Source organism: Homarus americanus, unplaced genomic scaffold, assembly GCF_018991925.1.
Source record: "Homarus americanus isolate GMGI-L3 unplaced genomic scaffold, GMGI_Hamer_2.0 scaffold48416, whole genome shotgun sequence".
Lineage (NCBI taxonomy): Eukaryota > Metazoa > Arthropoda > Malacostraca > Decapoda > Nephropidae > Homarus > Homarus americanus.
The window spans coordinates 409160-539044 of record NW_024736097.1 but is presented as its reverse complement, the minus strand read 5'-3'; the positions used below and the strand labels follow the sequence as shown (position 1 = coordinate 539044).

At 39.8% G+C, this 129885-nt stretch overlaps 7 protein-coding genes across 18 annotated transcripts; 1 reads left to right on the top strand and 6 right to left on the bottom strand.

The window, feature by feature from the left end:
- Positions 1–13532: 13532 nt before the first annotated feature.
- Positions 13533–23987, bottom strand: LOC121871949. 2 transcript variants are annotated; one of them, XM_042374564.1, is made up of 5 exons: positions 23869–23987; positions 20762–20953; positions 17983–18249; positions 17385–17503; positions 13533–14539 (listed from the first exon to the last, which is right to left on the bottom strand). In XM_042374564.1, exons 2-5 carry the CDS (start codon positions 20843–20845, stop codon positions 13891–13893), a joined length of 1119 nt encoding a protein of 372 aa, XP_042230498.1. In that variant the 5' UTR covers positions 20846–20953; positions 23869–23987; the 3' UTR covers positions 13533–13890. The 2 variants fall into 2 exon arrangements, with proteins under 2 accessions (XP_042230498.1, XP_042230499.1); XM_042374565.1 differs by lacking the exon at positions 23869–23987 and adding an exon at positions 23002–23096.
- Positions 23988–53497: 29510 nt separating this feature from the next.
- Positions 53498–66308, bottom strand: LOC121871948 (regulator of nonsense transcripts 3B-like). Its single transcript, XM_042374563.1, has 7 exons — positions 66103–66308; positions 65351–65564; positions 63607–63819; positions 62577–62797; positions 61215–61387; positions 59724–60195; positions 53498–55643 (listed from the first exon to the last, which is right to left on the bottom strand). Exons 1-7 carry the CDS (start codon positions 66235–66237, stop codon positions 55101–55103), a joined length of 1971 nt encoding a protein of 656 aa, XP_042230497.1. The 5' UTR covers positions 66238–66308; the 3' UTR covers positions 53498–55100.
- Positions 66309–71769: 5461 nt separating this feature from the next.
- LOC121871946 (extensin-3-like) lies at positions 71770–94187 on the bottom strand. Of its 8 annotated transcripts, XM_042374555.1 has the most exons (7): positions 93980–94115; positions 93720–93852; positions 90493–90540; positions 86445–86645; positions 81019–81642; positions 73734–74676; positions 71770–73308 (listed from the first exon to the last, which is right to left on the bottom strand). In XM_042374555.1, exons 4-7 carry the CDS (start codon positions 86542–86544, stop codon positions 73305–73307), a joined length of 1671 nt encoding a protein of 556 aa, XP_042230489.1. In that variant the 5' UTR covers positions 86545–86645; positions 90493–90540; positions 93720–93852; positions 93980–94115; the 3' UTR covers positions 71770–73304. The 8 variants fall into 8 exon arrangements, with proteins under 8 accessions (XP_042230489.1, XP_042230490.1, XP_042230488.1 ...); XM_042374556.1 differs by lacking the exon at positions 93720–93852; XM_042374554.1 differs by having other exon boundaries at positions 93720–94114.
- Positions 94188–97151: 2964 nt separating this feature from the next.
- LOC121871933 lies at positions 97152–99893 on the bottom strand. Its single transcript, XM_042374533.1, has 4 exons — positions 99792–99893; positions 99219–99354; positions 97682–97801; positions 97152–97457 (listed from the first exon to the last, which is right to left on the bottom strand). The coding sequence occupies exons 1-4, from the start codon at positions 99833–99835 to the stop codon at positions 97356–97358; spliced, it is 402 nt and encodes a 133-aa protein (XP_042230467.1). The 5' UTR covers positions 99836–99893; the 3' UTR covers positions 97152–97355.
- A 3680-nt stretch (positions 99894–103573) lies between these two features.
- LOC121871932 lies at positions 103574–105632 on the bottom strand. Of its 2 annotated transcripts, XM_042374532.1 has the most exons (5): positions 105491–105632; positions 105095–105230; positions 104608–104727; positions 103885–103986; positions 103574–103818 (listed from the first exon to the last, which is right to left on the bottom strand). In XM_042374532.1, the coding sequence occupies exons 1-4, from the start codon at positions 105544–105546 to the stop codon at positions 103885–103887; spliced, it is 414 nt and encodes a 137-aa protein (XP_042230466.1). In that variant the 5' UTR covers positions 105547–105632; the 3' UTR covers positions 103574–103818. The 2 variants fall into 2 exon arrangements, with proteins under 2 accessions (XP_042230466.1, XP_042230465.1); XM_042374531.1 differs by having other exon boundaries at positions 103574–103986; positions 105491–105631.
- A 707-nt stretch (positions 105633–106339) lies between these two features.
- Positions 106340–115302, top strand: LOC121871945. Its single transcript, XM_042374553.1, has 4 exons — positions 106340–106514; positions 111984–112119; positions 112503–112622; positions 114997–115302. Exons 1-4 carry the CDS (start codon positions 106360–106362, stop codon positions 115096–115098), a joined length of 513 nt encoding a protein of 170 aa, XP_042230487.1. The 5' UTR covers positions 106340–106359; the 3' UTR covers positions 115099–115302.
- A 544-nt stretch (positions 115303–115846) lies between these two features.
- On the bottom strand, positions 115847–126521 carry LOC121871944 (zinc finger protein 845-like). 3 transcript variants are annotated; one of them, XM_042374550.1, is made up of 3 exons: positions 126207–126521; positions 124807–124922; positions 115847–122802 (listed from the first exon to the last, which is right to left on the bottom strand). In XM_042374550.1, the coding sequence occupies exon 3, from the start codon at positions 122330–122332 to the stop codon at positions 120230–120232; it is 2103 nt and encodes a 700-aa protein (XP_042230484.1). In that variant the 5' UTR covers positions 122333–122802; positions 124807–124922; positions 126207–126521; the 3' UTR covers positions 115847–120229. The 3 variants fall into 3 exon arrangements, with proteins under 3 accessions (XP_042230484.1, XP_042230486.1, XP_042230485.1); XM_042374552.1 differs by having other exon boundaries at positions 126281–126521; XM_042374551.1 differs by lacking the exon at positions 124807–124922.
- Between the last annotated feature and the right edge of the window lie 3364 nt (positions 126522–129885).

Sequence of the window (129885 nt, the reverse complement as noted above, 5' to 3'; positions counted from 1 at the left end):
ATAATTAAGCGAGGAATTTCCGTGCTGGCCACTGCCAACAAGGATGATGGTACACTGAGACACAGACCGGACAACAGTGTACACTCTCCCCAAAAAGTATCGGCACCCCTGGGCCTGATGTATTTGGAAATGAACACAATAACACGTGCACAACAGTCTCGGTTCGGTTGGTATTTCTGACTGTGAGTTGCACCTTTCGTTCTTTCTTCTTGCACCTGATAATCATCGTGATATCTACAGTATACCGCCTATTGTCTACATAATGTAATGAAATGAAATAGGATGAATTATGATACCATATGCAAAACCAATAACGTCATGAGTTAACTCCGCTGATTTGTGCACCTTAGATACTATTTCAGCCCCAGGAGATGGTTGCCAAATATGAATATACTGTTACTATGTTTTTATAAACCGAGGTTACAATGGAACCGCTTCGAACGAAATATGAAACACTATGATCCGGTATTACATTCATTTGCAAATATAGTAATTACAGGTGTATTATGATGCCATGTCCAATTTCAATAACATTATGATTTGCTGCATTTCGATATTATTTCTACCTCAATTGATGAGGTAACAATTATGAATATAACGTATCATCTTCTGATTCGTGCTGGCAACGGAACATTATCTGATACACACTATGAGACCATGTCGTCAAGTCCTCCCATGGGATTGATAGTCACTATGGAGACAACGCAGGCAACACGAGGCAGTATCATCGCCCTTCATGTCATAGGCCTAAGCAATGAGGTAAACATGATGCTAACAATCATTGATTTATAGCTTTACCGTTACTCGGAAAGTGACATTTCTCCATGTCTGTCGGTGCAGGCTGTGTTTTCCAATGAGTCTCGGGTACTAGTGTTGGTCATGGATTTCCAGCATAAAACACCCACTATTTGACTGCAGTTGATATATTTTCGCTACATTAATATCGTTATATTATTCTACTAGAGATGGAACACGGTGATTCACCAAAATTACAACAAATGCCAGAAATGATAACTGGCAACCTCACAGCTACAAGGCAGGCTGGCCTACCAACATAATGCAGGCATCACAATTAGTGATCGGAAATATTCGTCCAGTGTGAACACATTGTATCGATGAGGAAAGGGCCGATACATTTTTGGGGAGAGTGTACACAGTGACTACGGTATAATAATGGATGCCCCATTTGATCACCCAGCATTTGAGTGAGCGATTCACTCTTTACGGCTCCTATGTTAACAGACAAAGAAAAAATTTAGACTATATAGTAGGGACTGCCTAAATTTTGGTGTGTTATCGTTTCGCCTCGTGCAGCGAGCGGCAGCAATCTGGCAATCACATCTCGACCAATTTTGACGTTGAATGGGGAACAGAACACACAAGACAAAATGTAACTGTAACATTTGAGACTGAATACAAGGCAAAGGAACTCACAGACCTTTTACACGTTCACACATATACTGTATATATGTGTGTGTGTATATATGAAAATGTGCTATTTACTATCTCTTTATACCCTTTTATCATTTTGCGACACACACACACACACACACACACACACACATATATATATATATATATATATATATATATATATATATATATATATATATATATATATATATATATATATATATATATATATATATATATATATATATACAAAAAATAAGGAAGAGATAAAGAGAATCCACTCGTGTATACAGTACATACAACTGGTATAAAAGACTTTTACATTTTCTTCCAACATCAGAAGCAATCATCCTAACGCAATGCATGTAAGGACTTCCAGATATATTGAACTGTAACGATAGCCGTGAAATGTAGCGAAATAGAGTAAAATTGCATCATATATTATCACACTCCCTCATGTTTACACCCTGATGGTCTATATTTTTAAGAAAATGTATAATATGGTGATTTAAAACTTACGGACATAGAATAATTGACTTTTTAAATACCTTTAATTACTTCAAAGATAATTAATTAACACTAACTACTTTAATTTTTAAATTATGAACTAAAATTCTTAATGAGTATGTAAAGTAGTACCTTTTTATGAAATGTAAACAGAATCATTTTTTTACCCTAAGTGCAGAAAACAGGCGTATTTTTTACGTAAATCGATATTTTTGGGGAAAGTGAAAACAACCGTGTTTTTATAGTAAAGATAGTCTATATTTTTTAAGAAAATGTACATAAAGGTGATTTCAAACTTGTGGCACAGCGTAATTAACTTTTTAAATATCATTAATTAATTCAAAGGTCATTAATTAACACTAAATACTCGAATTTTTACATTGTGAATCTAGATCCTTAATCAGCATGTAAAGCAGTACCTTTGTATTAAATTTGAACATAATCCATGATATGATTCCAAATGCAGAAAAGCGAGGTATTAATTTGGTCAGGATTATTTTTGACGTAAAATGACATCTTATGGAAACTGAAATCTAACGTGTATGTATATATATATATATATATATATATATATATATATATATATATAAAATCAACACCTCAACCCGCCAGGATTCGAACTCACAAGCCCACGATTGTGACCAGGGTATGCTACCTCTGGACCACCAGGATACTAAAAGCAGTCCTAGACTCTGTTATATTTCACACAAAGCCTGTTCAACGAGCTTATGGCGCCGTGAACCTCTAATGGGGACTACCATTAGAGGTTCACGGCGCCATAAGCTCGTTGAACAGGCTTTGTGTGAAATATAACAGAGTCTAGGACTGCTTTTAGTATCCTGGTGGTCCAGAGGTAGCATACCCTGGTCACAGTCGTGGGCTTGTGGGTGGGTTCTATCCAAGTGATTGAGGTGCTGATTGTATGTAAAGTCTGCATGCTTTATTGTTAATGAAATATATATATAGTATATATATATATATATATATATATATATATATATATATATATATATATATATATATATATATATATATATATATGTATATATGTATATATATATATATATATATATATATATATATATATTTATATATATATAGGTATGATAACCATGCGACTGTGAATTACACGAAAGCGCTTGGGAACTTCTGTGTTTTCTTTTCTTTTATTGTATATACCTAGATCACGTACACCTACAGCATTTACTTGCATATGTATATATATATATATATATATATATATATATATATATATATGTAAAGTAAAGGTAGTCTATATTTTTAATAAAATGTTTATTAAAGTTATTTAAAACTTAAGGGCACAGCTTAATTGACTTTTTAAATATTCCAAATAAATTTCGGTATTTCAAAGGTCATTAGTTTACCATAATTATTCGATTTTTTTATTTGTGAACGCAGACCCTTAATTAGCATGTAAAATAGTATCTGTATAAAATTTGAACTAAATCCATGAGTCATAAGGATTACACAACTATTTTTCACATTATCACATCATAACAGACCAAGTGGGTTCTTGGGTCGACTTCCTCTGTGCACAATACTCCACCTTGAGTGTATTGGAACCCAATGCGATGGGGCGCGCGAATACCACTCACTGTATGACCTTTCTTAAGCTGGAGAAAAGATTCAATTTCCCCGGAGCAGAGAAACGGAAGTAAAGCATCAGTGACTCATATGGCCCCCCCTGGTGTCGCTGCAGGTCCAGACTGACTTTGTTGTGGTGTGTTATGTATGTTGCAACAGGTATGAGTAAGATCGAAACATACAGAGAGGAAATGATGAAAAAAAGAGAAGATGCAAATAAAGGAAATAAGAAAATAAATCAGCTCATAATATAGTGCGTCTCTTGATTTCTCATTTGCTCTATGACCATTACGTGTACAGTATTTTTATGATATAAGACCCCAGAGATCTCCGTTAGCCCCAACCACAGAACCCTAGAAAAAAACACCACATTTATTACTATCTCTCCTTCCTATTTTCCCCCATACATAGCTTTATTCTTTAATATCCCACTTTGTGTTTTATCTTAGTTTTTATATATATTCTTTAGCAGTGTTTGTGATAGAGATAAATGTGTGTGTGTGTGTGTGTGTGTGTGTGTGTGTGTGTTGGGGCCGCCGTGTGCATGACACTAGGGAGGATGGATAGTGTCAGGAGGGGATGGATTATGACCGATTAATGACACCCTAACCTTTTGTGTCAACTTACTGATCCTCTCAACTCCAATATGGTTCCCGTCTATTTTTAAGCTCGTGAATTTTAATAAATTTTAAAACATACTTAGAATCGCATTTGAATAGTGTTTGTATAAAAGATTCAAATTATTTTTTTTACCTGATTAAATAATTTTACAGTCATATTTCCATGAGGATCATCTGTGTACTGTGTGAGGATTATATTAAGGACGTATAATTTTATTGGTTGTATGTTATAAAGCTGGTTAATAGAGATGAGTGTTGAGGGAAATATTATGGTAAACTTTCATACGTCTGTTAATTAACACTGTTGGTATGGTATATCATCTAGGCATTAAGTCATATTGTTATTGTATGAGGTTATATTAGGCTGAAATACTACACCAACTCTTAATATTGGTTTGGTCTATTTTTTTCAGAAGTAATATTCCCGCTCCTCCCCCACCCCCCCCACCCCCACTCCCCTCCCAGAGCTCGGTGTACAAGTTTGAATTGCCATCCAGTTCTGGTACACCTGGACAGTCTTTAATATTTGTCATATGGGCAATAGCAGCGTTGAAGCCGCTCCTCGGTAAAGGGGATATAAATTAAACATTTTTCAAATATTTTCACGTTTTCATTCACATGACACACGAATTCCAAAAGAATTTTACTCTCCAAGGAAAATGTAGTGTTGGGAGTAGTAATGTGAAATTGGAGACTTTTTTAGATGTTATTTCATCAGGTGTTCAAAGCTTGCAAATGGAATTGAATATTTTTTTTCTTATTCGTTGTCAAAAATCCTGGATTTTTTCGTTTGATATCACACCTGGTGTGATATATATATAAAAAAAATCATACTTTGTCATAACCTCCCCCCCCCACCCTCTCCCCCTCACCCAACAACGAAACATTTTGGGGGGACTGTACACACACACTACTACTACTACTACTACAACAACTTTGCTGTCACTCGGAATCGAGTATGACGATCATCCAGCTATGAATCAATGATGTGAGTTATTTGTTGTCACCTTCATTGGTGAGCTCTGAGGTGACTCGAGAGGCAGAAATGGGACCGGCAGAGTCGTCCACAGATGTGGCACGTGTGGAAGGCTACACCTAGTGCAGGAGAGGCAGCGTCAACGTCTTTCCTGGGCTGGCGCTTGTCTGCCTCGGTATGCAGTCGGACTAACTCGAAAGTATTGACACCTCGTGTGGTGCTCCTCCAGGTGTTACGATGTGGATTGATTGTCACACACACACACACACACACACACACACACACACACACACACACACACACACACACACAAACGTGGTATTGCACTAAAAAGAAGATGAAGAATATTCCACTTTCTTGACATATTTAGAATAAAACATTTGAAACATTCTTGGCAGAGGGTGGCTAACGTTCGCCTGGCATAGCATATGTGGGAAAGCTACACACACTTTTGATTGCTGGTGCTAGCGCTGTTTTATGGTGGGGAGACCAGGACACGGTGATACCTAGTGGGGGAAAATATTCACAATAAATTTCTTGGGGATTCATTACCTGGTCTGGCCAGAACTTCGGTGATCCCTCAGGAAATCATCGTAGATTATTCTGGGGGGTAAATTGTTCTTATTTCGAGAGAGGGGGAAGAGGGAGGGGGAAATACAGACAGACAGATAGACAGACTTGATTTTGATCATGGAATTTACCAGTGAATAATACTGTATAACCGAATGTCTAAAATAATCACATACACACACATAAATGCACACAGTCACACACACACACATGAGAAAGCGAGACCCATAGTCCTTAATGGCCGTTGTGGGACTGGGAATACATCACACTATGTACTATTTCGGTACACAAGGAGGCAGCGTGGTTGGCCCTCAGATTTTGACATTTTTTTTACGACACTCCCAACAACCTCCATCTGTGTAAGGACAGGACATTTTGGGGGGATCATTTAAGCTACCACCGACCTGGCGTAACTAAGGGCATATGATCGAATCGGACATTCCTGATCATTCTTGGAGTAACGTTCTCCTGGTCGTCTTCAGTGGTTGACGCCCACTGACTCCGGCAATCGTCATCTTGTCATGTCAAACTTTTTCTCTCGTTTCTACAAACTGGCACCTATTCGAGGCATGGCTGAAGTTTCAGTTCCCTATGTATACCAACTTATTTGTTGTCACACCACTCCAAACGATCGTCATTTTGACAATGGGGTTGAATTTAACAATGACGCTCAGTAAACTTTATAAGCTTTTATACATGCAGAGGTACAACACTGTTTCTTATCAGTAAGTTTTCAACCTGATACCAATGTACAAGTTGAGAAAACGAGTTATTGTAAATGTCATGTCATTCTGTTGGTTCTGACACTACTTCTTAAGGCTTAATCGGCGATTATCTCTATTTAGCTCGATAAGGAGAAAGATTTAGTTGTTGCGATAGATCACTCACTGAAGGCGGTGCGACAAATGGGGGCACCAGTGAAAAAAGCAAACCAAGACTTGGGAACTATAAAGCGACCTGTTTACCTTCGCTTACAAATATAGGAAAATGGTCCTTCAACTATACGTCATGTCCTCTTCAGGTTATTGCAGTACTACATACTCGCTCATAGTTAATCTAACATAGAATAACTAGTAATCAAAATAATATAGTGATATATTATCTTTGTTGGTGATTTTTTCGTCCATACTGTGTGTTTATCTTTCTGTTTGATTGTCTCTCATTGTTACCACCACATCCCCTTTATCAGTGTTTATCTCTTCCTCTCTCTCTATGTGTGTTACTTCCTCTCAATCATAATCTTTGCCCTTCTGTCTCTTGTATCTTACTGGTTCTCTGCCACACTATCTTTCTATCTCTTTCCTCTCCTCACCCTTAAATCACACGCCGCAAATGAACGGCCAAAATGGGCTTGAAGTTTTTGTGGAATGGTTCCGAACCTATAAATTATTTGAGAATTTTTGTTTTTAACTTCACTATTTACAAACACATATGAATCCTCCTCCTCTCCCCCCAAGTCCATACTTAAAAATGCAAATACAAAACGCTGGATGAGGATAAATGACGATTATGATATAAAAAGCAAATAACGTTTTTGCCAAATAGGGTAACTTTTCGTTTTTGCTACTACAACTTAATGTAAATTAATTTATTTATGGTAAAAAAAAAAATTTGTTTAATTTAATACGCTCTTTACCATCATAAGTTATCTAGGTTATATACACCTAAAGTTGGTTAGGTTACGTTAGGTTACGTTAGGCTACGTTAGGTTTCGTAATATTAAAGAGCAGCTACCAGTCTCGAGACAATTTGAACAGCTTATATAAATTACCACCAAAACCTCACATACTCAACACACAAGCACAATACACTACCAACGAACATCTTTCTCTCATTTGTAATTTAATTCTTCATAAGACGTTAATCTAAAATATTCTAAAAAAAAAAGTCTTTAAAAATCGTCAGCAAAGATAAGAGAACTTCTAGTGAGGGCGAGTCAAGCCAAGGTGGAATATAGCCAGAAAGCTGATAGTGTCAACAAAAACAGCAGCTGTGTAAGAATGTATTTTTAATTCACAACAGACCACATCGCTTAAGTGCAGGAGCGTAAATTTCTCAATGAGTCATTCAGTCAGTCAAGAATGGCATTCACTGAGCTATTAAAAGAAGCTAAGGGTAAGTGTGACACCACAAGTAATTTAAGGCAAAGTCCTAAGGCAAGACAGAGTACACCCGTGCCACCCTTGTTCATGTCTCTCTTCCAACACGGAGGTGAACGACTGTGCCCTCAATCCCGGAGATGAAAATATCATCTTATCGGCCAAATTAGGTAAAAATCGTCCGTAATTTGGGAGCTGGGAAGCTTTGATACGCCGCCATTAACCAGGGTGCTGCTTGAAGGCGTCGTAAAGACACAAGCGTCGTAAAATTAACTCAGGAGTTTGAGGAGTAGTATAGGAGTCTCTTGACCCCAAGAAACCCTCGGAGTAACGACCCTGATATAAATGCATAAGAGAATCTGGCGTTTTGTGAATTTAACCCCACATAAAATGTGTCTTCTCAGGGCGGTGCACAGAGGTTCGGATTCTCAAAACTTCGTACGTTAAAGCTTGATATACAGGAAACCGCATCTACTCAAACTAAGACTTTAAGGCAACGTCGACATTATTTTGAAGGCGTTTTGGTGTAGTAGCTCAGCTGAGCCAATTAACTGCGACGTACTCACATCAGCAGTTAATGGGAATAGTGGAAAGTACGATCTTTTGCGAATAATGTCCTAAGAATGTGAGTAAGACCGGGAGGTAGTGTGTGTATGTGTGTGTGCGTGATGTGGAATGTTGAAGGTGGCAAAGAACAAAATTATTTTTTCCATAATGAGAAATTCTGTAGTGAAGAAATATTGCATAGCAGCCAAAGCAAATTTAACCTTACCTAACTTAACGTAACCTAACTTAATCCAACCAAACTTAACCTACCGTAATCATTAGTAATACCAAGGTGCTCAACCTTGGAACCCATGTACTATGTGTGTAAAGTTTTCAGGTTTCTAAATACTTCCGTTTTGGAGCTGTGGCTGAAATAGACACTCACTGACAGACAGACAGACAGATACGACCTTTTATTATTATAGGTATTGATATCAGGCTTCATATTAGTGTTTGTAGTGTTGTTAATGTTTCCAATTGTGTTGTTCATGTTGTTAGTGTTACTGTAAGAGAGAGAGAGAGAGAGAGAGAGAGAGAGAGAGAGAGAGAGAGAGAGAGAGAGAGAGAGAGAGAGAGAGAGAGCATAAGTTCACTTGCCAGTAAGGCGTAACATAATCTGGGCTGGTGGTGGAGTGCATTCATCCCGCGTGGGCTCCACATAAAACAAATGAGAAAAATGAAGAGAGCTTACAGCAAGTAGGCTTGGGGGTTTTCAATTAAAAAAAAACATTAATCTTCAACACAAGCAAGGATGCAGAGTTTGCTTGTAGATGATAAACCGATTTTGAAAGATTGTGAACTTGAAGGAGGGGGGGGGTCTGGGTAAATGAAATGTTCGTGTTAACTGCATCTCAGTGTTGTTTATGGCAACGAATTAGATCTATAACAAAACTTGCAATACGACTGCAACAAAATATGTAATCCATGGAGTAATTTTCCCACATTAAACTCCCCCCACATTAAGTGTGTGAACGAGTCAACCATCTTTGCTATTTTTTAAGCTGCTGAAGTGACATTAATGGCAGCCAAAAGGAAAATGTCTTTATATCTCTGTGTCATGACCGATGAGTGGCGAAGAGGATAAAATAATCACCCACCATTGACATCGAACTGAACTGCTATGATAATAATGAAAGGACTCGACCAGTTCCAAGACCCTGTAATACTCGAAGAAGATGAGATCATTACAGGGTTAAGGCGGCTCAGAGACAAGAACGTAGTCATTGCTGGTTGGATAAGACCTGAGGACCCACCCAGGACTATCACTGTCCCTGGTGCTCACTGTTATCTAAAAGTAGACAGTGATATGCATTCACCCACCTACCCACTCGTCTGCTCACCCTCCCACCCCACTCCCTGGCACAGTTCCCCCACTCCTCATCCCAATCCCCACACTCACATAGCTCTCAGTAATATACCTAAGTGTGTAATGTTATCTCGCACTGACAGTTGACATGACACATCTTCATTCTCATCTCTTCTAGGACATTGTAAATCATCTCATTATATTAGCACTCGTTATATGAATGGGTACTGCTAGTGGTTCATGTCGCCAGTATAGAACACAGTATGACCGACACCCATCATCAGTCACTTCTCCTAGAGTGCTTATCAGTCGCATTAGCACCCGTTATACTTACACAAAATAATGGACATAAAAACACACACAGAGACATAGATAAACACAAACAGATATATATACACACAGAGACGTTAATATGCATAGAAACACTGATGCAAATACACATACAGACATAAATACACATGCAGACACAGACACATACACAAAGGCATACAAACACAGACACAGACAGACATAGAGAGGTAACACCTCACTGTCCACTCTGTACAAATTAAAAATAGCATACCGTGTTTGGCCTAAAAGTTATGTTGTATTATGGCATTAGCATGTGTTGCACCCCCTTCAGCTGTGATGTTAATTAAAATACAGTCACTGTCATCACCACCATTACTACTGCCACCTACTACTGCCACCACCTATTACTGCTGCCACCACCATTACTACTGCCACTACCGTTACTACTGCCACGAGTGTGAGCTCTTTCAAGACCAGACTTGACCAACGCGAGCAGGTTCAGATACATTCAGGAGCCAGTGCATGCCCAGGACTTACCAACAGTGCGTAACAGAGACATGACCTATCGCCCAAGCGGCTAACCAGCCGATCAGTGGTAAAGAGGATAAAAGTAAAAGTGATTACTACTGCCACCACCTACTGCCACCACCATTACTACTGCCACCAGCAACTACTGCCACCACCTACTACTGCCATTACCATTACTACTACTACCATCTATTACTAACACCACCATTTCTACTGTCACCACCTACTACCATGACCACCAGCGCTACCATCATTATCAATACCACCACTGCCACAAACATATCAACCACTTTGACCAATCAGTGCCGGATTAACCATGAGGCACTTGAGGCACTGGCCTCAGGGCCCCCGACTCTAAGGGGCCCCCGACTCTAAGGGGCCCCCTAATCCAAACATTCTCGAAGTTGAAGCGTATAATACATGAACTTCGTTCAACGATGTCCTAGCAACGTCTCAATTGTCTGTCTCTTATGAACATTAAATGTGTTATTTTGCAGAAGCTTAATATTGATGAAATCATTGATAAATTTGGGTATATTTTGTTCTTGTTATTTATATATACCTTGAGGGTAGGGGGCCCCAAGTTGATCTGTGCCTCAGGCCCCTATTAAGCTTAATCCGGCCCTGTGACCATTACCACCACTACCACCATTACTAACATAACCTTTACAACTAGTATCACCCATCCTTCCATAAAAAGCACAAGTCAAAGCTAAACCACTCACATAATCCCGACGGCTAATTTGACACAACCTTTCCTCTCGCCTGATCCTATCCACGCTTCACCAACTTATATATGTTCTTTATATGAGCAGTGCGTGACGTTACTTGCACGATAAGTAATATGGATATTTGCCATTGGATGGCGCTAGTGACGAGCTTGATAGGGGAAACTGCGAAGGCTGTTGTTGTTTTTTCTTTCACTTTATCCTCTTCCCCACTACTAGCCGCTAGGGCGGTCGATCACGTCTCTGTTGTGAGGGCGCGTGTTTCCCACACCTCTACACCACCCTCATCTTACTTACTTCTCTTAGTTCTTACTCTTACTCAGTTCTGTCACCTCTTCTTTTGGTAGCATGGACATTCTTTTGGTAGCATGGTCGAGGGTCTAGGCACATGGGTATGGTAATTCTGGTATCAAGTCACTTGGACGGAAATAAAGGTAAAATACTGTGGGAAAAGTGAATACACCTAAAGTACTCTAAAAACAAATTTATTAATATGAAATCAAGGGGAAAAGATATATTATTCATCATATAACTAACAGGTTCAACTCCTGGGCTTATTGCAGACTCACTACTTTCTTCTTTACTTATTTTCTTATTTACTTATTTTCTTATTTCTTTCCTCAACAGTAATTACCTAATACACGTTAATACTGACACTAGCATATACAGGGGTCCACTACCCAACATGGGATAATTATTTCCAACTAATTATCCCTAACCTATATGTTACAACACTCTCTGTTGACATATACTTCCAGGAGTAACCCAGGGTAGAACACTGGGGCTCACGACCGTTGTTGTGGTCGGTAGTAGCCAGACACATGGCGAGTCTGGGGTCTGGCCCAACGAAGCAGTGGAGCACCTTAATCAGGCGGCATTTGTGCCATCGTTTCATATATGATCCCTGCTGGGTATCTACTACATCCGGGGCAGTTGTTGAGTGGTTGAGCGATGCAAGAATCACAATGGGATCTGGAGAAACATTGGAGCAGCGTCAGGGAAGGACTGGGAAGCATGACAACACAAACAACTCTCTTGTCTAGACGACAGACATGTTTACGTTATATTACTTCTTACACTGGTTGAATGACCATTCAACTGTTAAAATATGAACACTGATGAACACTGACATTCACTACAATTGACTGAATTAACTGAATGGCTACACATAAACATACCTGGAGAAACATTGGAGCAGCGTCAGGGGAAGCTCTCCCTGGCGATGCACGGGTATAAATACCCCTGAGTTGCCAGTGATCGCTACTCACGCAATGACAATAATCACAAACAAACTAACTGTTACTCATTCAAAGATGACTCTCAGTTGACAAAGGTCTGGCGAATTACTTGAGTTGATTTACACAGACTAATTCTAGATTGAGCTTCCCAGGAGAAAGTGGAATAACAACGCATTGATAACTGTCTTCACAAAGGCGGGACTCTGGGAAGGAACACAAGTGTAGCGTCTATGGGGAAAAAACACGTCTTCTCAGGGGTCGCTAACTCAATCATGTTTTGCGGTCGTGGAGTTTAATAAGAATCATTAGTTAAATAGATCAGCAGTCAACGTGACCATGACACTGTTACTTATTGTTGATAAGTACTGAGTATGTACTGGGTGTATACTCTAAATCCTACGAATCAACCCTCCTGCCCTAATACTGTACTGCGGAGAGAGTACTGGCTATCTACCCAGGTCTTATGATTTCATATTACAGCTGCATGCCAAGAAAATACTGTCTTATATAGGTTCCCCGTTGAATGGGAAACTTATCAAAGAAAATTATTAAGGAAGGGGTAACTCGTATACTTTTGGTGAATCAAGTAAATATGGTTCGTGCCATTATATGTACGCCTTTGTCCGAGCATGTAGCCTTAAGAATGTATGTAGTTATTCTTAATTAAGAATTAAAAATGCATATGGTATTATATTTGATTCTATGTCTTAGGTCTGATGATGACAAGTGATTTGTCAAAACGTTACCATATTAATGATAGCCTACTGTTTATCAATACGGCGGTAATGTTATATATATATATATATATATATATATATATATATATATATATATATATATATATATATATACTGATAACCACAAGGAAAGAAGAAAAAACGAAGTTCCCAAGCGCTTTCGTGTAATTCACATCTTTAGGGGTGAGTACAGACTAAGGAGAAGTACAAAACAAGGTATATACCTGGATCACGCGCACCTACAGTGATTTACTTGCACATCTATATATATATATATATATATATATATATATATATATATATATATATATATATATATATATATATATATATATATATATATATATATATATATATATATACTTGACTCACAGTTTGCCTATACGGACATGGGTGACCACCTCAACCTAACATAACCGACAGTATCATAATATAACATAACATAAAATTGACTGCTACACTTTACCCTCCTTGATTATGTAAGATTCTCTTAATATGCGGGAGGTCAAATTAAATCTTTATCCCTCAAATGGTCAATATCTCAATTAGGCAATTGTCAAACTATGACATAATATCTCATAATAATTGGACAAAATATTTCAGCAAATATTGTTGAACATTTTCTCTTATTAAATTCATGTCGAATAAAGAATAAATTTTGAAGCTAAATATTTATCTTATGAGATAAAATACGATAATTTTTATTAATCCCAGAACTACATATCTTTAAATACAGTCCTTATCATACCCAAAAAGTTCTAAATCCATTTTATACATATCAATAATTTTGATCATCAAGCCCTTGGGAACATTTTCGTAGTACCGAAGATCAGATAGTTCTTGTGAGGTGCCTAAGGATATGTGCCGCCTTGGGACAGTGGTCTTGTGAAGGTGCAGGGGGTTTAACACGTACTTGGTCTCCTCAGGATTTTCAAGATGCAATATAAACTTGTAGTCAGTGACACAGGTTTTACACAGCTCATTGACGGGGGCCCAGTGCCTGTCCTCCATACCCAAGTCCCGAGTCCACAGTACATGCTCTAGAAAATCTATCATTGAGAAAGAGGCATTGTAGAAACGTCTCATTAGCTTAATATGTTCCGCGTTAGAATACCAGGACCTGACAGCTGTATCGAGGATCCTAAGCTTGGACACCTTCAACAACTTTTGTGTACCATTACGAAGGTTATTATCGTCGACGACCTTCTTCGTCAAATACTCAAAGAAATCAGGTGAAGGGTTGACAAGACCTTTGTGTATCAAAGCTGGAAGCCAATAAGACGTCCACCTTGTATTCCACCTCTGCCTACTTCCCGTTATCTTCTTGAACGTTTTGTTAAATGCGAACAGTGGATAACCTTCAAGGAATTTGTCTCTGCAATGAGCGTAATAAAAAAAGAAACATTAAGCTCAAGCGTGATTCAGTTAATAAGGAATACCAAATAGACCTTTCTGGTAAACTCGCACTATAACTTTCATCAAAATATGAGAATATCTGCTACCGAGTACTTTGTGAAGGAGCATCGTTAACGTAATGTAAAATAAAAGTCATTAAACCTTACAGATGATCTTTTACTTAACAAATTTGAAAGTCCCGTATCCATCATCCATACAGCTTCCTTTACAACATCACAACATCCTCATCATAGTTCTCTCCAACAATTCCTCCTCCTTTTTTAATGCGTACGCCTCTCCTCCCTACACCAACATCAGTCTTTCCATTGTCTTCTATACGTTATACATCAATTTTGTTATTATCCTTCTGTCAGACACCACTTCTTCAACCTTCCTTCCTTTGGTCCACTCCGCCCTCACCGTACAAGAAATAATGGGAAACGTTTTTTTATTCAGCTCATCAACAAAAATCACAGATGGTTCAGAGAAATGTGGCTCGACTCCTGGTTCAGCTCTTCGTTTGTGGTGCCCAGCCACTCAGAACTCTCGATACAGATTCAGTGCTTCCTTTGTGGTGACCAGTCACTCAGAACTCATGATACAAACGACAGGTTGACATATTCCCATAGGTAGAGGTTCTGCATGATGAATACATTCTGAATAAATTACACATAATGTCATGTAGATAATCAGAATCGATTGCATATGCCAAACAAAGATTTTTATTTAGTATATTACGATATTATTATTTTTATGAGAAAATCTACAAAATGGCGTAAACGAACCGAAATAACCACTAATTTGTACCAACTGACACTGCTGGTAGTCAAGGCTGGCGGGGGAGAGGGCTCAGGGCAGGGCCGGATTCAGGAGTGGGCAAAGTGGGCAGCTGCCCAGGGGCCTCCACAATCTGGGGGCCTCCACCTATTACAATATTTTATTTATTTCTTTATTCATTTGGATTATTTTTATTTTTATTCTTTAAAATTCATGTTTATCTATTCCATCACGTAAAACTATGTTCAGCAAGAAGCGTGATAGAAATTAGGCTAGCTACTCCTTGAAATTCATGAATACCTGGTTTTCCTATGAACCGTATATTTTTAATGAATGCTATTGTTTGTGTTGCTAATAATATATTTAGAATTCCACAAACATATATTGATTAAAAATGAACTACATGGAATAACGAAATTGAGATTTAAAAAAAAAAAAAAAATTTCATTATCACTTCCATTAAGAATGCCATCAGGGCGCTGTGTTCTAATTTCCTCAATATAAATGCAAATGGCTTCAACATTCTCCAAAGACGTGTTCAAATTTCAAAATCATCCCGGGGGGCTTACAGCTCCCCCCGAAACTCCCAGATATTTAGGCTCGCTTCACTCGCCACCCCACCCCCTTGGGTAGTTATAATGAGGGGGGCCTCCACAAAGAGGCTGCCCATGGGCCTCCACAGGTCTAAATCCGACACTGGCTACCATTACAAATGGCGGAGTCGAGGCGGGAGATACCGATAGCGAAATATAGGAAAGGTTTAGTAGTGAAAGAATGTGGGTTAAACAGAACAGACTCTTGGAGGAGAGAAAGTGTGTGGCCTTCTGCCCACTGCATGGTTTTGGGTGGTAGGTTGGGGTGACTGGGGCGATGGGAGAGGGGAAAGGATGTGGAGAAAAGAAGGCGAAAGGAAATGGAGGGCCCATCCCTATTTGGGTGGGGTGCACCTCAGCTTTAATTTGTTTGGAGGGCCCATTCATTATTTTTTTCTGAGTAGGGTTACACTTTTTATTATAGATAGAGGGAAACAGATGGTAATCACGGAGAATTAATTACTGGTGTGCCCATCAGTCTCACCATCGTAGCCATGAACGGCTGAGATATGGTCGTTGTAGTGCTTTTATTTACCCGTTACACATCTCTCACCATACTTAATAATATTAAATATCCTCATGACATTCTTATTGTTATTAGTGATTGCGGAATTCACGATGTTATGCTCCACCTACACACAGCCTGTTACTAGACTACCCCCACCTCCTCTATCCCCCCCCCCCCATACTGCAGCGGGCGACATCTGTTGGCCGACCATAGCATTTCCCCCAGCTGTTTCGAAACTTCAGACTCAAGGCAATTCGATCCCTCACTGTGGCTGTGTAGCGGACACGACTTTGGTGCACGATAGTACCTGGAGCGTGATACAGTACAGCACCTGTTCTTGTGCTCCTTAACTACAGAATTCTGTCTTCACTGCAATATTGTAAATTTTTGTTTGTAACCGAGTCTAGTTGTTACTTTTGATTTTCAGTGTGAACTACTTGGGATTTCTATCTGTTGGTTTATATCTTTCATATTCTTTATACATGTTCATTATTCAGAAACTCCGGCTGCCCTTCTATCCGCCTTTATTTTTGTTTAATTATCGTACTATTCAGAGTATGTAGTCTGCATGTAAAACAGTTATATTCCTCGTGGCTTTGTTGGGGTAAATCTAACGTAGATTGTGTAAACGGTCAGAGAGAAGTTCCTTTTCTAGGGAACAGAAACTTTGGTCAGTTTTCCTTTTATTTCCATAAAGCTGCAGCCCAGAGATGTGAATCAGGATGGGAGACTACGGTTGCTTTCTCTCTATCTAAGGCCTTGGTGCCATACATCATAACAGGCCGATGAGACACACCTCTGAGGATGCGATGCATTTTTTCTAATATACGCAGAGCTTCAAACTTAAATAATAAGGACAAATGCATTATAGCTAGAGTTGTCTCTAAAACCTTGTTTAAACTAAGCTAAAAGAAGGCTACCACGCACCAGAGGTCAACATACTGTACCTGTAGACTGAAGCAAGACGAGCAAGTGGATGCCTCGCCACTAAGATCTTCGGGTAGTCTTGGCTCTTTGGGATATGCTTCAGTGTGTTCATATAGGCTCTCCACGCAGTTGAACCGCCCTGCAGGTGTACGAGTGGATGTTAACTTTCTATATATAAACAATCTGGCTTGTTTTATTTCTTATATGATAATGAGAGTCTGAAATTCTGCTTTAGTTTGCTCATTTGTGGAATAAAAATAATGAAATATATCTACATTAGCAGTTTTATGTTCAAATATAATTAAAACACAGTGCAACATGCTATTGCAGTTGCGTCTGAAATAACAGACATATATTGTAATCAATTATGCTAAAACCTCGCAGAAGTTTATGGCTTTTTTTTTTAAGATGAATATAACCCACAGGCTCTATATCAGTCAACGTTGGTTATTCGCTAATTTTTTGTTGAATAAAAGCTTATAGAAACAGGCAGACAAGGAGACGCTCTGGTGCGTGTGTGTGTGCGTGTGTGTGTGTGCGTGTGTGTGTGTGTGTGTGTGTGTGTGTGTGTGCGTGTGTGTGAATTCATCCATTGTATAGATAAAATGAGCCACAAACCTTAGGAACGACGCATACTCGAAATGGAGTGGTCAGTCCTACTGTCCCAATATCCAAGAAACCACTATGCTTCACCCCGGGCCGTCGACACACCTGCGCCAAATGTTCAACTCTCTTTTTTAACACCTGACCAATTGACTCTTCAGTGGCGGCCTGGGGTTGAGTTGATGTCCCCTGAGGCCTCTCTATATTAACCCGGGGCGAGACTGACCTTCCTTGTAGTTCCTCGTGTTTGTCAAGCCTTATGAACTCCGACAAGACGAACACCTACAGAAACATACAATTATTCGTCACTGTTGACCAGTGTAATGTCTGAAAATTAACCCTCTACCACATTACACCAGGATAGATTCTCGGGTATCCACAATCAACCCTGGTATAGTTAATTTTAATTTTACACTACTTGACTCTTCAAAAACATCCTCTCCCTGTACCCTCGCTGGCTGTCTCTAAGGTCTTGCCTAGCATAGATAACCACACCTCTATTGCAAGTTTCTTGAGAAAGGTTCGTAAATGAGTCATATCCAGCAATACTGAACTCACATTCCTCTGGGTCGATTCTCCTGTTCTTGTACAACAGTTCTGCAACTCCTACAATATCGGGTTGATGCACCCTCAGTAGTGTTTCAAATTCCTCTCTCTTATGAAGGAACGTGTCAATATTAGTGTACGAGTACATGACATTCAAGCCAGAATTTGTTCTGGGTAAGGTCTCTGCTCTTAGTAGTAACTCCGGCCCCCCTCCATTCTCAGAAGCTGCAGCATTTGCTAAGTACACTGTATTTTGCAGTGTGGTTAGAAATTTCATTGTTTACACGGCTTTCGCCTCCTCCCGGCTGATAGGCGGAGCTGGTGCCACCTCCCGGGTAGGGGGTAGAGCGGGTGGAGGGTGCGTTGCTGACCCCTGGCTCTGTGTCGGCACACTTGCTTCCACTAGGGGTGCTGGTGGTAGAGTGGTACCGTTCTTGCCTCGCAAGCGAGATGTCACGGGTTCGATTCCCGGCCCGGTGGAAGTTGTTTGGACATACTTCCTAGTCCCCATTAGTCCCTGTTCACCTAGCAGTAAAGTAGGTACCTGGTGTAAATCGAAAGTTGCGAATTCGTATTCAGAGACAAGTTGTTGGAGCTTCCAATAACTTGATGACATAAACCATTGACTCTTCAGGCTTCTATGCCCTTAACTCTTCAGGCTTCTACGCCCTTAACTCATGAGACATAAAGGCAAGCATGAACTTAGCATGCTTCCCTGTTGAGCACTGTAAACGCTTCTGCGCTTCACCTTACACAAGGATGTAGGGGGGTGCCCAATGAATAAAAACGAAACTTGCTTCCACTACCCTCCCCCTTAATATAACCCATGTACAGTACACCCATCCTCGTTTCTCTTTGACTCCTCCCTCTTCTGCTTCAAGCCCTGCAGGAGCTTCCTGTGCTGTTCCCTCTGCATTACCGTGCGATCTGGGTGAATGAGCACACTCCGAAATGCCTCGCTCTTTGCTGAGTTTTTCGCCTGCCGAATAACCTCCCATTTCTCCTCCTCACTCACTAGTGTGATCCTGAGGGGGCGAGGCTTATCCCCCTGCTTTTGTCCCAGCCTCCTCACATCCTGAGGGTTTGATGGAATCCTCAGAACTTCTGTACAAATAATATTAAACTGCATCTTATCGTGTTATCCTACTCTCAGTTCCCTGGCTCTCAGGGACTTCAAAAACTATTACATTGTTCCTGGGCTGGAAACGTTCCCTTTGTTCCCCCTCTCCCATAACAGTAGTTCCGCTAATTTTTATTTCTTCGACACACCTCTTCAGAGTCCCTAGCTGCTGTAGAACCTGTTCTGATCCTGCATTACTCTCCGCCCCCCCCCATGGCCCTGCTAATGCTTCAGCATAACTCCTCTTAGCAGCCACCTCCATTCTATCGGCTACTTCCTCAGTCTCAGCAAGGATCTCTTTCCCAACATGTTCTAGTTTGGCAACCAGCAAGGCTCCAGCTTCATCTATTTTCGTCCCTCGGGAACTCGTTCCCCTATGGCTTGCAATGAAAGAAAACGAATACGACGCCATCGTATTAGTGACGTGTCATTATCCGTCAATCGGAAATTTCGGAAATTTCAAGAATTCTTTTTTTAGGGGGGACCTAAATACCATACAATAATAAGGAACAAATTGCCCAACTATATAAAAATAGACCGGATTTTGCACAAAATCAAACCTTAATGTTAGATGTCAATATGAGATGCACAGAAATTAAAAAGAGGTTTAACATCAATGATCCCTTTCTTAAAACTAGTCTCTTTTCTTAATCCCCAGAAAGCTCTATATACAATCATTCCAAGAACATCATTGTCAGACTTGGTTAAATTGGTACCAAGGATATTTAATGGAACCCTTCAGGAGTCAACGGATCAGTGGCAAAGGCTGTGCTGGGAGACAATAGGTTGGATATTTTATTTTTGTATAAAAAAAGTAATGAAAATGAAATATGATGATAGTAACCTTAAATATGATGTAATTGGAAGATTTGCGTTGGACCACTTGGCATTGCCACGTGAGGCTAGAACTCCGGCCGAGATCACGCAAGACTGAGAACTCACGTTAACACTAGGGAACAGTTGTGAATTACTGATAGAAACCTTGAGGTAGTGACTGTCTTAGGTGTGTTGTCTCAATTGATTCTTAATTTTAATACTAATAATTTTGGTATGGGTTAATGTGCTTTTCCTATACTAATGATACTGTGTGCGTACCTTGTCACCTCCTTGCTGTACTGTATACATTACCTGATCCCTAAAGATGTGTAGGGTCACGGACATCATCACAGTCACTACGGCCACTAACACGGCTAAAAACCTCTTCAGCATCATCCTTTTGTTGACTGTCACAGTACAGGAGAGTTCGTGTCACTGCCTTACTCACCACCTTCCATCAATGACTTGCACCTTCGTCAATATATCGTCGCAGAAACACGGTCACTGAAAATCGACATCATGTGCATTAATTTCACTTCTTGTCTAAAGTTTCGACAATGCAGCATCTTTAACTCTGGAAGTATTTTATCAAGTATGATGAAGATCTGGGCCTGATATTATAATCTAAAATCAATCCAACTAGTCTGTGAGAATCCCGTTCTTAAAATCCCTGCTAAAACAAAGGTAGATAAGTTGGCAAAGATAAAGGCAATACCAGTGTCCCTTTTCCCTTTATCTTACATATCACAAGACTTGTGTTAATAACCTAGCCTAACCCAACCTAATTTAACCCAACCCAACCCAACCCAACCTAACCTGACCTGACCTAACCTAACAATAAAATGTTAATAAAATAATAAAGTTTGTCTTCACATTTGTTATTTTCTTTGTTAAAACTGTAAGGGGTGTGACCAGTGGTAGCGTAAAAAAAAAAGTAGACAAAATTCAACCCCGTGGTGGTATCTGACCCGAGGTTTGAACTGGCGAGATGCAGTGTGGTTTGCTGCACCGGGACATGACATAATACTCGGCCACTCCATTATGTTAAAAAACACACACACACACACACACACACATATATATATATATATATATATATATATATATATATATATATATATATATATATATATATATATATATATATATATATATATATATATATATATATGAAAGTTGGCACAAATATTTTGTTTTTAACCGACAAGCAAACCTTTCGACCCGAAAGAGCTTTAGCAACTTCAAGGTCATCATCAAGGTTAGGGGCCCATTAAATGTCAAAGGTCAATAGGTTGAAACTCTCTGTTTCGGCGGTAACTCCCATGGTTATATACTCTTGTTTTTTGCTCATATTTCGCCTATGTTCTAGGCTTATAATATGTCTTCCAAGAGACCAGAAGGTGTGGGAGGTGGCACCACAAGCACTGCCATTAATATTTCTCTTTGGGGCCACTAGTGAAAACTTTACCACATTGTTGTTGTTATGTTATTACTGCACTACAACAAAGAACGTCTTTAAGCAAAGTTAGTAATACACTAGTCCAACAACATTAAAGATTACGAGAGAGATAGAGATAGAACTCTGTGCTTTACCAGCCAGAACGCCGGAACCAGTGCTAGAGAGAAGGTCGCCAGAGTTATGTTATGGTTATTTTTTAACTCGTAATTTCGGGTACATATACTTTTTTTTTTTTTACTTTGTTACATACACACACACACACACACACACACACACACACACACACACTGTCCATGCAGATTATGCAAAAAAAATCATCATAACTTCAAAACATAAACAAAGGGAATAAACCATTCTGACGTGCGCATTAGCACATACAGTATCTGCTTAAACAGTTCACACGATGTATGATTATTAAACAATTCTGCTGCACAAGTTTCACGTATTATATTAATGTACGTTAATTTGCAGATGCTAACCAACCCCACTAAAAATATACCTAAATAAATTTATGTGTTCTTGATCTGCCCTTTAAAATACCTCACTGTAAGCTTATTATACTGTAATTGTAACTGCATACAAACTCAGTATACAGGTAAAAATAATCATCGATAACTGCATCTAACAGATCTGGAACCTTGGTCCACCTATTTACTGCAGCTATACAAAAGTAATGCGATTTAAAAAAAACGAGATTTGTAGAAAAAAATTACATACCTTCGTCTGCAAAAATAGTAAGAAAGAGAACATCAAAAATAGCCACATTCATTACCAGCCACCAGACTAAGGACATTAATTAACCCTTTCAGTACGGGACGCCCCTTTTAGTATTTTGTTTAGCTGAGATCAGACGATTTTATTCACTGCAGAGTGGCTCCCGCACAAGAGTGGTTAATTCACCACCAAGCTTCTCGAGATTGCTTGTGATGACACGACTTAGGTTGCCACACATGACCACCCCAAGTGCCCCTCAAAGGCCAAACAAGGAAGCGCGAAAGGGATTTGTTTACTTTGCTGCAGACATTGTTGGATTGTAATGTGATATTGTTTCACTGCATAGTTCACTAGGCAGTACTAGCTGCACAAACTTTACCACTTCAGTTTGCACAACGTATGATGACTACGGTTATTCCGATCGCCAGCAAAGCATTGAAATGGCAAACACCTCCGACACTGTTAGTTCTTTACTGTGGCTGTCAATGGGAGGAACACTTGCTTGTTTTGCTGTGTGTGGCTTACATACTCCCAATGGCTGCACATGTGTACGAAATATGCTAATACAGATATGAATCCATACATGTTTTTGTTGTTGTTGTCGTTTTCTATGGGATTAGCCCACCCGGGCACAGGTCACCTACCTACATCGCGGGGCCTGGGGGAGGCGGGGACAAAAGAAAAAAATAAAATATATCTAGAGTGAGAAACAATATATATGTTGTGTTGCAAAAGTAAGAGAAACAATTGAGATCCTGCAATTGTTTGTAAATGAGGCAGATACAATCAGTCAGATCAGCAACCTGAGACTTGGTCACAATTTTTTTAATGTCATAATGGCAGCAGGGTCTACCATTAGACAACACATTATGCTTCCAATATCTCTCCAGGCGGTAGTACCTCCTTGTCGCAAGTGATATTGCCTAAGATGTAATCTCTATCTTTCATGGTTTTCGAATATAATAATAAACGCCTTGTATATTCAATCAACAATATTCCCTGTGGCTATGAAAAGATAAAAATAATATTAACGAAGGAGAAAAACGATTTATCCCTCGCCTTCATTAAAAACTGAACCTATGAACAGGTGCACACTCCAGGTCCAAGCTTGTGAAATTGGTATATGTTATCACTTGAGGTGTCCACTGTCCGTCCTCCACCTGAATATAACATTTTAGTTGCATGTACGGAGGTTATAATTATTTAAATGGTGAACCAAATATAATAATTGTCTTATTCTACTTACACCATAAAGCGTTCAAGGCAGTGGTACTACAGTGGAGAAGGTGGACAGAGCAACAAACTGAAAAGTAACTTTCTTGATATTATCGTGAGCAGCTTAGTACTGCCTCTACCCCTGCAGATCACGGCTCGACTGACCACATGTGGCTTCATGTACGTAGAATCTACTTCCAGCATGAATGTTTCGCTATTTTAAGCAAAAACCGAGAACTAACTCTTGTAAATGCCACGAGCTGCTAGAGTTTCGTTAAATTAACTCAAACACGAAATTAGTATGTTAAACCTACTATATTCAGAATATATATTTACTGATGAGCTAATAGTTATTTAGCTCGCTTTGATGACGTGGAAAGTCAACAGTCGCCATCACGCTCAAGCTGGACGTTATCTATCGCATACAGAGTACCACTGGGCTCCCGATCCACTTCACCAATATTTCTTCGGTTTCATTAGTTGATATATTATTCTCTACTTCATCTCATATAGCATCATGTGAAGCTGTATCTGAACACAAGTCTTCAAGCTGAGTTATGATATTTTCAGTTAATTCAACAGGCTTTCCCAGGTCTAGATGACTGACAGCATTTAATAGATAGTTGGTTTGCCTTGACAAGATCTGTCATAATTACTAACTCTTTATAAACTGAACATTTATGTGGGCCAAGAGACCTCTAGTACCATATGAGAAGTCTTCAAGAACGCTTAGTACGGCTGGCAACCTATCAGTAATTATTTTGCATGCATCAAATCTACAAGCCCATCTGGTGTCCTAAAAACGCTTCATATCTCAATTTTGTTGAGTGAAATTCAGTTCCTTCTGTGTATATAGCTATTTGGTGTGAACATATAAACCACTGATAAAATACAAAAGGCTAAAGAAACGCATTGTGGTTCCGAAATTATGTAACACTTTATTCCGTGCTCGGCTGGGAGAGCGGGTTTGGACAGAGATGAGGGCTGAAAAGAAAAGAGGGGTGAGGCGCTTTGCTATTGTCATCTTTTGTTTATAATTTATCAGACCCACGACATAACCTGGGATTAACGAGTATAGTTGCAGGGTTAACATATAATACTCATAATACACAATTTTCCTACCGGTAACATACTGCCTCTCTCCCATTCCTTCACCCCCTTACCCTCTATCCCCAAGTCACCTCTTCACCACCTACACCGCCGTACACCATCTGTCGGCAGGGCTGTATTTATCTACTAGTAGCTCAGGATTCACTTGACTGAGATTGACGGTTTTCTCGGACAGTGTAAGATGCCGACAGAACTTTTGTGGGTGATTATATTTGACTAATCACTATTCATTAAGATGCTTATACACCTGAATTCGACTAGTTTATCGACAGAGTTCACCTTCTCATAATGATCTAAGAACTTCGGTTCATTATGAAGGTAAATACTCAAATCTTTCTCGCATCTCAATTGAAGTAGGACAAAATCCCAATTAGCTTGACTCTTCGTCTTATCACTCTGGTCAATATGTATCCTCTTGCATTTATCAACGTCAGGACTCAGCATCCATCTTCATAACAATGTTTGAAGCTGATGGAGATGTTTCTTTAATTCTCAATGATCAATTAGTTTTCAATAACCTTGAATAAATTGAGTCTCCAATAAACGTTTGTATGGATGAGGAAATAGAAGCTGTTGGGTCATTTATGAAACATGCATGTGAAGTTACTGTGCCAATGAACATCACATAAAAATCACCAATCACCATTACAGATGCCTTAGTCCTGAGCTAAAATGCCCATCTCCGAAACCAGGTGGTGAAGTGCATATTATCTTTATGCATGGAGGGAAAGAATTCGATTAAAGACTCCACTTTCTTGCGGTTTGATTACGCATAACTGACATATTTAATTTTAAGTTCCGATACACCTACATGTGTCTCTATAACTTTGATTTGCCGAGGAGGGTAAAGTTTTAGGTGTTTCATGTCCCTTTCTAAACTATTTCTCTCTAACTCTCTGTCTTCCCTTGTTGTTTCTTCTCAAGTTTGACAGATGTCTTTTGTTCACCTATAGAGATTTCCTGATTATTGTTAAGCCCAGAGGTTCCAAGACCAATTTAATGTAAGGTATACATTGTATCTCAAGCGTTACATTATGTCCAGCTATACCTTTCCCAGCTAAAACTTGCAGAATGAGACCAGACAATATTGAATACAACATACAACATACACTGACCCAACGTGAAGTCACAGATTTCTACTTGCAAGACAATAGATGCCAAGTGTGATTTTTGTTACTGCTATTCGTTTTACTTCATGGTACAAAATGACATCATGCAGCAACATTGTTTTCAACATTTACAACTTCCGGTATAACATTTAGCATTGTGAAATACAGCGTTAGTTTTGGAAATTGACAAAGTTAAGTTCATTATTTTGTGAATCTGAAGGTCACTTTAATTTTAACATGTAAGAATGATATAAGGATAATTTTCTTATCAATAACGAGAAACCATTTTTATTATTGTCTAACACTGATGCGTGTGGTATATTTAGATCGTTTAAGGTTATAGTTATGTACTGACTCTAGTGCCCCAATACAAAAGGTCATAGATTCAAGCTCGCTTAGTTGTTATGCAGAACAGATATAAGGAAGCCAAAGCCATGGAAGCCAAACTTTGAAAGAGCCCCGGACAAGGCTTTGAAAGAGCCCCGGACAAGGCTATCAAGAACAATGAGACACCCTAAACAAACCAGTACTTGGTGTGGTGGCCGCTCGGTAGTCAAGGTAAGGTAAACGTCTACCTCCAGCACAGGAGCGTCTTGAGAGTGAGAGCGCTTTACCTTGTGATAGCATTGTGGGCGGGGCAGAGGAGGCCAACATTGTTGAGGTGAGCTTTACCAGTAGCTGAGCAGCGGCTGCCGGTGTGTCACGCTCATCAACTTGCTCTCATCATTTTCTTTTCACTGTGTGCTATCACAATAACATTCTCGTATTCTATATTTTGATAGAGATAAATAACAAGTAAAGTCGCACCGTTAGTAGCATCTTTGGAACAATAAATATAATTAGCGATATTTCTGAAGAAAAAAAAACAACTGTGAAGTGAACCCCAGAAAAATAAGTAATTAGTTTTATGAGGAATTTTTGAAGATGGGCTGCAGACGTACTAAATACTCACGGTAGACTCCCATATTGGCCACTAGAGACAAATCGCCGAGTGCGCGAGTGTCGACACCAAGACAACTGAGGGTCGCCATGCGTGTGAGTATATACAATTACAGTGGTTTTGTTTTAACTTTTCATTAAATCTAGAACGACTTAGTATCCCCAGTGTAGATATATTATAGTTTCTAATGATATCTGTAATTTAGTTTAGGATATATTATTAAGATGATATTATTAGAGGTCTCTGTCAAGCATTATACCACAGATCATATCCAAATGAAAATCAGGTATGTTTGTGGTGGTCAACAGCTTGCGAGAAAGTAGTGACTCTCGCCTTTCTGTATTCGTGAGCTTGTAGTGAAAGTAAAACATTTAAAGTGTATTCTAAAATTAATTCCCTTCGTTTGATAAGTTACAGAAAAATCTTATTACATTCAAAGTACAAAATTATTAGCCGATGTGTTGTGGAATATTGTTACTTAATGATAAACTTCCTCATAATACAATAGTTTATACACCACACGAAAAATGTCGTATATACTGTTAGGTTAAGTTGGGTTAGGATAGATTGAGTTAGGATAGGTTAAGCTGGGTTAGGTTACGTTGAATTAGGATAGGTTGAATTGGGTTTGGTTAGGTTGAATTAGGATAGGTTTGAGTTGGGTTAAGTTAGGTTGAGTTAGGATAGCTTAGGTTGGGTGTCGTTAGGTTGGGTTAGGTGACCAATCAGCAAGCACTCCACCTCAACACCACATTAACGGTTTATTGACAAAGTTCTGCAGCCCGAAGGCTGAAAATATACATTGGACAAAAATGACTTATTACATACAAAGACATGGGGTTGGTTGGTTCGTTTAACAAAAGCTTTCATTACTGAGAGAAGAAGGAACATGAATTGAACATACAGATTATTATAGTTTACAGTTGATGGCCCGGGCCTGGACTGGTCATTGAGACACAAGGTGGTGTGGTGTTCACGGGGTCCAGTAACTCGTCCTAGGGTGTTGATATGAAGGACCTCACGTGGTCATGGGGTCACCAGGTGGTGTGGGGTGGTGTTGTGTTATTTCGAAGTCAGGTGTGAAGCCGACCCACTGTTGTTCCCAGGGTGGACTGATTAGCACCTCCTTGTCAGAAGATGGCGGTCAGTCCCCAGGGGTGCTTATCTCACTGGTTGGTCACAACTCTCACTGATACTGTCTAGTGCTGAATTCACTGACTAAAACACTGTTCATCACTGTTCCACACTGGTCCCACTTCTTTCCGAAACGAAATTGTCACTTTTGATTATGTTGATATCCCGGTGGTGAGGATGGGTCGGGGAGAGGGACTTGGGGAATGAGCCGAACATTGGCCAAGGGGGGCAGCAGCTCAGCAGGAGCTGCGCCTGAATAGGTTTTGACCCTACGGTGGTCAGGGATGTGTATGTGGATGCATGTGTTAGACTGTATGTGTATGTGGATCCATGTGTTAGACTGTATGTGGATCCATGTGTTAGACTGTATGTGTATGTGGATCCATGTGTTAGACTGTGTGTGTATGTGGATCCATGTGTTAGACTGTATGTGGATCCATGTGTTAGACTGTATGTGTATGTGGATCCATGTGTTAGACTGTATGTGTATGTGGATCCATGTGTTAGACTGTGTGTGTATGTGGATCCATGTGTTAGACTGTATGTGTATGTGGATCCATGTGTTAGACTGTATGTGTATGTGGATCCATGTGTTAGACTGTATGTGTATGTGGATCCATGTGTTAGACTGTATGTGTATGTGGATCCATGTGTTAGACTGTATGTGGATCCATGTGTTAGACTGTATGTGGATCCATGTGTTAGACTGTATGTGGATGCGTGTGTGAGTGTTTGTCTAAATTTATCATCACAACCAGTCCTCTACATACTCACAACCTTATTACCATAACATGTCCTGTACAATACATCATCACAACCTGTCATCTACAACATTATAACATAATTATCCTCCCTGTACGTGAGTCGTGCCTGAGGGTTGCTGGGTGACAATTTACAAGTCGTAGAAAGTACAGTTCCCCGATGTGCCTCGCGGCCCTCAACTTTCCTTGTAATAAGCCTTAGGTGGTATCATTTTCACACATCCCCGTGTTTGGTGCCTCCGTTTTCCCACACCATAAGGCACGGCACCACCGGAAACACTGGCTCAACAATATGTCATAGTTTCACGACAATATAAAGGACACCGATTCTTTACACAGAGGAATAATAAAAACAGTTTAGACTTACCAAACACACACAGTTGGAAAGGTAGAAAGGAGGGTGAAAAGGCGGAAGACAAAACAACACAACAATTAAGAACTGTAAATGGAGAGACAGTAATGGTTGATTGGGGAAAAGTTTGGAAGGAGAAAGTATGAAAGAGGATGATATAGCAGCTTCTCCCCAGACATACAGAGGAGGTCATAGTGTACTGAGCGCCTCTTGATTATGTGGTGTAGGAGGGGGAGAGAATAGTCTTGCACACCCTTTTCTGCACTCGTTCTAGGAGTCCTCGTTGTGTGTGTGTGTGTGTGTGTGTGTGTGTTTGTTTTGTGGAATTTATTACCAGCGACCTCCGGGTAGTCATTAGTCCAATAAAACATATAAGGTTTGAAAGATGCCTGGAGCTCTTAATATTCATTCGGCCTTCGTGGTGTTACACGTGTCGTAATCCTGCAGAAAACCAGTATTTACACGTCTACGTGACCTGGGAAAATCTTTCCTTCCCATCTGCAAGAGTGCACAGGTGATACACGTAAACAATGCACGAGGGCCAACCAGCTCCTGCATACACCTCTCATTCAATCACTTGTGTACGGGATCCTCTCTCTACTAAATAAAATCGTCTGACGTTAGCCAAATCAAATATTAAAAGTGGCGTCCCCGTAGTGAAGGGGTTAATGGAAATGTTTCATCGACCGGACACTGTTGACTACAGACAGCCCTGGTGTATTGTATGTGTACACGCATGTGTATGAGTGCCTTTATCTATGCTCGCATACTTCCAGACGTGCAATTACTTGAGTGCTTTGCACTCATGTGTGTTTGTGTAGGCTATAGAGAGGCCGCACATGGACACGTTTTCTTTTTATTGTCTTATTTATCTCTCATACTGAAAGTGTTAGAAAGTAATGGTTGACCATTCAGGTAAATAGAGCGCAGAGGTAAATAGCTAAAGTGATACTCCAGACTGAAACTTTCTTAGTGATGCAGCACAGCGGAGACGACTACGTGACGTCCTACCAGCAGCTCACCCCAGACACCTTCACTAACGCAACACCAGGCCCATCCTCACCACCTTTCATATACACAGTCGTCTCCATGTGAACTCACCTTACATCAATTTTTTTTCCATTAGCAGCTGATGTTAGCTACTAAAACTACTTGCATAACCTACTGAGATTAAAGTGAATTAGATTATGCTGCGTCAGTAGCTCTATACATGACTTTTTCACTTAGGGAGAAAGTCATTCACCAATAAGAAAAAAGGACTTTACACTGACGCACCTTCGCACTGCTTTAGTACTGTTTATTCCTTTAAGTTTGCACTCTACTATCGTGTTATTTGTCGTTTGATTACAGTAATTTGTTGACGTATACCCTGCACTGTATATAATAATACTTTTACATGAAACTTAATCTGATTTGTCTATTTTTTTATCTCCGTATTTTGTTAAATGCAACTTTTGTTGACTGATAGAACGAAAATGTAAAAATATATGATTTTTTGACACACACACACACACACACACACACACACATGCACACTACTACTTTGCTGTCACTCGGAATCGAGTGTGACTATCATCCAGCTATGATACAATGATATGAGGTATAAGGGATATCACCTAGGTTAGTGAGTTTTGAGGTGACTAAAGAGGCCGATACGGGACCCGCAGCGTCGTTTACATTCGTTGCACATTCGTTGTCTACTGCGGGAGGGGCGGTAGCAGCATCTTTCCGGCGTTGGCGCTTGTCTGTCTCGGTTTGCAGTCGGGCTAACTCGAAAGTATTGACACCTTCTCGTGTGATGCTCCTCCAAGTGTTACGAGGTGGAGTAATCGACTCCCAGGTGAGGGAGTCGATTTGGCACTTTTTCAGGTTTGTCTTAAGACAATCCTTATACCTTTTCAATTGCCCGCCGGCGTTACGTTTACTATTCGTTAGGTGACTGTACAGTAGTTGCTTTAGCAGTCTACTGTCGTCCATGCGGATAACATGGCCAGTCCAACGTAGTTGTTTATGGATAATGGTAGCCTCCATGCTCCTACAGTTGGCGTCAGCAAGAATACTGGCATTTGTTCTCTTGTCTTTCCAGCAAACTCGGAGGATGGAAAGTAGACTACGTTGGTGAAAGTTTTCAAGTGCCTTGAGGTGCCTCCTGTATGTGACCCATGTCTCACTGCCATATAGCAGGGTAGGGATGACCACTGCTCGATATACGTGCAGCTTTGTGGATAATTTCAGCTCCCTACTGCTGAAGACATGATTTCGGAGTCTGCCAAAGGCTTGAAATGCACATCTGATCCGATGCTGAATCTCTTCATCGATATCTGCGGTGGTGGACAGGTGGGAGCCGAGATACCGAAAGTGGGCAACATTAGAGAGGGTAGTACCGTTAAGCTGGATGGATGATGGAGGTGTGTCTGAACCAGGGGCAGGTTGAAAGAGAATCTGAGTCTTACGTACATTCACCTCAAGGCCGAAGCGTGCATACGCGTCTGCGCAGGTGTTCAGGATCCCCTGTAGGTCGTGTTCAGTGTAAGCAATAAGGGTTAGGTCGTCTACATACTGAAGTTCAGTAATAGAAGCTGTCGACACTTTTGTTCTTGCCTGGGGTCGTCTTTGTTGAAAAGATCCCCCTTTACCCGGTACTCGATGTTCACCCCGCTGTCTAAATTGCCACTGGCACGAGTAAGGAAGGCAGCCAAGAAGATGGAAAAGAGAGTTGGTGCCAGTACACACCCTTATTTAACCCCTCCTTGGATGGGAAAGAACTTTGACTGGGTGCCGTTGTGCAGGACACTGCCGTTCATGCCATCGTGGAGTTGCCTCACAATGGCGATGAATTTTGGTGGGCAGCCAAAACGGCTGAGGGTCCACCAGAGGGCTTCCCTGCTGACCGAGTCGAAGGCCTTGGTTAGGTTGATGAAAGCCTTGTACAGATCACGACGCTGTTCTCAGCACTTTTCTTGTATCTGGCGGGCAGCAAAGATCATATCAGTGGTGCCACGTGATGGTCTTAAACCACATTGAGATTTAGGGAGGAAGTTTTCCGCCTCAGGAAGAAGTCTGTTTAGGAGGACTCGGGCGATAATCTTGCCAGCTACGGAGAGCAGCGAGATCCCACGGTAGTTGCCACAGTCTGACAGGTCTCCCTTGTTCATATATATATTGACAATGGAGGCGTCTTTAAGAGCTTGGGGATTTCCTCCTTTTCCCATATATTCTCCAGGAGAGAGTGGAGGCGGCTGGTAAACAGAGGTCCTCCTGCTTTATACACCTCGGGTGGGATTCCATCAGGCCCTAAGGCTTTATTATTTTTCATCTGTTTGATGGCAGCAGCTACCTCATCCAGGGATGGAGGATAGCTGAGGTGGTTCAGCTCTGGATGCTGAGGGACCTGCTGGGTAGTCAGGACATCCACATTGGTGTTTCAGTTGAGCAATGAATGGTAGAGCTCTTTCCAGCACTGAAGGAGGCCTTCATCGTCTTTAATTATGAGGTTACCGTCTGATGAGCGGAGGGGGGCTGTGCCAAGAGTGACTGTCCCATAAAAAGTTTTTTTGTGGAAATGAAAAATTCACGCATCTTTTGCTGATCTGCAAGTTTTTGTGCTTCACATGCTTTATTTTTAAGCCAGTCGTTCTTTAGATTGCGAAGTTCCCGCTGGGCTGCCGCTTTCTTCTTTCGGAAGGTATCAGCTTTGGTTCGAGACTAAGGGTTGTTCTGCCAGCCAGTAAAAGCAGCACATTTATCATCGATGAGTACTTTTATTGCCGGGTCATTTTCATCAAACCATTCCTGGTGTATTCTTTTGATCTGGCCGAGAGTCTCTTTGCAGGTGTTTGTCATGACAGTATTAAGAATATCCCATTCGGCACTGGGATTCACGTTGTTTGCTGTTGGGTTGTTTATAAGCCCATGTTCGAGTTGCTCTCTGAAAGCATGTGCTACCGCTGGATCTTCCAGACGCTTGGTATTAAAACCTCTTCAGGAGGCTTGCTGCCTTCGCCGTTTTGGGGCGACGTGAAGTGGGAGCTTGGATCTGACAAGTCGATGATCAGTGTCACAGTGGTCTGAGCTACGCATGGCACGGGTGATGAGGACATCTCGGCGATCTCTTTCTCTGACAATGATGTAGTCAATGAGATGCCAGTATTTGGAGCATGGGTATTGCCTCGAACCCTTGAACTTGTCGGCCTGCCTAAACAAGGTATTGGTGATAGTGAGGTTGTGTCCAGCTGAGGAGGAGTAGGCCGTTGAGATTACGCTTGCCTAGTCCATTTCTCCCTATGGTTCCCTGCCAAATAATAGCATCTCGGCCAACTCTGGCATTGAAGTCGCCAAAGAGCACAACCTTGTCTTCTCTGGAGATAGAAGTTAGAAGTCTGTCGAGGTCGGCGTAAAAGGCCTCCTTGATGTCATCCTCTGTATCCAGTGTTGGGGCGCATGCACTGTTGAAAAAGGCATGACGTGAGTGATTCAGTGGGACTCGAAGCGTCATGAGGCGCTCGTTGATCCCAATGGGCATTTCAATTAGCCTGTGTAGGATGCATTGGCGGATGGCAAAGCCAATTCCATAAATGCTGTTTCTCTCCGCAGCAGGCTTACCCTTCCAGAAGAAGGTGAAGCCAGATCCCCGTTCTGTGAGTTGGCCCTCATCTGGGAGCCGGGACTCACCGATGGCTGCTATGTAGATGTTATGTCTAGCCAGCTCTTTTGCCACAAGGGCAGTTCTTCTTTTAGGATGCTCATTTGTGCCAGTATCCAGAAGGGTCTTAACATTCCATGCAGCGACCATAAGAGGTTGTATGGGGAAAATTATTATATATCATTGACACATTAGGAGATTGTTACCATTATATCCTAACAACCCTTCTTACTTACAACCAAGTGACTATTATTTATAAGACCCTGCTATCACAGCCCTGAGCAGATATTGTCTTCATATAAGGAAACTCCCACATAAGAATTTAGGAAATATATTTCTTCCAGTGAAAAGTAAACAATTGTATAGTATATTTCACGCCTAGAAATATGACCTGATCCAAGAAATGAGACAAGCAAGGATAATGAGCGGTGATCGTAGGTGAAGTTCAGTACACAGAAAAGGTCAATTAAAACATTCCTCGGTGAGAAAGACATACATTTGCCTCTTCTTTGCCCACACCCTCTCTGAAGTAACTGTTAATGACCCACGTTTTTTACTCATTTCTTACATCGTATTACATTAATAGTGCATCAAGAGATGGCAGTAATTATTTCTTCAAACAATTATCTTCGTGTATTTTATATAAATTTATTTGCTAAGCTAAAAACGGAAACTTCCGGGTGAGTGAGTTTCAATGTCTTTGTAAATGTTCTTTAAAATATTTCGTCAACTAACAGACCAACTATAAGGAAAATTCGCGCTTTCTTAATATCCCAACACGGCATGACTTATGTTTTAATATAAATCGGTCAAACTAAAGGTTGCAGTTACTGAGGTCAAAAACTGTTGTCCTTACTTGAGTTATAAATCTCCAAAGATTACTTTTTAGTATTGAATGTAATAGTAAACGACATTCATCAGAAAAATAACAATAATAAATAGTTGTAGTATTGGTAACAACAGTCTTACAACCACTCTGAAGGTGATCTATACTTTTTCAGCAACAGAAGGGCCTTGTTTAAATAATATATCAGTACAGGACATAAGTAACCATACACTAAGTAGAACTCAGACGGCTGTATAAAGGGCGTACCCAAAATAAATAAGAAATGGCCCAGAATGTCAATGGAATAACCCCAGAAGCTTGGTAATATTAATTCCCATAAATAAAGACGTGGTACCAAGCGTTCTATTTAGGAAGTTTAATGATCGTGTATGGGGAGCGTGTTGATGTATAAGAGAGAGAGTGAGCTAACAGGTGGTACCAGGTGTATGTGAAAGCCAGATGTTACAGCGGCCGCAGGCGAATCTATTAACCACTCCACGTAAACTGGCCGGTTACCTCTATGTGTTGGCACGCTCCTTTTCATGTACAGTCAAAGACAAAAGTCGCGTTACACTTACCGTGCCTTATGTAGAGTGTTGGTAAAGTTCCCCGTTCAGACTCGAATATCGAAGCTTCACTTTCATTTTACGCACATTCCTCGTCATTGGGTTTCAGAACATAACACTAAGGGAATCACAACATAACTTATTGTCTGTGTACAGCCAACAAGAAATTTATGCACCCCTTGGTTTGATGGCTTTTCCAACGAGCACTAATTGAGGCCATCTTCAATTGGTAGGGTTGGCGCTTCTGATTGAGTGATGCATTGTATAACCAATGTGATATATTCCATATATCAAGTACTGTATAGTTATTACATAGAAATTAACAAGAATACAGTACATATAAAACCCGTGTTGTTCAGAATTCTTGGCCCGGTGTCATATTATATAACACCGTAAAGGTGCAGAAAATTTTTTGTTGACTGTACATTTGTTGACATTAGTTACTGTGTGTAATGTCTTTTGTTATCATATTGCATGTTTTGTGAGCGTTCTAGCCAGAGGTTATATTTTACATCTTCTTTTAGTCTGAATCAATCGGAATATCTGCCATAATTGTTTTATATTAAAAGTTTGGTCCATACCAACATAATCCAGATACTATTGTTGTACCACATACATCCCCTTCCCATATAACGTCTCCAGTTGCCCCAAAGATCTCAGTGTCCAAATTTCAGTTTCTTAGCCCAAAAAGTGCCCGATATATCACCCAGGGCTGTGTAAGGTATTACTATTGTTTTCACTGAAGCAAAAGCTGACGTCATTTTTCACTTAACCTAAGAGTCCCTTTATTTTGTCATGAATAACCAGTTAAGCAGATGATAAGAATCGCTATGACCTTGCTTTTGTTTTGTTTTTATTTTATTTTTAATTTCAAAGCTGGTAAAATAAAATTATATTTCTGGAATATACATAAATCCCTGATTACATCATGTCGATCGGGAAGGCGGTCGTCATGAGCCGGAGTGTCAGCGCGGTAGATGGACCTTCTTATATACCACATTAATTATCGTTGATAAGTAAAGTACTATTATACAATAAATGCAAAACAATATTGTACAACCCCCCCTCCCCCATCTCTCCCATTCCTTCTCCGAGAGCCGCGAGAAGCGAATGCAGAGAGGTACTCAATGGTCGCTCCATTTGTTTGCTTGTTTGTCTGAGTCATTTCACGGGCACTTTGTGGCCTAAAAACTTGAAATTTTAACACAACGATGACCAAGCTGTCAAAGCATCTTCTTTTTCAACTCATATTTTGTTGATAACATGACATGAGGGCGAGGTGTATGAAACTTCTATTGGTATATTTCCAGTAGGTGCGGCCAGACGGATGTCATTATAGAAGACAAGAAATTTTCCCTTCATGGATTCAGAATATTTGCATCAGATACCGGTAAATATAAGAGTCTTGTATGGAGTACGCGAAAATCCACTGAATAATAACAAGAGTTCACACGATGGAAGAGAGTGTGTGTTTGTGTGTGTGTGTGTGTGTGTGTGTGTGTGAGGAAGGTATGTGTGTTTATGTGTGTGTATGTCATTTTTCTTTTCTCTTTTTACATAACAAGAGTTAATGAAACAAATGATCTATACGGTTCTCTGTCAACTTTGATAAGTAGTCACAGTATTTTCCCATTAAATAAATAATAATAATAATAATAACTATGTAATGGACATGAGAGGAGTGGTTGGGTGTTGTAAGAGGCCAGTAATGATTATAACAAGAGTGGTTTATCTTCCCCGGCTGGCCTGCCACTTTCTCTGTCGTTGATGGGAGAGTTGTGTTAGGTACCGTTGCCGTGTACACACCAGCTGCCAGTTGTGTACGCCACGGTGTTGGGTGGCAAGCCCTGCTAGCCACCGATACACAACCTCGGCCGTGTTTTCTCCTTAACTCACAAGTCATCAACACTCCACGTATGGACTGACAATTCCTATGTGAAACAGTTTATATTATTGTGTGATATATTAGATCTATTTTTGTTGAATCAAATTATGATTTTTATTTACTGTATCTAAATGTTCATTAATTTTGTTCAAATTCTACTCAATTCAACTGAGTTTGCATATTTTTCAGCTAGAGTAGTTCTTTAATCATTATGTTACTTTAACTTACTCGCCTATTGAGCAGTTAAATTGCATAGCTGCCAGCTTCACATTAGTAGTGTGGTGGGCTAATCCTAAACCAACACTATTTTACAATTTAGCCATATGTGACTTTTTTCCAATTACAATGTTATAGATGTGTAAGTAAAATGAACCTTTGTATTTTTTATGTCGAACTAACTTAATTATTTCTTCAACAGGTGAGGGGAGCGGTAAGTGTGATGGCGACCCTAGTGACTGTAGTATTAACAGTGTCGACACCAAGTACTGCCACACACCGCCTCCACCACCTGGCTTCCGACACTCACACACATCCTCTATTACGTTACCCACAACAGATAGCTGCCACAGTCTTAGCGATTGACTCCCTAGCGCCTCAGGACAATGTCTCACAGCAAGACTTCCCAGCACCTCGGGACAATGTCTCACAGCAAGACTTCCCAGCACCTCGGGACAATGTCTCACAGCAAGACTTCCCAGCACCTCGGGACAATGTCTCACAGCAAGATTTCCCAACACCTCAGGACAATGTCTCACAGCAAGACTTCCCAGCACTTCAGGACAATGTTTCACAGCAAGACTTCCTAGCACTTAAGAACAATGTCTCACAGCAAGACTTCCAAGCACCTCAGGACAATGTCTCACAGCAAGACTTCCCAGCCCCTCGGGACAATGTCTCACAGCAAGACTTCCCAGCACTTCAGGACAATGTTTCACAGCAAGACTTCCGAGCACTTAAGAACAATGTCTCACAGCAAGACTTCCAAGCACCTCAGGACAATGTTTCACAGCAAGACTTCCCAGCACTTCTGGACAATGTCTCACAGCAAGACTTCCAAGCACTTCAGGACAATGTCTCAGAGCAAGACTTCCCAGCACCTCAGGACAATGGCTCACAGCAAGACTTCCCAGCACTTCAGGACAATGTCTCACAGCAATACTTCCCAGCACCTCGGGACAATGTCTCACAGCAAGACTTTCCAGCACCTCAGGACAATGTCTCACAACAATACTTCCCAGCACCTCAGGAAAATGTCTCACAGCAAGACTTCCCAGCACTTCAGGACAATTTCTCACAACAAGACTTCCTAGCACCTCAGGAAAATATCTCACAGGAAGACTTCCCAGCACTTCAGGACAATTTCTCACAACAAGACTTCCTAGCACCTCAGGACAATATTTCACAGCAAAACTTCCCAGCACCTCAAGACAATGTCTCACAGCAAGACTTCCCAGCACCTCAGGCCAATGTCTCACAGCAAGACTTCCCAGCACCTCAGGACAATGTCTCACAGCAAGACTTCCCAGCACCTCAGGCCAATGTCTCACAGCAAGACTTCCCAGCACCTCAGGACAATGTCTCACAGCAAGATTTCAGCACCTCAGGCCAATGTCTCACAGCAAGACCCCAGCACCTCAGGACAATGTCTCACAGCAAGACTCACCAGCCCCTCAGGCCAATGTCTCAGAGCAAGACTTCCCAGCACCTCAGGACAATGTCTCAGAGCAAGACTTCCCAGCACCTCAGGACAATGTCTCAGAGCAAGACTTCCCAGCACCTCAGGACAATGTCTCACAGCAGGACTTCCCAGCACCTCAGGACAATGTCTCACAGCAGGACTTCCCAGCACCTCAGGACAATGTCTCACAGCAGGACTTCCCAGCACCTCAGGACAATGTCTCACAGCAGGACTTCCCAGCACCTCAAGACAATAATTTAGCACAGGATTTTCCAGTACTCCAAGAAAGTACGAGTATAATTTCAGAGAGAGTTTCCGATCAACCGCAACTCAGTGAACCACCACTAGAAGACAAGAACATTTCCTGGAAGTTGCCTTCTGATGAGGCTTCGACACGTCGTCTCGACGCTCGGTTTGACCAAGTGTCCCAAGACTCTCAGAAGATACTCCACCGCCATCATCCACTTCATACCAACTTACCACACCACCAAGATCCCAGCCACGAGCATCACAAGCAAGTCAGACACAATGAGGCCCTGCCCCGTGGTTTACCCTCCACAGAATGGTCACAGCCTCCCCAAATTACCACTCACTTCGTTCCCGACAGATCTAACTCACACAGATCCTCCTCTGGCAAAGCCGAGCAGCAACTTTCCCTTCGTGGGTACGCAACAGCTGGGCTTGATAAAGACTACCGTGACCTGCCCATCACACCTCCTCTTCTGCTGCCACAGACAGTTTACGCCCCTCCAAAGAGACCTCAACCTTTCGTGTTTAGGTCAAAATTCATGGACTCTACAGTGAAGACGACGCGATACAACGACCAGGAACAAAGGGTTTACCATACCACACCCTACAGAAACAAACGCATACATGCTGCCACCCAGGTAGAAATTCCACTAATTCCCTCAATACAAGGGCCACAGACACAACAAGCAGCTCACGGAGAAGGACATTCCACAGAAGATGTACACATTCTCCAACAGGTGCGAGCCCCTCATAATGTATCCTCATTACGAGAACAGTTATTTTCACAAGATTATCTCCAAGATAAACACAATTTGCTTAAAATCATTAGACCTGCTTTCAAGGACAGCAATGTTCAATATTCACTTGAACATAATACCACTTCTGAAGCAAGCTTAGAATCTAAGGACTTCCCACAGGGACACCCAGAAAATAAAGAGTCTGGCGGCCGAATGCCCACAAGCAAACAATATTCAGAAATCGATCAGCTATCAGAAAAGTCTCCCTTTAAGGCTCCTCCACACCATACATCTTCGTCTCAATCTCTTCTACGGACCAAGGCCATTGTTCCTCAAAAACTGGCCACTAATGACTCTATATTAAGTTACATCTCTCAAGAGGATCAGGGTGATGAGGTCTTTCAGTTTGAAGGCAGTGAAAGGAATTTGGCACACCTGGAAGACAATGACTTCCTACAGCCACAACAAACACCCTCATCTTTCCATAACATCAATACCAATTTCTACGAAGGTTTACGGCTGCCTTATTATTCACTCTTTGACGAAGCTGCAGACAATGAAACAAACAGTCAGGGAAAATTGGAAGGCACCGAGAGAAGACCAGATGTTATCAATGATGCAGCTCTTCCATTTGAATCCCTCCGAATTGGTCAGTTTCCCAATGAAGTGACATCAATTACCCCTGAAAATCTTGTTCATTCTCCTCGTATCAACAGTGTAAAAAATACTCATCAAAATTTTGAAAATTCCTCTAATACGGAGGAACTTCCGATTTTATCTCCCTATTCTCAGGAACTTCCTACATTGCCATCAGAGTCCCAAGAAATTCCACAATTGCCCGTCCAGTCAAAGGAACATCCACAAATTTCCCCACATACAGCATTTTTGCCGCTATTTGAGCAATATCCAACAAAGACTCACTTCGCAGGTAATAGTGACTCCACTCTACTGGAATATATTGATGCTGTATACAAAGACCAGGCTCAGGGCCTCATACCTAATGAGTATGACTATGACTATGCATATGATTATGATTATGACTATGTTCCAGTCTGGTCAGGTCAGCCACAACTCAGCCAAAGTCTGCCTTCTTCCCATCTGCCATTTGGGAGAGACGATGTTCTGCTGCCTTCACTTGGTGGAGTTACTCTGCCTCCATTAAACAATTTGCCAAGACCGCCGCTAACTTCAGTGCTTGGCACGGCAGTGGGTCCTTCATTTCACCAACGACAGACTTTTTCAAATACCAAATTACTTCCTGGAAACCCAATTCAAAAAATTACCCACAACAGCACTCTCTTTACTGCAACGCAAGGTGAAATTGGACTTGATGTTAACGTCCCTCCCATCAGTCACTTGCCAGTGAGTGGATCATCACTACCCCTTCCACTTAGACCAACAACACCCAGGAGTATCAGCTTTCCACAGGATCTTCCACTGGAAATAAAACCATCCCCATTCCCTCCTGGCTTGGGTATCCAAACACAACCTTCTGTAATTCCAATTTCTACGAAGTCTACACCATTTCTCGCAACCTCAAACCAAGTGCCATATCGGCCAATTGGTAGTGAAGTGAGCAACACAAACCAAATACACGGGTCCACACTTCAGGACCCTGGAATGCAAACACCACATGTATCTGAAACACAAACATCACAGGCCCCAGAAACACAAACACCAAAGACCCCTGAAACACAAACATCACAGTCCCCTGAAATACAAACGCCCCAGACACCTAGAATGCAAGCACCCCAGGCTACTGAAACACACATTCCCCGGGTCCCTGGAGCACAAACTCCACTACTCCAAAATAATAAAGAAAGAGAATTCCTAGAAGCTGGCCAGGAAGATATCAAACAGCAAACTTTGTCATCCGTTTCAGTAACCCAGGAAATGTCGAAGCTTCCCTCAGTCCAAGAGCAGGACACTCCTGCTGTATATGTCAGTGAAGAATTCAATGGCTTTACAGTTACTCATGCTGCTCCACAACCTTCAGTACCTCCTCTAAATATTCCTCGAGAGCTGTCACACTCAGATGATAAGGAAAGAAAAATTTCCACGGTATTGAACGACAGACCTCAGAACATTACAAATGTTCAAGAGGCCGACCAAAATCATCGTACACAAATATCTCCTTCTCAGATGATAAACTCTGCCACTAATGATAATGACTATGTCACAGAAAATACTGCAAAAAATATTAGCTATTTGACAGAGAAAGTGAGTGCTATTCTACAGCCAACTACTGATCAATCTAGTGTCAATATCACTGCTTCTAGTGATATACACTTATCATCATCAACACCTTTACCTCTTCTAAGTACTTTTATAACTCAACAAGATCTCCAGCCATTTGTTGTGTCAACTTTGGGGAAAACGCCATTAACACTTACAACCTCCCGTATAGGTAAAGAAGCTTTTGGACTTACCACTCATCATAATAAATCTAACGAAGCCCTCAATGGTCTCAGCGATATTTTTAGTTTCTCTAATTGTTCCTCAATTGGACAAGAGTCAGTGACCACAGCAGTTCCATCAACAGACCAAAATATCAGAGACTTTGCTCTTGATATTGGTTTGGCAAGTGATGATGACACTGAAGTGTTTGAAGATAATTCAACAAAAGATTTCTCTCCAGAAATTTCAGTTCTTAATTCTACGAGTGTGTTTAAAAACCTGGCACAAGTGATTAATCATAACTCTGATTCAGTATACTTTATAATACCCGAGCTACCCAGTGATAATAGTTCATTGTATCCAAATATAAGAGAACAACAAGAATACGTGTTCACAAACAGCAAAGTCACCGCCCAAAAATCTCCAAATAGAACTGAATTTCCAAAAATGTTCAGCAAATTTTTATCTTCACCAAAACTCACAAACAACATCAATGCTCCAACAGTTACTCTCAGTGGTAACTCAACCAAGAAGTTGCCCAGGTTGATAACATCACTTCACGCAATGATTGATAAATCTAAGGAATTATTAAACACTACAAATGAGGAATCAGCCAAGGATGACCGTGGAACAAACAATTATAGGAACATAAAGGCTGGCTATGGTTACACAAATCCTGAGGATGTGTTTGAACTAAAGAAGCCATTGGTTGACGACAGTGATGAAGAGTTCCTCATACTAATACCAAACGAAAGTTCTTCCCTGTTTCCCAAGGATGGGGGATTTATAGTGATAATTCCTCAACAAAATGGGACTCAGTCCTCTGATGACATCTCCCTTTCACTTCGACCTATCAGTCGCTTTGTTAGACAGGGAGCCTATGAAGACTTTTCTGCAAATCTAACGTTTGATGATCAGGACTCTGTTACTAGGCACTCTGAAGATCTTCTTGGACACTCTGGCACTCTCTGGAGAGTCTCACAATCCACTTCTTCAAGATTTATAAGATCTCACCCAGAAGAAGGATCAGGAGTGTTCTTCCCTCCTACAGGATTCAATGAAGAAACGTCCAGTACTAAGAGGAGTCAGTCTAAATCCACCTCATCATTTGACCCATCTACTCAACCTGCTCTGCAGAATTGGTTAGCATCTTTTTCTGGAGGCTTTGGTCTTCGTCAGGCAAAGAGGCAAGACGAGAAGGAAGTTAAGTTCCATGACGATGATGCCGAACAGAGAAGTAAAGAACTGTCAACACAGGATAGGATTTGGACAAGTTCTGTTAATTTCAGTAAGGACAGAGATTTTAATGAGACTGTTGCGGACGAATGGTATTCCTTCCCAGTGCTGCTGCCCGAGGATATACGTGGTGTAACCCGGGAGGAATATTACTCCAAACACGCCCCCACCACCCAGGTAGTACCAGACATTTCCAACACTACAGTGGTACCAGACATTTCCAACATTACAGTGTTAGCTGACAATTCCAACATTACAGTGGTACCTCAATTGCTCTACGATAACTCAAGTTACGAAAGCTTTCCAAATTATAACTATAACTATAGACCTGTACACACTCCAGTGCCAAGCTTCAGGAGTGGTGAGCAGTACGGATACTTTTATCAAGGTCACTATCCTCAGTACGGGTACAACCATCAGGCGGGCCTTGGTCCATATCCCTATAACCTCTCACCTGGACTTGTTCCAACTGAGACACCTGCTCCAGCACAACTCATATTTAACCAGGTGACTCCAGCCTACCCAACATCTGGTGGCTCTCTGCCAGACCCACAGGACATTACAAGACATACACAGCTGGACACAGTGGACACCACTGCAGACACACAAGTGAACACAGCAGACGGAAGAGAAGTTTTGGCAACAAAAAACAAAAGTAAAGAACAAGTTGATACGTCAGAAAACTCTGGTGCTATCAGTGAGTTGCTTAGCGCTGGTACAGAATTAAAAGATAACAATCCTCTGGAGCTCGTAAACAAAATGGGGACTGATGCTGATTTACAAATAGTGGAGCCAAATACTGGTGTTGTCAATGAAAAAAGTGATGGTGATGGCGGCAACATTGACGTCCAAGGAATTGAAACTCATCAGAGAAATATAAAACATCAGTCTTCGCTAGAATTTTTCATTCCTGTCGACAGTGAGGAATATTTTGGTCCTCAAGATAATATTAGTGTTACTGAATTTGACACAGAATCTGAAATTATAACAGGCATTTACTTTGATACGAGAAGCACCGTGACTCCAGATCCTTATGTGCCGAGCAACACAACAGATAATATTATTGACACAAAGGAATATCTAGAAACCTCGACTGTAATTTTTTCCGGGATCCGAGAAGAGGCTTCACTTACCCAAGACAAACACCTTCAACACTTTACTGCAAACGTTACCGATGTAGGCCACAACGACTCAGGGGTGACAACAAGGGAGAATCTCTTCGGTATTACGAGTGGCAGAGTTGTATCGGTGGACATCGGTGCTGTGCCGGAAAACAACATTGTCATTCTTCCTGAACCCAATGTCACACCAGGAGAGGACGAGAACATGCTTCCTGACGTGGGATTATATCTATCAGATGTGGGTGCACCTTTCCCTGATGTGGCTACACCTCTCCGTGATGTGGATACACCTCTCCCTGATGTGGATGCACCTCTCCCTGATGTGGGTACACCTTTCCCTGATGTGGGTGCACCTTTCCCTGATGTGGGTGCACCTTTCCCTGATGTGGGTGCACCTTTCCCCGATGTGGATGCACCTCTCCCTCATGTGGATGCACCTCTCCCTGATGTGGGTACACCTTTCCCTGATGTGGGTGCACCTTTCCCTGATGTGGGCATTCCCTGATGTGGGTGCACCTTTTCCTGATGTGGGTGCACCTGATGTGGGTACACCTCTCCGTGATGTGGATACCTTTCCCTGATGTGGGTGCACCTTTCCTGAAGTGGGTGCACCTTTCCCTGATGTGGGTACACCTCTCCGTGATGGATGCACCTTTCCCTGATGTGGGTGCACCTTTCCTTGATGTGGGTGCAGCTTTCCCTGATGTGGGTGCACCTTTCCCTGAAGTGGGTGCACCTTTCCCTGATGTGGGTACTCCTCTCCGTGATGTGGATGCACCTTTCCTTGATGTGGGTGCACCTTTCCCTGATGTGGGTGCACCTCTCCCTAATGTGGGTGCACCTTTCTCTGAAGTGGGTGCACCTCTCCCTGATTTTGGTGCACCTTTCCCTGATGTGGATGCACCTTTCCCTGATTTGGGTGCACCTTTCCCTAACGTAGGTGCACCTCTTCCTGATGTGGGTGCACCTTTCCCTGATGTGGGTGCACCTTTCCCTGATGTGGGTACACCTCTACCTGATGTGGGTGCACCTTTCCCTAACGTAGGTGCACCTCTTCCTGATGTGGGTGCACCTTTCCCTGATGTGGGTGCACTTTTCCCTGCAATGGGTACACCTCTCCCTGATGTGGGTGCACCTTTCCCTGGTGTGAGTGCACCTTTCCCTGACGTAGATGCACCGTTCCCTGACGTAGGTGCACCTTTCCCTGATGTGGGTACACCTCTCCCTGGTGTAGGTGCACCTCTACCAAACATGGGAGCGCCTCTATCAAACATGTTTGCACCATTACCTAAGGAAGGTACAACTCTTCCTTATGAAGATATCAAGAGAGTTGTTCGTCTGTTCAATAGTAGTCAGAATGAACAAACCAGAAGTGCAAATCTATTAATAACTGGAGATAACCAAATTAAACAAGAAACAGGTCAGCATTTTAGTGACCTGATTGTTGATTCAGAAATAAACAAGGCTGCCAATGTTGCAACACACCAAGTGTTCTCTATTGATTCTGAAGTGGAAGTGACGAAACAAGAGAATCAAGATGTAAATAATGAGAGGTTAATAACAGCTGCTAGTGTAACCGCTGTAAATGATTCAAGTCTTATCGAACAAATCTCTGCAACAAATGGTAAGCAACAAGTATCACCCGTGAGCAGTACTAGAGGAAATATTTCACAGGGTCAAACACTACTGCCAAAAATTAGCGTAACGAGCAACATACAACGACCTCTTTTAACCTCACAACTCCCCTACCTGGAATTACCTGGAGGAGTATTTGCCTTTAAAGTCACGCCAGATGAAAACTTCAGTGACTATGGAAATATTAAACAACGTATAGTGACTTCTCATACTAATAAACCGGATGTGTCAACAGAGAGGTTTTCTGGGGTGACAACGGCTACTCCTGATGAGGTTCACTTGATCCGGGAGGGTGTAGGCCCTAACCTCAGAATACAAAATATTATGCCAAATGTTGATGGAACCCTTGACATATTTTCTTTAGATTACATTGGTGATACTGGCCCAAACTCACAAGGAATTATACATGAAAAGTCACCTGCTGAGGATAGGCAAATATTCAACATTAAAGAAGCTTCTCCTATTGTATTTTCTTCCTCACAAAATACTGATAGAAGGATTCCTGGCCGAGTTGAACCTAAACCATTCAAAAACATACGATATGAAGAGATGGGTCAGCTCAGCAATGACGACTTTTATGAAAACATACAGCTGGTTGACTCTGATGCACATGATAAAGTTGTAACCACTGGAGGTGGAGAAAATTTAGGTCTTGGTGGAACTGATGTCCCAATAGAGATAAGAAACACAGATGAACCAATAATAACGTTTCAGAGTCCAAAGGAAGAGAAATCACAAGATATTATAATCATAAATTCAGATCCAATCTTAAGAATTGATTCTTCTCTCCACCTTCGAGACCAAGAAGATTACACACTTCTTATCGACTCTAAAGAGGACAGAGGAGAAACAATTGAATCTGTTTTCCAAGAGCTGTTGCCTAATAAAAAATTTGATGACTTACCTCCTCCTGTCTTGACTGACATAAATAGTCCTTCAAAAATTCGCCCTATTCCTCAAAGTGTGTCCAAGACCCCACAGCTTCCCACCAACTTCAAAGAATTCCCGGCACAAAAAAATATGAAACCTGAACTTACTTTCCTATTTGACCCAGCACGAACTATAACAAAAGTGACTGAGACTACAACAACAACAGTCTTCGTGCCCATCATACAGACTGCCACTGAACTTCCGATAATCAATACGAAGATTGTACCACAACCTATACATAGCCCTTCTCATATTGACAATTCACCTCTTTCCTTAAGCACTGGAAATAAGGCACAACATCCAGATCCTGAATCGTCATTAAATATACCTAATCGGCAACAACAGCTGAAATGGGTGTGGCAGCGCACAAGTGGTCGAGGGGAACTGATCCAGAAGCAAATTGAGGACTTTCCTGTCAGCAATGGGATGATGCCAACTGCTGGATTAGGAATAAGTGGCTCCAGCAATAATTCCATATTCAATAATAAAAATTCAAGTCAAACTACAGCCAATGGAAAAGACCCAATCATGGAGCGATGGGTGTGGGCAACTAGTAGGAGAGGCCCTATCCCTCACCAAACACATGTGCCACCACTTAACTTGAACAGATGGATCCCCAACTTCCTGCTCAGTTCTAGTATAGTTGGGTATGATTACAGATTACTAACCAACCCTTCTTCCACTACCCCTTTGACTAATACAACCAATAATACTCCAACTACAACTCCAGCCATAACCACCACACCATCATATTACTGGTACGGAAACAAGCAGGGGCGGGAAAATGCGCAAACAGTTTCCTCGGGAAGAAAAACCGGCAACAGTTTCTTCAGAATATCAAGAACTTACCCAAACTCTAGAAATACTTAACATATAAAAGTATGGTGTCCGTAATAGCAATCAATAAAAAATAATAATATTTTAGCCTCGAAGCATTAAATCCTCATATAGTAAAATTCCTGTTTAAGGTCAACATAAAAGTTGAGTGAATCAGGGAACATCAAAGACAAGGGGGCACAAACTCGTGTATGTAATTGGCTTCGGTGTTTTAGTATCTGGGTCACAAAAATTCCTCATTTGCAGGATTCTTCGTGGATATTTACGAAATCTAATATCGTTTTAAATCCTGAAAATTTACATTGTCTACATATACTGATTTATGGATTATTTTTCTTTTATCCTCTTCACCACTGATCGGCTCGTTAGCCGCTTGGGCGATCGGTCACGTCTCTGTCACATATTGTTGGCACGTACTAGTCATGTATTGGCTCTCTGTTACGCACTGTTTGCAGGTGCTGGGTATGCACCGGCTCCTGAATGTACTTGAACCTGCTCCAGTGTTTGTCAAGTCTGGTCTTGAAAGAGCTCACACTCGGTGCCGTTGTAGTGGATTCCTCCCCTACAAACGCTGTTTGTCGCTGACGAGCCGACCCACGAATCCAGCCGCACCTCGTGTCTAGGTCAACCAGCGCCGCCTTACACGACTGAGGTCAACTATTAAGCCACGCCTACCCCCGCTTTATAAGACCTGACCTCGTGGTGACCTACCTCTTTCTACCTACAGCCAGTCTTCAAGCAACACCTCCTCCTCCACTCCTGCCTGGCGGCCCTCGCTCCAGCCGGCGACCATGGCGACCCACACCTCGTGGTGACCACTCTTACTACCCCAGCCACCAGCAAGCAACACCTCCTACTACTCCGCTCCAGCCTGGCGGCCCTCGCTCCCGCCGGCAACTGTGGCGACCCACAAGCTGGTCCTCCTCTGAGCACCCTCACCAACCAGCTCTCTCTACTCATCGCTTGTAACCACGCTGCCTTCCCAGCACCAAGCTGCATTGTACATCCAATACAACATGTATACAGAGAGCACATTGTGTGTTTCCTTTCTCCATCCCATCCTGAGTGTGAACCAACATCTCGTACCCCACACCGTCACAACACTTTCTGACAGATTGAGCGCTAAAAATAAATATATACAGTACAGTATACACAATATAAGAACATGCGAGACTGGCATGCATTGCGAGTCCATAGTGTATAAAAGTTGGAAAAAAATAGTGCCAATTTGGTCTACTTTTTTATTTATTTTAATAGCTACTATTATAAATATTTTAATGGTCAAGTCTCATTGTGATTGTCTTCAAAGGCCAAAAGAAATGAACCTCGTAATTCTTTAGGTGCATAAAACCTTTAGGACTGAGTGGTTCATGGGATGAACCAGAGATGATGAGGTAGACTTGGTAGTGTGGGGTACGGGATATTAGGTCACATTCAGGATGGGATGGAGAAAGGAAACTCACAATATGCTCTCTGTATACATATTGTATTGGATGTACAATGCAGTTTGGTGCTGGGAAGGCAGCATGGTTACAAGCGATGAGTAGAGAGAGCTGGTTGGTGAGGGTGCTCAGAGGACCAGCTTGTGGGTCGCCATGGTCGCCGGCGGGAGCGGAGGAGGAGGAGGTGTTGCTGGCCGGTGGCTGTACGTAGTAAGAGCAGGTAGGTCACCTCGAGGTGAGGTCTTATATAGCGGAGGTAGGCGTGGCTTAATAGTTGACCTCAGTCATGTAAGGCGGCGCTGGTTGCTGACCTAGACCACGAGGCATACACTGAGGAATTCTAGGGTCGACTAGTCAGTGACAAATGGCGTTTGTAGGGGAGGAATCCACTACAGTAGCCCTTCATATATACTGTATAGTGTATACATTATGTCTGAAAGTAATTAGCCAACGCCTACGGGCACACACTGCGGATTACAGGCATGGGAACCAGATCAAGACTTTGAAGGTCATCGTGGGTAGAGCGACTCCGAAAACTAATACACAGGAATGAATGAATATAATCTGATTGACAGACCACCACTGTATCGAGGCTTATAGAGAAGGGTGTTGTCCAGTGTGAACCTACCAAACACCACAGGTTTCCCGGTCCCCGGTTTTCTCCTGTATTAACACTGGTTAGACCTCCCAAACGGCTAGTAGCTGATAAGTGGCGAATATGATATTAAAGAAAATCTATTTAAAAAATGGCTCATAAATATACACTGGCGACTGGCGTCGATTGGAGATGATGGCTGATTGGCCGCAACACAACAAAAAAGGCAAAGAAGTGTGTGCCTAGTCGCCTAATTATCTACCAAACGGAGCAATTTCCATAAAAATGATTATTATATCAAAACTCATTGATGAAAATATAGTAAGAATATAAACATCAAACCAAATAATGTGTCGGCTGTGAAGTCCTCCAGCTTAGCCCCCAAAACAAAGACTTGTTGACTAGACAGAACACAATATCTATCATATTTATACTGTATGTGCCAACTCTCCACAGAACCAAGTGTATAGGCTTATTACTGAGTGGAAAACTTGAAACCGTAAACAACTTTATTTGTTAAAATCACACTCTAGAGTCTAGATGCTCGTATTGTTGGTGTATTTTTTAAAGATATGATCATTTGTTCTGATTCCCACAACATTATAAGTACGTATGTAGCTGTATAATATGTGTTGTGCATGTGGTACAAAAATATATCCCCTTGACAAGTAGTCACGAACAAAAGGTTTGTCGCCTCTCCTGCTGCCCCACAAACCCAGAGATTCAGACTCATGAACCAGAAGCAGTAGACACTGATGCATTACTGTATATAATATTCTGTCCATAGCTGCTTCGGATCCACGAGTCTTGAATTTTGGGGTTCATGGTCCAGCAGAAGCGACAGTACTTTTGTTCATGACTGTACTGTATCTACTAAATGCATCTCTTGCTATGTATCAATTCATGTATTCTTTGACATTTATTTCTTGATATGATAAATATTCCTTAGTGAGCTATGAATGGAAATGACTATGTTAAATAGGTTTCTGTTCTGTATTTCTTACGAATTTGTCCTTATTGGTTGCACAAAAGTGGACAGGGTTTTGAAGTAGAGGGAAACTGCATGTTAAAAATATGCAAGGAACTGACGAAATGAAACCTCCTAATCAGAGAAACCAGGAGAACCTTACCTAATCTCCTAGAGCCCCCCTTAAATGTTAAAAAAAAATTTATATAATTAACAGATTCAGGAAGATAAAGAGGTGCCACTTGAATGAGGAAATTGTACAGTGTGGTGTTCTGATATATAAATCACTATATAAATCACTATATATTGTTATATTTTATAGAATCATTGTATGTACTGTAGTTGTTATGCTGTAATTTGTCAGTTTATAATGCTATCATTGTAGTTATGCCACATTCTGCCATTGTTTACTGTATATTACTGTCATTGTAGTTATGCCATAAATCTGCCATTGTTTACTGTATATTACTGTCATTATAGTTGTTACACTATATTCTACCAGTGTTTACACATGTTGCAAGTGGAAATAAATATTACCGAAGCATTTGATGTCTTCATGTGTCAGGTTCACCTCCAATATTTTTAATTTCCATTTCTTTTCTTTGTACCTGAGATACTGTACAGAGAGAGAGAGAGAGAGAGAGAAATTTTGCTCCCTTTGTATCTCTCCTTGATTTGGTAAACAAATTCCTGAAACATCACCAATTCTAATTTAACTTATTTAAATTGCTGGTAATTCATATACTTCACACACATTGATTCTTTCAGATAAACTGTACAGTACAGTATTAGCTATCACTCAAAATATCTGCAGTACATTCAAATGAGTTTATAGATGACTATTGTTTTCACCACCTTCACCCTAATTTTCACAAGTCATCAAATTCCCCTCATATTTGCCCTAGCCCTGTCCTCAAGGAAGGATGAAAATGTCTCCAACTCCCTAATTACAAGACTAAAATTGTAGATAAGTTTATGATTTCTGTGTCAGAAGTTGTAAACTGGTTCTTTGTTGTTATAAATTTACAAGTTGTGTGGATTAGCTAAGGAATGACGATGAAGAACAAACCATAGCTTATAAAACCATGATGTCAGAGAGTAAGAAATTAAAATTCATGATTAGCATAAAATAATTTTGGCCACTAAAACAGAATAAAATGGGTATGGTAACTTTTACCTCCTGTCCTGAGTTAAGTAAAAGCTCACCCTGAGCACACCCAGTCCACCTAGCTGTAAATGGGTACTGTACCTAACTTTACAGTTGGGGAAGTGAAGGCAGTTGGAGAAAATGTTGGAGACTATTTGGGCCAAGAGATGAATGATCTTGAATGTGGAAAGGAGTTTAACCAAGAATGACAGGGGGAGAAGTTGAGAGAAATTACCCCAGAGATGAGAATCTGATGACAGAGGCTGCAATTACACATAAGAAGATTGGAAGGCAGGGAGGTCCAGGGTGTGGCAGAAATGGACATTCATTGTGTCTACAAATACTTGTTGCGCTTAATACAGATACAATTGTTTTGGATTTTAGATCAAATTCACAGGAAAATTTTAAATACAATATGTTTCTATTAACTCAGAGGCTTCACATGACATGTGCTCACATGGCTTTGGTTCACGTCATATGAAGTAATGTAATGTCACAAAACTGTTTGAATTGCCAAGCACACCTGGCTAGATTATGTTACCAAGTAGGAATTTGTCTTTTACTTGTTCACACATGTGGCTTGCACTTCACATGCCTCACCACATGTTTCTACCTAAGCACAAGTGTAGTAGGGGACTCTTGACTCTCAGCAGATTAATGATCAATTACTGGAGGCAGTAATAATAACTGTAAATAGTAATAACATAATGTAATAAAATAAAGTGTCCTGTGCCTCACACTGCCTACAAATCAGTGTTGTTTACCTCATACTGCCAACCCCACCCCACAGTGTCACACACACCACTTCATGCACATGTACTTCTTTACTGTTTATATCATGCATGAGCAGTTCCTAAGATTAGAATTTTTTTTTTTTTTCAAAAATATACCTGCGTGTGTGTGAGGGAGGATAGATACAGTAGCTGGCTATCACTAGGTAGTGTTTCCCTATATTTGTCATTAAAATTGAATTGTTGCTCCTGTCTACAGTATATGAGTTCACTTTAATTTTTAGGAGTACTGTACTGTATAGAATAAAAATAAATTCTTATGGGAACATTTGTTGCATTTTTTAGTCTAGCTTTATTTTTCTCTATATGAACATATCCAGTTACATAATACTGTACATGATTATGGTTACCAGTAAAGAAGTTTCTCTAAATGTAATTTCAAGATTCATACAGCATAACTTTTCCAGAATTTGTCTACAGTATTTCATGAAAATGGAGAAAAACTATATTACAACCACATAACTGTTGTAACTGAAGAATGGACCACTTAAAGAGAATTAACAACCCTTACTTATCCTTATCTAACTCACCAGAATTTAGGTATAGCATTATGTCATGACAGAAAACAACATCTTAAATGAAATAGAATAATCTTTAATATCCAAACTAATTTCCATTATGATACAGCGATAAGTTATCCTCAAGTGTGTTTTAAGACTTAAATAGATGATGATTATATACACATACAGTATATATAGACACAAATACAGTAAGGGCCAGCATAATGAGTGATACATGTTCCTAAAAAGTGCTCATTATGTTATTTCTCATTCAACAGGAGTCATTTACCCCTAGGATCCCATGATAAAAGCCGAGATGTGTTCCAGCCCAAAATTTTCAACCCAAAACCTCAATTGTGACCCAATATATTGTTATCACAGGTCAGCGATGGTAGTCTGCATTCAGCAAGAGATGGCAGCAGAGAGAAGCGACATTACCCACAATGCACTGGTTCCTGGGTTTGTTATTGATTTTAACTGCTTTCTTGATCGGTCATGCCTCTTTGACTGTTTTAGCCAGAATTTTGGGGGGTATATATTACATCCCTGCATCATACCACCAGTGCATAAAAAGAAGGCTGCCCCAGACCCCAGTAAATGCCAAAGATGTGTTTATTCACCTCAAAATAAGGCTGATAAGATAAATGTAAAGACTAACACAGCATGTATGGTTATGTGTTAATGTGTTTAATAGTCTTGGGGGGCTATTTAGGTTGGTTATGGGGAGGCAGCTTGGGGGTCTTGGGATGAAACCATATTTTTCCCCTTAGATAGTTGACTTATTGCAGATTTGCCTATCACAGCACTTGTCTGGTCCCTAACCCCTGTGAATTTCGAGGATAGATGTAATAAATTCATGCTTACTACCCATTCGTTACAAAAATATTACTATTTATTGGAGAGAAAGCAACATCTCACAGGTGAGCATCTGCCTAGATCACAATGCAGTGCAGATGAAAAAGCAGTGACTAATGAGAGTTGATTCATGAGTACTTTATTCACTGAATCAAATAAAAATTTGTTAATTGAATTTTCATACCCTAAAACACTAAGCTTGTAAACCGAATTCTCATTCATCTGTTACTGGTTTAACAGAACCTTACTGTATGTAAAGCACAAAACACATACAGAAATATACATTACAAAAACAAATCTTCCCAAATAAGGACAGAAAATAAACTTAGCTCAGATACCCTGAGGGTAGGGAAAAAGTGAGGGCTGAACTTCAGAAACCCAAGTTTACATTAGAAATGTTCAAAGCACATAACATGATAGTGGATTCACCCAAGTGACTGCAGTGACTGCTCAACTCGTGGTCTTTGCAAAGAAACTTTTACTGAAGATCATGGTTGAGATTTTGCCTTTGCTATCCACTGATTTACCTGGTAAGAATTACCTTATAAGTAACCACTAACTCATTTGTGTTGAACAGTTTCCTTGCCTTTTGATGTAAATATTCCCCAGGGGAGTTCAGAGCAAGTATGTCACACAAGTCGTTTAGTAATGAACCAAAGGCCATAAAATAAATGGTTGCTGTAAATCATACTATTTACAAATACCATTCTAATTGATGTATCAGTATAAATGACTGTCTACAGTGTAATAAAATTTGAACATATTCTCTGAGATAAGATGATCATGAGGAAATAAAGCTATAGAGAGAGCACTGCAGCATCCTACTCTCGGCTGACACTCCTTCTGAAAGTCATGGTCTTCACTCCAGGGAATTTCTTCATATCATCAGCCACATCTGAAATGTCTCCCATCTCAGCATCTTGCTCACCATGGGCACCATCTCGTACCTCAATGTCATCCTCTGTTCCTCTCTTGCGTCCTGTGTGGTGACCTCTACTCTTTCCTTCATTTAATTTATAGTACCTCTCACTATTGGTTTCGTTACTCTTCATCCTGCTCTCCCTAAAACTCTTATTACCCACCTGGCTATCCCTACCCCTCTCTTCCTTAGACTTCGAATACTCTTGCTCAAAGTCCACAGAGTCACTTCTGGATTCTACAGATCCTTCTTTGGAGTTCGCTGTATCTCTTTGGGTATCAGAACCTTCTTTTTTTGACTGAGAGTGGTACTTTTTGGGGTCCCCTGAAGGCATGACAGGACTGGGACTAGATGAGGATGTTTCTGCACCTTCCTCTCGGTCTTGACGCATCCGACTACTAAGTCGAGATTGCCCTGGTCTGTAGAGAGCCATTGCTGGACGATCCTGTACAAGGAATAGAGCAAATATTATGCAAGTTCCACAAGACAAAGTTTGTATTTAATATCATTTCTCCTCCCTTGCATAATCTACCTCAAATAAGTTACTTCCTCAGAAACATGGAAGTACAGTAGACCCTTGGCATTCGCAGGTTTGCGATTCACGATTTCGATGATTTGCAGTAAGCAAATGGTGGCTATGGTGGCTAGCTTGCGAGCCTTTTCCTGCAGCACAATGAGTCACCCCACGCAGCATCTCGTGTTGTACTGTCAAAACTTTAGTGTTCCTGTGTGAAAATGGCCCCTAAAAGACTGCCTAGTGTCAGTGCTAGCGGAGTGAAACGTAAAAGGCAGTGATGACCCTGACAAAGAGAGTTGAATTATTAGACAAGTTAAAAGAGGGGATGAGTGCTGCCACGGCTGGTCAGATGTTTGGTATAGGTACCTACAGTAGTGCACTAAGGTAGTATAAGTTGCTAAAAGCAGTTTTGCCTATTAGCGCCAATCTTTGGAACCTATCCCTCGCGAATAACAAGGGTTTACTGTATGGCATAAGTGGGTACTGTATGCTGTGCTGTCTCTGTACATAGATACCTGTACCTCAAATGGACAAGACTATCAAGAACAATGGGGGTCTGACAGAGGCTAGAGGCAACCTTCACCTGATGTGGCTGCCACTAGTTGTTGTGACTGCTAGATAAATTGTGTAGATAAATTTGGTAACTTCTGAGTAATGGATGAAGTGCATGTGTGTAAGGGATACTGTACAGTCAACCCTCGCTTTACGCGGTCCCACATTCCGCGATTCCACGTTTACGCGGTACCCTGCCGAAACCGGAATGCTCACATTCCGCGGTGCGTGTACCCCTTTACGCGGAGAGCGGCTGGCGAGCCGCGCCATTTTTGGATCCAAACCTCCCGCCATCTCTCCCGCCCTCCGCCATGTTGTGTAAGCGGCGCGAGCAGTGCGAAGGTCGCCCAGTCATCAACATACGATTACATCTGCCTCTGGAACCAACCCCCCATCCCCATGTGCCCAGCCATCTTTTCTACTAATGTAAGTGTTAAAAAACCTAATATTATTGATATTTCTCTTAATTATTAATTGTGTGTGCATACCATCATAAAATTAAGAAGTTATTTTTACTAAAACGTAGGTAGTGTGTCTGAAAAAGTGGAGTTTGGGGGTCGGCCCGGTCTCTATTTCAATTAATCCCATATGTTATGTTGTTCACTTTACGCGTTTCTCACTTTCCGCGTTACCCTGTGGGTTGAATTAACCGCATAAAGTGAGGGTTCACTGTATATAGTATAACCAATGTGACATGAAGCCTGCATTTTACATTCCTATACTATATGACAATCATCAGTATTTTGGTTAAATATAAGATGTATATTTTTCCCAAATATACCTGCGTGTGTGTGAGGGAGGATAGATACAGTAGCTGGCTATCACTAGGTAGTGTTTCCCTATATTTGTCATTAAAATTGAATTGTTGCTCCTGTCTACAGTATATGAGTTCACTTTAATTTTTAGGAGTACTGTATAAAATAAAAGTAAATTCTTATGGGAACATTTTCTCTATATGAACATATCCAGTTACATAATACTGTACATGATTATGGTTACCAGTAAAGAAGTTTCTCTAAATGTAATTTCAAGATTCATACAGCATAACTTTTTCAGAATTTGTCTATTTCATAAAAGAGGATGGTGCAACATTCTAAGAAAGGAAAAACTGAAGAGTAAGAATGTTCAGTAATGATTTTGTTGATTATAGTTTAGAGTATTAAAATGCTTCAAAAGAAAAGGGGGACAGGAAAGGAGTAACAGCAACAGAATGAACAAGTGAACCCTGAAGGGTACATAATACCCTTCAACAGGTGATAAGTCGAGTTATAAGAAATATCTGACCCTGAGGGCATAAATAGGTTTAATGTAACAGGGTATTTGAGTTGTCTGCCATGAAATAACCATTACTGGTATATATAAAAGGTAAATGTATTAGCAACAACAACACATTTTAATTTTGAGATAATACAGTACTGTACATGTATACACACTGTGATACTATAATGTAGAGAACAATGAAAATGAGGCACAACCCATGAAATAGTTAACAAGTAAACCTTATTTTCATACTACAGGTACTTGACCATGGTATCAGGACAACTGCCCCCTGGACAATTGTCCCCCCATTGCCCAGAAGTAATGTTTGTCAGGCAGGAAATCAAGAGGAAAGCTATTAACACCCAAGAGACAGCGCAGCAAATTATTAACAAAACAGTTCAGACCACAACTACCACCTGTTAGACATATTCAACGTGCAACAAGACACTACAAACAAGCTGTCGATGCCCCTCATCCCATTCCATTAAACCTCACTGACTTGGTCATTCCATCTGAGTATAAGATCACAGCTGATGGTGAAGATTTCCTGTTGTATGATAGTGGACCTCCGGCTACTGGAGAATTCAACTGATTGGTCAATGGATGTTTCTACCACTTATTGCAAAACATATATTGCAAGGTGCAATCTGGGGGATTACAAGGAAAATATCAAATTGAAGTTGACTTTGCCCTGAAAATTCGAATGTTACCAGCCCTGGCATTCATCCCACAAGATGAAGTGGTTGATGCATTTGGGACACTGCAAGAGACTATGCCACCTGAAGCTGATCCTGTCATAGAGTACTTCGAAGATACATAGGCAAACAACGTCAACATAATAGGTGAGTTCCACGTTTCCCTGTCAGCATGTGGAATATTTATGATCGTGTAGACAAAGATTTACCTAGCACCAACAACTCCTTGGAAGGATGGCATAACCATATGCAAGCTCACATTACTTCATTCCATCCAAATATCTGGAAGTTTCTTGAAGTGTAGAAGAGGGAGCAGGCACTGACCAACATCACCATCAACCATATTATTGCAGGAGATCCAGCACCACCTCAGAGGAAACGCTATCAGGATTCAACAGCCAGAATAGCAACCATCGTACATGACTTCGAGAACGGCCTGTGTTGGACTTTTTGAGAGGGATAGCCCACAACGATAGCCCACAACTTGCAATTTTAGTGTGTAATATATGTCAGTCAATTTCTAAATATTAAATATGACTGATCCACCATTTTATTAACCTAACCACAATTTTTTATCAATGTTTCTCTAATTACAAAATTGTAGTGCTAAAAAGAATTGTATGAGTTGTGCATTTTGTGTATACAGGGTATAATTATTACTACAAATAAAACATGAATAAATTTCATTAATTCTTAGTGTTACTTTCTCCTCTCTATTCAGTTAGTTCCATGTTTTCTGCCAGTTATTCACTGGCAATGACGGGCAAATGTCCAGGGGGCAGTTGTCCTATGGGGGCAGTTGCCCAGGGGAGAAGTTGTTAGGGGGCAATTATCCAGGGGGGGCAATTGTCCAGGGGGGTGGTTGTCCTAGAGCCCTTGACTATTTATCAGGCTTCCAGGAAACCGGGTATTCTAGAATACAGGCTCGTTTTGAAAGTAGCTACTTTTGAAATTTTCTGGCTTCGTAATTCGTTGGCTGGGCGCTTCGTTTTGATTTTGGTGGCACTATGCTGGTCCATGACAGCCGCATGGCCAGCTCCTCAGTTTAAAATAATAGCTAGTGTCTGTGTTGCTCGATAGAGAGGCTGTACATGAGTGTCTCAACATTAATGAAAATGCTCCAGTTGTATTCCAGCTCAGTGATAGTGAAATTGTAGATGCGGTAATGACTGTTGACAAGAACAAACCAGATGAGTAATGATGATGATAGTAATGAAAGTGCATTGAAAGAATAAGAGAAAGTTTCTATAGGTTAGGTACATTAACCTGACTAAGGAACTGACTTGGGAATGGATCAAGAGAGCTTCATTAGTGAGCAGCACATTATCTGGGTGTATAAAATACAAGAGGTTTTCATAAAAAAACAATAAAAATAATAATTATATGAAACAGCCAGATAAAGGGTCCCACACCTGTACTTACAACTAAAAATTATATATCATGTTGATTAAAGGTAATGTTAGTATGTGGATAAGCCAGAAGATAAAAATTTACAACTAACCTTATTTCTTATCCTTCTTTCCATTCTTGGATCTTTCTCTCTTTTCTTGCGAGTAGGTTTCTCTTCAAAAGTTTCATCTCTTTCCTGTGGTTCTTTACCAGTTTCTTCTTGGTTGGTGTCATCGTTCAAGATCCCCTCCTCACTCTTCTCTTGCTGGGAGTCCTGTGCTTCTAACACTTCCATAGGTTCTGTTGACACTGTAACTCTTTCATTATCAATTTCTTCTACATCCTTTGTCTTAACTTCCCTCTCAATATCATCTTTACTTTTTTTTTCTCTATCTTTTTCTTCCTTCATTCTTCTTTCCCTCTCTCTCTCTTCCTTTCTACGTCCTTCACTGTAACGTTTAGATTTTGCCCCTTCAGGTTTGTTCACATGACTTTTCTCATCCTGCCACTCTTCCTTTATTTCCTCTCTCTGTCTTACTCTCTCTTCCTCCTTCACCTTTATCTTTTCTTCATGTCTTCTCATCCTGAAAGATAAAAGTAAATTCATTTATTCAATAAGAGTGATTGCATCATTGATAAAAAGGTTAAATTTACAACTTAAGTTGGAATGAAAAAATGGCCAAGTGAGAATGTTGTTTTAGAAATTTTACTTATTAAAAGAATTCCTCAATGTGCCAAACATGGTCATTTGCACGTATTCTAGCTCTGTCTATGAACAACAACTATGCCAGGTTTCAGGTAAATTACCATACTTGAAAAATAAGGGAGGAATTGATTAGACAAATAACAGATTGTATATGTAGGCACTACCAGAGAAATGAAAGAACTAATGATGATAACAGTGAAATCAAGTATGGTACCTCCAAATTTCCTGAAAAGGTTACACATATAAACTTCTCTTGTTCATATGATAAATTAAAAATATAATGATTCATTCATAACTTAATACAGCAAACAGAAATTCCCCCTCAATCACTGGATTTTTAATCCAAAATAGTATTCTGTATTTGCAACTGGTCACTAGTGCAAATGGTTGTTATGTTCCTAATCTAGATGGGTGGTGGTGGAGTGGTGTTGATATAGATACAGTAGTTGGCAGTGCAGATGATGGTATAGTTGGTGAGTGGTATAGAAGGGTGGTGGAGAAGATGGTTGGTAGTGTACAGTAGTTGATTAGTAGTAAAGATGGTTAGCGGTGCATATGGTTGGTAATGCATATGGTTATGTTGTTGGTGCATATAACTGTGTTGAAGGTGGCTAGTGGTGGAAATGGTTGGTGATGTAGATGAATGATGGTGTGGATTGATGTTGTGATGTCTCTACATAACCATATCCATTATATATCTCCGCTAGAGGAGTTTCAACAAGGAGAACAGCCATATTGGTACTTCCCATCACAGTTTGTATATTGTTTTGTTACATTCTGAGTCTCTACCACAAATATTATATCAAATATATATATACACTACATGATAACTGCCTCCAAATGATCCAGGTGAATGGACAAGTGGAGAATAGTCAGCATGTTAAAAATCAAATTTACCTGTCTTCTCTTTCTTTTTCCTTTTCTTTTTTCATTAACCTTCCTTTTTCTCGCTCTCTCTTTTGCCTATCTTCTTCAATTCTTCTTTGTTTCTCTTTTTCATACCTTTCTACTTTCCTTGACATCTTTACCTCAGTGGTATAATCCTCCCTAATTCTTTCTGGTCGCAATACCTGCAAATAAGTAAAACAATGAGTTATCTTTGATAATATTATATTATTTATAACTACAGGGATGGGTGATTAATGTGACAAAATGCAACCCCCTCCCCCCTGCCCAACAGTTCTACAGATGCATGTAATATGCAAAAGCTTTAGGCAAACTGCAGTACAGTCAACCCTCGCTTTACGCGGTCCCACTTTACGCGTTTCCACGTTTACGCGGTACCCTGCCGAAACCGGAATGCTCACTTTCCGCGGTGTGTGTACCCTTTTACGCGGAGAGCAGCGCGAGCAGGGTGCGCACAAGGTCACCTAGTCATCAAAACATTACCGAGTTCTTCACCCGCCACCCACCACAGCCGGTCCAAGTCAGTGATAGTGATAATGATAGTGAGGATATGGACTTATATGGACTTTGAGGGGTTTGACAAAGAGGCCCTGCAACCCTCTGTGGTGGATAGTGATACAATTGATGCGAGTGATACAGGTGAGGGCCAATAATCTGCCCTCTGCCTCGGAACCAACCCCCCATCCCTGTGTGCCCAGCCATCTTTTCTACTAATGTAAGTGTTAAAAAACCTAATATTATTGATATTTCTCTTAATTATTAATTGTGTGTGCATACCATCATAAAATTAAGAAGTTATTTTTCTACAACGTAGGTATTGTGTCTAAAAAAGTGGAGTTTGGGGGTCGGCCCGGTCTCTATTTCAATTAATCCCATATGTTATGTTGTTCACTTTACGCGTTTCTCACTTTACGCGGTACCCTGTGGGTTGTATTAACCGCGTAAAGTGAGGGTTGACTGTATATATTATACTGGTGGGCAGACATTTTGTCACCAGACAATTCATCACCAATCTTTTGAATACAGGATACTCTTTTATATTTCTTAAATTTAGATAATATCTTAATTTGGGAGGCAATTAAGCCATGGTTAGGTTACGTTTATAGTGAACCGGTGACGAAATGTCCAGTGAGAAATGTCCTAGAACCACTATATAATGCCAGGCTACAAAATAAAGTCAAATCAAACCATTCATGCTGAGCAAAATTCTGGATACACTTCCAAAAGGATGTGGGAGGGTCCAGGTCCATACCACAAAATTGGTTCCTCACATAACACAGCTTAATCCATCAACATTTAAAAATTATGAGTGATTCATCTGTGTAAACACACAAGTAGAATAATGAGTACTACCTTCACCGAGCTGTCATCCTTTGTGTCCTCCTTCTTCTTTATGTCCCTGTGGTCCTTCACATCTTTCTTCTTTCTTTTATCCTCTTCTCTTGCCTTTTTTCTTTCAAATTCTTTTCTTCTCCTCTCTTCTTTTTTCTCTTCTTTACTTCTCAATTTCTCTGCTTTTTTTAGTTCAATAAACTCAAGAAGAGGCGTCTTGATTTTCATCACTCCATTGTTTGCTGCAATCAATACACATGATTTTCTAAAGAATTTTGTTACCAATAAAATTTGTGATATAAATTACAAAAAAAAGTAAATAAAAATGGTTATCAATCAATACACACTATATAACAAATATATATTGAATATTAATCACTTATGTACAGAGTACCCTCTCTGCTGAATAGAATCGTCTGACACTAGTAAAATAAAATATTTAAAGTGGCATCTCTGTAGTGAAGGTTAATGAGAGTGAAAGTTCGTTGTCATGAACTACCTAACCACCTTTCAAATTGAAAGTTTAATATACATAATATTACTTATAAAACATATTGGTCTCAATTAAATATGTACTTAAAAAGTCTTTTTCTTCTTTTGAGGGGACAATTTTTTGTCCATATGAAACCATCTCCAATTACATAATGGATGTCAATGAAAAATAAGTTTTGAGTTATGGAATTTTGGGCTAAGGACAACTTTTAATGAACATAACCATAATGTAACTCAGGGGATGTCTGTGCTGTATTTGAATGCTTGGAGGAATACCTGTACTGATCTGTGTTACGACTATTAAAGATGCAGTAATCTACAGAAGTGTTGAAATGATACTGATGGTATTGGATAAATCTGTGAAACGTCTCAGAGAACTGTTACAACATGGGGTAAAAAATGGTGGGAAACTTGAGTAGAAGTAACAATGTTAAAAACAATAGTGTATTCACAGAGTAAATTTCCATAGTAGCTGTACAGTATAACAAAATACTGTAGTATCAAGAGTTTGGACATTGGGATTCATTTCTTTTTTCTTTTCTTTTTTCAAAATAGTTACCCTTTAACTCCCTATCTTGTGCCTGAATCTCCTCAAGCACAGCCTCCATTGGCGGGAGTGTCACAGTTACAGGGTTAGTGATAGTCTCCAAGAAGGCGAGGAAATCTGGGTCATGATCAATGGTTCCGCATCTTGCATCTCTCTTCTTTCCACTGGTGCGTTTTGGTATCTTTTGAAAGGGAGCAAATTCCACCATGGCAGGATGTTCATTCCCTGTACAAATGTATCAAGCAATAAGTTACAAAACCAGAAACATCTTAGACTCCACTTGTTATATACAGTATGGATCTGACAAACAACATACACTGTACTACCTATACTTAATTTCCTTTTTGGGCGGCTTCACACTGGCATTCTTTCGTCAATTTTTGTTTGTCAACTTTCAGAAAATCCTCCTACTTTTTTGTTGTGCACCATCACACATACGTTTAGAACCAACTCGCCAATTACCCTCATTCAACAACTGTCAACAAACAAGATGGGTCCAACTGACGAAGAAAGCACAGCAATTCTACGCCTTTTTTGGTGTACGAAGAGTCCTAGTGATCCCAGAGACAGCGGCGCTGCCTTATCTGGCCACCTATGGCTCCGTCATGTTGTTGTTATACCCGCTTGGTCAAAATGTAAACAACAAATGACATTTTTTTACCCTTTTAAAATCACGAAATTAAACATAATACTGTAATGAGTAATGTAAGGAAGAAGAGTAATAATTATACTTCATAATAATTTTAGCTGTATATTTTAAGTAGAAATTAGTTTATTTTTTTAACTATTTGTAGAATCAATTATGGATCTTGAGTTGACTCCGGTAAGTTGTCGAAGTTGTCGTACGAATTGTCAGTGCAGATAGTACAGACTGACAGCCAATGACAACTCCAACGATTCATGAAAAAAGTTGACAATAATGAAAAAGTTGACAGTAGAAATGCTGATGCCGCTTTTACATGACAAAACATTTACATTCATTTAATAAGTATGACATACCAAATTTTTTCATGAGGTAGTGTTGTATCATATTTTGTAGTAACATATCTAAATAATTTCACAATTTCACACATCATTGCTCTTTCTCAAAAAGGTATCTTGTAAAAAAAATATGCAGCACAAAGAACTTTATATGGCTAATAAATAAACTCACTCTCTCTCTTTAAATATGGTAGGTATACAGTATCTAATAATTACTGTACTGTAAAACCTCTACTGTCTGCACATTCTACCCATTCATATTCATAAATGTTAACTTCCTCCACCACTCACAGACAAATATTCTCTGCATCACAAACATCTCTGCTTTGGAAGAGGTTGTTGGTTTACATCCAAATGTTAAAGTGGTTCCTCTACTCCCAAACACCACTTCCCTACTCCGAATGCAATTGCCATATTCGAGAAATATTATTTGAGGAGGACCATGGAACTTTGAAGGGCTATAACATCCTTAACACATTGCTTCATGTTGGAATGAATTCCAGCAACCCACCCTGAATACTTTTGCTTTAAGTTGGTTCATGATTGTGTAGGCTTTGAAAAAAGGCAAAAAGGCATAATAGAGGAGGCTGTAGACATGAAAAATAACTTAACCTGGAGATGGATGTTGATGATATGAGTGAGTTGTTGAAGTCTCATGGCAAGTGTGTAAGTTCACAAGAGGTGTTGACTTACATATTTTTACAGTATTCTTTATGCACCTGACAACTTACAACTCATTCATTCCGCTATCAGTTCATTTAGACAATGCATTTACCTTTCTGATCAACAAATACATAGCCATCAAACTTGTCTCTGAATGTGAAGACATCATCCACATTCTTGAAGTTAATATAAGCTCGGGTATATCCATTGGGACCAAGGGCGTAGTCAGCAGTGGCGAAGTTGAAGTAGTCATGTTCTGGCATGGGAGACACAGCCTCAAGAAACTCCTCCTCTGTCATGTTCGGGGGAAGTCGACGTAGCACCACCTGAATATAACATTTCCAAGTACTTTAAGGAGAAAAAATCACATAACTGTTTTCCTTAATTAACCTAACCTAAACCCCTAGCGGGGATGGGGCTTCGCCTCCCCTCGACCCCCCCCCCCAGTGGTTATATAATGTTTTCGGTATTTAAATTATCCTTATTTAACCTTACGTAACGTATTTCCCTATTCGGGAAAAGCGTTTTTTTCAGAGTTGGGCCTGCGCACTACTTACTCCCCCTCCCATGGCTCTCCAACAGGCTCGTAGACAGTATTGCAGTATAAAATATAAAAAAAGAAACACTTCCCCAGAAGAGAACATTGTCACTAGCAATTAATAACAAAAGTTATGGTGGAAAAGCAGTGTATTCTCGCTAGAATCGTTGGCAGCATTAACCAAAAAATATACTTTTGTATCAAAACCTGGTCAGTCAATGGACGAATATTTACCCCTACTCATACTATATTATTTTAGATTGTTAAATCAGGCCAAACAAGGAGTACAAAGTGTTTTGTTGTGTAAACACAGGGAGTAAGACTACCTTGGTAAGAGGCGTATTGGTCTTCTCTTTCTTATTCTTGACATTCTGCCTGTTGTCTGTTGACCTCTTTGTAAGGCCTTCATTGTAGCTCTTAGATCCTTCTCTTCTTGATGCCTCGTTAGTCTTGACTGTCATGGGGAACACTATTATAACTATCACTACGTCAGAAAGGTTGTCAGGGAGTTGATCAGTGTTTACCTTTACTCCTCCAGTGAACCTCAGTATAAACAAGAAAATTTAATGATAATATATTTTTATCGTATTTTATTAATTATATTCTTAATTCAATAATCTCTAATTTTACATATGTAGCAAGAAGATTAATTATCAACTACTTTACAACATTGTACTATTTTATTACAGTACATGCTAAAAAACAAAATCCCTTGTGGACAGCACGTCAAACCATTTGTAAATTTGTCTGATCATTTTACTGAATCGATATTATCATATTATGGCCATCCAGTGACTTCACCACCAACTGTTGTAACATCATTACCAACTGCTGTAACATCATCACCAACTGCTGTGACATCACCACCAACTTCTATGACGTCATCACCAACTGTTGTGACGGCATAACCAACTACTGACATCAACCAGGGACGTCATCACCAGCTGCTGACATCAACCAGGGACGTCATCACCAACTGCTGACATCAACCAGTGACGTCACACCAATTTAGAGTAGGCCAGGTCAGGTCAAGTCAGGTTAGGTTAGAGTAGGTTAGGTCATGTCAGGTTAGGTAAATAGTCTCAATTCGTAAAGCATAAAGTGACTGCTTTATTTTCTTACGTGATAGTGTGCACGATAGAGGGTAGATAAAATGGGAGTATTTTATGGGTTGGCTGGTCCCTATCCCCCTGATTTTTTCATCTTGTGGGATTAATTGCTTTGATAATTTATTTATTTATTTATTTATTTATTGGGCACTCCCCTACATCCTTGTGTAAGGTGAAGCGCAGAAGCGTTTACAGTGCCCAACAGGGAAGCATGCTAAGTTCATGCTTGCCTTTATGTCTCATGAGTTAAGGGCGTAGAAGCTTGAAGAGTTAAGGGCGTAGAAGCCTGAAGAGTCAGTGGTTTATGTCATCAAGTTATTGGAAGCTCCAACAACTTTCCCTGAATACGAATTCGCAACTTAAGACTTACAACAGGTACCTACTTTACTGCTAGGTGAACAGGGACTAATGGGGGCTAGGAAGTAAGTCCAAGCAACTTCCACCGGTCCGGGAATAGAACCCGATCCCTCATGCTTTGATAACCATTGATTCACTAACCAACAACTTTTCACAGTCACCTATATATGTTGGTTATTAATGTATTATGTATACCTGTATTACTGATTAGAAACCAATCGTAAGTCTAAGTAAAGGACCCTCCTAAAAATAAACTCACGACTGCTTTGTCGGCTATCCTTGGTCAAGTTGCCTTACTGTTTACCATTGTTGTTTACTTAGTCTCTACACACAGGAAACTGTACATACAGAATACAGTACTCCCACCGTCCATGGCCTACATGCATCATGTACTATACATACTTTGTCTTTATTCATGCTCAACTGTATAACTGTAGTTTATAAAAATAATTAACAAATTGTAAACATGAATAACTACTTTACTGCATAAATATTATTATTAATACTCCGTCTAACTTATTTACTAACACTGCAGGGTCCGGTACAGGTACTGTAGATTATGGGATTAATGCTTAATGTAGCATTAGCTGTATGCCTGCGATCTATATTCTGTTACCCCTCTACAGACCATTTTCTCTCTCTGAGGTAATGAGAATGCATCAGGTGATGTCTGTCTGTATGTGTGTGAATCTGAGTGTACAGTATAGTCAGTATTGTGTCTTGTATATGATGGAACTTGGTAGGATTTTTTCTGTAGGTGAGGTCTGTCACAGACTTACCTTGGAGATATTCGTCACGTTTGTAGAAGAACCAATACATTGAGAGCATCAGTCATGGTGAAATAAAAAACAAATCTCTTTACATTATGCTCAGCCATGAATGTTAAAGCGTCAAGTTGTGTTTCCCTTAACCATCTGTCTGTCTATTTCATTCATACGAACTGACTTTTCTTAAACAATGTTGGCCAAACACTCATGATACTTCACGAGCACTTGCACTTTAATGAGAAATCTAGCATCAGATCAAAATAAGGTCAATATGCCCTATTTTTTGGTAGGTTTCTCCTCTCCAGCTTTATTATCACAGTAGCATTAGTATACTGCTCTTAAACATTCACCTAAAACTGTTTTTTGTGACTAAAGTGCTTTGCCTCTGTGTGGGAGTCAGAGTGACGTCTCCACTCCACCTACATGAGTTCCCTTAGCTTCGAAGGGGACATGTGATGATGACCAGGCTTGTTCTTCATGATGTAGTGAGTGTTGTTTATCGGATAATTGCTTTCTATTGATTTTATGAGTGTCGGAATTTTTTTGTCGGTGATATGAGTGTGCTTGAGGACTGTCTGGGAACGTATCTCCATTGAACCCCGTGTTATAATGATCTCGATCTACGATATTTCACATAGCGATGGGTTTTTCAGGAACCTAATCCCATCGTTTATTGACGCTTACCTGTGAACCTAGATATGTAACCCCTCTGGTTACCAAAAAAATTATACTGTATATATTTTTTTTGGGGGGGGGGGGCGAGAAAATTTAGATAATGATTTCAAAAATCATTTCTAAAATTCTGGTTGACTGATTCATAGGTAGAATCTAATATAGTGACTCCCTTTCCAAGTGGATTAGTGTCACCCTTGAAAATACTGTACAACGTTGCCATGATCTCTGAGTGGGCGGGCAGGATGCACACAGTATCACACTCGGCATTTATTTTACACCACTTAATTTTGTTCTTTCCACCTTATTTTAATATTAAACTCATGATTATATAATACTGGATAGGTAGGTGAATAGAAAAATGGAATTCAAACATAATTTTTTGTTTACTTACATATCGCAATTCTAAATGGAATGTGATTAACGGAGGCCTCTGCCCCACAGCAAACTACCACGGTGAGTTTCAGATATCACTTACATAAAACAACTTACATTTACATAACTCTACTCTTATTTTACTATTTATTGTACACAAATATGTAAATATTATTCACTGGGGCAATTTTTAAATTCGGCACTTGACATATGCTGTAGAGTAAGGCGGTGATGGTGGTAGAGGCAGACAGAGCTCCCTCTCAACCCCCCACCTGTGCCTCGCCGCTAAGTACTGAATCCTCCTCTACCACCTGCCCACCCCACCCCTACTTTTACGCTACCACCCGTCATAATATCATATCACGCCCACACCTGCCCATGTACACCCACAAAGCCCACCCAGTAGAAATGCACACTTGGAGCACAGAATCCCCATTTTTCGACTTCCTTTCTGAATTTTTCCCAGTGAGTTGAAGATCACTAAACCAAACAATTGCAGAACGTTAAATAACCATGGGTGTTAGAAATATTAAATCCCTAAACCAAATTATCGCTAAGGGAACGAATGCTAAATGGCACATCCTTGTACAGTACATGTAATTACAATAATACTTATTTCTTAAATGTAAGTAAATTCTGGGTTTATTTTTCTTGTACTGTACTCTGTATATTTTGGCCGTTTTTGTGTAGTATTTTACCTTTTTCAGGGAAGATTTGAGCACCTGTTTGAGTGTTGAACTCAGCATCTTCAGTCAAACATCAGGTGGTTGAATATAGATGATATAATATGCAACATTTCATAATTTATGATACAGTATTTCCCAAATACTGTACCTTCTTAGTTACTGTCAATGGTGACAGATGGATGATGATTTATTTGTAAAGCTGATGATCCCCAGAAGGAAATTGAGAAAATAGGAATTATTTTTCTTTTCAATGAATTTCATAAATAAGATAATTTGTCTTTTAAACCTTATTTACCTAATGGCCACTTACTAGAGGTGGTCATGCCAAAGGAAAGATGCCAGTGGCCTGTGTAGGATCTCTCCATTGTCCTTGAATATTTTGTCAATGGCTATTTAGAAGCCCAGTACTGTTCTTGATTACACAGCCATGTGTCTGAGGAAGTATTTTATTTCCTTGCATTTGTTCTGCATGATAACTTGGTGAGCTTGTAGTTATGTCCCCTTGTGTTGGTGGTGCATGGTATCACAAAGAAATGGCCCAGATTCATGCTTTCCAGCCCTTTCAGAACTTTGAATGCATCAATGAGATCTGTCCTGTTGTGCCTTGTCTGAAGAGTTGTTAGTCCTAAGGCCCTCAGTCTACTTGGATAGTTGAGTTGACACAGTTCAGGAATCATCTTAGTCGCTCTGTGTTGCACCTTTTCTAAGAATGTTAGGTCTTTCTGAAGGTAAGGTTTTCCATGCTTGTAAACAGTAATCCAGACTGGGACATACTTGAGATTTGTACAGTTGAAGGATCATGTTCCTATCTTTGTATTTAAAGGTATTCTTTATAATTACCAAATTTTGGTTTGCTTTCCTCACTTGTTTTGCCACCTTCAGTGAATGGGTCTATCAGTGCCTATAACTTTCTCCCTATTGACAGTATCCAGGAAAGTGTTACAACAGAATAGTTCTTGATAAAATTACACGGGAAAATGGAAACAACGAAGCACCTTAGCTTTCGTCTTTATTCAAGACATCTTCAGAGGCTAAGGTGCTGTGAAATTATGGCTGAGGATTTGGGTGAACAAGTGAATAAAGACATACGTGAGTGTGTGTTGTTTTCATTACAATTTGATGAGTCTACTGATGTGGTCGATACATCACAATTATGCATTTTCATTATAATGGTGTTTAAAGACATGAGGAACTGCTGAAAATTCTACCATTAAAAGGAAAAACTTGGGGTGAAGACATATTTCAGACTTTCAGTGATTATGTTAACAGTACACAGTTGCCAGTGAGTAAGCTCGTATCTATAACAACTGAAGGGGCACCTGTAATGGCTGGCCGAATCAGTGGGTTCATTGCCCTGTGCAGGAGTGATGATAGGTTTCCTAACTTCTTCAATTATCACTGCATCATTCATCAACAAGTACTTTGTGGTAAAATGTTGAATATGAAAGAAGTCATGGATATTTCCCTCGAGATTGTGTGTTTAATTCGGGCCAGAAGTCTTCAGAGGCGGCTGTTCCGATCTCTCCATACAAATGTTTCAGATGATCACGACAAAAGGGCCAGAATAGCCAAACTCACATATAAAGTCAATCCTTTACTAAAATAAGAATTACTGTACAGTATTTTACAGAAATATGTTTTTACTTATATATTTGTGTTTAATGTTCTTTAAATGTGTTATAAATAGAAAACAGTTGTTACATTGTTAAAGAGTCATGCTTGGACTAGATGCTATACTTGTGCTTCACATTCATATTATAAAATGGCTGAAACAGTGATGAGGGAACTAAAATATATAGGTACTGACTGTGTCCTGAAAGAAGTAAACAGAAGACAAGCGGACCCCTGGATCCCATCCACATCCATTTTAAAATACGTACTCATATATATATATATATATATATATATATATATATATATATATATATATATATATATATATATATATATATATATCATTTTAAAATACGTACTCATATATATATATATATATATATATATATATATATATATATATTATACTTTGAGTTACATTGTTGCTTATATATTATAGGAATTTAAGACATTTTCATGTTACATGTACAAAGTTAAATAAAATTATTCATTAGTGTATATTCAAAGTTGAAAGTACTACATGGGAAAACTCCACCTCTTACCCTTACCATTTACCTGTGCATTAGGTGTTGTTCTAACCCGTCCTTCAAGAGACAGAATCTTGACCTTCTGGGCAGTGACTAACCATCTTGAGGGCCTGTTTGACCCATAGGTATTACCTGGTAACATATGAACAGTTGAGATTGTCTTACTGTAAATGTGAGAGGATGACCTTGAGTCATACATCACATTACTGGGTGTCTGTATGGTGCCACATATACTTGGCAATAATGTACTCATATTTGATGGGAACATTATGCCATAATTATTTGGGATGAGAGTTTGATCAGTCCTATTATTATTTATTGGTTTTGAGGGATTCAAGACAGGCTGGAACCCTCCCTCGGCAATGGGATCTGAAGGGAGTTCTCTCGGGAATTGAAGGATTGTGACATTTTGTTTACTAATAGAAATGGGTCTTAATGTTTGTTGTTCTGTACTTGTAAGTATTTTAGCTTCCTCAGGCAGTAAATTTTTAGCAAGTGATTCTGAAGTGTCAGCTTCTTTTTTGTTAAACAAAAAGAAACGAGCAAGTTTGTTAATGTCAGTATGGTTAATTGTGTTAGGGGAAAGAGGTGCAAGTGATGTTGGATTGTGGTTAGGATAAAATAGTTCAAACAGATCTTTACTACTTTGGATTGTCTGTGTGCTTGTTGGTTGGCTGGATGTTTCTCTTACATTAACTTCATCCATAATTCTGAGTCTCTGAAGTTTATCTTTTGCAGTCAGTCTTGAGAGTTGAATCTCGTCCACAATTTGCTGTGTGGTAGGTGTCTCAACAGAGGCATCAACAAGTCCATCTGGTGTGTGTGTAAGTCTTATGGTTTCTGTCTCGCCTACAGACTGCTGCGTCGTGACTGGTGTTTGTACAAGAGTGTCAGCGAGTCTGTCAGGTGTGTTAGTTGAGTCCTCTATCAGTAAGATTGTTTCATTTGTCATCTCAGGTGAATCATCTGTTACCAAACTCTCAGACATAACTGGTTTCTCATTTTGAGTGTGAGTTGTAATTACCACAGGGTTCATGATGAGGTCACTTGGTGTAAGTCTTAGTTTGGGTGTTGTTACTGTTGGCTGAGTCAAGACTTCCAGAGATTTACCACCTTCAGAGTTCTCCAAGGTGTCCTTCAGAGGACGTCTTTTAATTTTCTGTTCAGGGAAAACAAGATTATTTGGCGATACTGTTGGAGTTGGGACGACTTCTGTGGATGCTACTGGAGATTCTGATGCTGCAAAAGTTAATGGTGAGGAAGTTTCAGGGACCTCAGGAGTTCTATCAGAAGATTCAAAGACCTTAGAAGAAGTAGTTGAGGTGACAGGAGAGAGCGTGTAGGCTGTGGGCAGGAGTGATGGCTTGGCAGGTGTAGCTGTGGTGTAGGTTAGGCCTTGCTGGGAGAGAGACTCCGCTTCTTCAGCTGTAAAAGTTGTTGACTCATAAGTGGGCAAATTGTATGGTAATGACTTGGCAGTGAATGAGTTAGTAACTTCAGATAACTTTGAACTCTTATGATCTTCTACATTTAGCTTAAAATTGAATGGATTATGTCTGGGGAAAAGCTTGGAGGGAACACTGAACACAAAATCTTTACCTACCGGAACACTGATAGCTGCATTGAAGTGATCATTATATGGGCGGAGGGGCTTAAAAATAAGTGGGTCGACATCCTCAAGGGAAGGGAGGGGAGCTGGCATGGGGACATCGTGGTATAGTTTCAGGGGTGGCAGGAGGTCATCTTGGTGGACAGGCAATAGATATTTGGTGTTGGGAGGATGTTTAGGTTTGAGGTCATGATGTGGGGCAAAGGGTGTTGGGGGATAGGGACGAGGAGCTTTGTTGTACCTGTGGTAAGTTGGTGGTGGCGGTGGAGAGTAAAGTGGCTCAGGATGATAAACAGCAGGAGGTTCATATTTGGCCTTGATGAATCCATGTGGGGGAGCATCCTCATACAGGGCATCTCTATTCACGTGCAAGGAAGCAAGTTGACTGACGCCGTATTCAAAGGATCTTGAACCTTTTCGGTACTCGTGCTTGACTTCTTCCACTGGTTCTGTGTGGTCTAGGTAAGGATCAGGATAGGGGTGGTCGTAATACTGTGGCTTGTAATCGTCCTTTCGGTCATATACGTCGAGGTGGTATTCATACTTGGGAGGAGGTGGGTGGTGGTGGTGCACTTCAGGATGGTAGTAATCAGGTTCATGGTAATAGTCGGTCTCATGGTATGGTTTTGGTGGTGGTGGAGGGGGTGGCAGGTAGTCATGGTGGCTAGGAGGATGGTACACTGGAGGGTCGTATTGGTAACCCTTCTCGGGCTTTGAGAGAGGAAGGGGAGGTGGTGGAGGGGGGTGATACTCTAATTTGTGGTCATATAACGTCTCTGGGTAAAATTTGGGTTTGTGGTAGCTGGGCTCATTGTAATCTGAGGCGTGGTAGTACTTTGTTTCTGTCTCATAGCTGTGGTACCCTTTATCATGGTAGTACTTGGAAGGAGGAATAGGTGGATGGTACTCGGGTACAGGATGATATTTTGGAGGTGGAGGATGGTGTTCAGGTTCAGGATGATATGATGGAGGAGGAGGAGGAGGAGGATAGTATTCTGGTGGATGATGGTATGGAGAAGGAGAAGGATGAACAGGATGCTTGTCGAGGAAATAGTCAGCTTCATGGTTCCTCTGGACTATGGTAACAAAGATGGGTGCAGAGAGTGACTCCTCAGCCACCAGGTCACCATCTTCCTTGAGTTGTGTGGCTGCTGGGTCGTCCTCCACCACTGTGGTTGCTGTGCCTGAGGGAAGTCAACCAAAGATAGTTAGCCTGAAATACACTAACGATATCTGACTTGCCGTGTCCTACAAAATAACTGAAATATCTCAAAGACAACTCCTTAGCATTACAGTATGAGCAATTTTTTTTTTTTTTTTTTAGTGTACCAGTAAAGTATCTGTGAAGAGGGGGACTTTGTTTTTGGCATTTATGAACCCAGAAAAAGCATAGAATAATAAAGGTATATAATTGGAACAGATGTAAATGTTAAAATCATACAGATGTACCAAGATGAGCCATTTGAACACAGTTAAATGTTCATAGTGTTCCTCCATTCACATCCTCTCAACACCTCACATCTGTTAATGTTAAAGAACACCCTGGAACAACACCAACCTTGTGGGTATAGAATGATTTACCGACATCATCAAGACCTTAGTGATGATATTATGAAACACATGTCACTTTTGTACTTTCTATGACAAATATATTTCAAAGTTATGTAACGACAAACTCCTGGCGACCGTAGAGCAAAGTCTCCAACAAATTTAGTTTAGTATAATCCTTGCCTAAACTAAATTAGTATAATCATAACTTAATCTAGTCCTAGCTTGACCTATTTCCTTTATAGACTAACCTAACAGGGTGGGTGACCATATAAGATGTGAGATGGTGGGATTATATCCAGTCTGTGTGTCAAATTGTCTGGTAAGATATTGTCAGTGTGACACATGAGCCACAGCCACAGTTGGCAATAAATAATTACGAAACTACAGGTAGACAAGAGACCAGCTGGTTGTGGTGTTACAAGAGATAAGTTGATGTGAGGTTGTCAAGGCGAGACTGTTGTGTTAAGGTTGCAGATGAATGGCCACTTATTATGGTGTAACAAGCGATAAGTTGGTGAAAGATTAGAGAGGCTTGTGGACTTGTGACAGATGGCCAGTTGCTGTGGTGCAGAGAAAGTTGTGATGTAAGATAACAGAAACAAGGTCTGTATTATGTGGAAATGATATGACAAATAATCTTCTGCAATATTGCGTTTTGTGCGAAAAAGTTCCTAATATTTATAAAAGTAGTTTTTTTTTTTAATTGAGTGTACTTTTTAGACATTTTGGCAGCTGTATTATTGCAACAAATAAGAAACTGATTTTAGTTTAGAGGTGGGACTTGTAATTATATGACTCATTGCTGTGTTAAAGTAAAGATGCTCAAATATAAGTAGTGTTTAATGAAACTGCTGTTAGATTAGGGTAAAAAATTTCAATAATCCCTATACTCTCCCCCCCCCCCTTTTTTTTTAATTTATTCGGGGTTAATTTTTTTTCTCCCATTAGGCCCCGATGTGGGTCGGTAACCTATGCCCAGGTGGGCTAATCCCTATAAAAATAAAATGTTAAATTAACATAACCATATATGTCAAATCCGAATGTTAACGTCCTGAAGGTAGAGTTCGGATAATTTATTATTTTAACGTTATCCTCTGCCATGTATAATGGTTGGCGTTACAATATCAACGTTATAGAGGTAAGGTTGAAGAAACAATAACGAACAACGGAATTTCGTTTCTAAGTTAAGTTCAGATAGTGTGATAATTTGTTTCACTAACAAAATAATAATAAAAATCATTAAAAAGAAAAGAGGTGTAGTGACCACTGGTAGTTCACTGTCCGTTAAGAAGAGACAGATAAAAGCCACACCTGAGATCTTGTAGTGACAAGTGAAAGTGTTGTGATGGTTGCCACCCCATGTGTTGTCATGGTCAGTAAGAGATGACGTTTGCAGGGGAAATATATTAATAAACTTATCCACTCGTAAATCATCCTATCTGCTCCTTTACTGGTCATGTTGTTTGGTAGTTTTTACTCTTTTTTTTTGCCCTTTTCGACAAACAAAACCTTCATACCAACTTCCATTTTATTAAACTGAGTTAATATATAGGACTAACCCATAAGCGAGTTATTTTTATTACTGTTTATTTTCTTACAATATTTTCATCAGTGAGTTCTGTATGATAATCATTATTGTGGAAATTGTTCGTTTCATAGATAATTAGGCGGGCAGTAGTTTATCTTGCGGGCGGTAATGAGGCCGTGCTAGGCTGAGGGTTTTTTCCCGCGCCCGGGCAGTTTGTTTTTCAGCATGTTGTGTGCAGGTTGTCACCGACTCACACGGACGTAATTTGTGAATTTAGGGGTAAAGACAACGAGACCCTTCAATTGTTTAAAACTCACAGCATTGTTCTTTTACATAGAGACTGTTTATTTTCTTACATTATTTTAATGTTAGTTCTGATATGATAATCATTTATTGTGGAACCCGCCAATACAGTAAGTCACTCCACCGCCCGGGCTCCTTAGCGCCGATGCGGCCGTATCATCTCACGTCCAGAAAAGGACTTCAAATTTCACCATATCATAGTAAGGTTTGTTTACCTCTTCTATTTAATAAATCTTAATACTGTTGTACCACTCATAGAAGCACATATGTTAGAGTACAGTACTTAATGGGAAACATCAAAACGGAAGCCCCCCCCCCCACGGGAAATAATCGCCTCACACCCGCCTCATCCACGCCATATACGGGTGGCTGATGTTACCTCGGTGCTGAGGTGTTTTAGGGGTTGCGACGAAGTAATAGATGTCATACAGTCATCAGCAAATAGTGAGATTAACAGCCGTTCCAAACCACACAAGCGTACAATTTTACTGGCCAGTTATTTTATTGGTGTGTTAAATTAGGAAAGTCTCGCTCCACAGCTGACGCGTTTAAGGATGTGTTCTCAAATTATCTAACAAACAATGACATAACACAGAACGCATGAACCAGTCAGTCTTTAATCCTTGTAATATAGGTTTGTTTACTGACCATCTGTCGTGCGCGTGATAGTTGGAGGGCATTATTATAGTTTGTAACCGACTGAGTACTGGGTGTTGGCGTTGCGATGGTGTACTGAAGGGTGGTGGATATTTTCATCAATCTATTGAATACCGTATTATATTTATTAAATATAGATGATGTCTTGTTTGGAAGCGATGAAGCCATGGTTAGGATAGATTACGTTTATATTGAACTGGTGACAAATGTCCTTGAAACATACAGAAACATAAACACTTGTTTACACTCTGGAGCAGTGGTCTCCAACCTGTAGGGCGCCCGCAGAATCATATTATGGAGCCCGCAAGGGTTTATTAGAAAATTGTGAATTATTTGGGTTGTTTTGTAAGAGTGAAATTAATGAAATATGTAATAACTGATACAACTGTCGTGTACAGGAAGGTGTGTATTTATTGCAACTATATCTTGTGCTAGTCAGGCCGCACCTCGATTATGCGGTTCAGTTCTGGTGCCCTTATTATAGAATGGATATCAATTCACTAGAGTCGGTGCAGCGAAGAATGACGAAAATGATTCCGGGACTTGGAAACCTTCCATATCAGGATAGGTTAAAGAACTAAACTTGCATTCCCTAGAACGACGAAGAGTGCGGGGAGCTATGATAAAAGTATTTAAGTGGGTGAAAGGAATCAATAAAGGGGATATAGATAAAGTTCTTATAATTTCCGAGCAGGATAGGATTCGGAGCAACGGATTTAAGTTGGATAAGTTTAGGTTTAGGAGGGAGATAGGAAAGAACTGGTTCACAAATAGGGTGGTGGACGAGTGGAACAAGCTTAGCAACTTTGTAGTAAGTGCTGGAACGCTGGAAAGTTTCAAAAGGAGGCTGGATAGATTCATGGATGATAGAGAGTGGTAGTAACTCTCGACAGGAGCTGCCATGCACAGGCCAACCGGCCTATTGCAGACTCCTTATTTTCCTATGTTCTTATGTGTACCCCAAACCGGGCTCAGAGAGAGAGAGCCAGCCAGCCTTCTCACTGGGTAAATACACACGTCCTCTCCAAGAGTACTGTAAATGTGCGAATTATGTAACTAGTAACAGTTAGACCATATGGGATTTTTTTTTTTTTTTTTTTTGTACAATGATAAATGTGGCCCAGAGCCGACAAAAGGTTGGGGACCACTGTGATTCTGGACTCGGGAGGATGCTACACACCCAGTCCCAGCGGCCAAAACATCAGTATGTAAACATCAGCAGTATTCTTCACAGGTTCATGTTCGCTGTGACGTAATTTAAGGAAAACTTGTAAAGATGGCGTTTTGGTCAAAGGGATTCTGGTAATGCAAACATCACATCAAGACACTTTATAAATACCCTGTATATGTTTCTGTGGTTTTTCTCCACGAAAAACTGTTGTCAACAAACTTACTGTTTGTTTCTTAGAACATCTCTCTCTCTCTCTCTCTCTCTCTCTCTCTCTCTCTCTATATATATATATATATATATATATATATATATATATATATATATATATATATATATATATATATATATATATATATATATATATATATATATATATATATATATATGCATGCACGTGTAAGTACGCGTGATCCAGGTATATGCTGATAACCACAAGGAAAGAAGAAAACACGAAGTTCCCAAGCGCTTTCGTGTAATTCACATCTTCAGGGGTGAGTACAGACTGAAGAGAAGTACAAAACAAGGTGTATATATACAGAGGAGGGTAATCATGCAATCCACTTCATTCCGACCACTCAGCAATATTGGCTTGGAAGAGTGGAAAAATAGTATAATTTTCTTTTATCCTCTTCGCCACTGATCGGCTCGTTACCCGCTTGGGCGGTCGGTCACGTCTCTGTTACACACTGTTGGCAAATACTGGGCATGCACTGGCTCTTGAATATATCGGAACCTGCCCCAGTGTTGGTCAAGTCTGGCCTTGAATGAACTCACACTCGGTGCCGTCAAAACGCTCTCTGGCAGATTGTTCCAGGAGTTCACAATTCCCTTTACGAAAAGGTTTGCCCTCACAGTTTTCTGGACTTGTGGCTTCTCCAACCTCGAGCTGTGACCCCTTGTGGAGAGGTCGTCCACCAGCTCCAGATATGTGGTACATTCGACCAAGTAGTGCCCCTGAGATGTTAATACACTTCGATTAGTTCGTCCCTCGCCTGTATGTAATGAAAGCTAGGTACTGTATTTGTATGTGCTCCAAACTCTCTGAGAGCGATATATATATATATATATATATATATATATATATATATATATATATATATATATATATATATATATATATATATATATATATATATATATATATATATTGTTTACTGAACCCCTTGAAGAATTATGTTTTCGGTACTTGATTTTCTGGTTATTTCCAGCACGTAATAAAAATATCTTCCAAATTTTGTTTACATATATTGTACACATTGCTCATTTATTCCACGAAAAACTGTGAACTTCAATTGGTTTATTATTTCCTTGCGTTTAATAACGTAATCTTAATATATGTACATTATAAGGTATTCCTTGAAGTAAAAAGACGTCATCAGTGCAGTATTTTTGATTGCTTAATTTGTTCCCCTATATAACGATACCCGCAAAAATTTTCGCACCATATTTAACGATTCTACTGTCAATAATGTGCCGTACTCATAATGAACATAGAAAATTGTAATATAAACCCGTATTTTTGTTCGACATAAAAGTATTTAATTATCAGTACCTCAAACCATTTAAATATTTCTCGCACGTCCGAAGGCTAAGAAAGTTTAACTTCTCAACCTTACAAAGAATCAATTACCGTGGCGCCATCTGTCGAGGGCCTAGCCTAGAAGGAGGAGCTGACATGAACATACTGTACAGTATTCCTAAATATTCAACAAAAAAGTGAGTGAGGCAGCTGACAGTGAAACTATAGTGTGGAGGGAAGCCCCTTACCTGCTGGCTGCAATTATTGTTTGTTCGGCTCTGTTTATTAAGATACGATAGTTATTATAATTGGTAACATGTGTAAAGTCACGTCCCTTTACACGCCAATCCCCGAACTGTCTGTTATCTTGTAGATGACGTCATAGTTTAATATCTCATCTGAGTTTTGCAGTTTCGAACCATTTCTCACAGTAACTCAATAAAAACATGTCAACTGAGGACTTGGAATTCAACATTGTGACATCCAAGGACTACATTATTGTTACTGTACATGGCATTTACTTTTAATATTACGTTTTATTGAGTATACAGTGTGTGTGTGTGATATTGAGTACTGTATACACTATATATGATACTGAGTACAGTATACAGTGCATGATATTGAGTATGCGTAGTGTGTGTGGGGGGGGGGGTGAAATGTTATGGTGATAATGGCAAAATCATCATCACTTAGCCCCACTCAAATTTATCTACGCAGACTTTAAATAAACATGAAAGGAAAGAAAATAAAAACAAATGTTCTTCAGTAGTAAAACCAAATAAGGTTCACAGTCCTACTTTTATCACTGTCGGGGTATTTGTCTGTCCACACTCTTGCTCTGTCTGTTCGTCTCCTCAGTGGGTGTCTGGCTGTCTCCTGTCTTCTGTCTTGGTTGTTTCTTCCTCTAGTTGTGTTTGTACTGTGTGCGGATTGTGTATCGTTTTCTAAAAGTGTACTGTAAGAAAATGTACTAGAATTTCTTCTGATACGTCTTCTCTTGTTATATTTCTTTCTCTTGTTTAATATATTACGATGAATTAATTTTGTTTTCTTTCTTATTGTGTTGACAAGTTTGTTAATCTCAGGTTTATTATTGCGTTTTGGAAATCTTAATCTTTTAATAGAGTTAAGGTGAAAAAGATAATGTTCCATGGCCGGTGTCACCAAGTTTATCGTGTTTGTACTGTCAGCTGACTGGGAGAGACTTGATCCTGTCCATGTTTCACTGACTCTACGTTCAACGAGTGTCTTAGATGTAGGATGTGTCCCAACATCTTGTGTGTCTTGTGATCCTAACAACCCTGTGTCTGTTAATGTAAGGAAATGTAGCCACCCGGTGTCTGTAAGATGAGTGTCTGTGATGGTGGCAGTGTCTTGTAACCTTGTCGTGTCCGTCGGACGAAACCTTTGATGAACCTCACCTGCAATACAGTAAATACTTGAGAAATAATGGAACAACTCGACATAGCCCAATAGCAATATAATATTGATTAAAGCTTCTGTATGAGTGTATGTTCAGGAATTTTATATAGGTCAGAAGCGTGGACACTTTCAGCAGACACTAGACCTTTGAAATGTGGTGTTATAGGCGAATGTAAAAAAAAAAGTTACACTGACAGTAAAACAAATGAAGACGTAGTAGGAAATGGTGAACTTTAAGAGAAACACTTGAAATTTATAGACTAAGGAAAATGAGATACTATGGTCATATAATTAGTGATGAGGGGATAATAACAGAAATATTAATGAGCAAAGTTGAGGGTAAGAGGGCCAGGGGAAGGCAGAGACTGGGACGGATGAATTAAATAAAAAATTGGGTCCCCAGAGATACACGATCCCTTGGGTTGGTAAAAACAGTCCGAAAACGTTTAGAGAGGAGGACTGTGGTCGCCAACTCTCAGCTTATTATGAGGGCAATTTTGACTGAATTACTGAAATATGTAAGCCAAAACAAACATGACAATGCAAATTAACTGTCCTACTTTTATGAGGGGAGAAAAACACAAGCCTTGTCTCACACGTAATCATTTTTCTCATTAATAGCGGCAATGACCCACATCAATTTTCGCAAACGCATTTACTTTCCAGTGTGGAAATTCTAACTATAACAAGTGTAAAGCAAGCAGCTGCGATCTTTTTAGAATGTGAATTGGCTTCAAATTATAATACATTACGTCATATGAGTCCGCTTCAGTTAGTAAAATAGTTATAACCTGAGTCAGATTGTTCTCATGGAGTGTTATTGTTAGAAGTTTTACTCAAACCTGTCACTGTTTGTTTTCATTATAAAACTAACCAACACACCTGCTGGCATTACGGCGTTGCGTATGTATAATTTCACCACTGATAGACATAAGTGCAAATATTCACCCTTTTTGGTATTTTATGAATACAGCAACAAGAGCGGTCGTCTACATCCGTTTGTTTGTCAGTGATTCCGTGGTCTGTCTGACAGCCATGATATCCAGTATTTAACATGGATATTTCCCTCAGGATGCCATGGTTAATTTTGTTATGACCGTCCTGACGACGAGCCACCGTGAAGCTGCGGTCTGTCTTGTTGTAAATGAAACCGGCCGAACGTGGTCAAACATAACCCAGCTGGAGAACAAAATTGTGTGGTCAAAGTGAACGTGGCCAAAAGTTAATTAAACAAAGCTGACCAAAAAAAAGTCAGTGTAAATGACACCAAATTTACCCAAACGAAGTCTTGCTTTGTCTAACTTAACCTAACGCATTGTTTGGTATCAATTGATTAGGAACTATTGTTACAATTAAACCAAAGGGTGATTATAAATGTAAATTTTGCCAAACAAAAGTTAATCTCTCATGAGCGTACACAAACTGAGTCGCCTCCGGATGCTGTAGTCGAGGACATTATTTTCTGAACATAACTGAATTAATGTTAAATTCCGATCCAGAACTTTTTAATTTATATTGTTTCCGTCCGAACGTCTTTCATTTTTTAACTAACTTGCTCAGGCCAAAACCCTAACATACGCGATGATAATACAAATAATGATTTCAAGTTCCTTTGCACGTTTCATTGTTAATCAAGCTTTAACGCACAATACTACCATTCTTAGCCACTAAACACTGATTTTTATTAATTTTCATATATGCCTTGTATTAGGCTACCCAAACACACCCAAAAACATTACGGTCATATTACTTGAAACACGTTTTACAATAAAGTTTATACCTCTTAAGTGTTTCTGTAACATACGTTTTTAACATTGCGTTGGTTAAGTCGTCCACTAACGAAAGTAGAAGCGTTTGGTATTAAGGAAGATATTTGTACAAGTGAAACCTATTGTTATATTGACCACAACATATGACGGGTCGTACGGAGACAAGGCTGGACAACTCTTGCTTGTTACGCTACACCGCCTGCCTCACTCACTCCACCACCACCTAGCTCAGACAAAATCTCACAAAGTAAAAAATCTCCCACTTGACTAAATTCCGCAACACAATCCCACTTGGCAGTCATACGAGTTGAGTTATGGGCTACCCTGTATAGTGAAGTGGATATTTGATTAATTTAGGCTGAATTAAGTTAGGTTATGAAAGTACAGTAAGTTAAGTTACGTGAAATTGGTTAAGGCAGGTAAAGTTATGAGAGCATAAGTTTAGATTAAGTTAGAATAAGGTAGGTAGAGTTAAGAAGACTTAGATTAATTTATGCAAAGTTATTAGTAAGTTAGGTTAGGTAAGGTTAAAGTAGATTATATTAGATTAATGTGGCTTAAAAATCAATTACTGAATCAGATATCAGATTCAATTGCAGTGTGTGGTTCATTACAGTCTTAATTGTCCCTCATAACAGGCTGTTGTGTAGTTCATTAAAAACTGTAATCACTAACCAATAATGGCAGCTTTCATGGTTACAGTAGTCATGAATACAGTAACTAATGACGAATGATTACATGGTAGATAATTGGTTATGTTTGACTTGTGTTTGCTGACTAGACGTTGAGACTAATGACAGCTGCTAATGATTATGCTATATTAGCTCAATTTCTTTAGTTTAACTTTTGAAGTTATATTTATACGTTTAATAAAATTTATTATGTTTGTATAATTATCTTATTTGAATGATATTGATATGCTCTGTAAAACACCTAACATTGTTGTTTTCTTTGATACCGTAACTTTTGTTCACTTAATCTAATATACTGTACTTGACTTTATCAAATTTATCTTATTATTTCATATTTCATAATTGTTGATTTATTAAAAAATCCACTTGTTTGTGGCATTTATATATTTACTTCTATATAAATCATACAAACCTCGTCATTTAAAGCACTAATATTTACTTATCATGAAAAAAATAATAGTAATGGATATCTTTAACGACCATTTAGGTACATAATTTACAAGAACTCGTATCACAATGAGTGAGTCTAACCTCGTAAGATAATTCACATTCTAAGAGAAATAGAGACTTAGAGAGTGAGAGCGAGTGATCCACCATATGGCAAGTCCAAACACACCCGGGGGCACACACACACATACACACTACTGTCCATAGCCAGAGCCCCGGGACACACATTTTCTCTATGGCTCCAGACTCTCCCATCCTGAACCTACTTCGAGAGGGATAGTAATTATGTAATCTTCCGTTCATAAGTGTTAAACATGACACTATCAGTTTATGTTATTGTTTTTTATTATTTATATATTCATTTTGAAGATTATTATATGTTTATGCGGCAGCTGTAGTAGTAGTTGTAGTTGTTGTACTAGGGGTGGTGGTATTAGTAGTAAAGTAGTGGTAATAGTAGTGGTTAGCAACAGTGGTAAAGGTGTGCAGGTTCAGTACACGCAGAGACCTTGGTATAGGGGATAACACCAACACTCTCCCATTGAACGGTTTTTAACATGTTACATTCAACTAAGTGGTCACTGCGGTTCACCAACATCCACACACACACTCTCCATACACACACATAGCGGAGAGCTTTTGATGTTTACATGGTTTATACCTACACACACACACACACACACACACACACACGGCAGAGAGATTTTGATGTTTACATGGCTTATACCTAGATGAGTGAATGGTTTACGTCTAGGTAAGTGAATGACCTACGTATAATTCGTAATAGTTTATTTGCTTGATTTACCTTCTCACAATGGTCCAAGAATTTCTGATCAGTTCGCTGTCAACGTATACAGTATACCACAGGTCCTTTACACTTTTGGTCTCAGTTAATGATGTTTCTTCGTCAGGTTGGGACATGTGATACGCCTCCTTACTATTGGTACGTAGTAGATGTTCCATCAAGGTATCTCGTATAATGCTCTCTAGTACTTTACACACTATGTTGGTCAAACTCACCGGCCTCATATATACCATTTACCTGTCACTGTCACTGGGAACTTTTTGCTCATCCATGCATCTGCAGAAAAAGATTTTATGGGGCTCGGCAAGCTCGTTACTCAACTCTCAACACTGGGGTGCACACTATCAGGGCCCGGCCTCTTATGAACCTTTAACTTTAACAGTTTGTTTCTAATACACTCTTCTAAGAACATAATGTTCATAGCACTACAGTATGTCAAACAACCTTTTCTCAGCGCAAGTTATTCGTAACAGTAAAAATAACGGTTATAATAATAAGAGTAAAAATCAAGTTAATAAACTATTTTTTATACTAACGGTTAATTGTCAAGTCATTGTAAAAAGTAATGTTAATATAAAGTTAACATAGTAACAACAGTACCGGTTAAGTAATCGTAAGTGGAAATTACTTAATATTGAGTTACATTTTGTATTATTTGTTATATTCAAACTTCGTCATTTTTATTTGTTCGTTTTTCGTTTATCAAATCTATAAATTGTTCTTCAGCTCAAATATTTATTTTTTAATTTGACTATTCTTAATGTTTATATTTCCAAACAATTTATAAATAAGTTCAGATTTGGTAACATTTTCTAAGGGATTTTTTTTTGGGTGGGGGGGGGAGGCGTTTGTCTGAGATTAGCTGTACAGGTGTACAAACGTTTTTAAAGGACAAAAGATTCTGAAGTAATTTCATATTCTTAAACGCTTTAAAGATTTCAAGTTCTTTAACGTTTTAAACGAATTTCTGCTTCACAAAAGTTTTTTATATCAAATTTTCTAAAACTCATCTTTTTTTAACATAATCACAGTAAAAAAAAATAAAAGTCATATATCAGTCCTTGCTGGTGTTCGTCCTGCCTACTTACCGCTGACAGCAGGAACCAGCAGGGAGAGCGACAACAGCGACCACAGGAGCCTGAAGCAGGGGCCCCAGCTGAGTGTTGTTTTCACTCCGCGACGTCTCATGGTGGACTGCTGTCAACACAACCTGGCCCGCCTTTTATAGCTTCCCCACCATGGTGACTCTGGTTCTTTAAAAGATTCGTACGAGTTCTTTTCTCTCTTAACTGGAGACATAGAACATTTCTTAAGTTACTATAACAAGGCACTTAAAAACTCAACGAACTACTACAAGGTACCTAGGTACTTATACGATATGATACTCACAGACATTTATAAACGTAACTCCAATAGAAATTTTAATTACTATCTAGCATCATTCACTGTTATTTATTTATTCCTACTGTTGCAATAGATGTGTTCTGTTATGGTGTTCCCCCATCCACAACGAGGCTTCAAATATGTCTGGTTTTCCCCTAACGCTAAACATAGTTATCTATTAACAGTACATAGACACTTAGATTTATTGATTACTATAGTGAGATACAGTAGAATTATTTAAGGAGCTATATACAGGGTGCATTGGTTCCAAACTGTATGTGTCATGTTAACTTGGACCATAAACGCATTATGTACAATACTGTATAATATAGAGTACGTACTCTTTATACAAATAAGAATATGAAAATGAAGGTAACTGCAGCGGGCCTATTGCCCCATACTTTGTAGCCTTGTTTACACCCAACATTATGAGTCATATAGTCCAAACCTGTATATTTGAAGGTTCCCAGCTAGTTCAAGTTAATGATGATGATTATTTGTTCCACTCATCCACAACTCGATTTCTCAACTAATGTTTACCTGTTTCACGGCTCAATCTAAATTTATCTATCTAAAAAACACTGCTGCGTGCTCGCTCCCGATTGAAATGTTAAAGAGACTGTTAAGTCACCTTTGCTTAACCCCATCTTCCATTTATACACTTCGATCATATTGTCCCTCACTCTACGTCTCTCAAGAGAATACAAATTCAGATTTGTTTAATCTGTTTCTAAACTCAAGGTTCTTAATGCCCGGAATTAGCCTTGTCATCTTCCTCTCAACGCTTTCTAGAGAACAAATATCCATTCTATAGTACGGTGACCAAAACTGAACAGCGTAATCCAGGTGAGGTCTCGCATACACGAGATCTAGTTTAAAACCCCATCACTACGGCAACGCCACTTTTTAAGATTTTATTTGGCTAACGCCGGGCGATTTTCAGCACAAAGAGATCCCCCAGTACACAAGGGATTAAGGATAACCTCGCTTGTCCTGTTACTAACACGCCTTGATATGTAACCCCAGTACCTTGTTAAGTCTTATTTCGAGCATAAGCACATAGTTGTGTTGGTTCTAGTTTCCTACTTATCATTACCCCTAAATCTTTCTCACAGACGGACTTCGTTATATCTACGTTGTTCAGCTGATATTTGGTTTCTGTTTCCGTTCCCTAACCTTACAACTTTGTGTTTTCCACATTAAACTGCATCTGTCATTTTACATTCTATATTTTTTTTAGGTCTTCCTGTAATTTTTCTGAGTCCTCATTAGATTTAATTATTCTCTCTAGTTTTGTGTTGTCAGTCTATATCTATGTCGTTGATCGTATAATAAATAGTAATGGTCCAAGTTCTGAGCCTTGAGGTACTCCACTAGTGACGTTACCCCAGTCATATTTAGTGCCATTAATACTGACTCTGATTCCTGTCCTGTAATCACGCCCTAATCCAATTTAGAATTTCACCTTCAATACCTTGAACCTCAATTTACTCATCAGTCTTTTGTGGGGGACCCTGTCAAAGGATTTGCTAAAGTCGAGGTAAACCACAACATAATCGTGTCGGTCATCAATTTGAGTTTCTCGAGGTGATGTTGAATTGAGTCTCGAACACACACACACACACACACACACACACACACATACATGTACTCTGGCCGTAGTAATTAAGTAAAACGGGAAAGTGAGTGATGAGGCAACAATAGGTCTCTCATAATTATTAGTGGTGAGTTAACAGTTAGGTCAAGAACAGCTTCATCTTATTGAAGGTTTTGACCACAGCCACCACACCATCTTCTGCCTCCCTCCCTCTGTCTGTTGCTGTAATCCATAATGTTTTATTAAAGTGAATATGGGGGAGAAATTTTATATGGAATCAGGAAAATTTGTATTGTTGTAGGGAATTCGATTTATCAGTCTTACTATGAATTATTATTATTATTATTCGATTTATTTGTAACTTAAGTCATAATTATACATATAAACCTATACCTAAGATATTCAGACTAATTGTCCGTGATTTTCGTTTAATATAACAAGAAAATTAAGAAATATAATATAAAATAGCTGTCGGTAGATGGGTAACGATTACATGGGTGTACAGTATCGAGAATTTGACCATTGCCGATTTAGCCTCGTGGAATCAGAATTAGGTTAGGTTAGGTTAGGTTAATAAACATACAGTAGATGTATGAGGACATTTACAGTAATTTATATATAATTCAGTTTGGTCTGGGAAGGTTAGAACAAGACCTGGTTCATGTAACTCAAAACTGATGGATAGTTAGGTTCAGTTAACTCGGGTTTTGGGTTAGGTTTGGTTACGTTAGACCTCCTCCTAACTTAAAACATCCTTAACCAGCAATAGTTATTTCCAAACTGGAATTAATCTTAAATAGAAATTATGGTTGACAACAGGGAATTTAAACATGTCGAAAAAATTTCGTATTTGGGAAGTAACATTAGCTGTGATGGTAGATAGGGCAAGTAAAAACAGCATCTAATAATCTAAAACATCTAATGAAAAGAGAACAGACTTCAATTTGGGAAAATTGCTGCTGAAAGGCTTCATATAACAAGGACTATTGTATGACTCAGATGCGTGGACACTTTCAGTAGATACCAGAAACAGGTTGGAGACCTTTGAAATGTGGTGTTATAGGCGAATGTTAAGAATAAGCTACACTGACAGGAAAACAAATGAAGAAGTATTAAGCTTAGCAAAAATTTCAAAAGAAACGTTTAAAGTGGAGGACTGTGATCGCCAACCCTCAGATATGATGACGGTACTCTGACTGACTGCTTGATTGAAGAGTAAGTTTTGAAATAATGGGTCAGAAAACATCCAAGCTTCGTTACATTTGGCTAGACTACGACACAGACTAGACTTCTCACAGCCACAGTTACGTTAAATGTAGTTACGACATTCGGAGGTAGACAGCACCTTATACAGTAATAGCTTCTTAACGCGTAGAGGGCCTTTAGTGTTACAATCCTCTTGATACATGTTTGGGCAGCTGACACCCCATATGTCAGCCAACACACTAAAATAAATGATGCAACCGACGACACACGCACACATTATTCTGATTTTATCTTGTAGTAAATTTTTAAAAGGAAATGAAATAAAATTCCTTTTAGTTAGTGGGTGTTGGTATATTACTGTGCGTTACATAGTGGTCTTGACGTTATGATATATTACATGATGATTGTAGTGTCATAAACAGTACATGGTAGTTGTGGTTGTGTTCACCGCCATGGAACCAACTGACAAGACATTTTTTTGTGTTGGGAAGTTTATTATAGCAGAGTAAAATACAAAGTAAGGTGCAGCAATGTACATACTGTAAGTTGTATTCGTAAACCTACATATTCAGATTTTTTTTAGTGATCTACATGTATGGTAATTCTGAACTCTTTTAAAGGGTGTTGTGGTTTGGTAAGTTTGATAGGTTTCTTGTTTACACGCTTATAATGTTTTATGGTTTCACAAGTTAATCAGGTTACCTTTTCTCAATTTTGTAAGATTTTGTCACTATTTTTTGTTAATGTAAATCTTATGTTTAAGGATTATAGAGAGTACTTGTGGTGTAACATGTCTCTTGACCTCACATGTTAGCGTGGTGATAAACAATCTTGGCCTCCACGACTCTGTTTAACTGAAGGGCGGGGGCTGAGGAACACTTACCTTGGTTCTTGCCCCGACATGACTCGCTGTAGCTGTTCAAACAACACAGTAGCTCACGGGTACTTACCTCTGTGTACTGCCACGGACCATCACACACGCTCACGTACAAGTGCACCTGTAACACAAATATGCGCATTAATGAACGTTTGTGTTAGATATTTGATTGGACGTCTTTGTATACGTGCAAGTGTAGCACATTATGTACTTTGGTCAAAGATTACACGTACTATCGTGCACCGAAGTCGTGTCCACTACCCATCCACAGTGAGGATTCGAATAGCCTTGAGTCTGAAGTTTCGAAACAGCTGGGGCAAATGCTATGGTCAGCCAACAGATGTCGCCCACTGTAGTGTGGGGGGGGGAGGGGAGTAGAGGAGGTGGGGGTTAGTCTAGTAACAGGCTGTGTGTAGGTGGAGCATAACATCGTGAATTCTGCAATCACTGATAACAATAAGAATGTCATGAAGATATTTAATATTATTAAGCATGGTGAGAGATGTGTAACGGGTAAATAAAAGCACTACAACGACCATATCTCTGCCGTTCATGGCTACGACGGTGAGACTGATGGGCACACCAGTAATTAATTCTCTGTGGCTACCAGTAATGGTAGTCACGGAGAATACACAAGTTGTTACCAAAGTTGGCGAACACTGAAACATGCTGAGGTCTCATTCCTACCATCGTCGTCACCAACAGGTAAGTCACATTAATTTGTCACCATAGCCCATGTCGTCCTGCAGGGTGTCCCATGAGTGACAGCAGATATTTGTAGAGGTGAAACAATATGTGATATTGAGTTGAAAATCTTCTATACACATAAGCATTTTTCGGTTTACTTTAGGCGTGAGGTGGGTTGTAAAAATTACGCAGGGCAAAAATTGTGCCATGTTATATTTTATTTTTCTTTCCAATGCAGCCATACTGTGTGCTGTTGTAATCCTTATTGGTGGATTACATAAGGCCTATTAATAGCGTGAAAACCCGTTTGAAGATACTATAATGATCCAGAACTTGCATTAAACAACATCATAAGTTCACGAGTAAGCCTCTACCCACCCAACTATTAAACCTCATAATTTGAGCATCGTGGGTTACCACACCTAAACACTAATCGACTACTTATTCTCTCCCCACACTCCCCCTCTACCATCCCCCCACTCCACTCCTCCCTCCCCCACCTCTTCCCTTCCATCCCATCACATTACCTTCCCCTGCATTCCCCAACCCCCTCCCCCTATTCTACCCATGGCGACGAATTGGACTACTGTAATGAACACTCACAGAACCGACGACATGGCTCCTCCCCCTTGTATTTAGAGTTAAAACCTTTACAACAAAGGTCAATCCCACGTAACTTGAGCCGGATTAAGATATGTGGAAAAAAAACAAGCAACACCCATGGCCACCCCCTACCCCAACCTAAAATCATGGCCACCACGTCTCTATCTCCATCCGTTTCCCTCTATCTGAAGATGTCTTGAATAAAGACGAAAGCTAAGGTGCTCCGTTGTTTCCCTTTTCCCGTGTGATTTTATCAAGATTTATCTTATCCACGTTTTCATTGTGGATCTACATGAAATATATATATATATATATATATATATATATATATATATATATATATATATATATATAGAAGGAAAAGCACAGGTTCCCAAGCGCTTTCGTGTAATTCACATCTTCAGGGGTGAGTACAGACTAAGGAGAAGTACAAAACAAGGTGTATATATACAGAGGAGGGTGAGATCAGGTCCACAATGGTCAGGTATTAGATAATGACCCTACTAATCTTTAAATAGCACCGCAACGGTCGGTAGTCAGGTCAGAGGGTAAGGTGACCCAACCTTCTCACCTGGTTACAAATCTTTTAATTACAAAATTGTCCAGTTTGTATATGCCATTACTCAAATTCATGTTGAATGCTTCGGTATGTTTAATGAGACTAGATTCTATGATGTTCCTACTGTCAATTGAATTACAAGGTAATACTGAGGAGGCATTATCCCAGTCAATGCAATGCTTGTTATCCCTCAAATGAACAAACAGAGCATTGGATTCCTGGCCTGTCCTAACACTATATTTATGTTGTTTCAGTCTAGTTACAAGATCTTTACCTGTTTGGCCTAAGTAAAACATATTACATTCCTTGCAAGGAACTTTATAAATGCAACCAATTGTGCGCTTGGGAACTTCGTGTTTTCTTCTTTCCTTGTGGTTATCAGCATATACCTGGATCACGCGTAACTACAGTGATTTACTTGCATATATATATATATATATATATATATATATATATATATATATATATATATATATATATATATATATATATATATATATATATATAAAGAGAAAGCTGGCGATTTATCCGACTGTCTATTCAGGGCTAGGGGACACCCGGGGTTCCACCACATATGTGTAAATTTGTAAGTCACTATGTACTTACTATTATGTTTCAATACTTTAAATTATCACACGTATGTGTGACGAGAGCTCTAAGGCAGTGGCTGAAAAATATATATAAGTAACAGTTTTTTTTTACATTATAAACTGCGCTTTTATAGTTTGCTACAGTTATGGATATAATGTATACTCAATGCTCAGAAGTTTCGAGTTCACTCACAATAACCTAACAGCAAATTTCACAGCTGCTTTGCTTGTGAACACCAAAACAAAGTATGGCCCAGCAAAGTTGTCAGCCTTGCACCGCCAGAGCAAACAGCTGCGGTTGACTCATATTTGTAAAAATAATCATGATATACCTGTAGAGAAAATTAAATCGCCTCCCGCAGACACTTCCAGTAGACGGTCATAATCACACACACTGATGGCGGTGAGGCGCGTGTGTCTCACCAATGTGTCAAGGATTCTTTCCATAGCAACAGGAGAAAGTGAGGGCCAGGAATTGCATATGTAATAAAATAAAGGATGGCAGCTATGGGCCTCCACTACTTGTTTGGCCAAGGCCCCAACAACTTTGAATCCGGCCCTGTGTCTATCTATGGCCTTCTGCGAGTCAATTACAGATGTAAACAGTTGTGGGGGTGTTCAACGAGTAGTTATGACGGAGTGAATGTTCAACGAGACAGTAAGATTGTATAACGAAGAGTTGTGAATGAGTGGAAGAGTTCAAAGAGAGCCTGGGTATAACAGAGGACTAGATGGGTGTGAATAGAGGTGTTCAACTGGAGGATTGAGACGTTCACTGAATAAAAGAGCCTGGTGTTGTTAATGATTACAGGCTCTAGGAGGAGAAGAAAAAGGCGGTGCTCAACGAGAACCATAACCCACCTGTTCAATGCACTGTTTCCTGCAGATAATATGTGAGTAACATTTACCAACCAGGGAAGGTTTGAGTAACGTTATCTCTGAGCTGAGGAAGAGACCCCACTCACACGACGCTTGATCCATCCCTCTCACCACACTGTTGGGAGGGTAAACTGTCCTCAACAACAAGTATGCCCATGGTTTGGCTAAGTTTTCTTTGAAGTATTTCTTTCGTCTGCCATCGTTTTCTCATGTGGGTAGTGTGAGGGGCAAAAGTAACTCACGTAAACAGTGTAAAGGGCAGGAGCAGCAGTAACAGCAAGTCGGGGCAAATCATGACGGTGATGGTAGTGGTAGTGGAGACAGAATGGCTTGACTCGTACATGTGCTGCTTCTCACCACCACCCTTTACATTCCCATCTTATCTTCTACGGTACACCACACACTCATCACGTGCCTCTACTTCTTACCACTACCACCACACCACAACAGTACTCAAGGTATCAGTGATCAAACTACAGACCCTACAACTAATTTAGATACACTTATTAATGTCTCAATCACTACCAATGCGCTGATTAAAGTTCAAATGAAGGATCCTGAACTCTGCACTTGTGATTGGCAATATCTCGCTTACTTTTGGTGCTAATACCCAGGTTTTTAAGGTCAAGGAATACAACAAAGCCAACAATTTTCACATAGGATAAGATAAATCTTGATAAAATCACACGGGAAAGGGGAAACAACGTTGTTTCCCTTTTCCCGTGTGATTTTATCAAGATATATATATATATATATATATATATATATATATATATATATATATATATATATATATATATATATATATATATATATATATATTGTTACGAGTTGGGGATTTATAATATAGTTAAAGGTCTACCCAGATCCCAACAGGCAACAACAATAAAAAAACAAAGACAATTACATGTTTTGTGGCCTATTGAGCGTAATATGAATCATTTGATTTTGGCGCTAACTGACGTGTAAGACCGTGGTCGTTACACTGTAACAAAAAATACAGTGGAGTTGGCCTTCCTCAGAAGAACAACGATGATTTTGGTTACCCTTCTTACATTATCACTCAACACGTCGGACTGCTCCACCTGTATGGGATATAGCACCTTAGGTCACCATACATAGTGACACCATCTCACCTCCCTGTAGCACCAGCTCACCACACCTGTTATACTCCACACCTGCAAGTATGGGACTCCTTGTAATTTCTAGGTACACATATCAGGCACCTCGTTCGCACACCGTCCTCGGTGGGTAGCGATGAGGGCTACACCCAGAGGCATACCAGTACTGTTTCTGCGCCTGACATTATAGGTCGCTCCCAGTGACGACCGCGGAGTGTCTCAAGCATTTCCCTATTTATTCGTACTCCTTTGGGGAGATATGCTAGGAATCCACAGGTTCACAGTGGAATAGCATAGCTGGTAGTCACCTCACATGGCGAGATGCTCACAGAGATAATGGCCGACGCCCAGCAAGGTGCTCCGACCGCATGGGACCTGAGGGGTTGATACAACGGAGGACACAGAGAAATAATGCTTGATGGGCGGTTATCACACACCCTAACACCTTACTATTTCACTTATACATCAGGCAAAGCTTTAAACTGTAATACCTGCTGTATAAGCCTTTTTTACAGGGCGGGATGTAGCCTGATGGAGGACACTGACCTGAGGTGATGGTAGAACGGAGAACACTAAGGGCAGTGCCCCGCCGCTCATCACCGTGTAGGCCTACAGTTTCCAATCTTTAATTTCTACGTTTATTTCTTACGGTTCTCACATGAACACTTTCCTGTACATTGTAACCTCATGCCTTATAAACACATATTTTAATCCTAAATTACGCACTAAGGTAAGGTTCTGGTTTGCTAGTTCGTGAGTAAATTCATTGGGTTATAATATCAACGCTGCACACTCGAGGCGGGTACAAAGGACGATCCCTTAAAACTAAAGCCGAATGTTCATGGCGTGGGTATATCCACTTCACTTAAAACTGTAATTAGGGATCCTCCTCTCACACATTACACTATTTGAACACAGACATAAGATTCTCTGATCACTGTACATGTCGTGGGTATATGTCACGCGAGGATACGAGGTGTATTAAGTTTACACCGATGTCTACAAGATATTTCTTTGAAGCATAGGTTCTGGATCACTTCCAACACTTCACATAGTTCTGATACATTTATTTTTTTTTCCAGATCATTGTTCTCATGTATTTTCCTATGATATCTGTGAAAGTTATGTTCGCTACACGTACAGACGTAAATAGTATGACCTTCAAACCATGATACACACTTAGTCCTACAGTACACTAGTCCGGCTCAACTGGACTTTCCCAATCATCTTATGGATACCTGGAGTTCTCCTTAATGCTATGAATACATACAATTAATATTATATAACTGTACCTGGGTACAATACAACACATGATTCAGTAACATTGAGTAGGTGAGTTATCCTTTATCAGTGTTTCCGTTCTCTGAGATTCTACAAGCGCGGTGGATTTGAATGTTATGTAGCATAACATGAATTAAAGGGGGTTTTTAGGAATGACAATGATGTGAGCAGTACACTACTCGTGCCTCTTAGGTGATCAGAGTAACGTTTTACCAAATCCGGCTTCGAAGCACGAGGTTCCATATATATTTCATTAGCCCATAAAGTGCGCGGAGTTCTACAACCTGCTTTTAGTGTCCTCGTGGTCTTGAGGTAATGTTCCCCGGTCACACACATAAGATCGTGGGTTCGAGTCCTGGAGGGGGGAGGTTGTTGAATATATATATATATATGCTGATAACCACAGCATATACCTAGATCACGCGCACCTACAGTGATTTACTTGCATATATATATATATATATATATATATATATTAGTCCCATATGTAACTGTTTTGCTTAATAGGAGAAGGTGTCCTGAGTCCTTTTATCGAGACGACTCTGAATTAGGAAGAGTTCCAATGAATCAAATATGGTGGTTTCATTGGTGCTCATGTAAATCCAGGCAAATTATATATTACTATATAATTATATTTATTTGGAATATTTTGTTGTAGTATGACTTAAACTGTTGTACATTAATTAGTGTACTTCATTTAGTTTATGTTGCTCACAACAGCCATTAGAGTAACTATGCTGAACATCTATCTTGGTTGATGTGATGAATGCCTTTACTCAATTCAACATAGAGTGAAAGATATATGCATGTTTATGGTAATTGGTGACACTACAATTATTAATTATTATTATATGGCCGGTATGTTTATTACAGTCCACATATTCATTACCGATAAGGTATTCTTAAATTAGTCATATCAACCACTTTCTTAGCTGTCATATATATTCTTTGGTCAAAACATAGTATGGGTAAAGCATTTTTTTTAAGGAAACAAAAGAAAATAATGCTATAATTACATTGTTGTATGTTTTTATTGTAGAAATATGAAGATAAAAGTATTGGTTGTTGCTTATATCAATGTATGATATGTCATGTTACATATATAGAGAAAACTGTGTCTTCAGTAAATGATAATTGGGGATTTTCGTTTTTCCCTTACTTTGATTTCGTATTTCAGGAGGACCGGGTTTGGGTAAGGGCTTGATGGTATAAGGTATTAGCAGGGCGTGTACTGTCCACCTTCACAACACAGCTTCTGCTGACTCTTGAAACCGTTGTACAGCCAGGGACCGTGGCAGATGCTGCTGTACATGTACACCTATCGAGGAAACCAACAACACTCATTACACATTTTACACTAATCATTATACAGTAGAGAATAGATATAATATTATTATTGGATTAATAATTATTATTGAGTTATAAGGACCAGTGATAGCAGTAATATTATAAAGAAGATAAGAATGTTGTCATTTAGTAACTCAGGTAAGACAACTAAACATCTCAATGTATATGGAAGTCAGAGAGAGAGAGATGACCCACCTCGCTGGGCTCTAGGTCTTGATATCCTTCCTTGGCCAAGTTATCACAGGCTACTTGTCCCACAACCTTGCCATTGTCCAACACGAAGTCCAAGTCACCTCCGTTGGTCAGCTCCGTGAACTGTAACACAATTCCTCTCAGTACTGCCACGAGTGAAGAAAAGACCCAACCTAACCTAATTAAACACTAAGTTGACACCTCTGTTTCGCGGTCAACACTTGGGAGTTGTACAGTTGGCAAATCGTGATTAATATATATGTAGTTGTGTGTGTTGATCTAGAAGTTAGAATTTTAATATTGTGACTACCGACCGTGTTGTCTAATCTTCAGTCTTGACTCTTTAGTCGTACAAGTTTGTTATCAGTTTTGCTTATTATCAGTATACAGTACTTAAAAATTAAATTATCTTAAAGACACTTAAGTTGTTTCTCAAATTCTTGTATCAATATTCTAGTTCTACACCGAAACAGAACATTATTAAAAATTATTATGTAAATTTTACTCATACTAAAAGTATCGGTTTTATTAATATCACCATGCCGGTCTGTACAATCACTACAATAGATACTGTATAATTAATTGTTAATATATTTAATTTTCTTATTATTGCACTTTTATGTTTGGTAAAAGTATCGGCTGGTATCGGCCCATTTTCACCGGTACCGATACCAATACCGATACTTCGGTATCTCTAGTTGAGGTCTACTAAGATCAGGGAGAGTGGTCTATTAAGACAGACCTGTGTGAACCACTGAGCATTGTCTTGCTCCCATGTGGGTGTCACCCTTCCTTCCTTCCTTCCTTCCTTCAATATAATTTGCATGCCAGAACATACCCAGCTACCAAAATTATTCAAGCGGATTTAATACTGAAGCTCAAGTTTGTGTTGCGTTTGCCATGCCTGGGTGATGGCATGCCCAAATTATATCAAATTAAATTAAAAATAAAATAGAAATTGCTTACACGGGAGTTCCTAATCTCCATGAGGTCCTAATAATAGTAAGCTAGTAAAAACTCCTTCCACCTGAGTCAGACTTATAGTTCAGTGGTGGCCTATTTTTTCCCATAAGGCTTGCCTGACTCCTCTTCTACAAAGTAATATTTTTTTTTTAGTTCCAACACTTGCCAACCATAAACTACAAGTACAGGATTATCGAAAAAGATGGCCCAGATTTTGAATGGTTATATGTTAAAATAAGTTAAAATCTTATAAACAAAATCTCTAGAACTGGAAATAAACTTTTTCCGCCTTTAGTTACCTAATAACGCCACTATTGTTTATAATTATACTTGCACTAAGTATATTGGTAATTATATATCTTGACTAACTATATAATTATGTAAAGCTGCATTGTATAAATGTATATATGTTGAACTGTACACCAGTATTGTCTCCGTACTGTACAGTACATGCTGAATCAATTGTAAACTTGAATGACGATTCTACTGAATAAATATCTGTCTAGGAAAGTTACACCAGACATACTATCGCCCTCTTTCTTCTATGTAGCGGAGAGTATTGCTTGGGGAAACTCACCTCCTCACTGCAGCGTAGTTCACATTCTTCAAAGTTGCTACAATCTACTACCTCAGTGAAGGGCAGGCCATGGATCAGCTCCGCTCCATCCTCTACGGTGACGGCAGTGACACAGTGGCAATGGATTTCCTGTCCCCTGTTAACAGATCAAGTAAAAAAGTAAACGTATTAGAGGTTCAGTGTTGATTTAGTAGTCCCTTTCTCTTGTTGACACACCCAGTAGCTCCTGCCTCCAGCTAGCAAGTACATTTTTTAGTTATTGTAGAAGAAAAAATAGGAATAAAAAAACATGAGGTACACCAGCATTAACGAGGAAGTCAGAGCTGTGTCCGTTAGGATGGTTAATGTTCGGGTGAAATAAACAGGATTCTAATGTTCAGGTGATCCGGAAAGAATATGCAAGATTAGCCTGATGCTAAAATTCGTAAAAATCCAGGCAAGAAATCCATTGATAGCCGCAGTATGCCCGTAAAGGGATTAATGGTTTGAATTATCGTTGGATAAGTGACATTTTTTTTTTAATTTCTTGTTATTATGATTTGTCTCAAAGTATTAGTAAGTTAACTGTCTCACCAGGCTAGGCTGAGTGTAGCAAGGAAGATCACCAGGTATTTCATGGTGGCTGAGTTACACGTGGTCTTTATCAAAGTGCAAAAGACAATGAAAAAGTCGACCCCAGCCAGCCCTTATATACCCCTATAGGTGGTGATGTTAGGTTAGGTTCAGACAATCAGGTGCCACCAGGTGATTGTTCCCACCAGTTGCTTCTTCAGTAATGCCCGACACTGTTGCTAAGCTCACCTCACCTACAACCATCTGGCGGGTTTGCTGTGAATTGTTATATTGTGGGTTCTTGTTTGTTTATATTAGTCATTTGAGTAAGGTATTTAAGCCCCGTGTGTGTCCCTCCACCAGTTCATGTAACGGGATGTCAGTATAGTATGTACACTACGTATGTCGGTATGTCTGCAATATAACTCGGGGTAAGATAGTGGTACGATGTTCTTACATGCTATACATCAATTCACAATAACAGTCCCTTGACCTGTTATTTCTTGGAGAGCGAAAGGGTCATGGTGAAGGTCACAGCTTAGAGAACATGCGACCTGGTGTGTGCTCAGCTGCAGGTGTGCTCGAGTTGTCATGAGGAAATATTACTAATATTTTATTATGATTTATCGAGAATATTATTTCGTGGAACTATAATTGTTAGTTATTATATTTGTATTATAGTTTTGGTCTTAAATGACTTTTAGTACTTCTATATATAATTAATGTTGTTACTGCCATAATATTTTCAGGTAAAATTAACATCATTAAAGTTATATTGTCTTTGTTATTATAACTAATACATTATGTTGTGTCAATAACATAGACAATTTTTACACAACACATGACAAAATGACGTGCGAATGATAGATAGATAGATATTCAGAGAAAGCATCATACAAGTTGACATTGATTCTATATATAGATAGAGGAGATATAAAAACAATGTACCTTTAAACATTTTAAATGTGGAAACAATGTGCACCAGTCCTAGGCAATATAGGTATACACGCACTGTACAGTAATTATTGTAGGTATACAAACATTGTACATAAACACTGCAAGAATACAAACAGTGTGTTTAGACAGTGCAGGAAACAAATAATGTACAATACATACACACTGGACATAGGCAGTGTAGGTATACAAGTAATGTACAATACGTACACAACCACTGTATATAGACGGTGCAGATATATGTACCTAGACAGTACAGGTACTGTACGTACACAATCACTGTACATGGACGGTGCAGGTATACGTACTTAGACAGTACAGGTACTGTACGTACACAACCACTGTACATAGACGGTGCAGATATACGTACCTAGACAGTACAGGTACTGTACGTACACAACCACTGTACATAGACGGTGCAGATATACGTACTTAGACAGTACAGGTACTGTACGTACACAATCACTGTACATGGACGGTGCAGGTATACGTACTTAGACAGTACAGGTACTGTACGTACACAACCACTGTACATAGACGGTGCAGGTATACGTACCTAGACAGTACAGGTACTGTACGTACACAACCACTGTACATAGACGGTGCAGGTATACGTACTTAGACAGTACAGGTACTGTACGTACACAACCACTGTACATAGACGGTGCAGGTATACGTACCTAGACAGTACAGGTACTGTACGTACACAACCACTGTACATAGACGGTGCAGGTATACGTACTTAGACAGTACAGGTACTGTACGTACACAACCACTGTACATAGACGGTGCAGGTATACGTACTTAGACAGTACAGGTACTGTACGTACACAACCACTGTACATAGACGGTGCAGGTATACGTACCTAGACAGTACAGGTACTGTACGTACACAATCACTGTACATGGACGGTGCAGGTATACGTACTTAGACAGTACAGGTACTGTACGTACACAACCACTGTACATAGACGGTGCAGGTATACGTACTTAGACAGTACAGGTACTGTACGTACACAATCACTGTACATGGACGGTGCAGGTATACGTACTTAGACAGTACAGGTACTGTACGTACACAACCACTGTACATAGACGGTGCAGGTATACGTACCTAGACAGTACAGGTACTGTACGTACACAACCACTGTACATAGACGGTGCAGGTATACGTACTTAGACAGTACAGGTACTGTACGTACACAATCACTGTACATGGACGGTGCAGGTATACGTACCTAGACAGTACAGGTACTGTACGTACACAATCACTGTACATGGACGGTGCAGGTATACGTACCTAGACAGTACAGGTACTGTACGTACACAATCACTGTACATGGACGGTGCAGGTATACGTACCTAGACAGTACAGGTACTGTACGTACACAACCACTGTACATAGACGGTGCAGGTATACGTACTTAGACAGTACAGGTACTGTACGTACACAATCACTGTACATGGACGGTGCAGGTATACGTACCTAGACAGTACAGGTACTGTACGTACACAACCACTGTACATAGATGGTGCAGGTATACGTACCTAGACAGTACAGGTACTGTACGTACACAATCACTGTACAGTTGCCAGCAAATGTTCTCCCACAGCCCTGTGCAGCATGGCTGTGGGAGAACTTTTGCTGGCAACTGTACATAGACGGTGCAGGTCTAATAAAATAATGGTTGCCCCTCATGTAACGAGGATGGCCGGCCCAAGGGCCACCCTGTCGTTAATTTGTTTAAGATGTAGAAGCTGTTGCCAATGCAACAACCACGCCCCAAGTTAACGAGTTACATGACCCAGTGTCAAGGAATAGTCCGAGAAGACCGGATCAACTCGCCAACTGCACTGGCTAATCATTACCCCGGAATACGATCCGCAAATCGATTAACATCCAGGTTCCCAATTAGTGCTGGGTAGACAGAGGCAACTGGTGTAAAAAAAAACTTGCCCATAGTTTCACCCTGCCCGGGGATCGTACCAGGGTCCGCTCGCTTGCTAGGCGAACATGCTGCCCATTACACCACAGGTCGCCAGACAGTGCAGGTATACAAACAATCGAGAAACAGTAAGTCGATTCGCCCAATATAGCCAACAAAGTCACCATGTGCTTCTACCTAGTAGAGTCAGTAGACAGTGTACAGGCCAGGTGTTATTTATACACACCCGAGCCGATTATATTACACAATAACCAGACTAACATATACTTTAATTCGTTCTTGTTCTCTTTTCAGGTAAACTGATGAGTTTTGCTGTGGTGTGTTGTGGATCTCTCCCCTTGCAGGTAGGTAGATACATTTAACATTGATGATGCAATTGAATTGAAACAGTTTACTTAGCCAGAAAAACACATAGAGTGGATAATAATAAAAATATTAACATGGCTCAGCCAGTTGAGAACCTGAGCTCTCCTGTAGGCACCTGATATATACTATACACTTTATTTATTTACGTGGCTCACCTGTACAGTTAATTAGCCCCTCAGCTCATCACCTGATGATTAAACATCCTAATGCTAACCTAACCTAATCTAATTTAACTTAACCTACTCTCCTCTATCCTAACCTTTCCTAATCTAACCTGCCCTAACTTTTTAAATTTAATCAACCCTATACCCTAACCTCCCCTCAGGTAACATTAGAGTGTTTAATTATCAGGTGAAATAAACTGGGATGCTAATTTTCAGGTGATGCATTTATTTATTTTTTATCTATTACCACCATCTAGTTTCACTCAACCTAATATTGTCGTTTTTTGTTTTTTGTTCACTCCTGGACTGGATTCTTTTCTCATTTTTTGTCCGTCTATATTACATAAACACGAAAGGATATTAACAAACGTTAATTACTATTAAGTTTATTGAATAATTATCTAAGACAAAAGTATTCTGGTCAGTTAACTGGTGGTCAAAGTTCACAGGTCCTTAACAATAATAAGAATAAAACCAAATGGAAGATAGGAAGGCAATGTGGTGGCGAGTCGAGTTGCATGTCTTCAAAGATAGAACTTCAACAGTATTATATATTATTATGCATTAGTTAAAGTGGTGATCCAGAAACTGTTATGCCAGGAGGATGTGTACACTCCATTAGCAGGGCGTGTACACTCCACTAGCAGGGCGTGTACTCTCCACTAGCAGGGCGTGTACTCTCCACTAGCAGGGCGTGTGCTCTCCACCTACACAACACAGTTTCTGTTGACTCTTGAATCCGGTGTAGTACCAGGGGCCAAGACACAGATTGTAGTAGAGGAATACCTGTCGAGATAACTCAGTTTAGTTCATGACACACACACACCCATAACTCACATTGAAAAGAATTAGTTGTTTGTGAAAGACCTATAACTGATATCTAAGGCAGAGTCTCAGTATAATTTTGTCTCCTAACTGGTATTAAAAGTGTTAGTTGTTATTGAAAGGCATCTTAAGAGTGCTGACTTATTATTAGGTGTTAAACTCGACATGACACTGGAGTAGTTACGTAATTAAGACGTGGTTAGGTTGGATTAGATTAGATGGTTAGGATGGGTCAAGTTGGGCTAGGTTAGGTGAGGTGAGGTTAGATAAGGCTAGGTCAGGTTAGGTTAAGTTTGGTTAGGTTAGATTAGGTTGAGTTACCTTAGTTTTGGTTAGGTTAGGTTAGTATTGGTTATGTTAGGTTACATAAGCTTAAGGTTAATTTATGTTTGGCTATACTTGGTCAGGGTTAGGTTAGGTAAGATTAGATTTGGTTATTTTAGATTAGATCAAGTTAGGTTAGATTAAGTAAGGTTAAGTTAAGCTAGGTCAATTTAGGTCACGTTAGGCTAGATTAGACTGACCAAATCAGGTTAGGTTAGGTTAGACCTTTTAAACAATAAAGTGTCACAGGAACCTCACCTCCAGTGGTCCAACATCATCATAGCCCTGCGGCTTCAAGGTGTTACACGCCACCTGGCCAACTGTCTCACCGTTTTCCAGCACGAAGTCTAGGTCACCATCATTAGTCAACACTGTGTACTGTAACACAAACATGTATTAATAATATAATCACCTAAAAATTAGCCCCCAAATTATTCCACATGATGATTATATGCTGTCTAGAGAAGTTAGGTTAGATTAGATTAATGTTAGGTTAGGTTAGGTTCGTTTTAGGTTAGGTTAGCATTATCGTTGTTAGTATTAAGGTGAAATAAGCTTAAGGGGATAATTTTCAGCTGTTTCTAAGAATTTATCAAGAAAATCAAATATATCGGAGGAACTACAACTGGAATAATTCATTCGCGCCCGAAGTTCAAACACACAACTTTCGAGATATTCAATTCAGGTTTATTTTTGCGGGTGTACAGTACTTAACAACTCACTTTGTCAGGTGAGAGGGCCTCACCTCGTCAATACACCGTAGCTCACACGCCTCGAGGTTATTACAGTCCTGTACCTCGGTAGGCGGGAGGTCGTAAGCTAGTCCAGCTCCCTCCTCCGTGGTGATGATAGAGGCGCAGTGGCAATGTTGTTCTTGCCCCCTGTTAACACACCCACACATTAGCTTAACTATTATATACTGCTTAAGAATGATAGAATAGCTTCAGTTATTATTATTATTATTATTATTATTATTATTATTAGTAGTAGTAGTAGTAGTAGTAGGGTAGCTACTTTTGTATTAGGATATTTAATTTTAATGCAGTAAAGTGACGGCGAATGTGTGGCTATTGGGGGAAGCTGAAGGCAACTTTAGAAAATAAAAGTAGCAATAGTAGTAGTACGAGGCTAGTCATCTCACCAGGCGAGGCTGACAAAAGCTAGGAGGACCACCACACACTTCATGACAGCTAACATGACGGGTGAGCTCCTTCAAGACACAGTTGACAATGATAAGGTCAACCCAGCACCACCAGATATACCCTTGTTAGTTGCGGATGACAACAGGTGATTGCTCCCACCACACAAGTGAGGAAGTTACTCGAGTACAGTATTCATTTTTATCCATGACAGATGATGTGTGACCAGTGCCACGTGTCTGGCATCAGGTCCTGGGAAATAGTGTGTCAAGTGGTATTTTATTTTGTGGGGGTTTGCCGAATAGGGATAACTTTTTGTCAATGGAAATTTATTTGTACATGTTAAAATTGGATTTCTTTCGTATAAAATGGGAAAATTATACCTTAAGTAGTAGAGAAAAGGTTATGTCAGGTTAGGTTAGGTTTTGTATGAAACTTTATGTATTTTTAGGACCTACATGATCGTTTATTACCAGTCAGAAGTTTCCAAAAAGGATAAATGTGTAGGAGTTATTGTTAATCGGCAATTATTACTAATTAGCGCTTTCGTGTAATTCATATCTTCAGATAGATCATATATTGTATTTTTATTATTAATTATTTTTCATTCATAATGTTTCTCTGATGTTAATATTTTTATTGTAATAGATATTGTTAATCGTATTATTATTATTATTATTATTATTATTATTATTATTATTATTATTGAACAACGATTAATTTTATACAAGACGATATTAAAAAAAAATCGGGTCCATCTCATCCTTCCTAAAAAAAACAAGGAAAATCTCACGGATATTGTAATAACGGAAACTTGCCATGTACCATGTGACGCACCACTACAACTCCGCAGTACACGACGGCGTGACCCATGGGAGCCGTCATGTGGGAGGAGTTGCGTCATCTAACACACCTACCTAGGAGTATATATGGAAACCAAGAGAAGATGTGGCACTCATTCTCTGCTGCTGCACTTAACACCATGAAGAGTTTGCTGGTGATGGTAGCTACTCTGAGCCTCGCATGGTGAGATAATTATAAACTTTATATCAACATTTTCATACTGATAATAATAATCGTTTTTATTGGTACAGTTCTCATTGCCTATCATATAAACCGAATAGCAGCAAGGAAGTAAGTCATGTTGCTAGCAGCCACACAGTCCACACCGGGCAGATGCAAATTGAAAATATAAAACGTTTTGGAACATGTTCCGTCTGCTAAAGCACCACGGTGGAGCAGGATTTTGACCCCCTACTCTTTGCATGTAATGGTGCTGCACCCCTTTAAGCAAAAATCTGAAATGACGCCCCTGCACAACACTCATCTCTGCTTCCCTTGTACTCATCCACAACACTCATCTCTGCTTCCCTTGTACTCATCCACAACACTCATCTCTGCTTCCCTTGTACTCATCCACAACACTCATCTCTGCCTCCCTTGTACTCATCCACAACACTCATTCCTGCCTCTGCTTCCCTTGTACTCATCCACAACACTCATTCCTGCCTCCCTTGTACTCATCAACAACACTCATTCCTGCCTCCCTTGTACTCATCCACAACACTCATCTCTGCTTCCCTTGTACTCAACAACACTCATCTCTGCTTCCCTTGTACTCATCAACAACACTCATCTCTGCTTCCCTTGTACTCATCCACAACACTCATTCCTGCCTCCCTTGTACTCATCAACAACACTCATCTCTGCTTCCCTTGTACTCATCAACAACACTCATCTCTGCTTCCCTTGTACTCATCCACAACACTCATTCCTGCCTCCCTTGTACTCATCAACAACACTCATTCCTGCCTCCCTTGTACTCATCAACAACACTCATCTCTGCTTCCCTTGTACTCATCCACAACACTCATTCCTGCCTCCCTTGTACTCATCAACAACACTCATTCCTGCCTCCCTTGTACTCATCAACAACACTCATTCCTGCCTTCCTCATAACAAACTAAGAGTAGTGACAACCTAAATTTGAATCCATCTTGTTGCCACTGAGCCATCCGCGGAGCAGTGTACTAATCCTTGACACGCACACACTGCAGTGGGCCTATTGGTCCACATAATAATAATAAAAATAATAATAATAATAATAATAATAATAATAATAATAATAATAATAATAAGAAGAAGAAGAAGAAGAAGAAGAAGAAGAAGAAGAATGGCTGCCCCTCGTATAGCGAAGATGGCCGGCCCAAGGGCCACCTTGGCGTGAGTTTGTTCAAGATGTAGAAGCTGTCGCCAACACAAAAACCACACCCTGAGTTGCATGACCCAGTGTCAAGGAATAGTCCGAGAAGACCGGGCAACTCGCTAACTACACTGTCTAACCATTATCCCGGAACACGATCCTCAAATCGATTAACATCCAGGTTCCCAATTACTGCTGGGTAGACAGAGGCAAATGGCGTAAAGAAACTTGCCCCTAGTTTCACCCTGCCCGTTTACACCCAATCACTATCGCTCATAAGTTTGTCCATCATATATATGAAGCTTTCTAGCATGTTCGAATTGATGATGATGTTTGGTAACTTGTTCCATTCATCCACTACTCTCTCTACACACCGATGTTTACCTATCTCACGCCTAAATCTAAATAAATTTTATTTAAAACCATTCCTACGAGTTTGCCCCTCATTAGATAGTTTAAGTACCTTTGTTATATCACCTTTGTGTAACTCTGACTTCCATTTATACAACTCGATCATATCGCCCCTCAACTCAAATGGTATAATCAGTCATTCTAAGATTCCTGATGCCCGGAATGCTTTCTTCTGCAGGGATTCGATATCCATTCTGTTTAGGCTTCAAAATAGCCCCAAAACACTGGGAGGGCTCTCTGTGCTCGCCATGTTCCCCACTCCCCCTTTTGATATTCCTGGATCCGCCCCTGGAACCACATGACCCGAGTGGTGTCTTACATGCACAAGATTTATTTTAGGATAACCTCGCTAATCTTGTACTAACACTCCTTTGTATGAACCCAAGTACTTTGTTAGCCTTGTTTCGAGCAAATACGCATATGTCTTGGTTTAAGATTCCTACTTATCATTACCCCAAATCTCTCGCACAGTCGGATTTCTTTATATCAACGTTATTCATCTGTTTCTCCATTTACATCTTAGTCTAAGTACTTTACATTTTCCGCATTAAATTAAATTTGCCATTTTTCAGACCATGCGAAAAAAATTATGCAGTATCTTCCTGTAGTTTTGTGGAATCCTACGTTTCTATGACTAAGGTCTTCAAACATACCATGTACTAGATTAGTAAATACACTATAATGAATTATTCAACACGCATGCTGTACTAGGTTTGTAAATACACTAGAATGCTGATGGTGATGTTATAATGTATAAATACGCTTTACCAACTAAGGTCGGTGCTACTATAGCGTGCGGTCTACAAGATATTTAGGTAAGTTTAGATTAGGTTAGGTCAGGTCAGGTCAGGTTAGGGCAGGTTAGATTTGGTTAGACTAAAGATGTCTTTGTAGACCGCACGCTTTTGTAGCACCCTCAGGTCTTTGACACAGTATACTCGGTTAGAAAATACATTAGTTATTAACAATCAGCAATTTAGATGATGCAAATACACGAGATTCAGCATCAGCCTCTAGTTTAAAAAAAATATTTTATGAAGATATATTAAAACTATCACAAATGCATGTTTTAAGGAATGGGGTAAATATATTACTAATGGACGAGTTGTCGGTGGAAGTTTTTCGTAGGCTGGCAGGTCAATTGGGTAAAGAAAACGCTTAAATTTATTATGGTAATGATATTCTTAAATAAATTGGGCCAAAAGGTGTAAAAAAAAATGAAGGTTAAAGTAGCCATTCTAGAGACGTGTTGGCCGCCTCGACTAAGAAAATTTCATGCCAAAAAGGGAAATTTTGAGGGCGCTGCAAGGGAAATTTGGCCGAGTAGACCTGGGGCTAGGATGTTTGGGATGGTTGGAACTTCTGGTTCTGGAGACAGCCAGCTGTGGTGTTGTTACCAGCGAATATTTCTTTAATTAATTATTCTAACCTTTATTCTATTCCTTCTTATAGTATATTAGATACTGTAAGTAAAACGACCATGATTATAACAACCACGACTATGATTATAACAAACACGATCATGATTATAACAACCACGACCATGATTATAACAACCTCGACTATGATTATAACAACGACGACAATGATTATAACAACCACGACTATGATTATAACAACCACGACCATGATTATAACAACCACGACTATGATTATAACAACCACGACCATGATTATAACAACCTCGACTATGATTATAACAACCACGACTATGATTATAACAACCACGGCTATGATTATAACAACCACGACCATGATTATAACAACCACGACCATGATTATAACAACCGCGACCATGAGTTACAGTATAACAGTATAATAACCACGACCATGATTATAACAACCACGATCATGATTATAACCACGACCATGATTATAACAACCACGACCATGATTATAACAACCACGACCTTGATAAAGTCACCCACGAAAGACTAATAAGAAAGGTTAGAAGCACATGGCATTAAAGGTAATATTCTAAAATGGATTAGGGTGTGGATACTGGACAGGAAACAGCGAGTGAGCATTAACGGCACTAAATCCCCCTGGAGCAACGTCACTAGTAGAGTTCCCCAAGGATCAGTACTAGGACCATTATTATTTATTATATACATAAACTACTTAGACATCGACATAGACAGCAACATAAGTAAATTTACTGATGACACTAAAATAGGACATGTAATAAAATCTGACGCGGACTGCAAAACTACAGGAAGATCTAAACAAATTTTTCGAATAGTCGGAAAAATGGCAGATGAAATTCAATGTGTTCTAATGTAAAGTACTCAGTATAGGAGATGTAAACAGGGAAACCAGTTACCAGATGAACAACGATGCCATTGTGAAATCCGACTGCGAGAGAGATATAGGAGTAATGATAAGTAGGAATCTTAAGCCAAGTAAACAATGTGTTTTTGTTCGTAACAGGGATAATAAAGTCGTTGGGTTCATACAAAGGAGTGTTAGTTACAAGACTAGCGAGGTCATCTTAAGATTATATCTTGCGCTTGTGAGACCTCACCTGGATTACGCAGTTCAGTTTTGGTCACCGTATTACAGAATGGATATAGAATCCTTGGAAAGAATCCAAAGGAAAATAACAAGACTAATCCCGGGCATTAGGAACCTTGAGTACAGAGACAGGTTAAAGCATCTTAATTTGCACTCCCTCGAGAGACGTAGAGCGAGGGGCGACATGATGGAGGTGTATAAATGGAAGTCAGGGCTAAACAAAGGGGACATTACAAAGGTACTCAAACTATCCAACCAGGAGCGAACTCGTAACAATGGTTTTAAATTCGACAAATTTAGATTTAAGCGCGAAATAGGTAAACACTGGTTTGGAAACAGAGTAGTGGATGAGTGGAACAAGTTACCAAACATCATCATTAACTCGAACACGCTGGATAGCTTCAAACATAGGTTGGATGCTTATATGAGCAATAGGGGTTGGGTATAAATGGGACTGCCCAGTCTGGGCCAATAGGCCCGCTGCAGTTTCCTCCATTCTTATGTTCTAACAAGGACCATGATTATATCAACCACGACCATGATTATAACAACCACGAATATGATCATAACAACCACGACCATGATTATAACCACGACCATGATTATAATAACCACTTCCATGATTATAACAATCACGACTATGATTATAACAACCACGACCATGATTATAACAACCACGACCATGATTATAACAACCACGACCATGATTATAACAACCACGACCATGATTATAACAACCTTGGTAAACTGTACCCACGGACTCGCCACCGGTCACGAAGTGCCCACGATCACTTGTCTTGACTAATGTAGCAGGACTTTAAACTTTTAATACAAATTAAATATACCGTATCACTCTACGAGCGTGGTAGAGTGTATTTCTTGTGTTTACTCAGAACCGACAACTCGTCCATGATCGTAAATCTATTCCCTTCTATATAAATAGTTTTTTGTTAATTATGGAATTGTGTGATTACTAATATAAGACTTTATAATATATTTAATTTAGCTGTGACACTTGGGAAGGATATGAAACACTATACAGTACAATAAGTTTGGTGTGATAAAATAACTTTTAACCATTTAGGGTGATGCAGTGTGCATGTGTTAACATGACCCCAGGAACTAAGTTAATATTGTGGGCGTTTGTTAACTTGGCCCCAGGAACTGTTAACAATGTACGAGTTATTAACGTGACCCTTGGAACCAAGTTGACTGTTTGGATATGTTAACGTAACCCGAGTACAGTACAGGTATCTATGTTAACGGTGTGGGGGTGTGTTAACATGGCCTGAGGAACTAAATAAACATTGTAGGGGTGTAAACATAACACCAGAAACTAAGGTAACAGTGTGAGGGTGTGTTAACAGGGGGCAAGAGATGCACTGCCACTGCGCCACCTTCGTCTCCACAGTGGAAGGAGGAATACTGATGCACAACCTACCCTACACTGAGGTGACGGACTGTGACGACTTTGAGGGATGCGAGTCACGATGCACCAAAGAGGTAAATGTTACTCTTGGGTTTCTCGCCACTGATTCTATTTCACGGGTCAGTTACTTCACTAATCTACACGAACATTACGTCATGCATTATTAACGTTCTTTGTTTACAAGATTCACTTGACGGTGACGTGAGTTTCCAAAATTATGTCATTGTACGTGAGACCCGGTGAACAGTAACATCACATCCTATTTACAAGATTCAAGATGATGTATTTTCTTGCTGTTAACCTTGACCTTCACAACCATGTCTAACCAGTCACAAGTAGGTGTTCTTCCTTACTGCCACACCATGACCATATATTCACTTTGTTCGTGGTCCTGCATCATGGTAACCGTGGTAGTATGGTAAATGTTGATAATGCAGTGAGTGGTGTTGTGTTACAGTTCATAGACTTGACTGATGGAGGTGACCTGGACCATGAATTGGAAGACGGCAACATTGTCGGTCAATTGTGTTGTGACACTGCAGCGGCTGAAGGATATGAAAACCTCATGCCCAGCGAGGTGAGTTAAATCTCTCTCTTTTTATTGAGCTAGACTATTCAGTTATGTTACCTTGGTAGGTATAGGGCTATGGGAGTAAACCCCGAACGAAAAATCTGCAGTAAAGCACCGCATCAGGCAGACATGCTTACAGAGCTCCAGTAAGACCCCAATGGTGGAATAGGCAGAAGAGTTGACCAACATGGCAAGCCATATACACTGGCGGATGAAGGCAATGCATGATGGACAGGCTACTAAAGCGAAACCCAACAAACTGGGCTATCGGCAGTCCATTGCAACTCTCCCTCTACCCAGTTGTTGCAGCTACCTGCACCACCGGTTCAGGAAATAGGAGAGCCAAGATGTGTGGTTGCAGCCTGCACTCCTGCCTCATCACATAAATCAACTCATGGGCAGCCATCATTCAGCTCATCATACTTTTCATCACCATCAAAACCCCTAAATCGACCTCCATAACAGACTTTTTCCTGGGGCAGAAACCTTCCTCCTAGAATCTTAATGTGGCTTTAGACCATCATGTTGCACCACCAGATACAGGAAAAGTGCAGAGAATAGTGTCGTAATTTGTACAGTCTGAGACAATGGTTTGCTCTCTATAGTGAAAATGAATCACGGGAATGATCCTCTGAACAGACTTGCCCTGACTGTTTCATCTCATTTGGGATCGTCACTGCTTCATTTTAGACGGGAGCGAAATTTTGACGCCGACTGTACATGGCCTCCATTGACTTTACCAGAGCCTTTGACTCAGTCAACAAGGAGGCTTTCTGGCAGACCCTTAGTCATTTTGGTTGCCCACCAAATTTCATTGCCATTGTTAGGCAACTCCACGATGGCATGAACGGTACTGTCATGCAAAATGGCACCCAGTCCGAGATCTTCCCCATCCAAACAGGGGTAAAACAAGGATGTGTACTGGCACCCATTTTCTTTTCCATTTTCTTAGCGCCTTCCTTACTCGTGCCAGTGACAATTTATCCAGCGGGGTGGACATCCAGTACCGGATGAAGGGACTTTTCGACCTAGACAACTCCAGGCAGGAACAAAGGTGTCGGCAGATTCCATCACTGAACTTCAGTATGAAGACGACCTCACCGTCGTCGCTCACACTGAATGCGACCTACACAGATATGTATGCACACTTCGACCTTAAGGTGAATGGGCATAGAACTCAGATTCTCTTCCAGCCTGCCCCTGGTTCAGCCACATCTCCACCATCATCTAGATCAGGGGTCACCAAACTACGGCCCGCGGGCCGGATCCCAAGTCCTTCCCCGGCTCGTGGTAGTTCCGCCTACGCTCTGACGTTACCAGAGCTTTCATTCTGGCTTGCAAGTATTGAACAGAATGATTATGCGGCCCGCGCTCGTCATTCTTTCAGTTATCCGGCCCACTGTGAAAAAAGTTTGGTGACCCCTGATCTAGATTAATGGTACTACCCTCTCTAATATTACCCACTTTCGATATTTTGGCTCCCAACTGTCCCTCACTGCGAACATCGATGAAGAGATTCAACATCGGATCAGATATGCATCACAAATCTTTGGCAGACTCCATACCCGTGTCTTCAGCTGTAGGGAGCTGAAATTATCTACAAAGTTGCAGGTATATCGATCAGTGGTCCTCCCCACCCTGTTGTACGGCAGCAAGACATGGGTCACATACAGGAGGCACCTAAAGTCATTTGAAAACTTTCACCAATGCAGTCTACCTTCTATCCTCGAAGTTTGTCGGGAAGACAAAAGAACAAATGCCAGTATTCTCACTGACACCGACTGTAGAGCATTGAGGCTGCCATTATCCATGGACAACTACAGTGGACTGGCCCTGTTACCCACATTGATAATAGTTGACTACCAAAGCACCTACCGGTACTTTACAGTCACCTAATGAATAGTAAACAAAACACTGGCAGGCAACATTAATTATAAGGATAGTCTTAAAACAAACCCGAATAAGTGCCAAATTGACCCTTTCACCTGGGAGAAGATCACTTCACACTGTAAGGCTTTGAGGAGCACGATACGAGGTGAAGTAGTAGTACCAGTAGATGTAACGTATTCTATACGGTTCATTTTGTATACTGTAATGTTATTGTTGTCATGAGGTTATAGTCTATCTGTGGCGAGTATAACTACTAGTCTAGTTTTGCAGTTACAACCATTAGGTGACGTTTCAATGCAGTAACAGCATAATAGCATCACCATCAAGTTCATCTGCTAGTAAGAAATAAATATTTATTCTTAGATGTTTATTTATTGTATGTGTGCATTGCCACATTTATTTATAGTTCACTACCATCACATAACAAGTGCATCATTTAAGCTATACAGTAGTTGTAACAGTGTACGAACAGCCCTTGTTTCCTCGACAGGTGTACATGTACAGCAGCATCTGCCATGGTCCCTGGTTGTACAATGGGTACAAGAGCAAGCAGAAGTTGTGTTGTGATGAAGGGAAATACGTCCATTGTTAAGTCCTCTCCTTACTCCATCAACTCGACCAATGCTTCTTCTTCTTAATGATTACAAGATATTAATAGAAGGAACGATTGAAGAGAGAATTATTCACGAATGGAAAGAGACATTATGCACTTGTCTCAACCAATTAGACAGCATCAGTTGGTTCACATTGTTAGTAGAAAATATTTGAGGAACTATGAATAAATGATTAAAAGACCCATAACTAATATATTACCTGATTACACCTGCTTCATGTTGTTATATTTTTTATCATTAATTAGTCCCTCTTGTACTGTATTGGCTTGCATTAGGCGGGGATGCACACTTATCTGGCAAGTCTTGAAAGCAGAAAATGTCCCGTACTTTTTTCTCCTGCAAGCTAAGTAACAATCCTATAACTTGTACAGTATCTCCTGTTTATGTCTTAAAATAGCAGTGAGTTCTACAATAGTGAGTACAGAACATATAAACTCAAAAACAAATTGGTGAAGCACTTTGGTCCAAAAATTGAACTTTGGAGACCCATCTATCAACCTATATTTTTTACAAAATATAGGTTGAAATATCTGGCTAAACACACATTTATCCAAGTAAATATTAGTTAATTACTGGGTAAAATCAAGGTACTGCAGAATGAGGTGTAGAAATTCCAAAAACTTTTGGGGTTAGTCGCATCAACAAAAACTTTAAAGATTGTATTGGTTGAATTTAAGGTCTGGATTCAGCCCTGCCGGCATTACAGGAATGGAAAGAAAAACTATCAAATACAATACTTTTATTGAAATGAAAAAAAAATACTATATACAGCATCTTTCATGACAGTGCAGGAATTTGTAATTTCCTTCTGCAAAATCAAAATTAACACTAAGTACGATACAGTACATGTCTATAGCACTGCGTAGCTACTGTACTTCGTCATTTTAATTACTCACTTCAACTATATCAACTAATGGACAATCTATTCTACCTTATTCTGTACTAAGTGACAAATACATGTACAGTATTAAAGTCAGCAGTGTAAACTTTAACACTGTACAGTATTGAAGTGGTCCAGGACTTATTTCTTCATTTGTTCTTATCAGTAATCAATCCATATTTACCATTAATATATATTTAATTCAGTAATACAGTAATCAAACAACTGTGGCCACACATACTAGTATCACCTGCTGTTTCTTGAGATCTGTCCTATACACAAGAGCTTAAAAACATCCTCATCAGGGGTGGACCCAAGGTGGAACTGGGGTCCAGACCCCCTCCTTTTCATCAGAAAATTCCTAATACTTTTTCTTCAATGCAGTATATTGTACTCAGGCATTTCTATATAGTAAAAAGTAATTACTATTGACATCAAAATATCAACTAATATCAAGTGCACATGGATTCAAAATGTTCTCAAAATGCCCATGATATTGGTCAGATTTCAAAAAAATTTCTAGGCTGGGTTCACTGTTCTCGCCATGTTCCCCCGCCTACCGGTACAACCTCTTGGATCCCCCCCCCCCTCTTTGATATTCCTGGATCTGCCTATGCTCATCATCATCACAGTTAGAAAACAAGTACTTACTCTCTACCTCTAGTGTATGGTTACAAATACATTTCCAGATTTTACATATTGTACAAAAAAAACTTCCCATGCCTTGTCATTTGTCATGGCTGTACCGCCCTCTACATTATAGATAATTTGCTAGACAGTCTATCACTTGGGTTTACCCTTGAAGATGGTGTTAATATCTACTGTATATTTATTCACATATAGAAACAGGGGGTTAAAAAGGTACACCTAGGAAGCAGCAGAACAAGTAAATTAGAGGAGACCTTGGCAGTGATTCTTGACTGGCTTATGGAAATGTCACAGCAGTTATGAGTGAGAGCATGATGGAGAGTATAAAGAAAGCTTGGTTTTGCTTTAGCCTCCAGCCACCCTGCAGCACAGTGAGTGAAGACTTGATAAAAATTATGATTCATATATGATGCAACAGATATGATGTTACAGTACAGTATAAATTATTGTTTGAATTCGCTGTCGTTTTGAAGGACTACAGTATATCTAGTTCACTATTACTTCCCTGATTTGTTGGTTAAATGCACTTGTCACATAGGCTCAGCAGCTTTCTAAAATACTGTACCCTTGTTGATCTAAACTTCCTGGAAGTTAATCTGATAAAGAAGTTGTCTCATTCAGGTTTAAAGGACATTACTGGAGCAGAAACTCCCAAAATTTTCTAAGATACTTCATCATTTTTTAACCTTTCTGTTAATGCCTCAGATCCTGGCTGATCTTGGCTTATCAGTGGGAGCAAAGACCCAAAAATTTCCAGGAAATAGTCAACTATTTTCTGGATTTTTTTAAGGATGCCGACAAAGGACTAGACTAAGTGACAGTCTCGTGCTAACAGGGATATACAGTTTATGTAGAGACTTGTGGGTTAGTATAACCCAGATATTTGTAAATATCCTTAAACAATTTACTGTATTTACAATAGTGTCACCTTCAAAAATACTGATTAAAGTCTAGAGATGAAGTACTGTCTTGTCCTGGACTCCCACCCTGAATCCGCCCCCGATATGGAAACGATACCGATATGATTTGAAGGACAATCGGAGTTAGCACCCACCAAAATGTGGGTAGCATACTAGAATAATATCTAAATTATTACAAATAAGTAGGTGATGACATACAGTGGCTAGTGACTCCCTGTGGTAAGAGGTCCCTGACAGTGGGACTGTCAAGGCAATACAGCAGTGTTGAAGGGTGTTACCACTGGGACAGTTACAGAGTTTACAGGAAGAGAAGTGCGGGTCATCCCCCGCCTCAGATACAAGCCAGATAGGTCTGTATCCTCACCGAATATGAGCAGACACCACATTATGTCTGCAGACCATAAGTTCAAGTCGATGACACTTGTGTGGATAAGGAAGAAAGTGATCATAGTGTTGAATGGATATATTTTCAATCCGTTCACTATTCCTACAATGGATTGTAGGGAGATGGGCGGCTGAATGTATTCTCTTTCAGTAGGTCATGCTGGGGTTATATTTAGGTCTAAAAGATCCTGATTGGACAGCCATAATTTTGAGAATCAGTTATTGATTAATTTTAATAGAAAGATTTGTAAATAAACATGTGTTATGCTGTGTATCTTTTATTTTTATCTTTATTTAACTAGTTTTTTATAATTTACCGTGGATTTATTTTAATATTTGAGACAATTAATAATTATTTGTTACATTATACTTTCAGTACTGTACCTGAGTACTTTATGAATGAGATACTCTTTTACTTCTACTTGAGTAACATTTTGCCAGTGTAACAATACTTATACTTAAGTAGCAAACTCCAGTACTTTTTACAACTCTGTGTATATATAATGTTACATCATTTGCAATTTCACTTTCTTGCAAGATCTCCTTTAAAATTTACGGGTGGCAGAACACGTTACCCCTCTGCCTCCATCTGTACTGTGCACCACTTACATCAAAGGAGATTTTACACATTTGGACAATTACCAAGACATATTTCTTTACTCTTCTAACACACAATTCTATCTACACTATCAACGATGATTTTAAGCAATGAGTTGTCCATGCATGGAATCTATCATAAGTATTGCAACAATATACTGACTGTATGTTACTTAACAGAAAACTGACAGGTGATATCACGTTCACTTCCCTGTAAAAAGGGTCTTCGTCAAACATATAGTAGCATGAAGTCTATTATAAGGAACATTTCATATCTTCATATCAATGATGGATCGGTTTTTGTGTGTGTATTTAATATACTGTAAATATTGTTGTTATTATCATGTATATGTGACGCTTCACTTACCGTAGCTTGCTGTTATGTAATCACTGGCTTATGTTGTTACACATCCGACCTCCCCATTATATTATGAGATATACAGGTAAATGGAGACACAGACACGCACAGCAGTTTATTATATGGTTGGCTTCATTTAATAAACACGATATTAGCATCACTCCTCATCATCCATCAGTTGCATCATATTACTGTAATAAATAACCTCCCTCCCATCCAGTGTGTCTAGTCTTGACCCGAATCACCCTGCTTCATTACCAAGTCTACATTGTGTGTTGGTGGGGAGGTTCGGTGCAGTGACTCACCTCAACGGTACCTCCTTATTGTAGTTGTGGTGGCCCTAATACAGGTATACCTACTTATGGTAGTTGTGGCCTAAATATATTTACTTATGGGAGTTTTGGTCCTAACTCCTTATATACTGTACCTAATTATGGTAGTTGTGGTGGTTGTGGTCCTAATATAACTACTATGGTAGTGGTTAGAATGCCTGCAACTGCCTAACTTACACTATAGATGGGCAAAGGGTGACATAATTGAAGTTTATAAACATTTCAATGGGCACTGCTCGGTCGAATGTCCATAACTGGAGCTGGCTTACGTCCGCCAGACAAGTGAGAGGGCAAACATTTTTGAAGTGAGAATTGTAACTTTTGGAACATATCTGCCAGTGTTGTGACAGCACCGAGTGTGAACTCTTTCAAGACAAGACTTGACCAACACTGGAGCAGGAACAGATTCAGGAGCCAGTGCATGCCCAGTACTTGCCAACAGTACGTAACAGAGACATGACTGACTGCCCAAGTGACTAACGAGCTGATCAGTGGTGAAGAGGATAAAGGTAAACAGTAAAAGTAGAGGTTGTGGTCCTAATATACCATTACTGTACCTACTTATTGTAGTTGTAGAGGTTGTGGTCCTATTATAACTACTTATGGTAGTTGAGGTTGTGGTCTTGATATATCTACAGTAGCTACGTAAGTTGTGGCTGTGTTGCCTGTGGGTCTGGTATTTACAATGGTGTGGCCAAGTTGAATATTGTGAATCCTCTTGAGTATTCTACTTCCAAGTGTTACTTTTGTACTACATTATAACATATTTATTCCATCAGACAAGGCAGCTCATTATTTTTTTTTTGTATACATTCATCTTTCTGAGAATCTGTCCTTTAAATAATTATCCTCTTTGTCAACAGTGTACAAACTTATGATACTCAAGATCATCTTGCTATGTAAAACTTTTACCATGGACTTCACTATAAAGTTTACATAACCAGTATGCACTCTCATATGGTTTATCAGACAGGTCAGCCCTTGAAAATTTCACATTATAAATTTTTTCTCACCAGTGTGTACAGCCGTATGGCGAGTCAGTGCACCGTTGCTGAAGTAACTTTTACCACATACTTCACACTTGAAGTTTTTCTCACCAGTATGTATAATCATGTGCTCCTTCAGAGAACTTTCTCTATAATAACTTTTATCACAGTCATCACACTTGAATTTCTTCTCGCCAGTGTGCACAACCATATGCCGATTTAGAGTAACCTTACTGGAATAGGTTTTACCACACTCTTCACAATTAAAATTGTTGTCCCCAGTATGTACAAGCATATGCTCTGTTAGAGAGCCCTTTCTGTAATAACTTTTACCACACTCTTCACACTTATATTTTTTCTCACCAGTGTGAACATCCATATGAGTCAGTAGTGCACTTCTGTCTTTAAAACATTTATCACACACTTCACATTTGAAATTCTTCTCTGAGTGTACTGCCTGATGTTTTGCCACAAGATGTTTTGTTTTAAACCATTTATGACATATTTCACACTGGAAGTTCTTCTCACCAGTGTGTACGAGCTGATGGTCCTTGAGGGAACACTTTCTGGAGAAACATTTGCCACACTCTTCACATCGAAATTTTTTCTCACCAGTGTGTACTTTCATATGACTCAGCAGTGTGTTCCTCTGTTTAAATCCTTTACCACACTCTTCACATTTGAAGTTTTTCTCATCAGAGTGTAGTGCCATATGAGACATCAGTTCACTTTTCCTGTAAAAACTTTCCCCACATTCTTCACACTTTAAGTACTTGTTACAAGTGTGGACAGCCACATGATTTTCAAGGTCATTTCTTCTGTAGAAACTTTCACCACACAATTTACATACCAAATTCTTCTGAGCAGTGTGGATGGCCATATGCTCTTTCAGAGTTCCCTTTCTATAAAAACTTTTACCACATTCTGTACAAGTGAAATTTCTCTGGCCAGTGTGCACAATCATATGAGTGTTCAGAGTGCTCTTCCACATGAATCTTTTACCACACTCTTCACACTTAAAATTTTTTATGCCAGAGTGCACAGTCATATGTTTCTTCATATTACTTTCTAAACCAAAACTTTTACCACAGAGTTCACACTCAAAATTTCCTGCATTGTGTACAACCATATGTCGCTTCAGTGTGCTCTTAAAGTAAAAGCACTTACCACACACTTCACACTTAAATTTTTTCTCACCAGTGTGCACAACCATATGCTGCCTCACAGTACTCCTGAAATAAAAACTTTTACCACATTCTTCACACCTAAAATTTTTCTCACCAGAGTGTACAGCCTTGTGATAAGCCAGAGCTTTATTGTTGTTATAACTTTTACCACACTCTTCACACTTAAACTTCTTCTCACCAGTGTGGACAGCCATGTGTTCCTTTAGGGCACTCTTTTGGTAATAGCTTTTACCACAAACTTCACACAGAAATTTTTTCTCACCAGTGTTCACAACCATTACTTTTTCTCCACGAGTGTGCACAGTCATATGCCGCGTCAAATTACTCTTTCTGTCAAAGTTTTTACCACACTGTTCACACCTAAACTTTCTCTCACCAGTGTGAACTGTCATGTGTCTCTTCAGGTGACCCTTCAAGTGAAAATTTTTGCCACAGTGTTCACACTTGTATTTCTTCTCACCAGTGTGCACAGCCATATGTCTCTTCAACTGAGTTTTTAAGTAAAAGCTTTTCCCACACTCTTCACATTTAAAATTCTTCTCTCCAGAGTGAACAGCCACATGATAATCAAGAGCAGTTTTATTGTTGTAACCTTTTCCACACTCTGTACATTTAAATCTTTTCTCACCAGTGTGCATAGACCTGTGATACTCCAATTCAATTTCCATAAAAAAACTCTCATCACATTCTGCACACTTAAAATTTTTCTCACTCTGCACAGTCATATGTTGTGTCATATCATATTTCCTGTAAAAGTTTTCGTCAAACTCTTCACACTTTATGTCTTTCTGATCCATGTCCTCTTCCCAACAATCATGTGTTTGTAAATACTCATTACTGCCAAAAATTTTACCACACTCAGTGCATGCATAATTCTTTTCATCACTATGCACAGCTACTTGATCCAGAAAGTGAGCCATTTTTACACACTTTCCCACATTCTGTAAGTCTTAACCATCAGGGCACACATTATTCAAATTACTATATTCATCTTTACATACTATTATATTTCACATACTATACAAATACTAACTTCACTTTCACATTTCCAACTTAAGCCTTGAATATTTGTGCAGTAACTTACATTTATCATATTTACAATGTTCTCCTGAAGGTGTATGCTGTACTAATCTTATTCTTCAGTTGTTAGGAATATTTCTAAACTAGTTGTGCCTTTTTTGGGGAGAGGTAGTGTACTGAACTAACATGCAACAACCTACTTGAGGGTCTGGCAGTACACAACCACCCAGAACCTACATCTCTTGAGGATATTTTATGATCTTTGTAGAGCTTTAACACTAGGTTGTGATGGGAGATATTTGTCTGGGATGGCCTCCTGATGCTGCCATAATATTCCTCTGTTAGCTGGATCCTCTCACATGCTTTATGTCTGAAATAAAATGGATAGTGTTAGGGTGCAAGACTTAATCTAAATTTAAATTTAATACCTATACTTTAATATTTTTTTGGACACAAGTGTATACAATGCAGTGCAAGTATGGTATTTATTTTATTTTTTTACTTGTGTGTGTGTTTGGGTCATACTAAATACTGAATGGGACCAAAAATTAGTGGAACCTAACGTAATGTAACCGAAAAGGGCCAAGAATTTGGCTGTTAGGTTCAACTGGCTCTTGGTTGTTCTTGGTATTTACTGTACAGTAGTATCATCGTGTGTGGGTGTTTGACTCTCACAATAAAAACTGCCATAAAATGTATAACAGCAATGTAAGTAATAAGATAACATTACCATAAAAAATAAACAGATGCTGTGGACAAGTGTCACATTGGCTAAAATTAAAAAAATAAAATAAAATAAAATAAAGACCATTCATTTGTTCTGGGGATTTTTGTGAACTGTTAGAAATTGGGGATCACCCAAGGACAACTCCCTCCCCCAACTCTAGCTGTTGCTGAGTTATAATAATTCACTGGGGATCATATCAATGCATTCCATCTAACTTTTCAAAATGTAGCGACAAAATCTAACGATACTTTTTTGAGGGGACTGTACAATACAGTACAGTTGTACCCCGCTTTACGCAGTTTCACTTAACGCGATTTCTCATATACGCGGTGCCTCGCCAGAACCGAACTTTCACTTAACGCGGTTCATCTACCCATATACGTGCAGTGTCCGGCTCGAGACGCTATTTTTAGATTCGCGCCACCCGCTCCCGCCTGCCTCGCCCCTCCCTCCCCTCCGCCTCCATCCCCGTATGCCGACCCATCTCTTCTACTAACGTAAGTGTTACACCTAACTTTTATTTTTCCTAACCTAACCTTTATTTTTCCTAACTTACCCTTTATTTTTCCTAACCTAACCTCTTCTATATTACTTGTTTGTTCATACCATCATAAAGTTAAGATAAAATTTTTACTGCAACATAGTTGTGTGTCGTCAAAAAGTGGAGTTTGGGGGTCGGGCCAGTCTCTATTGGAATTAATCCCATATGTTCTGTTGTTCACTTAACGCGGTACCCTGTGGGTTCAATTGACCGCGTAAAGCGGGGTACAACTGTATGAAAAAATTAATCATCTGGTTTGAACTTTCAATCATATTACAGGAAAATAATTACAGTGCATTATTCAGTTCAGCTCTTGAAATCTTTTTTGTGCTGTAATTTTTTGACAAGTCCTTCACCAGTATGATTATACATACATTGCAAATCATGTGGGGAACAGCAAACAAGTTATTTTGAAAACTAATAAAGAAACAGACCACATGAATCATTCAAATCTAAGTTACATTACTCTTTGTTAGTTAGATGAAAAGTTAGGTTGGTTTAGGTTAGGTTTTTGTCATCAGCTTCATGCAAGACTTTCAAACTCACTTCTGCCTTGTTCCATCATATGATTTGTACACAAAGCATTAAAACAAATGTATCAATGAAAATCCTGTCAAAGATTATGAGGAATGAAAACCAGAATTAAACTGATTCTTCACCTAATATAGGATTACTTGTGTCCCTGGTACAGAAGCAATGATTAATTTCGTTTCTGGGTTTGTTCTCAAGGAATCTCAGATGAATAAGGAAAATTATCACCAATGCATAGACATACATATTTATTTCCAATCAGATATTCTGAAGAACACTTATCTTCATCATCAATGGCACATAGAAGTAAAGAAACATATCAGTGCAACACAGTAAAATTAAAACATATAATATATTCTTGTTTAAAAAATACAAATAATTTTGTGTAAAACATTACATAAAATGAAATGATTAACTGTAATTTTATAGGATACAGATTAAAAAATATAATCGAAACACTAAAACTACAAAGGGGTAATTAAACATATAATTGAATAATACTGAATAATCAAGTACTCAAGAGAAATGTTGTTAACAATCGTTAGTCAAAATCAAACCAAAAAAGGACCACTCACGTATTGATAAGTGACAAACCACCTATTGGGTATAAAGATGTCGTGCTCTGGATGTGTTGTTTAGTTCTGGTTTCATATTCGAAATGTCAAGGGATTTCATTATTACAAGGTCCAGCCTGGAAAGTGTAGATGTTAGTATTTTAAAATTTTGGTTGGTAAAAGTGTTTATCTGCCTCGGAACGTTCTCTGACAGCAGAGTGAGACGGTCTACTGAATGAATATTGTAGTTCAGACGTGTGAATAAATACCCAGTACATAATGACAAAGGCATTAGTATAGCATGGTACAGTACAGTATAGTACAGTACAGTACAGTACAGTACATTACAGTACAGTACAGCACAGCACAGCACAGTACAGTACAACATAGTATAGTATAGTATAGTCAGTTGAGCAATGGCAACATTTTTCATTTACTGTACTTAAATTATTTGTTAAGAATGGTTACTATTTGTATTCTTTTATTATATATTAATATATAAACAAAACACTAACTATAAAGGAAACGATAACACACAGTAATATATGTTTTGTTAAGGAAGGTGAGTTTAATTTAGGTTAGGTTAGTTTAGGGTATGTTGGTTTAGTAAGTTTAGTATAGTAAAGTCTAGGTAAGGTTAGTTTAGTGTAGTTTAGTTTAAGTTAGGTAAGGTTAATTTAGTTTAGTTTAGGCTATGTTACTTTAGGATAGGTAAGGTTAGTTTATAGTAGGTTAGGTTAGTTTAGTTTATGGTAGGTTAGGTAAGATTAGATAAGGTTAGATTAAGTCAAAATACCTTCATGTACTAGCTTTCAGTGATCATTAACTGACAGTAGACAGACAATCTGGGAATACTGTATGTGACATTGTAAGAAGAGTGAAAAATGAAATGGGGATCACTGGTGTTAACAAAGTGAGAATGAGCCAAGTAACAAGGAAAATTTAATAATTAGTGTTTAGGTACAGAAACAGAACCATCTTAAACTAATCAACACAATACTAAGATCCTTCAGTCACAGTACAAGAAACATCTGCATTCTAAATATTGAAACCAATTTTGATTTTACCCATATTATATTTTATTGTTCATGTGACAAATCATCAATAACATCAATCAATCAAGGCAGCTTCTGTTCACTTAGTTTCCGGAGGCCAGCCACCAGTAAAGTAGACATGGAGGCCACAAGAACAGTAGGTGTATAAGTAGCAAGGTAGGTATGGAGGGCTGCCGCCAGGTATACAAACTCAAGCCATCACTACAACTGACATGGAGGAACCCTTACTCAACTTGGCGAACAGCGGTCACAATATAATAATTCTAACTCACACTAAGGAAACAGGGGCCATCCATAAAGTACGTTTTGAATGATTTAAAAATCAAAATTATGAGCTGTATGTGTCAGGTGTCCCGGTAAGTTTACCTTCATATTTACTAGTTATTGTATCTTCCTGCTTGTGTTGTACCTCCCTGTACTTGTTACTGTATTTGCTGTACCTTCCTCTACTTGTCACCCCAACTGATGTATAATTGGAGGAATAAAAGTCAATCACCAATATGTCAACAAGCTGAGGACGGCCACCATCACCGACCCCAGCCAACTGGGGAGGGGGGCCGAGCCGCCTAGTGGGGATTGGGGAAACAACAACCAGTGTGGCCAGTCTAGGCTCCTACCACCAGTGTTATTATGGTGAGTATAATAATTCAACAAAATTGTCATACAGGATTACAATTGGATGAGCTTTTTACGGTGAATGGTGCACGTAGGCCGGTGAACGGTAATAAAGTCACAGGAAAAAAAGTCACAATTTTGGCTAGGAAAAAAGTCACAGGAAAAAAGACACATTTAAGGTAATAAAACTAAAAATATTTTAAAACAGTTATTAACCGACAATACATGACTTTTACATATTGACAACACAATTTATATATGATGCACGTAGGTTAGGTGACTTTTTTCTGACTTTCTGAATTTTTCCTGTGACCTTTTTTCTGTGACTTTTTTCCTGGATTCCGTAGGCCATGGGAGTGCAGATTTCCTGCGTGTCCGTATCCATACAGTGCAGGTAAACAACATTCGTAAGCAGTATGGCAACTTGACCAAGGATAGCTGACAAAGCTGTCAGGTGCTTCTTTTCAAGAGGGTCCTGTCATTATAGTGTCGTCATGCGAAGCCCCCTACCACCAGTGTTGTCATGCCAGGTCAGGGTATCGTTTTCTTTTTTACTTTTATCCTCTTCGCCACTGATCGGCTTGTTAGCCGCTTGGGCGATCGGTCACGACTCTTTTCCTTTATATTCTTCACCAAAAGGTCGGCTCGCTAGCCGCCCGGGCGATCGGTCACGTCTCTGTCACGCACTGTTGGCAAATACTGGGCATGCACCGGCTCCTGAATGTACCTGAACCCGCTCCAGTGTTGGTCAAGTCTTCTCTTGAAAGAGCTCACACTCGGTGCCGTCACAACACTTTCTGGTAGATTGTTCCAAGAGTTTACAACCCTCACTCCGAAAAAGTTTGCCCTCACGGTTTTCCGGACTTGCGGCTTCTTCAATCTTGAGCTGTGACCCCTTGTGGGGCGAGCGTCCGCCAGCTCCAAGTAAGGACACTCAACTGAGTAGTGCCCCCTGAGATGCTTATAAACCTCAACTAGGTCCCCCCTTGCCCGTCTGTAGTATAAGCTAGGCAAGTTCAGGCGCTCCAATCTCGCAGGGTAGCTGAGATGCCGAAGTGCAGGCACCAGCTTGGTGGCCCTCCTTTGAACATTTTCAACCAACTGACAGTCCCTAGCATATCTCGGGGACCAGATGGGGTGACAGTACTCCAGATGGGGAAGCACTTCACTCCTGAAGATCGTCACGAGGGACGGACCGTCTAGATATCTGAACGACCTTCTTATAAGACCCAATAATTTATTTGCCTGATTTACCTTCTTCTCACAATGGCCCGAGAACTTCAGCTCATTGTCAACATACACACCTAGGTCCTTCTCACACACAGTCTCAACTAGTACATTTTCTTCATCCCGTTGGGACATATGGTACGCCTCCTTACCGTTGGTACGCCCCAGGTGCATCCTCTTACACTTCGTGACATTGAATCTCAGCAGCCATTCCTTCGACCATTCCTGGAGCCCACAGAGGTCCTTCTGCAGCTCTTCACAGTCCGCTTGGTTCTTAATTTCCCGAAATAACTTGGCGTCATCGGCAAACATTTGTATGGAGGAGTGTACAACGTCAGGCATATCATTTATGAAACAAACAAACAACAGCGGGCCCAATACACTACCCTGCGGTACCCCACTTGTTACAGGTACAGATGACGATTTCGTGCCATTAATCACCACACATTGCTTGCGGTCATGTAGAAAGTCTTCTATCCACGCTAGGACATTTCCCCGAATTCCGTACCCTTCCAGTTTGATTTTCAGCCTTTCGTGGGGTACACTGTCGAAAGCCTTGGCAAAATCTAGGTAAATATTGTCGATATTACCACCCCGTTCTAGAATATGGGTCCAAATATCCAATACCTTGAGCAATTGTGTCAAGCAAGAGCGCCCCGGCATAAAACCGTGTTGGCAATCTTTTACAAGGTTGTTTCGTAGTAGATGTTCCATCGCTGCATCTCTGATAATACTCTCAAGTACTTTACATATTATGCTGGTCAGGCTCACCGGTCTATAGTTGTTCGTGGAGTGCCTATCGCCCTTCTTGAAGATAGGACTCACATAAGCCACTTTCCATTCACTGGGGACCATTTGTTCATCCAGGCATTTACAAAACAGAATCTTCAGGGGCTCTGCAAGCTCGTTGCACAGCTCCCTTAGCACTCTAGGATGCACCATGTCAGGTCCAGGACTCTTATGGACCTTTAGCCTGGACAGTTTATTTCTAATACCCTCTTCTGTGAACACAATGTGGGTCAGTGCTGTGTCGAACCGTCTGTCCTCAAACGCAGGAAGGTTAGTTGCATCCTCTCTTGTGAACACTGAGGAAAAGAAGCTGTTCAATGCCTCAGCTTTATCCTGGTCAGAATCTGCGTAACTACCATCTTCAAGCCTCAGGTCTGATACTCCTACTCGCGTTTTCAATTTCGACTTTGCATAGCGGTAAAACGCCTTTGGGTTTGACTTGACCTCGCGTGCAACCAGCCTTTGGAACTCCTTTTCAGCCCTCCTACACTCTATCTTTGCTTGGTTTCTGGCTCTTGCATACATCCTCCTGTCTTGCTCATCGTTTGACCCAACCCACGTCTTGAATTTCTGGGTTTCCCTCGTTTTCTGAGGGATGAGATGTTCCAACTCATCACCTTCACCTCTTTGTATCTTTGTCTGGTATTAACACTGGCTATTGTGTACTAATTTGGAAAGAAGCAGAAAGCACTGTATGATTTTTTTTCATGTCCATGCTTTTAATGTTTTTCAAACATTCCTGGATCATGTACTGCTCACCAGTTGATCTATTTCAGTGGCAGCCATCAACACACTTTGGTTACACTTGTAGTGGATTCCTCCCCTACAAACGCTGTTAGTCGCTGAGTAGCCGACCCGCGAATTCCCCAGTGTATGCCTCGTTGTCTCGGTCAACCAGCGCCGCCTTACATGACGGAGGTCAACTATTAAGCCACGCCTACCTCCGCTATATAAGACCTGACCTCGTGGTGACCTGACTCTCTTTCTACCTACAGCCAGTCTTCAAGCAACACCTCCTCCTCCTCCTGCCTGGCGGCCCTCGCTCCCGCCAGCGACCATGGCGACCCACAAGCTGGTCCTCCTCTGAGCACCCTCACCAACCAGCTCTCTCTACATCACGCTTGTAACCATGCTGCCTTCCCAGCACCAAGCTACATTGTACATCCAATACAACATGTATACAGAGGGCACATTGTGAGTTTCCTTTCTCCATCCCACACAGGCTAACCGGGCGTGGGCGTGGGCGGGCGGGTCGTGTTGCGTCTCTGTAACAAAGCGTGTTCGGCATTCGGGCCTTCGGTGTAGAGCGGCAGAAATTGGACAGTGATTACATAAGATCGTCTTAGTGATGTGAAAGTGTAAATCGATGTAGGACCTTTAATGCTAGACGCGATTGTATTTTTGAAAACTCAAT

What these genes read in the sequence shown, in the direction of transcription:
- LOC121871949 (XM_042374564.1), bottom strand. Translation starts at nt 20,845, where the DNA reads ATGATGCTGAAGAGGTTTTTAGCCGTGTTAGTGGCCGTAGTGACTGTG. An exon ending in TACACATCTTTAGGGATCAG is followed by an intron (nt 18,250 to 20,761) that starts GTAATGTATACA and finishes ATGTTTCTGTAG; the next exon opens with GTGTTCGTCTTGTCGGAGTT. An exon ending in CGTCTTGCTTCAGTCTACAG is followed by an intron (nt 14,540 to 17,384) that starts GTACAGTATGTT and finishes CGCTCATTGCAG; the next exon opens with AGACAAATTCCTTGAAGGTT.
- LOC121871948 (XM_042374563.1), bottom strand. Translation starts at nt 66,237, where the DNA reads ATGACAGTCAAGACTAACGAGGCATCAAGAAGAGAAGGATCTAAGAGC. An exon ending in GAAAAAGAAAGAGAAGACAG is followed by an intron (nt 60,196 to 61,214) that starts GTAAATTTGATT and finishes TTTATCTTTCAG; the next exon opens with GATGAGAAGACATGAAGAAA. An exon ending in AAAGAAGGATAAGAAATAAG is followed by an intron (nt 55,644 to 59,723) that starts GTTAGTTGTAAA and finishes TTCCTTGTACAG; the next exon opens with GATCGTCCAGCAATGGCTCT.
- LOC121871946 (XM_042374555.1), bottom strand. Translation starts at nt 86,544, where the DNA reads ATGAGACGTCGCGGAGTGAAAACAACACTCAGCTGGGGCCCCTGCTTC. An exon ending in GCTGGTTCCTGCTGTCAGCG is followed by an intron (nt 81,643 to 86,444) that starts GTAAGTAGGCAG and finishes ACTGTATTGCAG; the next exon opens with GTGAGGTTCATCAAAGGTTT. An exon ending in ATACCCCGACAGTGATAAAA is followed by an intron (nt 74,677 to 81,018) that starts GTAGGACTGTGA and finishes GACTTCCCTCAG; the next exon opens with GCACAGCAACCACAGTGGTG.
- LOC121871933 (XM_042374533.1), bottom strand. Translation starts at nt 99,835, where the DNA reads ATGAAATACCTGGTGATCTTCCTTGCTACACTCAGCCTAGCCTG. An exon ending in GCTACACTCAGCCTAGCCTG is followed by an intron (nt 99,355 to 99,791) that starts GTGAGACAGTTA and finishes ATCTGTTAACAG; the next exon opens with GGGACAGGAAATCCATTGCC. An exon ending in AACTACGCTGCAGTGAGGAG is followed by an intron (nt 97,802 to 99,218) that starts GTGAGTTTCCCC and finishes ATTGTGTTACAG; the next exon opens with TTCACGGAGCTGACCAACGG.
- LOC121871932 (XM_042374532.1), bottom strand. Translation starts at nt 105,546, where the DNA reads ATGTTAGCTGTCATGAAGTGTGTGGTGGTCCTCCTAGCTTTTGTCAGC. An exon ending in GCTTTTGTCAGCCTCGCCTG is followed by an intron (nt 105,231 to 105,490) that starts GTGAGATGACTA and finishes GTGTGTTAACAG; the next exon opens with GGGGCAAGAACAACATTGCC. An exon ending in ATGATGTTGGACCACTGGAG is followed by an intron (nt 103,987 to 104,607) that starts GTGAGGTTCCTG and finishes TTATCTCGACAG; the next exon opens with GTATTCCTCTACTACAATCT.
- LOC121871945 (XM_042374553.1), top strand. Translation starts at nt 106,360, where the DNA reads ATGGGAGCCGTCATGTGGGAGGAGTTGCGTCATCTAACACACCTACCT. An exon ending in GCTACTCTGAGCCTCGCATG is followed by an intron (nt 106,515 to 111,983) that starts GTGAGATAATTA and finishes GTGTGTTAACAG; the next exon opens with GGGGCAAGAGATGCACTGCC. An exon ending in AGTCACGATGCACCAAAGAG is followed by an intron (nt 112,120 to 112,502) that starts GTAAATGTTACT and finishes GTTGTGTTACAG; the next exon opens with TTCATAGACTTGACTGATGG.
- LOC121871944 (XM_042374550.1), bottom strand. Translation starts at nt 122,332, where the DNA reads ATGGCTCACTTTCTGGATCAAGTAGCTGTGCATAGTGATGAAAAGAAT.